We start from the raw sequence: 140759 nt of genomic DNA on the forward strand, positions 1-140759 counted from the left end.
GGGCCACATTTTACAAGCCCCAACTCCCACCCGAAATCACCGTCTTTGTGAGTGAGGCCCACTCACCTGCCAAAAAATCCCTTGGGCCTGAATGTGTTGAAATAATTTGGTGTCCCGTGCTGTGCAATATATTAAACAAATCACAGTACAAGAAACAGATGTTTAGTCCAGTGGGTGCAGGAGTCCAGACACAAAGTATTGGGTTACTGTCTATTTCAGATAACAGGACAAAGCAGAAAAGCTGGGATTAAGCATTCTACATGTGTCCCATGTAGAAACTTAAAAATGTAGCCCAGGTCCTGTAACTGGCCTTACTGGAACAAACTCTGCAGTTGTGGTGCGGCAGTCCCAGGCTGCAATCAGCATTCAGGCACAAACCTGGGTGCTGGCATATGCCCTGCATGTTACACCGAATTCTGAGGCTGTGTGGGTGCTTTAGTTTGGTGCCTGGCCACATTTTTTAATTTCCATGCCTAAGGGGCAGTGATCTGTAGCCTATATCCATGAGAGGTTTGGGACAATCTGAGACCCCATCTATGATATTTCAGGTCTTTGGATACTGCTGTCCTGAGATCTAACTGCAGAACTGAGCCCTGGGCTTTTCAAATCAGCTCTTTTCCTTGGAAAAAAAAAAAGCTTGTTATGCTTGATTAGTTGTTTTTATCTGTGAAACCAAAATTGTAGATTAGGAGTCAGAAAAACTGGGCTGATTTTTTTTTTTCATATGAAACATGAAATGTGAGGAGCTCCAGAGAAGTTTGGGGGCTGGGGTGTCCCTGTCAGGTTGGCTGCTTGGCTCTTAGCAACTCAGTATGGGGAATGTTTACGCAAAACTCTGTGCAGGAGAAAGCATGAGCCTGAAAAAAGCAAATGAAGCAATGAAAAGGGTCCCTGTAGAAAGACGGTGTATATCCAGGGATGCTCCTTACCTGCAACTTTTCTGCCATGCACTAATTCTATTATCATCAGCAGGAAATTACTGCCCATGTGGGTCCTGTTTGGGGTCATTTCTAAAAGACCTGTGGGTCCAGGCGGTGCTCTGTACCTCAGGGGTCCCTGAGGGATCGCAGCCGCTGGCCCCGCAGGGTGGCAGGTACTGGAAAGCAGCATGAGACCAGACCTCCAGCCGCTCCTGCCACCTGCAACCACTGTCCTTCAGATGGCAGCAACTGTGGAAAATGAAAAGCACCATTTTTACATTTGAAAATCTGTCTAACCAAACAGACCTTCGCTCAGACAGAGCTCTGCCTCCTCCCGCGTCTCGCCAAGCACCGTATCACTGCCAGTGCTGCCTGGCTGCAGGAACTGAGCTTCACTCATTAAGGAGGAAAGATCTGCTGCTTCTTTCCTGTTCCTGTTTGCATCCCTCACCGCGCTTGAAACATGCTGTATCCTGAGTTATTCTTAAACAAGCCTTCCCATTGTTCGAGTTGCGGGTTATGAATTCTGTCCCTTTGAAGAAATATGGCCTGTGCTATGGAAAAGTGAGGATGATGTGAAGTCTGCACGAGATACTCGTGGCTGTGACATACAGGAAAAGGATGAGTGCTTTGCACTGTCCTCATGAATGAAGCCACAGGAAGGAGGTGTGACAGGGCAGAGGGTGATCTGCTGGGAAATTTCCAGGGTTCCTGATGCTGCACTGGCTCAATTTACATCCTCACCCTGCATTTCCATTGACTGAAAATGTTCCTCCTAAGGGGCTTCTCTGGAACTGAAAGCCTCGTCTCTGCTAAGAGGGTTTTTTTAACACTTAACACCAGTGATTCAGACCTAATTTGTGATGTTTGGGTCGTGACAACCTGTGCTGAGCAGGCCTGGATGACACGAGGACAATCATCGGCCCCATGCACATGTCTCCACACACTGGCACTGCTCCTTTATTCTCATCGGTAATGCCAGCTGAGTATTTGCAAGAGTGGGAGAAAACACTTGTGCTGACAGAGACCAAAAGTGCCTCTCCGATGGCTGCGGTCTCCTCCCCAAGATGCCATTACCAGCCATGCAGGGTGTATTTTGCTGGAGCAGAGAAAAATCAAAATGCCGCAGCCAAAGCCCTGGTGCGGGCAGGTGGTGAGCATCACCAGGCGCAGCCCGCAGTCTGGGGTGTTTGGGGTTTGCTGCTGGGGCTCTGTGCCCCGCATTGTCCCTGCAGTCACTCGGCTTTTTGTTCACTCGGCTCCCCACTCAGCACCGGCATCACCCACGCTGGCTGCCACCGGCTGCACTGCCCATCCCGCGCCTCGGCACCTCGCTCCTGGAGGCTGCTATCACGTGCAAAAAGGAAGAAGGCGGCAAAACAAGCACAGCCACGATTCGCATAATATTGCTGCAGCCCTGCCAGGAAACAGACTGTAAAAGTTGCTGTATTTAAAGCTGGGAGATGAGTTTTATTGTTAGTAGTTGTTATAGCAACCCGAGGTGCCAGAGAGTAATACATGCTCGGAGCATTGCAACAGACTCTGACAAGTTCAAGGCTGTTGCCTTACTGCTAAATCTTGTTGCCAAGGCAATGCAACATAAGGCAAGAGCCTAGAGAAATGAATACTGCTGGCAGCTCGTGCCAGCAGGCTCGGTCTGATTAAAAGGGAACTTTTGAAAGTAATCTTAACTTAAACAGCACAGCAGCAGCAGAAGGGAAAGGGGAGCATGGAGGTGGAGGAGAGGATCCAGAGGACGAGCAGTGGTTTAATGTCGAGCAACAGGTAAAGGAAAGCGTTTGATTAAAAAGCAATGGGGCTGAACAGGAGGTCTTAGCCTGTAATGCAAGAAATGCGCCACATTTTTGGAGGGAGTAAAAAAATATCACAAAATTCTCATTTTTCACATTTGTTTAACTTGGGCAGTGCTGCTGTGACTTGAATGGGAACTTTGGCTTTTTCCCAATGGTGTTGACAGCAAAAATCGTTTTCTCAGTAAATTTGTTCAGTTACGCGGGTATTGTTGCTGCTGTAGTAAAAACCTTGAAGTAGCTCAGTTAGCTTTCAATTTTACGTTCATTTCCAGCCTTTTTAAACATGCTTCATGGCAAAATGTTAGCTGGAAAAAAGATGAGGCTGCAAGTTGATTATTCTCCCCTGACTATGATTCACTGTTAATGTTGACAGTATGCTCTGAGTTGAAGGAAGAATACTACCCCAAGGACCACAGAGTCAAACCAGATGATCAATGCCAAGGAAGTCAGGTAATTAAGTTAATTTCAGCTACCAATACAATATTTTGACATGTGCTATGGGATACTAGGGTACTAAAATGCAAGTACTATTGTAGTGCCTCAAATAGATACATAACAATCTCAGATTAACTTGTTGGCTTGTCTATTGATTTGTGAGTAAAAGCATAATATTTCTTAAACAATTACCATAGCAGTATTCTGATCCACTCCTACTTATGTCCCATGCATTTTACATTTTCATGGACTATCGATAGCTAAAAATGACCTCATGTTTTCCTGTTCAAGGACTGTTTCATCATGTGCATCTTGCAGTACAGCAGCAGTGTACAGTAGTATACCTGAGACCACAAAATGCCCCATGGTGGAGTTTGTTCTCCTGGCACCTGCTGTGGACTGTGGAAAAGTCAGGTCTGCGAGTACTTGTGCTATTCAAAAATGGGAAACTAAGACATGGGAAGTGATTTGCCAATTGTACCGGAAATTTTTTGTGTGCAATCATGGGCAGAGCCATCTCTATTGACCTTCATAAAAGTAAGGCTTTTAATTAACTGTGAAATATTTTTGTACTAATTTGAAGTCCTTAAGCCATGGGCCAGGAAGCAGGCAGGTGACTGGTCATATGCTTGTAACCATAATTTCTTTTTCAGCAGCTAAATTATATTCAAAGAAGCTAGCAATGTGTTACTTGCAACCTTACTACTGTTACTGGCAGTTTTCCAGTCGCCATAGCTAGCTATGAGATATTATATGATCAGAAAGAAGAGAAAACCTGGTTCAGGCAATTGTGAAGGGAACATCACATTGCCCCAGAGGATGCTTTTATTTGAAGCCTGTCCGTTAGATTAAGAAACATGAGAATCCTAGAACTGGGCATTAGCATTTTTTTGAATAAGAAAGCAAAAGGAAACTCTGTTTTTAGTCTCAGTTGAATTTCTCTGCTGGTGATTCCACACATGGTGTTACTTCTTAATATATCCAGGAGAAGGTTTCAAAGCCCTCCAGAATATCCTTCCTTTTTCTGAAGAGATGCACACACAGAAGTCTGGCTAGTAAAAAGGCAAAACCATATGGGCAGGTCACGCAGCCACATCAACTCTTACTTGATCTGCAGGATCCCAGAGCATTTCCAAGACCTGGCTCTGCTATCTGCAGGTCCCATCTGCCCTTGACGCCTGTGACAGTAGGACCCTTCTTGGAAGGTTTCTAGACCATCTTTAGCACCCCGAGCGTGTTGTGTGATGTCTCCTCCAGGACAGATGGGATGCATAGGGGAAGCTCAGACCCCCCAAGAAAAAACTATGGCTGAATTGCCCTGCAGCTAAGTGCACCTTGGCACAGGCTCCAAAACATGGAAGCACAACCCCCTCTGCTTTCTTCTGCCTCCTACCCGTCTCCCCTGCTGTGCACCTCTTTAGTTGCTCGAGAGCCACCCCCAGAAAGCAGGGAAGCAACGTGGAGCTGGGACAGTGGGTCATCAAGATTGCTACTGATAGCAGAGTAGACAGAGCTATTTGCAGAATGATTAATACTATTAGCACATGCTGAAGCTTAAGGCTGAACATAAGCTTTAGAGGAATGGATTTTGATGTAAAAAGTGAATAAATGAGACAACTGTCAGAACAATGAGTGGTGAACCAAGTAAAGATCCCTAGCGTAGGAGATGCAAAGCACTGCCTGCTGGCCTGTTTTCACTGAAGCTGCTGGTAAAATTCCCATTGCCCTTCAGGCTGGAGAAATAGCCCAGCAATAGTGTGTGTCACAGAGGTAACCCAACTAGCAGGCACCAAGGCTTCTCCCACAACTAATTAGCCACACAGCATTTTAGCAGGGGCACAGTGATGGTAACACCCCGGGATCCAAGGCACTGCTCCCCGCCCCCCCCCAGCCCAAACCATGCACCACTGCTCGGGGAGCCTGTTCACGGGATCTTTGTACTGCCCTTTACTGCACATACCTTGAGTGCTTGCAAGAGTACCAGTCTGAGGGCTCGTCCTGTTGCTGAATAAAAAGCATGTTTTAAAAGGCCTGTCTGACTTATACTATCTTCTCATAATCCCCACTCCGGAGGTCTTAAATGCCATAATTGAAAACCTGCTGTTCATCTTCTGAAAGTCAGGTTTAACCTACTGTAGGCAGCTCCCAGAAGGACACTATTTTGCATAATCGGTTACATTGCAGGGAGTATGTTTAGCATTTTTCTGTTTTTCTTCTCCTGACATTTTTCTCACAGGAGAGCAGGCAAACAAAACCTAGTCATAGCTGTGCAATATTCTCTTCCCCAATTCCTTTTTTTAACCCCAATCATGAAGGTTACTTGTTTTCCTAAGAATATCACACTGTACGGGCAGTTTTTCATTTCCTTTTTGAAAATCTGTTCCTCTCAAAATTTATTCCTCTACCTGAGACATCTTGAAAATAGGTGTCTTGAATGGATTCACCAAAATCTGGTGGGTTTTGTTACTTTAGATCTCTGTCTGCAAAGAAGTCATATGCTCGGGGTGTTTCTCTGGAGTAGCTAATTCAGCTTGGACGGAGCTACATGATCCCCTTTTCCAGTCTTGCCTTATGGCCTCTGAGGAATGTTGCATTGGCTGCGAGGGAATTACTAGGTCTTGGCAAGACATGTTAATATCCTCGCAAAGACTTGTTAGGGACCAAGACTTCAACTTCCAACTATTTCCTCTGATAAAGCAGAGTATTCACAGCAGTTCATTAGTCTTGAATCACCAGTTTGACTTTGTTAGAGAGAAATGAAAGTTCCCCACAAACCAGAAGGAGTCTGCAAGTAAAGCTGGCTGGTGTTGCCTGCCTGCTAGCAGGCTTTGAAACAGAAACACAAAGTGTCAGATCCAATTAGAGAAGTCAGTGGCTCAGGACACTTCAGTCAAGGGTTAGGAAAATGAATACCCAGGTGGAAGAGAGGTTATGAATTATGGCAACACCTGCTACACTGGGATTTGAAAGACCATCCGTCAGGACATCTGAAAACTTGGGAGTCTCATATGTGGGGATGCAAATTTGATGTTTTCTCCTGAAGACCTGCCCATGTTCATACACAAAGTTTGTAGCAGCTACAGAACTACCGTCCCATTTTTACAACTGTTGTTTTGGGTGGTTTTTTTTAACACTCAGTGTTATCTTTCCATTAGCGTCCGAAATTACACTGATAACCCTTGAAAGCACCAAAGCAGAAGTATCATATCTGCAGCTGGATCTCTCTGCTAGGAAGCTAGTTACACAGCATGGAAAGTATTTTTGCTATCTCATTTTGAATCATTGATAACAACATCATAAGTGAAGGGACTGTATTGTTCATCCATGAGATGGGGAGGAACCACTCCCACAGTCCCAGCACGTCGCCATCCCAAGCACCAGCTCGCAAGGCAGAGAAGCAAGGTCTGAGTTACACATTTTTTAAACCAGGAGCAGCTTTCTCAAAATGTGGGGGGCACAGCACCGGTGCAAGTGACAGAGGGTGGATCACAAAACAGGTCCCTCCATGCCAGCTTCCGAAAGCACTCATATCACTGAGCTGAGCTTCAGAGCATAGCACAGAGGACACTGTAATGGAACCTGAGAGCTGGCCCCCAGCAGCAGCAGCCAGCCCCGGTCCCGGTGGCTGGAGCGCTTGATCTGAGTAAGGGTATCAGTCAGATGCTCAGAAACTCCCAGCTGACTCATGGCCCCGTTTCTTGGCTGCATGCTGGCCTCTTTACACCTCTGGTGTTGGAAAAGGAAGTGAAAGAGCCAGTTCTCATGTGTACGTTCAACAGCTTTGAAAAGCCCCCCGATTGTAGAAAAACGGAGCAGAGCTGCGAGGTCTGGAGCTGGTTTCCTACCCAAAAGCCAGGCAGGATGCTGGATCTGTAGCTGCAGTTTGGTTTGACAGAGGGCCAACTCCAACACGGCAATTCTCATCTGCTTTAATGTCAGCTGAACATTTGTGTGCCATTTTCCCATCCAGCACCATTCAAGCCTATACAAAAGACTGAAGTCCCCCCAGCTTTGTGTGGAGAGGTGGCACAAATTGCAGTATATTTTTGACACTGGGATCCAAATGAGGACCCCAGTTCAGCAGCTACTCAAGGATGTGTCCCATTCCAGCCTCCCTTGGGCTGTACATATCCTTAGTTAGGCACATGTTGAAATAACCGACTACAGCCATGCTTAAGCGTTGAGAAAAAGTATCCAGCAGAAGGACAGAGAATCAGCTCGATCAACCATACACAATGAGATGTGTTCAAGCCAGCTAATGGGTAATCCTGTGTGTACGTACCACAAATACACAATATAACTCACTCTCCTTCTTGGCAGAAGAGTGTTATTGCCTCTTGGGAAGCAAGCAGTCCTGATCAAAGGCTATCCTTGTAGAATAAATAAACAAACCAAACTAATGTGTGTGTATGTGTATATATATAGTTCACATGGATTTATGTGACATTGTATATGCTAATGTCAGTCCATCTGAGGGGGTAGAAACTGATGGGGAAGTTGTAACTACATGGAAAGAACAGGAATTTTCCGGTGAACCTCAGTGTGGCAGAGAGACTGTTCTCGGAGGTCGTAAAAGGCTTCTGCAGCCTGCTAATTATACACTAGACAAATCTTATTACAAACAAGTAATAAGTATAGGCACGTTTGTTGGTTTTGCTAATGACATTAATGTCTTTTTTGATGATTTGCAGAGCTACAGAGGGCCAGACACTCAATTTGTACTGATCTATCTCCCACTCTGGTGAAGCCTAGGGAACTCTGTTGATGTTTGATAGCTTTTTGCCATCTATCTTTAGACAACCCAAGGTCTGTTTTCTGCACTGTAGTTTGAGCTGCTTCTTCTACCATATAATACTGACACACATTCAGAACTCTACTTAGTGGATCTGTGTATTATTTTCTAGTACATAAGTGGTGGTACGTGGAATTACACATTACTGTTGTTAAAGGGAATTTGTGCTTTTACTCCTCCACCGTTTCCTTATCTCCTTTAGCAAAACAGCTGTGACACTGAAGTCTGCTGTGTAGATTCATTTATCTTTCCCCTGCGGCATCCCAGAGAGTTCAGATACCCTGGTTAAAACCACTGACTTTGCAATTTAGGGTAAGTCATCCTCAGGGACAGAGACAGACTTGGAGCTGGTTAAAACACATTCTGAAGAATTACCAGGATTTGCTGGGCAAAGACAAGTAAAGTTTTTTATCTCACACACTATGCACTTACCTCTGTGACCGATTTGGTTTGAGTTTCCACTGTCTGTTTGCACAGACCTGGCCATCGGTCCCACTGCCCTTCTCTGCTTCCTGTCTGAGAACAAACCGAGACAGTCAGCAGAAGCAACCTCACGTCCTCTAGTATGAAAATCACTGAACACAGTTTGTCCCGCCAGGGAAATCAGTGCTTTAAGTATGTGAGTAATCCACTGACTTCATAGGAGTATCTCTGGATGGATTTTTTAAGCATGCTCTCAACGGCTGCAGCGACAGAAAGACATTGCGCTAAGCACACGCTTGCACGCTGCAGGCGAGTGCCAGGGAGCTCCGCGTAGGTGCTGCTGGCCCGTGCTGCTCTTTGGGGAGCCCTGCCACACTGGGACAGCGAGCTCCTGCCCCCGGCTTTCGATCCATCCGTTCCTAGCATTACGCATCCCTGGGAATACACTCAGAAAATAGAGATGAGGTCATTCCCAAGAGTCTGCTAAGGTATTTGGGGCCCTTGACACTGAGAGGAGCTAAAATCTTATCCTCTGTGAACGGTTTTTAAAGGGAAAGTGGAACTCTTTTTATAGTACATTAGCCATTTGTTAATCTTGCATTGGTAAATGATTAACTACGTTACAATTTGTTTATCTTTATTGTTAGACATTGTGCTAACATATGTTCTTCAACTTTATTTGCTTCAGAAAAGGCTTTGGGAGTAACAGTTACCTATGCACAATCCAAAATCAAATAATGAATTAATATTGTTTATGCATATTAACAAATTTGAGGCTGATTTCATCTCTGTGCTGTCCTTCCAAGTGATCCATCAAACATGAAAAGCAACAGTTGGCCCAAAAGGCCGTGAATTTGACTTGATGCTCTAACTTCAAAACTTTTGTCCAGGAAATTACACCACATGCTCCTCTGTGGGTCCAGAGTTAGAACAACAAGCACAGCGTGCAAAGATACATCACCACTGAGGGTGGGGGGTGACTCTAGCTTTGTCCTGTGTCCAATTTGTCTTGCGATAAAGAAGAAGAAAGTGCAAGCTTACCCTGGAGTCCAGGAAAGGTACAGAAAGCCTTCTTCAGAGCTACTGAATCAACAATCACATCCCCCAGCCCATGACCTTGTGATCCTGTACTTCCATGCTCCTCTCTCCCAGACAGTTGTACTGGGCTTCCCACCAGGTGTGGGTCTGGCGACAGCATACCCCATCAGAGATGGCAATTTATTTTCAAGTCACAGTTTATGTGCTGACAAAGAACTCTCAACTTGTTGTTCAACCAACATAAACCTGCTCGAGTGTAGATGGTGCTGAGCTGACAAATGTGGGTTTCTTGATGCAAAAGGATGTGCTGTGCTCCAAATGCATCATCAGAATCACAGATTAGAGATGTCTTTTTAAAAATGTGCTCTGAACATGAGTTTTTGCTTCCAAAAATAACTTGTATTTTGCTCATATTAGAAGAGCAGGATGTTCTTTCCTGTCCTGAAGGGATAAGGAGGAAATGACAACTCTGGAGTTTTTTATATGATATGAGCTACTATTCTTCTGGCCTAGTGCTGTGAATCTTGATTTTTTTTTTCCCTAGCCTTAGCATTTTATTCCCCATGGACCTCATTTTGCTTCCATTCATGCTGATGTTATCCCAGTGAAGCTCTCTGATTTCAAAGGAATTCCTCCATATTTACAATCTCTTCCATCCTGAGGCAGTAGGCATCAGAAGGGAGGCAACCCACTGAAGACGGCAAATGCTGAATGTCTCAAATCCCTTTTCAAATGAGATAAAGTCAGTTGAGAGACACGAGTGGGGGCAGAAAGCATCCTTTCCTGTCCTCTGCGTTTGAAGGAAAGAGACGGCAGTTCGGAGGAAATGTGAACGTAATGGACTGTACATTTGTGTCCCATTGTACTGAGGTCTGACAGGAAACACTTGGGGTTTGATTCAGGAAAAAGTAAATAGTATCCCTTTATAATACTCTCATAACTCCGGTTATCCTGCAGTATTTGACTACATCCCTCTCTTCATATATTCTCACAGCTCTCTCCAGAAGACCAGAAGGAAATCTGGCCACTGGGGAGCGGGGGAGGCATGGGAAGAAATTGTGCAGCAATTTCCAGCCGACGGCCCTCCTAAGTGACAGCAAAAGTCCAGCAGCTCTCTCCCTTTTAAACCAAAGGGACTCCAGAGCAGCTGCCATTATTGACTGTCACCATGGCAGTTCCTTACGGGAGGAGAGCTGCAAATACCAAACTTTGGGTAATTTCTGAGCAGCCTCCGTCAAGCCCTTGAGAGGGCTTTCTCGCCATCAGCTCTCACCGTAATGGGTAGATGTCTGCGGCGAGGCCTCCCACCATATGTGTGGGGCTGCAGACTCCTCAGCAGGTACTGGGGAATCCCTTGGCCAGTGGTTCACCCTGCAGCAGCATTAAAAAGGCTCCAGCTCTCAACATTGAGAAACTGTTCCTCGTACAGCCAGCTGAACCTGAAGGGATCTGTAGGACCAGTGCTGGTCCCTGGAAATGCCTTTCATCGCTCCCAAGGGAGCCTGCCTCCCGGAGTGACCAGGGTCAGGGAGCTGTTACGGTCCTTTGTCTGTGGGGAACATGCAGTGCCACCAGTGTTTGGCCTTTTGCTGTACAGCTCTTGAAGCTGCAAAGATTGCAAAAGAAACCAAAACCCCCCACATATAACCCAGAAGAGACGGATTGAGGACATAATGCCCTTGATTGAAAAAGGAGGCACCCAGGAAACCTTGTGGTATATATATATATATTTTTAACTAGAGCTAAAGTAATTTGGCATGCATGTCCCCTGAGCTGCTTCCTAAACCACAGCTGCATGAGGAATTATCTAGCTCTTAGCTAAAGTAACTCCTTAAAAAAACCCTCCAACATGTAGGTCATTAAAGTGCTAATAAAAAAATGTTGATGAATCTCTGAGCAGTGCTCTGATTATCTCTCTGTGGGGAATGAAGAACTCATTAACATGAGCTCCATGCCACTCCCTCCTCCTTTCTCAGAGTTTGGCATAAAGCAAGGAAACAAATGTTTGTGGTTTGGCCAAGTTTCTAATGAGTAGCTCAGCTAGGTCCACTGATTAGACACATGGTTTTACGGAGGGTGGAAAGGCTGCAGTAAAGTGGCAAAGTATTTCTGCCAGATCGGGTCCCCAGCAAGGAAACGCTTTACCTGTTGTGTAGATTTTTTGTGATGTATTTAGCAGGAAACATAGAGAGAGAGGGTTTCGTTGACATGGCAGATGGAGAGCAATGCTGTGAGGTCCAGAGAGAGTAACAGAGCCCGGTATATGTCTGAGGACCCACTCTCCAAAAATGCAGTGCTGTAGTAGCTTGCTATAGGTTTGGTTTCACTCGTTAAGTGGGTTTTTTTAATACTAAACTACAGTCTGACCCCAAAAGAACAGTCCTGGCTATTATCTGTCCTCCCTGCTCTAGATGTTACCTCTCCTACTCCACAGAAGGATGTCTATGCAGTGGCCCCCAGGCACCGCAGGAGCTCGCAGGCAGGCAGCACAGGCAGAGATCTCCATTTGCTGCACCATCTGCAGGAGCTGCAGCACAGAGACCTGCCTAACTAGAACTGGCTGAGGCCAGTGACTCTACAGCAGCACCTGGCAGTTGTTTGGAAGGAGGGAACAAAACCTCCAGAACTAATGGGAGAAGTCTCTTCCATGCAGGTAAGTTTCTTCTTGATCCTGCTTGTAATCCATGTATGGCCTGAATCATGAGGACTTGTCATCTCCATAATGTTTCCAGGACTAAAGTAAAACTCATCCCCATGCCCAGGAGAAGAAAACTCACCCTACAATAAACACGAAAGACATCTTTACATGCCTGAAAGCATACTGCTGATATAGCAACTGCTGCTTCTGAAATTCAAATCTCAAGGAGCATGATCAATGTCACGCAGCACCTTAGCACTCAAATCAAGCTCCTGAGACATCAAGTCTGTCCCCCACTGTTGCAGACAATGCATCTTATAATGACTTTAATAAACTTCATCTCCAAAAGCAGTGAGATTTTTCCATTCCCAATGCTGCCCCTGGAAAAGGTGGAATTTGATTACTCTAATGGTTAACAACCCTCCTCTAGTTTCCAGACGAAATCTGTGTGTGGCCAGTTCATACCAAATTGCTCTTGTGCCAGCACTGTCTCTAGCTAAGCAGTTGTCTGGGCCAGAGCACAGAAGTTGAGGCAAGTCCCGATCCACTGATTTCATTGAGCCTCACTTTCAAAACCACACCTCAAGTTTGTCATTTCTTGGCCTTTTCAGGTTGAAAGTTTATTAAAACATGATACAGCTGTAATTTGTTCTAAAAGGAAATAAAAAAGAGGAGATGAACATGCAAGGAACAGCCCTACTAATTCCACAAGTGTTATACTGAATAAATACGCAAATTGGAGAAAGCCAATTGCTTCAACCTTCACAGCACACTCTGCATATAGGTATATATTCTTCCTATGCCCAAGGTAAGTTTTAATTTCCTACAGTCACCAGATAGTTAGAGGTCTTGTATTAAATAACAGATGCTCTACGACATCATCCCATTATTAGTGGCTGGTACCTACAGGTTCCCATAGCACTTGTCAAGTCAGGTGGAGCCATCTCAGCGCTGGGTATATATTTGCAAAGTTCAAACATGTTCTGCATCCTCTCCCTCTCCAAATCAAATACCCCGTGGCCGGATAGTTTGGTGCCTCAAGCACTTTTTTCTCCGAGGATCTCTCTAGCTCCCAAGGGGCCTTGCTTGCCTTTCCGTGATGGACTTGTACCTCCTCCACTGATGTGGTGGCAGCAGCCAGCAGGACTGGAGCTTCTTCGGTGACTCCATCAGAAGAGGGTCTCAGGCAGGCAGTGTCTTCACCCTGCCCTCGCTCCAGCCCTGCTCATTTCTCTGTGATTACAGTCCCCAAGAGGCTCTTTAAGAGCGAGCAGCACACAGAATTAAAAGGTTTTGTCCCCGAACCTACATGAAGTTAGTTGTGCAATTCTACACCTGTAAGCAAAATTGCTGATTTCAAAGGGAACTTTTAAGCCTTTCAAGCATATTTTAGACAACTCCTGAGTTTTATAAATAATTAAGAATATAATTAAAATATAGACTTTTTTGCATATAAAGGACAGCTGTCACCCAGTGCTGCTGTAACTTCAAACGGCTGGCCAGAACCGCTCAGATGTAAGCAAACCAGCCCCGAAACCAAGAAACCAGTAACTTTGGGTGGGGAACCAAGGCAGAGATGATTTCAGCCGCAAAGCAGAACAATTACAGAAAGCCAAAAAAAAAAAAAAAAAAAAAAAAGGACGGACAGCTTTTGCCAAAATGAGATTTGCATTTCGTGCAGCTTTTTTTCAGCCAGGGCTGCTTTCTCCCCGCGGATGGCGCGAGAGCCTTCTCCTCAGCAGCTCTGCTGAGCTCTGCTGCCTTCCGGCCCCAACGGCTGTTTAAATCTCTCAAAATTTCACTTCAGAACAGGTCTCTTTTTTCCCGCTGGGGTTTTGTTGGTTTTTTTTTTAATTCATTGTTTCCACATACACCTCATTTTATTCCCCACCACCACCCCAGCTGCGCACCGGGCGCTGCAGCTTCCATCTCCTCACGTCAGGCCCCGCTCGCCATGGCCCTCCGGAGATAAACGCTCCCCGGAGGATGCCTCGCCGGGGACCAGCGGCCTTGCCCGCCCCGCACTGCAGGTACGGCCGCGGCCGCGGCGCGGAGAGTCGGGCCGGGGACAACAATGGAGGGCGGCCGGGGAGGAAAACATCGGCGGTGCCGCCGCCCCTCGGCCAAGTTTGAAGCCGGGGGAGGGTAAGGCAGCCGCCACCCCCCCCCCCCCTCACCCTCCCCCGGCTTCAAACTTGGCCGAGGGGCGGCGGGGGAAGGGAGGCGGGCGACTCCCCCCGCTCGCTGCCAGATAGTGAGCCGCAGCGGGCGGGCGGGCGCGGGGGGAGGAGCCCAGGTGTCCCTTCCTGCCACATAGTGCGCCGCCCCTTCCCCGCCCGCCCGCTCGCCGCGGTGGTGCTGGGGCTCCCGCCGCCGGCGAGGAGGGATGGACTGAAGCACAAAGGCGCGGGCCCGCTGAGGTAACGCTCCCGCGGTGTGTGTGTGTGTGTGGGGGATCCTCTCCTTTCCCGCCGAAGGCGGGCGGTTAACGGCCGTTGCGGGGCCGTAGCCGAGCCGCTGTTGGGGAAGGGGGAAGGGGCGGCTGGAGGCCTGGCGCGTTCCCCTCGCCCCGTTCCCTCAGCCGCCTCACGGCTGTGAGGCTAGCGCGGGGCCGCGGCTGCCGGCGGGCTGAGGCGAGGGTGGGAGGGACCCACGCGGGACTGCGGTCGCCGTGGGGCGAAGGGGGAACTTCTCCGTGGGTGTACGCCAGCCCTCCGGCCGGGGGAGATGCTGCAGTGCTGTCTTTCTGCCTCAGCGCTGAGCTGAAAGGGAGAGGGCTTTAAATAATGCGCCTCTGCTCGGAAACTCTGCTAATCAAATAAAACCTCGAAAGTCATTATAATAATTGCGCACTGTCCCTGGTCCACCGCAAGGCTCCGGACTCCCTACGAGTCTCGGGAAACTTCTTGAAATGTATATTCTTTAGGCTTTTTATATGTTTAATCGCGCCCGGCTCCACCTTTGCCGTCGATAATGGTGCGGGGAGGCCGGGAGTGGGATTTCCAAGTGCAGGCACACGCATTCTGGTCACGGCAATGCGTACTTACCGGCGTGACGAGCATCTGCCCTGCGCCGCTCGCCTCTGGGGCATCCACTGTGGTCACGCAGCGCGGCGTTTTGTTAACGGTTTGGCATTATTTTCATTGTGTGTTTACGTTAGCCAGGACAGAATTCGAGATTGCTGCCTTGAACTTCAGGCTCCAGAAATGAGGATTACGATGGACCTTTGGGGAGTTTGTTCCTCAGTTTTGGTCTCGCCCCCAGACAATTTTCATCTCGCATTAAAAAGCTTATTTAGGAACTCGGAGCGGATTTATCAATCGGTGTTCATCCCGGACTAAAGGGCGGGCAGGCAGGCAGGGTCTGCATGGCTGAACGATGTGATTTCGGCAGGGAAGCCTTGGACTGGCTCTGTAAGGAGGGTAGAGCAATCGCCGCAGCTGGTCATGGGGGTGGGTCGTTTCTGTTTCTGTCTTCTCAGCATCGCTATGTTACAGGCGAGTTGAGGCTGAACCTGCTGGTTTTCATCCCCAGGTCCTGGACTCGTGTCTGGAGGGTAGTGATGTGATACCAAGCAGAGGAAAAATGTGTAGGATTATGCTTCATCTGCGTGGTGCTACTATGTGGAGGAGTTAAGTTTTAAAACAAATAGATGAAATCAATGGCAATGAATATCTGGGCAGAAAATAATTGGCCAAGGGTTACAAAAGCATGAATGTGTGAAATTGCTGAATTACTAATTGTGTGGGAGAAGTTGTTGCTTAAATCAGCTTTCGTACCAGAGGAACAAAGCTGATAGATGTGACCTTAGCCTTTAAAAAAGGGCTTTGGCATGCCTGGGGCAGCTTCAGGCTGTCTCACCTGCCTCCTGCTTGGGTTGCTGGCTACGGGAATAAAGCATAGGTGTGGCAGACGTATGGCTCTGTGTGATCTGCTGGCAAGGGACGGTGGTGGCTTTTTGGGGGAGCAGCGCCAGCCAGGGGCAGTTCTACGAGTGGCTGCTTTGGCAGCAGATCACACTCTCACCTCCCTGCCAGGGTTTGCCGGCATGTCTCTTGTACCAGGGAGTTCTCTGCTCTCCACATCCCATCATGTAAGTGGCCTGGCTGGAAGCGGTGTGCAGACTCCTCGTTCAAGCCTCCTTGGTGGTGTCCAGTACTTACAGGGAAAGAAAGTGTGAACTCTGGGAACGCTGTGGGCTCTTTGGCCGTTATCGCACGAGCTCCTCAATGCTGCTTTGAGTAAGGAGTGCATGTGCTCCTCCTCAATGAAACAAAATGATAATTGTGTGATTAATAGCGTGTACCAGTTTTAAGTTTAGAAGTTTTCATGTTAACACTTCTAGTGATATGTTGTTTTTCAGAAGGCATTATTACTCATGTTTAGTTTTTGCTGGAAGAACATGAAGCCCTGAGCAGGGAGGAAGAAGGGGTGGGCTGTTTAGGGGTTGAGTGTTTGATGATCGAGGTTAGTACGCAATGATGATGATGATTAAGCATGTCCTTAATTCTTGTCCAATAGATGGAGTGCTGCTATGCTTTAGGATATCTGGGGATTTAATGGTCTCTTGGTTAAATCAGTCATTATGTTTGACTCTTCCCTGAGGATTGAGGCAGCTGACATTTTTATTTAAGGAAATGATGATTATAGGGTGGTGCAGTTCAGCTGTCGTGTACACCGTGATCATCTAACCCAAAGAGATGGGTTAGGTCCAGGTGGTGCCTCTTACACCAGGGACTTTGCATTGCTTATGGAGAGGGTGGACTTGAGCGATCTGGGTGAATGGACATGTTTCACTGTCAGTCAGTGAGGTGTCCTGCAGCTCTTCTGTCAACCCTTTGGTGGTTATGAAGGAAGCGCTGGTTGTTCGACAGGGCTGGATGAACCCAGCTGTGTTCAGTGTAACTGTGCTGGAACTGTTCCTGTTGCATGTGATGTTAGAGGTGACATTGCATGTGGGGCTGCCTGCTTTTGTTCAGCTCAGCTTGTTGCAGGCCGGATGACCTGGCATAAGACACTATTTGCCGTGAAAATCATCAGAAATTAACATGTAAGAGATGAAAAATGAAAAATATTTTCAGATAGGCCAATGTTAGTTTGTTTCCTTTTGTAAGTGGAATGTTTTACAGGTCAGAAACTGAAATGAAAGAAGGCAGAAGGCTGCTAGTTTTTTCTTTGTTAAAATCATTGTTGCTAGTTAAAACTGTAACTTGCCACATTGTGGATGGTGTTGGAATGGTAATGCTTTAAAAAAAAGTTTTAATTTAGGAGAATAACTTGTGTGACTTTGAGCTGGTGCATAAAATTGACTTCGGTAGCTTTTTTTTTTTTTAAACTAGATAAACATTTTTGTTTCTTTAAAAAAAGTCCTGTAACTTCAGCAGCCATAGCAACCCCTGGCTATTATTTCTCTTGCAAATCAATTTTGTATTTTTGTAGTGCTGCTGTTTCAAAAACCAAGTTGGTCATTGTTTTGGTATTGACTTAGAAGAATGCAATCTATATTATTTAATAACATTGCTTCCCGTTACGTCACAGGCTTTTCTTCAAGCTATGTTTTGAAATGCTGGTTGCTGTATGAGAGATGGTGGTAGATGGTGGTGTGGCTTCTGGCAGGGTTCTTGGGGGGGTAGTTGTCTTCTGTGTAGTTGTTTTTGGCAGATGAAGATGAATAAAAGCTACTTCACCCTTAGGGAACAAACAGTAACTTACTCATTGTGTGTTAACGTTAGATCTGTTTGCCACAGAGTCTACTCTGCTTCCTATATTAACTTTGAGTCACTTGGCAGATGGGGAAACACTTTTGTTTCTTTTCTGTATTCAAGATAACACAAGTCATTGTATGTCATCGCAAATGAGATTTCGAGGTATTTCTTTTAAAGATATCCTAGCAAGTACATGGCTGTTTTGTGGATAATTTGTGGTCTGGGTTATTAGTTAAGACAAACCAATTTTAATAAATTCATTTAGACAAAGCATCTTTAGTTATGGCATGCTCTTAATGTAGGCTGTGGGGAGTGTGTCACTTCAAAATAATCAGTAAACTGGAAAATGTTTACTAAAAAGTTGAGATTTTCTTTGGATTCATTCAAAAGTTAGAGAGTGAAAGAAGGTTTGAGAGCTTCAAACCTCAGTGTGAGGGTGATGGCTTCTGGTTGTTTCTTTCCCCCACAGATCTTCACAGTTTGGTAAATGCGATGTAGGTACCTATTTAGTTAGGACTCTGGGAGCATATTAAATGTAGTATGTGTCTTATGGTAGTGATGTCAATTCTGCTTGACAAGGATGCAGTCAGCTGTTACAAAGTGCTAATTAGGGAAATATTATAATAGCCTCATTCATTGTTCTGGTCTCTTAAACTGTTCTGGTCTCGGCTTAGGAAGAAATTTTTCTTGCCTTGTATTGTTTAATGTGTTAAAATCCTAGTGACATCAAAGCAGCAGGTAGTTTTCATGCGAGTTATCAGGTTGAGGTGAAGATCAGTAAATTGCAAACTGGTGTGAGAGCTCCAGCTTGCTTTGTAGATTTTCACGTTATGTTTTCGTGACCCACAGCAGCTAACAGCTGGTAAATCCCTTTTCCCTTGTGCAGTCAGAACCTCCTGAAGTTACTTCTCCAGCTGAAGTACATGGCAATCTTGAATATCATAGAGTTGATGGCAGCTTACTGCTGCTCTTGTTCAGGACAGTGCAGCGACAATGAGTACCTAGCACAGTGTTGGCGTTAATGTTAGCTGGCACTTCAGCCAAGAGCTGAACTGTCTGCTGTGTTGGTCAAAGAAAGAGGATTCTGTTGAATTGCTTTGAAAAATCGGTGCTTGTTGTCTTCATCTATACCTGTAACAATTGGTCTCAAGATTATTTTTTTTTTAATTGTTGCATGTATTTAATTATTACATGATGTGGGGTTTTGGTAGAAAATAAGCATTCCTATGCATATCATCCATAGCTATTATACTAAATATGACATAGTTCAGAGGCCAGTTGGACCTGCATCTGGTGTTTGTGCATGCACAGTAAATGTCAGTTCTGGAAGCAGGCTGCTTATCACCCAGCCAAGTGTTGCTGTGCATGTTCTTCTGATGGTAAATAGAGTGCAAAATAGAAAAGCTTACTTATTGGATAAAGCTTGCTTTACTTGTTCTAATACAGTAAAAACAAGAAAGGAAAAATATAATTCAAAATTTTTTAATTCCTCCCCCCCACCTCCAAATGTAGACTGGCTTTTGTTGAAGAAATGCTTTATTTGGTAGCTGTAGAAGTCTTGACAGAATGCTGTGGAAGCAGTTTGGTACTGAAGTTGTCTGTGTGATTCAAATAAATAATTTCTAGATTAGTGAAAATCATAAGTTGCCTGTGTTCAGAGAGACTGCTGATATTAACATAAGTTGTTTCATATAATTCAGAATCCCAATACTTCCCTAGCAACACATGTGATATTTTAGTCTTTATGGATTTATATACAAAAACCTCTGTATTTATAAAGAGCATCATTAAGGCCACAAAGTCAAGTATTTGAAAGCTGGGTAGTGCTTTCCAAAGAAAATATCCTTGATTTAAAAATTAAACTATAGCATTGGAGAGTATACTTATGAGCCCTCATGTCAGGAAGAGTAGAATGTTTTGGCTCAGATGCTTCAGATCTAGCAGACGCTTAGCAGAGGCAACCTTCAGCCTATCTTATGACAAATTAGGTGAAATTGAAAGTAGGATTTTGGGACGGGAACAGCAGACAATACTAGGCAGTGCATCCAGCTCTGTCTAGAACTGAATACAATGACACAAAAGTAGTGACCTCACAAGTACCTTTGTGTTTTCCTGACTCAGATACACACCATTTTTAGGAGTGCTAATGAATTGCATAACAATTTCTCCGGGCTCCTGGTCAATGCTAAAACAGGATTAAAACACAATTTAAGCCAGCTCTCTTTTAATACACCAATTATTACTACACACCAGACAACCTACCATATTTGCTCTGTATCCTAAACCACAAAAACTAACCCCCAAAATTTCATTCTTAGAATGTACAAACTTTATTTGGAGATTGCGTGATACAGTAGCCTGTGGAGGGTAAGGTCAAGTATTCTCTTATTATTGTTTTCAGCTGTATTATCTGCAATTTCCATGATGGTGCTAAAACTTAGGGTGCAAGAAGCTGTGTATAAAATTAATACCTGGCACTCCCATGTTAACTGAATGCAATATTAGCCCTTGTAGTATTACTGCCATAATAAATAAATAAGTAGTCAAATATCTATTTCTGTTATTATGATTAAATTGTGATAGTGCCTACAACAAGCCCATCATCCTGTTTCAGATCTTGATTGTGTATGAAGTGTTGTACTAAATACCCAGTTAAGGAGTAATTGTCTTTGCAATATTCACAGGTAATCTGTGCAATTTCTGGCTTTCAATGGCCGCTGGCTTTAAATGCCTTCTTGTCTAAATGTACATGCAAAGGCAAAACTCTGGTGACTCAATTTTATTTTTTTTTTTTTGGCCCAGCTGTCAGCGTAGAAGGCAGAGAGCAAAGATGTCCATGGTCTTTAATTCATTTACTAAACAGAAGCTGTCTCTTAGGGCAAACTGTGTATTTTCAGGCCAAAGGTTGTGTAATTTTCTTATTCCTAAAATTATTTAGGTTGTGAAAGAAGCCATGGGTATGTGTGGATTTTTTTTCCAATCCCATCAATGGACATAATACTGAATACAGATCAGATCTCTTACTGACGTGGTGATTGTTATAGGTTGACTATCCAGAGCTATTTGTCTTTGATACACAGCTGACTTGGCATTCAAAGGACACGTGCATGTTCTGTGTTAAATGGCTTAAGGACTGGAGTGACACAGTTGGAGAGCTTGGCAGATACCTCTGCATGTGCATGATTTGGAACGAAAAACTCTATCCTCTAAGACAAAGTGTCCAAAGTAGATCGCTCAGTCAATTTTCATAAATATTTTTATTGCAAAGATTTAATTCTGAGCAGCTGAGGAAGAAAAATGAAGTTGTGATACATGCTTTAATAATGGCTAGTACAGTGTTCTGTAAAGCAAAGTATGCCTGTAATCAGAAAAGCTGTCTTTATATGTTTGGCTTGTTCCTTATCAATCTGACCAAAAAAATAAGAAATGCGCAGAAGAACTTGCAAATATGTTGAAATTTGTGGCGTTTTAAAATAAATTACCTCCCCCAAACGAGAAACCAAACCTAGTGGTCTGGCAGTTGGGTTCCCCCATCCTTTTTTCACTCTGTTTTGAACTTTAAGTAGTTTTGCAGCATGCAAACAGATTGAATACATCTGTGTGGTGCTAGCATGAGTGAGTCTGTACTCAAAAACAGGTTAGTTAAAAAAAAAATAATCTTGCAGTGAATCCAGGTAGCTTCCTAGTTAAAACGTATCAAATAACTTAAAGCTTGTGAACTCAGGACAACTAGGTTTAACTATATAAAATGGTTAAGCTGTAAGACATCAGTTTTGTTTTTTTTTTTTTTTAAAGGTGCCTGGATAATTTGCCCTTAGGTGGTAGAGGGGCAGTGTACGTTCCCTTTTTACATCAGATGTTTTCCTGTGGGCCAAGCACTTGGGGGAAAAAAACTAAAATACTGCTTCCTCTTCAAATAGTTGTTGCATACATGTTATGTTCTTTGTGTATGTTCACTCAAGCTTAGATGTTTTTAAACAGCAGTGTCCCTAATTTTACATGTCCTAAAACAACTCCTGGTTAAGGGCTAGATTTGAAAGACTACTTCTTCTCAAGCACTGCGCCATTAAAGACAGAAATTTTTGCTGTCTGGTCAGCAGAAAATGTTCTTTTTCTAGCCATTCCTCTGTCTCTTCAGTGATGGACCCAAAGTGGCCAATGGAGACCATTGAGGGTAGTGGAATGTCTTCTATACCACAAAAGTGTCCTCAAGCAGGGGTGGTCAACATCTCAGTCCTACACTTTGTGAAATCTTTGCTTAGATGTGAAGATTGCCACATCTTTCCTCAGTTGGCAAACACAAATGACATAACTTGGAGTGAAAGGGAGGCAGAGCTCTTAGTGGAGACGTAGGAGGTAGGAATGCTCTGCTCCATAGGCACGGTGAGCAGGAGCCCAAGCTCACCCAGTAGTTCTGGTGCCAGCAGTTTCACCTGCCTGGTCTTTTCCTATAGCTGGAAAAATATGCATAGCCCATATGTATCTGCAGAACAATGTGTGTATGGGCAACCCTTTTCAAGAACCTCAGTTGCTATATGGCACTTGTCTCTAAGCTTGGGTCTGTGAACTGTTTCACAGGAGCCCGTAAGACAGAACAAAGTATAGTAGTCTTAATGTCCCAATACTTGTGTTAGGAGATCCTGGCTCTCCACTGGAAAATTTCTCTGTTTTCTTGTTGAAAGCTGTTGAAATACTCTCCTTTGGGGGTGGGGTGGGGATAGTAAAAATTTTAAAAAATTGTATGTATTGCTTCCTTTCCTATTAATATCGGATGGTATGTTGCATAAGACTCTACTGTATGTGCAATGTTGACTAAAAAGAATTAGTTAATGGTGGGAGAAAGAATAACAATGTCATATTTATAACCTGGAGTTAGCCTTTAACAAGAAAAAATAGCTTGAGGTATACCATGCTACTATCAAACACGCTGCGTATGTATAGTAACAGGTATTGTGTGCAGTAAATTTATCTTTGTAGTAGAAACCTGATGATGTTGCTATTCCCAGGGGGTAAGTTGAATTACATTATTACTGAGGCTGAGCTAACAGAGCTTTGCTTATAGTATACATACAGACAAGACGGTTCTTCACAGAGAGGTGACCTTTGCTGTATTTTGGTTTCAGATTTCACAAGGACCTATTTCAAAGTTTTTTAGCTTCAGTCCACACCCTGCTGGTAGTTAGCTATAAAACTCTCTTTGAAGAAAGTTAAAAGAAAAAAAAAAATCTGCCCTTTATTACTTTAATAAAGTTAGATAAAGGTCATTTGTTTACTCCTTTTGTAATATACACTGCTGCCACTGTCGCTTGTCAATATAACTGATAGTTCAAAGATGAAATTAAAGCTACAGAATTACCGGTTACAATGTGCAAATGCATAGTGTAAATAATTCTTTTTTATGACTCTTCTGTTTATTAGTTAACTTGAAGAATGTGTACTAGCATATATTTATGCTGGGGAAACTATGCCATGTCAACCATGATAATGTAGTATACTCCCTCCAAGGTTATTCCACCCTCTCTAAACTTTTTTGGGGTTACTCTCTCTCTCCAAAAACAATTTAAAGAAACAAATCAGAGCCCTGTAATCCTATTTAAGAACCCAGTCAAATAAGAAATCTGTATGTCATTGTTCCAATATATATAAAATCACCTCTTTAATATAGTCATTCCTCTCTAGGACTCTGATTTCCGTCTGATGAAAATATTTGGGTTGTACTTTACAACCCAGCTAAAGGGGATATCCTGCTCTTCCCTCCTGGCTATGTGGTCCTGCCTCATGCCCTCTTGTGTAAGCCCTGCTGCTTGCTGAACTTATGCAATTCACTGTGAATTGCAGCAGAATACCTCCTCTCCCCCCCCCCCCCCGTCTGCATTAGCTCTCTTTAATAAGCTGAATTAGCTGAAGAGAGGGTTGAGTTGGGTGCAAGGTATCGAAGGCAGCGGTGAGAACCTGTGGGGAAAGGGGGGAACAGGGAGAAGGGAGACTGTCAGTGCTGAGCTTCAGGTTGGCTCCGGCTCCTAATCCTTAAGTGGTGACAGCTCTGCAGGGTCCCACCTGCAGTACTGGGAGGCAATGTGAAAATTAAGTGGAAGGTGTTTGTGAGTTGAGCCTTCTGCAAGGGGACTTGCTTGTAGGAAAGAAAGAATGAAAAAGCTGTTTCTCTAGGCTTTGAGATATGATGTGGCAGCCACCAGGTTATGCAGCTCCCCTTACCCTCCCAGTACGCTCAAAATCTGAGGGGAAACAAGTCATGTTTAAAGGGAGACTCTGGGATAAATGCAACATTTTGGAGAAACTATGTAGACTTTGAAATTATTTTAATTAAAATAATCTCAACATGCTGGCCTTAGCTGCTCTTTGGTTCCCATATTCCACACCCATATCCCAACTCCATGAGGCTGCCAGTAAGTGGCAGTCCTGGGTGGCATGGAGGTGTTGGAAGCTTGGGGTTGCTTTCTGTAACAGCCTTCCCTTGTCTCCAGAGCCTGCACTGTATGTGCACAGCACAAGGTGCACATCTAAGTTTTCTATTTTAAAATAAAAAGGTTTTCACTATCGAACAGTGTGTACTGCTTTTATTCTTTTGGTTCTATTTCTTAGTCATGCATAAGACATGGAGGCTAAATATTGCCATAGGAAGACTTCATTGTGTCAGGTATACCACAGTGTCTATATGTTCAGGAACGTATAGAACAAATTATTTCTTTCATGAGAGGAAACGATGTGGTTCTGCTTGGTTCTGGTAATGAACTTATGCATACATTTACAAGACAACTTTATATATAAAGAAGTAAGAATTACACTGAAGAAAATGTATACAAAGAAATTGGTTAGCATAGCTCAGCCTGCCTCCCAAAATGTTGTGTAACGATAACTTGCAGTCTCTTACATGCCTTGAAAATGGTATTGCTTCTCTTCCTTCCCTCCAGGTTCTCATCAATTGAATGATGTGTAAGAAAACCTAGTATTGCTACCAACAAATTTGGCAGAAGTATTGTTTTAGAAGTGTAATGCTGAGTTTCCAACAGCAGAAAGCTGTTTGCTGTTTGAGTTGACTGAAATTGTTCCAGTTAGTGTCTGTGCAGGTGGTGAATGATACAAATTCACAGTGTGAACAGCTGTCCTGCAGATAGCACTTTATGGTCTTCAGTGCTGGGTCTTCCTAGCTTTTTTCTGGACCTCTCTCTTTTCCCTTTTTTCTCTTTTACTAGCTGCAATGAAGTACCATCTTCAAAAGTTTATTTTCTCTATTCGATGTCATACGTAGGCTTCAGTGTAGATACTTAAGGAGTCTTATCAAAGTAATACTGGCTCAGTCAGTAAAGATGCTTTAGTTAAATAGACTGTGGCTGTGTTTAAAAATAACAGCTCTGGCTGTGTCAGCGCATTGGACAACCTGATACTGACTTCAACAGAAAGAGCTTCTGAAAATTACTTTGCCTGTTGCACGTATCGCCTCCAGTGTGAACTTGTTTTCTGTTGGTAGCATTTCAGTGTTAGGTGAACCAAAACAGAGGCCCTGATTTTTAAATGTGATTAGCCAAATGGCTTCAGAGAGAGCTTGTTATACTGGGCATCTTTTAAATGCACAAACAGGAGTAGCAGCACTTCTGCTTTTGTTCTGATCATCAAAGCAGTGGTGTCTGGGGCTGGGTGCAAACACTGTCCTCATCTAAGCTCACTAGTTTTGGGTTCTCAGCCATTTGATTTCTGTAGGAAAAAGGTGGTGTGTGTACTCTACCAGCCTGGGCTCTGTCTGTGACTGCCACACCTGCACATGTGTAGGCTGTTGCTTTCTTGTAATAGTAAAGTGTGTGTAGGAGCTCATTAGTAATTGCTGTGCAATTGTCTTGTCTCACCCCAGCCCTGGTTTGGGTCTGATTTCTGCTGCCTTTCTGAAGACTCATTTCAAGAATTAGTATTCTTAAAAAGTCTTGGTTAATAAGATATAGGCCATATAAAAAAAAAAGTAAAACTTTTTGAAAATACTATGTGTATCTGATGTTTATTCAGTTTCTTATGGTTCTTGTTCTGTGTGGGTTTCTGTCCTTTTTTTGTTTCTTGGCAAGGAAGACAGTATTACATTCTTGTACCAAGAGGAAGGGTATTAAGCTTACTCATAAAAAGAAGATTTATTATCAAATGTAGTTTTTCATTTTGTCCATTGGAATTATTTTTTTTTTTTAAACTCTAACCATACCCAGATTACTGGCTTCATTCATACAGTTGTTGTATCAAGTTTGGATGCTCTCTTTGTTAAATTATGGTTCCTGAGGGTTTTCTGTTACAGAGGTTTCTTCAGTCAGGGGAAATGAGGGTATAATAAAGAGGATCCAAGGACCGGACATAATGATTCTATATAACTGAAACAAACAATGCCAGATTTGGCTGATGGTGGATTTTCCATCAAACTTTTTTACTGGCATTTGTTCATTTTCCTTTAAGCAGAGTTTAAAACTGAGGCAGCGTGAGTGCCCAAAGTAACTGAAAGACCAATAGCAGACAATTTGGGCAATACTTTTAATCACTGTATCCTATCTTCATGCATTTATCCTGAATTCTGGCTTACTCAGGAAGTCTCCTTGATTCAAATGCCACTAGAGCAGTAAATTCAATGGGAGACATCCAGATTCACTGAAAGAACTATAACTGAAGCCAGTATAATAGACCTGGCTGTGTCTGAGGTTCCTGAAACCTTGTTCCAAGTGTTCAGCTCGTGCTTGGTGGGAAGCAGTGCTGGTTTCTGGCACAGTGAGTACCTGACCTTCGTTGCTGTTGCCTCTGACTTGCTAGGACTGTCTGCTAGCTGTTAATGGTATCTTTTGCCTTCTACTACCGTTATAAAATATTATTAATTGTAATATGCTAAAATAGCGATAGAACCATCAAAACGTACTTCAGGATGCAAGCAAATTTGCTGAGAGGTTCTATAAATAAATGACAGTGCCTCCCAGCCAGAAACACAGTGTGAAGCAAGAAGGCAGAGTATGCCAGTGGTTTTCTCTTTCTGATGTTGAGCACTGCCAGAAGAGGAATGATGCTGAATCTGTTTCTCACACCCTCTGTGATGCCAGAACATTGGTCTTTCAGGGTAGAGAGTGTGCAGCCCTGCATTTTTTTTGCAGATACTTCTCAAGGAGAGAGAAGGAGGAAAACCCATAGTATTAGCTTTGACAGTTGCAAACTAATAGATACCACAGTAAAGCTGCTGAAGTTAAAACTGTAGCCATCATTTTAATGTCCTTTTAATTATTTTAGAATGTTTTGGGGCTATTTTTCCCCCCTTGTTATTCTCAATAACTTCTGTGTCTTCACGCATTGGTGAAATTGGGTGCAACAATTGAATCATACCCAATACACAAAACCGTTTCCTCTCCCCATCTGTTTTTGCACATGCTCTTCAACATACCTTATCCACTTCTTTATTCATAGGCATCTGGGAGAAACTTTCCTAATGCTCTTTCTCTTATTCAGGTTCAGCTGCATAACTTAACTCCTGTTCTATTCTTGTGTGTTTCCTACCCATGACAGAAGCCACTCTTTAGTAGAAATGAAAGCCCTTACAGTGGCTAATCATGTAGCACTTCGGAAGATGAAAACTAGATTCCTCATGGAGCAAAAAGCTGTACATGATGTGAGATTAGCAGTTGCAGTGCATTAGCACTGTGCATTATGGTCAAATTTAATGAACACAGCGTTTTTAGTCTTTTATTTGTACCATAATATGCTTGTGGTACAATAGGATTCTGCTTGATGAAAAAAGAAAGCTGACAGAAGGGGTAAAATTACATATTGCCCCAAGGATAAACTTTTGGAAATATTTCTGTGGATTACAGCAATGGGTATTACGTAAGAAAGAAAAAAAGTTTGCCCTGAAGTGTCTAAATTATTAAAGCATTTGTAAAAGTAGGATTTGTCTGTCTAGAAATTTATTGCAATGTCCACTTCTGACCAGAGGCAAGACGAGTATGGATGCGTTGTAAAATCATATTCATCTACAGGAGCCTGTGGATTTTGAGGGTTTCAAGGTTGTGTAACTTGGTGTGAAAAACATAAAAGGTTACAGCTGACATCTTCAAACTATTGATCTATCTTGCAGTTGTGTGAAATTAAGCTTCCTGAGAGGTCTGAGTGACAGTATTTAGTGTAAGAGAATCTGATCTTCTAGTTGTTTGTTCTTTGCAGAAAACTGAACTAGCACAGACTTGACTGAAAGTGTGCAATTGTGCAGCTTTCTAATTAATTTGAGTGCTCTCTTTAGCGTATTTGATAGATTGGGGTGGGGTATAAAAGCAGAAAAGTAGAACTGTCTTGGTTGTGAGATGCAGTGATTTCCTTCTAGCATCTCGTGGGGGGGAGTTTGCACTGGTCTTGGATCCACAGCTACTGAGACTTTCTCTTTAGCCACAGCATCTTTCTTTGGCTCGGCCCATAAGGGAGCGGAAAAGCGGGAGGTATTCACACCACTCAGCTCGGCCAGCTGAGTCTTTCCCCTTAATCACATTCCTGCTTTGAATTGCTTTTTGGAGAACTCTCTGTGGATGCCGGAAGCCTTAAAACAAGGCAAACTCAACTTAGGCTTGGCTGGCTAATTAAGGTGCCCCAATAGAGTAGTGAATAGCACACTTGGGTTATTACGCCTGCATACAAATTCTTTGGATGGTGGGGCCTGGATACGCGAGTCCTCTCGTCTCTGTGCAGGTAACACCCAGATAACAATTCTCTGTTTAGTTCTCAGCTCATTGTTCAGATTGCTGTCATATTTAAATATTCCATCAGCATATTGGCTTAACCTCTGGAAAGACTTGGGCTGTGAGGTTTTGGTGTTTTTTGGGTTTTTTTTAAACTTTAAATACAAGCTGTGTAAATGCTACAGTATGCTATCTTTCTCCTTTTAAGATATTTTATCCCATACTGATGCAACAGCTGCTGGTGTTCACCCTTTTTGGGGACAGTGAAACCCTTTGTGCAAAATAGTTGGCACCTAGTAAATGAGTGAAGGTTTTGCCATTGATTTATTAACATGTCCAGAAACCACCTATATGTTTTGGGTTCTCAAGCAGTTCAATTTTTTTTTTTGTCTGTCATCTTAAAAAAAAATAAACAAATGCACATATCCTCATTTGTTTCTCCTAACCCCCCATCCATAGGTAGGCTTCAGAGTCACTAAAATAAAAATATTCTCAAATAGGAGTTTCTTTTATGTTTGATGAAAAAGTTTTGCTAGCAAGGCTTCTGTTACAAATAGTAGGTAAGTGCACCTACCCAGCAGGGCTGCTCTTTTTGAGTGAGGCTGTAGCAGTTGAAGTTCGGAAGCAATTTTTAGGCACCAGATAGATAGTCTGCATGTGGGTGGAGCTGCTCACCTGCATCACCCACCCTAACTGAAGTAGCTGGAAATGCTTGGGTGAGAGCATAGCTGAGCCTTGGCGCTCAGACGCTGCAATAGCCTCTCTTGCTGAAATAACCTTTTCCTTGCAGCAGAAACAAGTGCTTTACCTCTGGGCTCAGATTGCCTTGTTTATCCATCCTCGCCAAAGTTTCCTCTCTGAACAAGCTGTTAGGTCTAACCGCACTTTGAATCAATCTGATTCCACCACTAAAGACAGTGTTTATACAACTACATATATTTTTTAATCTTGTTGAAAATTATGCTAATTCAGATGTAACGGATGTTTAAAGTTCTTGTTAAAGGTCGCTTGGGACATTCTAAATAGTTGTGAAAAAACCCCAGTTGTCCAATCTTTCTGCCTCCAGGAGCAAATACAGTTACATACTTGTTGATTAGAAATTGGCTGGTTGTGATAGGATTTTAAAATTGAAGCTCTGTTCACATCATCTGACACTGTATTTCTTAGGTGAAAATAGAACTTTTTCCCTGCTTTGATTTTCATTCTTCAACTTTTTCATCATTTCATATGACCTTTTTAGTGCCTTGCTTGGAAAAGATAGTCTAGATCAATCAAATACCTGAGCTTTACCAATAAATGTAGGTGCTCATAAGTGGCAGTGTCCTCTGACAGAGTTATTTAGTTTTATTTTTCAAAAGCCCAATCAAAAGATAATTTGTAGGAGGGGGTGGTTTTCTTTTCAACTGTTGATTTTTAAGTGATATCACTGGTAGTTAACTAATCTAGCTTCAAGTACTTTAGTTCCTTTGAGAAATACATTGCCAAGGCAATAACCTCAGTAACCATGATCCATTTGGGTTTTTACTAGTTTAATTTTATGAGCATGAATGTAGAGTGAGAGTAAAATGATTCTATCTAGAGAGAATTTTTCTTAAACAGTAAATTCTCTATTTATATGAATATGAACTTGTCTGATCTAGTTCAGGAGCGCACTTGTTAAGAGGACTGTTCTTAAATACTTCAATACCTGGATATCAAATATGGTAAAAAGCTTCTGGGTTTAGAGGTAGAATGATGCAGTCAGTCTTTCTGTGCTTTTTCTATCCTGTTGCAGAGTTTTATTCAAACTTTCTTGAGGTAAATTGATAGGATTTTATAAATCGGCAAGCATGAAAATTCTTATTCAGACTTTACTAATTTTGAATTTAAAGCTTACTTATTTCTATGCAATTTGTTGATTGCTCAGGGTTTTATCAGAATTAAACTAACTTTTATGTTCTAAGCAATGCTAGAGCACACCAATTAAATCTTTATCATATATTTGAGTTACCTTACTGAGAGCTCTAGAAATTGGTAAGAGATTTTAAAGACAATAGTGATCAAAAACTCGGGTATATATCACTTGATTTTTTTTTTTTTCTTTCTCAAAACACTAAAAATAATTGATTAAAGTGTCTTAAATTTCTCCAATCCTGTGGGCAGAGTTGTAATAACTATTTTTGTACTTTGAAAATCAAATTACAAATCAGGTGCAGTCCTAGGTAAGCATTGATTGTAGTAAAGAAGCTTACTCTAGACTTGGTTCTAACCTGCAACGTTGCCTTCTGAGAGCTGGTGTAGCAGTGAGCTGCTACAAAGCAGTGTGTGTTCAGTAACATCTTCAGTTTTTCCTTGATAAGGGTATACTTGAATTATTTTTGTGGTAGGTGTGTGAAAGGAGAGGGTGTGTAACTTTTTTAGTTCTAGGAAACATTTTTTTGTGAGTTAAGAGACTTAGAGAAAATATAGAAGACAAGTGAAATGATTATACATAGAGAGAATTTTTCCTTAAACATTGGGTTCAAGATGTAGGCCACATCTGTAATCATGTTTTTAGAAATAAGTCCATATTAAATCGATTCTCTGCCAACAGCATCTGGTTGCACTTTATGTACGTGTTTTCCTTCATAAAGAAAGCAAACCGTATGACATAACCCAGTCAGATAAAAATGATTGTTTATAATAATTTGTTTATTTATATAGCACCACAAGATGAAATACGTCTTCATCTGAAAAACCTTACAGCAGATTACAAAGGTGAGCAGATGACATCTGCATTTCCAGATGGCCAGTCTGGGGTACTGTGTAGTGTGGTTAATAAGCCCTGCTTAAAGGGATATAAAATTAGTGACCAAATTGCTAATCGAATGGGGGCTAACAGTTCCAAGTGCCTTCATGGGTAGTGTCCCACATCCTGTAGTGGCCCTGCGATGCTGGTAGCCCTCCTAAAGCGTTGCATGAGGTTGGAAAGAGCAATACTGTGCAGTGACAAACCTTCACAAACATGGCACATTTTAGGACTGGTAGCAAACCCCTGGCACTGCTCACTGCTATGAGTAAACTTTGGGAGCTTTTAATAAAACAGACTGCATAGCAGTTGTTTGCATGAATTGTTCGGACTATTTTCAGCAGGTTGGTCTTAATTATGCTCATAGAAGTGGCTTCTTTGCTTACAAAACAAGCTGTCTGTGGGGCTTGTGAAGAGGTCCAGCTTGGATTCACCCTTTGGATTCAACTTGGGAAACAGCCAAAAGGTAAGAATTGGGAATACCTTGTGAACATCAGAGGCATGATTTCCTGTAATAAAGTGTATTGGGCTGTGATGCCCTCGGAGCAAGGGGGGCTACGCAGTGGGGTTTCGGCTGTTGTAATCCTAAACAACAGATCTCTTTAGCACATGCCTACCAAGGTATTTAAGGGTGTCAGTCGTGTCTTTCCCACATGAAAGCTGGGCCACCTGCAGCTGTGGAAAAAGCTGTAGATGAAGCAGTGTTTAATCAAGCATGCGTGGTACTGTACTCCTGATTTTGAGACATTTGAAAGGAGCAATTTCCATATAGGCCAGCAGATAGTTAATTTGGAAATAGCTTCTTGTGCCAAAAACTTGATGGGAGCTTTTATGCCCTGCAAGACCTTGTATGTCAGTGAGGGACATACTGGGGAGGGAGGCAAGTGTCATCTACTGTAGGGTTTATTTCTTCTCTTAACAGGCTCTGATTAAATATGCACAAGGAAAGGATGTTTTGACAATTTGTACTTAGATAAAATATCCTTGTGTGGTTAACAGTCTCATCTGAGATCCTGGGTGTCTTTCATTTGGGATTTTTTAATTGATTATATATACATTAAAGTTGCTTAGAATATGGAGTGTTCAACAAGTAATACTTTCTCTGACTCATTCCATTTCAATTGATTAGCTTATCTGTTAACAGCATAATTTTTTTTTTTATTCAGTCATGAGAATGGCAGTGGTTAGGGTAGATTTTTGTTGCAATACCAGAACAAAACAAGAATTTAAATACTGTGGCTATTAGACCTTTTAAAATTAGGCATCCTAATTAACAGAGCTAAACATGACTTAATTACTTAATGTAATTAACAGAATACCTATTACCTTTTTAGTTGCTAGGCTAAAAGGTTTTTAGCCGAGTACAAGATTTTTGCTGTGCTTGATGACCCTTTAAAGGCCTTTGGGACTCTATCCAGCTGGCAGCTTGGCATTGCTGAACAGATGTGGCTGGTCTCTGGAGAGCTGATCTGTACAGTTAGCTTTATTAATTCCTGACATTCATATTGATCTGTGGTTCCAAACAAAAGTAAAGAGTTTCATGTGTAAGTGGCATAATGTGTACGTTCCTGTTGGTCTTTTCCTGATGCGTTCAGTATATATTTTGGTAGGTCTAATATTAGTCTTAGCAGCTCTTGTTGTTTGTACATGTGCATGTTTTACTGTTTCTTGGCTTCGTGTTCTGTTCCTGGTGATTCATAGAGCATCAAAATGCACAGAAATCATGTTCTCAGCACTTTGGAAGACCTCTCCAGATAATTCTGAACACTGCTTGTTCACGGGAAGCAAGTGGGCGTGCTGGAGGAGCATTCAAGTTCCCTGAAAGTGCTCATGAATACTGAGGAACTGCTTTGCAGCTCCCTTCTGAGAAGAGAGTTCTTCACTTCTTCCAAGTACTATTTAATAATTAAAATCTTGAGGTTGGGAGGAAGTATACTTTCCTGTAATAAGGCCAGATGGTGTTGAAAAAGCAATTGAAAATTTGTGCTGATGGACTGGAGTTTGATTTCTCCTGGAATCTAATTTATATCTGCAAAAGGTGAGCTGTAGTAAATTGGGATTAGTATGACAATAAACTCGAATCATGAGTGACAGATTTTTCTCTTAGTCTGGGGAGAGTTATAGTCAGATGTTCTGTGTATGGGAAATCTTTGTGGGCCACCAGTTAATGTAGTATTATCAAAGTACTAAATTGAAGATTTTTATTTTTTTTATGCTTACCAAATTTAAGAGGAAACTTGAAATGGTTTAGGAGTTTATGAATAAGAACAGTATGACCAGACGTTGGCATGTTGGAGATGCTGATCACAGGCAGTTGCAGACAATGTTCAGATTATCTGGTTATCAGTGGAGGATGGCAGCAGGCTATGAATTTCCCTCTTCAGCCACTCTCTAGCACAAATAAACATGGGAATGACTGCCACAAAGGTGCTGCACCAATGCACATTACTGACCGCAGCCCAAGAAACATACAGCACTAGCCAATTTGTGATATAATTTGGGGAAAACATTTATTTAAATGCTTACCGAAAACAGATGTTTGGGAGGTTTTTGTGGGTATGTTAAAGTACTTTAAAAAAAACTTAAAAAATCCTGAACCATAATTATAATAGCTAATAGGTTATACCTTTCCAATCCTTGGTCTCTGAGGCTGTGCTTTGATAATTTCTCCAAGGGAAGCTCTTGCTGGTCAGAAAGTAGATTCAGGTTGAGACCACCCAATAGTCACTGGATAGCAGTCATGCCAATATGTGTGTTTTCATTTAGTATAAACATTTTGAACTTAATGACTTCCTGTTTCAAAGGCTGAGAATAATCTTGCTTAAAAAGGAAGGGGGGAAATATTAAAACAGGAAACTTGAGTACATGACTGCACTTTGCTAGTAAGCCTATAGGTTGATGCAAACTCAGGAGAAAGTTCATGAGATGTTATGATATTACAACTTGCAATTCCTAAGGTGTTTGTCAGGGAGTTATGGTTGTTTTCATACAAAGACACAAACTTGTGCATTTTGCTGAACAGAAATGGAACCAGCAACAAGAGTTTGTTGAATGGAAGTGAGGAAGGGCCGGATGGCTGGGAAGACAGTGAGGGGAGAATACAGATGGTGTGTGAAGTAGTGTATTGACTTAATAAAATGCTACAGTGGATAGGATTTCTGTTTAACTAGGTAACAAGTCTCTGTTTACATTTCTAAACCCAATCTGAATAGGCAAATATTACTATAAAAGAGTAAAAAGAAAAGCTTAGATAAAACCTCAAGATTAGACTTGACTCATTAAAACATTCAACAGTTGGACTCAAGTTGAAGATGTCAATTCTATCCTAGTTTTGCTTTCTTTTCTAACTGAATTTGATGTACAAGTTCTTTATGTGGCAGTGTTGTAGAAGCAGCATATAAAAGTGACTATTTATTTTGTTTCTTGAGTTTAGCAGTGGAAGAAAATGAGTTGCAAAGATTGTGTAAACTGACTGAGGTGCACATACCCAGGACATCTTACACTGCTGTAGTACTGTTTTGTTTTAGACCTGGACTTGGATTAATTCTGCTGGCCGTCGACATATACCTCGTGCAGTCTTGCATCACCACTTTATGTAGCGCTCTGTTTGATCAGCGCATGTTTTCTTCCCTTTTTTAAAGTAATTTTTGTTGGGATCTAAGTGTGTACAATAAATGCCTGTAGCCAAAGTTGAAGATCTTGTTAGAAGGGCAGCTACTGAGAGGTGAGGAGGGGGGATGGCATGGTTTGATTTAACTTTGCAAGAGTTGGGAGGGGGGAATTGAAACCAAATGAGGTCTAATCTTTACTTTCTTGAGGGAGGAACATATAAAACTAAATAGCATCCTTTTTGCATAGCAATAATTTACATTTGTACTGTTCTAACTCTACACTTGAGTATCATTTCAGCTTATGGTTTTGAAGGAGGAAAAACAATCCATCCCAAAAGGGCTTTGTTAGAAGTGTGCTGGAGGAGCCTGTGGAAGTCAGTCAGTTTGACTAAGTTGCAAATAATGTTCCATCTCGACTGAGGAAAAAAAGAAAACCCCTTGATTTCTGAAGGGGAAAGAAAGGTTAACTGGTCATGTTCTTATATCCTGATAACTTCTATTTTCAAGAAAGCTTGACCTGTGTATTGTGAAATTAAGTCTCTTCCAGAGTCGAAATGTAAGAATTTGCTTTTGCTTTTGGCGAAATAAGTTAAACTAATTGAGCAATCTTCTGAAGTTTTGCATGGTCCAGGCATTCATCAAAATAGGGATTTGTCTTCTGAATGTAAGTAAATTTGGGTATTGTTCTTGTTTACATCTTCTGTAAACTGACTGTAACACTTAGGTATAGTGTTAATGGTCCTGGCTTTGTTTTTTTCCTTTTCCCCTTTGGAAAACTGGAATCCCTATGGTGAATGACAAACAAGGATTGCGTCAGTAAACTTTGTTATAGTAGCTGTTGCAGCAATATCTGACAGGATCTGTCTTTTTACTCAATGTGGTGATTCAACCAGGCAAAACTGTGCAGCAGCAGTATTTTCATTGGACTGACCCCTAAATCTGTTCATTATCTATCATTTAAGAAGTTGAGCATTTATTTTCCTGTATTGTTATTTTTATAGAATTTCTTCATATCTTAGTATAATCTCAACATGAAATTTAGTATCTTGTGTTTTACCTGTAAGCAGCAAAAAGTCTTAGAAAGCAAAGCCTGGGGAGAGGAAGCAAACACTGCTGTGCCATACACCAGACAGACATTTTTGTTGCATTTATTCCTGAAATAGCTACTGTCATCATGTAGCCACTGAAATTATTTGTTCTTTTCCAACTGATAGCCTAAATTTCTTGAGTGGTGGAACTGTCTCCTTTAAAGCCTAATCTCCCCTTAATAGTACTGTCTTGAAATTGTGTTTTAACACATGCTGAAATTTGGCTTTATAGAATGGGCAGTGGTATAAAGAATTTCTCTAGTACCAGGCATGAAGAGGATGGCAGTGGTTCCTGCTGCCTCCCTGGCATGTCTAACCTGGTGTGCTGGTTTTGTCTGGGAAAGATTTAATTTTCTTCACAGTAGCTACTATGTTTTGGATTTGTACTGGAAACAATGTTGATAATGCAGGGATGCTTTAGCTGTTGGTGCCAGTGCTTACAGTGTCAAGGCCTTTTCAGCTTCTTACCCCACCCCACCAGCAAGTAGGCTGGGGGGGGCACAAAAAGTTGGAAGGGGACACAGCTGGGACAGCTGACCCCAGCTGACCAAAGGGATATCCCAAAACGTATGATGTCATGCTCAGCATATAATGCTGGGGGAAGAAGGCGGGGGTGGGGGTGGGGGGAACGGACGGATGTTCAGAGAGATGGTGTTTGTCTTCCCAAGTAACTGTTATGTGTGCTGGAGCCCTGCTTTCCTAGAAATGGCTGAACACCTGCCTGCCAATGGGAAGCAGCGAATGAATTCCGTGTTTTGTTTTGCTTGTGCATGCAGCTTTCGCTTTACCTGTCTTTATCTCAATGCACAAGCTTTCTCACTTTTACTGTTCTGATTCTCTCCCTCATCCCACCCGGGGGGGAGTTAGCAAGCGGCTGTGTGGTGCTTAGTTGCTGGCTGGGGTTAAATCACGACACCTGGGCATTCTTATCTGCTTCTATCTGTTCAGTTTTAGCTCTTCTCTCAATTTCTGCATGGTTTTTGCTGTGTAAGAAAGACATAGTCTGAAATGAAGAAAACCCTACCTGCTAAACATGTCTGGAGTGCCTGTTAGGGACTCATTTCCACAGTAGGCATTAGGAGGTTAGCTACTTGCTGTGGGTATGCCTTTCTTCCTCACTCTGAAGCGATAAGTGCCCCTCAGCACAGGAATTTTTGAGTACAGCCTTCATGGACATTTTGAATATAAAAAAATCACACTTTACTGCATTATTGTCATTCAAGGAAACAAAGTATTGTTGCTTCTACTGTTTTTAGCAAGGCAATAACTGGCAGCATTCTTCTGTTTGGGGAAATACGATTATTCATCTCTATTGGAATATCTTATAGAGTAAGTTTTGTAAGGAAAGACTTTGAAACTCAACATGAAAAAAATGCTAAAAATATATATATCCCATTGAATACAGAATGGTATCTTAAAGAAGCGTGTTCTTGTCTTGCCAAAGATGAGATCAAAGTTATTTGACATTTCCACATTGTGTTTACAGATAAAACCATTATTCTGATTTGCATTCAGCGTGATGCATGTGACAGGCCATTATCTGGATTATTCAATGTGTATAATTAGGCATTTACTCTCTTTTCCTTTCAGAGTATCTGTGCAAGGGTTTAAAAATTTGAAGTAATAATGATCTGTGCACTTTCATACAGCATTTCCATAATTAATTTGGGAGGTTGGTCAGAAGGACTTATTTTAAGCTTTTGTGCTTGAAAATAGGTTCCATTAATTTATAGAGATGGGTATTGACGTGCAGTCTGCAGTGGAATAGCATAGCGAAGTAATATCCTGGCCTGTGGTAATGTATCCGGGATTTCAGGCCTGGGCTGTTATCTCTGGGCTGCTGGCCTTCAGGCAAACACTTTTGGTAGTAGGCTCTTAATACTGGTGTTTTGAGTTGCATTGGCGAAACAGCTGTGCAAAAAGAATTGTCCCTGCCCAAACCAATGCAGCACATATGCAAACTGTGGAGCATTCTCTCTGGAGCTGAAATTAGCTCACTCGAACACCTGTATTGAAACTGCTTTAGAAAGATTTTTATTTTCAATTCACGGTTCAGTTTTTCTTGAATGTAAAGGAGACCTGGATTTATTTGGAAATGTGCGCTTAAGATAACTTTTTTTCTTTAAAACCCTTTGTATAACCAGAGAGAAACTATTGCTGTATTGTGAGAGTGATGGATAACAGGACTTGTTATGCCTCTTGCAGATACATACACACATTCCAACTTCCATTGCTAAGCAGTGGGTTATGTGGCCGATTGGTAGAAGGAATGTTTCATTTCAAAGTTTTGGAAGTGCACCACGTACTTAGGAAGTTTTAAATTCTCCAAAGAATTCTAATTATTTTGGCTTGGAGGAACCAATCTTGTGGAGTTCCCTGGTATAGCTGCCCTTTGGGTCTGCCTGCATCCTGACTGTGATCCCTGCACGTGGGGTCCAGCACTGGCTGGGGAGAGCATCTGAAGCAGCCCCATGTCTTCAGCTCCACTGGTGGAGGGGCTCAGGGGGACCCCCTCCAAAGTCCAGTACTCATTGCAGCAGAGGAACCCGCTTGGGGTTCATGGTGTGGAAAATCCTCACAATCAGCACCTTTTACCTGGCCCTCTTTGAGTTCTTGGAAAGAAAGAAATGTTTGTTGCCTCACTGGTTGAAAATTTGTTTTCCCTCTGAAAGAGGAACCATGAGATGTGGGCAGTTGGGTTTTTAAAAAGTCATAGGCGAACTGTGGCACACATGAACGAGCAGACTATAGTAAGTGCCAACTGTATTGCAGGTTATTTTTAGTGTCTCTTCCTGCACTGTTGAAAGGAGTAGGCTGGTACTGGTGGTGAGGAGTGCATCCTGCTTATGCCTCTGTGCTCTCCCTCCTCAAATGGATGGGTGTTCCTCGCCAGTGAGGCTGCTAGTTAAATTGCTAGTTTAGGATGCTCAAGATTCATTTTCTTAATCGGTTTGGAGGGATTTTGCTACATGCATCTTCTGCAGATGATGCCATTTGCTACAGAAGCAGCACAAACCCAGAAATTTTGTTCCCTCGCATTCTGCCCTGTTTCCTTAGAAACTGATTTCTTACCATAACTGTGGACTGAGAATCAAGTCGCTTCATGTTCTCTCTGTTAGAAACATGTAAAATCAAATTGATGCACACTAAGTGCAAATATATTGGTCCTCACTTCTCTGCAGTGAATCTTCTCTTCTCTGCAGTGAATCTTCTCTTCTCTGCAGTGCATCTTCTCTTGCTGATCATTTGCCAACTCAGATGCTCTAGAGAAGAGAGCCCATTAGGCTGTGATTGCTATTCCTTTGATTAAGCTGTGAGGAGTCGTCCTTGCTGGAAGTAAAACTTATTTTTAGTAGCTTGCATGAAATGTTCAGCTTGTGTGTCAAGAAAAGGAAGTTCAGTTGCCTAATTGATTACTGTCCATGTCTTCACTTCTAAGAGAAAAAAAAAAATTACAAATTCTGGGGAAAATTTGAACAGCTTGAAATCACATAAAGGGGCGAAAAAAAGTCGTTGTTAGTGGAGGTATTGCTCAACTGGTAACAGATCTCCTAGTGTTTTGTTTCTGATAAATAATCTGGCAGTGCTTCCCTAAGGCAGAGATGTGTTGCATCTTCACTGTGCTTCAGCTAATTTTAATAATGTGTTTATTTATACTGATGGTCCTTTGTGGGTTTTGGAGATGAGGAGGCAAAAAAAAGGGAAGGAATAACATTGAACCAGTCTAGAAACTGGCAACTGCAGAATGTTTGGTTTTGTTAATGTTGCATTAAGTCCTCATTTCGTGGATGTGGAAGAGGTAAATGTTAGCAAGGGAAGCGTTTCTGCCCCAGCTTTGTGCCCTTAATTATTCTGGTCCAAGCATTTGTGTGGCCACAGAGCTTTATGCAAAATCTATTTTGCCTTATTTCATATGTGGTGGTATTTGGGTGAGCTATTTCAGTAGTTATTTTTTCACATAGACATGTTCCATGAATTAAAAATGTAATTGTTATCTCTGTACTGTATTTTTTACTCTAATGAATTTACGGTGGTTGTGGTGTGAAGCCTCCTGCACATTTGTGATTGAACTTCTACTCCTTGGTATTGCAGAAGAGCCATTGAAGAAACAAGAAGATACTTGACGTGATCTTTAAAAATCATTATGTTTCTGGAGGGTCGCTTCTTTGAATTAAGTTCAGAGGTTCAACCTGAAAATAAACAACAGCAGGTAGTTCTCTTTAAGCAATTATCCCTCTGGAAAGGTATTTTTCTTCTAGTACTTGTTTTCTAATTTATGGTACAGTGTAGTTCTACGTTGGTGTTTTTCCCTTATCACAGGTACTAAATTAGCTCATTAAACTGAATTAAGTTTTGAAATTAATCAGATGTTTGAGTCAAGCATCACAAAGCATTGGGAATCTTCAATTCCTAATTAAAAAGTTAGCTGCATGTCATGCATTGCACATTGCTTTCATTAATTTTCTCTGTAACAAAGGGGCCAGTCTGGCTTTCATTGAAACTTGATGCAGATTTCTGGTGCATGTCAAGTGGAGTAGAATAAAGCTGCAAAATAGCTTTTAATGATAAGCTATAGTTGACTACCTTTGATCAAAAGAGATGGTTTGCCTTGAAAAATAGGGTTATAAAACGCACTAAAAGGGAAGCCTTATACAACAGCTCAGATGAAACCCACCTATTTTTATCGGGTTTTAAGAACATGTGTTTGAAAGTAAAAAGCCAGTTTGAGGTAGTTGCTTGTCTTCTGCAGTTTGCACTTTTTCTGCAAGTTGTCTTTGGCACATTTGTATCTGCAGTGTTGGGAGGGGAGTTGCAGCATGGATATTTTGATGAAAGGTGGAGGAATGGAGATGCAGCAGTCCTGCACTAGCAGTGAGCTACTGGGGGAGGGAGGGACACCATCAAAATGAGTACAACTTCAAAAATAAATGTTTGTCTATGTTCCTTTTGAATTTGTCTCTGATCTTAGTTTGGCAATAGTTCATTTTATTTGCAAAATTGTCACTTTTTGCTTTCTAAATAAACACTTTGGTGCAATCGCTACTGTCCTAATCCATCATATGTGAACTTTTGTGCTGTTTCTAAGGGCTTTTATGAAGAGAAGGTGGAAACTGAGGGGAAAAATAGTAACTTCACTTTTTAAAAAGAAAAAAGGCAGCACTAGAAAATGGTAAATGAAGAAGTTGTCTGACATCAGCAGAGGTCACAAGGAAGACTGTGTGAGATCCCCAGAGGGCACAATAATTTTTTTGAGAAAATAAGAACTTAAAAAATAACTGTACGGACAAGACGGGAAGATAGTAAGGGGATTTTCTTTGTTCATGAACAAATTTAACTTTCTTCTCAGTAAAGTAAATACAGTCCAGATGGCTGGAAAGTACAAGATGCTCCCAGGGGTTAGGGTGGAGGTTGGATGAATTAAGCTTTGTAGAAGTCAAAAGTGAACAAGTGAGATACAGAGTTTAAAAAAAAAAAATAATAAAAATTGTAGTTGGTTTCTATTCTTTCTCAAGTTTGTGGTCTGGATTGAGCATTTCATGAAAGTGATTAAATTAAAGAATATAAAGAGGCAATGTATCTGTTTATAATATCAGAATAGAGTAGGAAGAATACTGATAAAAATCTGTTTTTCTTTCACCAATGGAGTTTGTCAGTTTGTAAACAAATTATAATCTTAACTTTTAAATATGGCTTGTTTTAATAAATAAGGGGTTTGGTACTTTGTAGCTGAGGAAAAATACTTAAAGATATGTATGTGCACTGGTCATTATTAGTTTTGCAGCAATAGTGGCATCATGACTCCAGCTACGGCTTTATCCATAAGTTAATACTGAAAGAAAATAATACCATACATTTGAAGTTTATGTTGTGAAATGTCTTCTGATCATCTGTCATCAGGCACAGAGATTACTTCTGGGAGGTGGTGCTGTGCCTTGATGCGACTGGGCTGGTTGCCTCAATCGCTTTTGGGAGTGTTGGGAAAATTCTGGCCATCCCCTTGAACTTCAGCTACAGGGCTTCATTTTTATTTCCATTCTTCTATTCTTGTTTTTTTTGGGCACGGTGTGAGGCAAGTTCTGTCTCAAAGAGATGCAGAATGCCAGTAACCTTGCTGGAAATGCCCAGAAGTAATATTACTGAAGTAGAATGAAAATAATGCTTCAGCTTCATAGCTGAAAGAGAAAACTGTGTGCTGGTGCAGGTGTAGAGATGCTGTAGATTTGATGGCTTAGAAATAAAACCAACATAGTATTAAAGGAAAAGGTGAGATTAGAAAGGAATTGGTGGCTGCTCAGGTGGTCGAAGCATCAAGTTAGCTAGGATCTCTTCTTAGTAAAAACATCCTGAGTGGACATTTTTAGGAGTGAAGTGGCAAAGACAGTTTGCAAAAAAAAAAACATGCTGTGAAATGAAATGTCATGTGAGAATGTGCTAGATCTTATTGTTATTTTATATGAAAAAGCACGGAAAGATGCCCTATGAAACTTGCCTTGCTTTTTATCTTTAGGCACACCACTATCGCTATACCAGTACTATAACTTCAAATGTTTAACTATGTTTTTTTTACGTGCAAGTAAATGGTGTATCAAATGATACATTACGTGAATGGTGTATCAAATGCACATACCTGAGTGAGTTGGGAAGTTGGTCTTCTTTCCTTGTGTGAGAGGTGGAACCCAAGGGAGCAAAGGTCTTGCTCCCTGAAGTGCCCATTCCTTTCTTGAAGCTTTGATGCTGTAGTGGGGTGTCTTGGGCAGAGTAGGAGGTAGATAGTCTGCATACAGCACCAAAAAGTTGCTTCCAATTGCAAATTTGAGGTGAGTAAAATGTAAAAATGTTCTCTTGTGGATGTCAGATTGAGAATAAAAAGGGCTAGATAGGTGCAGGGCTGTTTCCTAGTGGTAAGCTATTGTATTTATGATTTACAGGAGGCTAGCCAAAGCAATGCTTATGGGCAGTTCTCATACCAAGAGCACACATGGCAATGGAAGAGGAGGAGCGGGCTGAAGATGAAGTGTTGTAAGTGCGGGGGATGGTGCTGAAAACTGACTGCAGAAGTAGGAGCGGCATGAAAGGAGGGACCTGCAATGGGTGGAGGGTGGGATTTCTTAAAACCATTAGCAGTCTTGGCATTTTTGAATGAATATGTATTGCTGAGGATGGGATCCTGTAAACCACTAGGTAGGAGTGGTTGGAGTGGATGGTTTCAGGTGAGAAACTGAGAGCAACTTTTAAAATGTGGAGCGAGTATGACATATTCATAGGTTAAATCTGATGACAGTAATGAGATTGTAGCAAAAGCTAATGAGTTGGAGTACACACTGAAAGACTGGTAGAAAATGAGAAAAGAGATTTTGTCTCAGGGACAAGAAGAAAGCAGGAAACCTGTGCTAACAAAAGGTGAGAAAGGAGTCACACCAGGCTGTCACATTTCATTTTCTTTTTAAAAAGAAGGAATGTAAGATATATGTGGGTTGTTCTCTTCCAGTAGAGATTTAAAATCTGAAGAGTCCGAATACCAGAACATACATAGAGTGCAGCAAAAAAAGTAGAGGTGAAAAAAGATTAGGATGCAAGTTCAGGGGCATTAAATAGCAGCTGGAAAATGCTAGGTGTCTTTTTTGTTCACAGTTACCCAGACCTTGGGCATAGCTTGAAAATGACTTTGCTTAGATGTATTGTGTGTAGCTTTAACGTATGCTTTTTCATTTTTCATAATGAAGGCTAAAGGAACACTGTCCACCTCCCCTTGACAGGCTTTTGGAAGCCACAGTTGGCACTTGTATTTTGTCTGGCTTGAAGTACTTGTCACTGAAAGAGATGCAATGTATTAACAAATATGAATGAATACAGCTTGACTAATGCCAGTCTCAGGAGGGACTCAATCTCATTTTAAGGGGGCGAGGGGAGCAGAAGTACATAATGCTGAAATTTGTTTTCCTGAGGCCAGTTAGGATGCCTGTTGAAGAACTGTACCCAGCATCCAGATCCTTAAGACCGTTCAGATGGTGTCTGAAACTGCCATTTCCCAGTGCTCGGACTGTATTTACGTGAAAATTCAATAATGCAGTAATTAAAATACCCCATCTGAAACTATTTTTACAGTCTTGCTGAGACACAGTAATTAGAGTAATACCAGACAGCAGCTATATTCTTCACAACACTGAATTGCTGAGCATTGAGCCTTTAGTAGTGGGATTTATCAGATGACAAAGGTAAAATAGAATAGCAAGTATTACTATAAACTATAAACCACGAGGTAAGTGAATTAGTATCTTCATTTTCATATGTATTTCATTCAGCCAGAAGTCATAATTAAAGCTTTTCAGATATTCTTCAATAGCTTTGACTTGTTAACATTTTTCTAAAATCAGTCTCTGCTTCCTTATCAGCACCAAAGCTTCCACTGATTGTAGTGCCAATTCAACTTGAGTAGAAGTGTTACATAGACTCTGCCCAATAGTTTCTTGCCATTCTGAACATGCATCTTGGTGTAGCGACTGTAGGAAAAAATAAAAATGAACTGTGCATCTTAATGAAAACCAGCAAATCATTTCTTGCGTAGCTTGGTGTTACTATGTTCTAATTGTGGAAATATGCGGTGCGTTCTAACTACTACCCTGCCTTAAAGTCTGCAGAGTTTGGGTAGTTCTCTATAGCATCACCAGTAAGATTAAATTGAAAAGCTTTTGGTGCATGTTTTTCTCTAGGATGCTGACAGTAATCAAAATAAAAAATAGTTTTTGAGTAGTCTTCTAAATGCACAGATTTTGGCATATCAGCTGATGTGGTTTTTTGGTTATCTAGTTAAGATAGTAACTGGAAAAATAATTTTCTGGTGTACTATTTGTAATTAAACCAAGCTGCTTCTTTGTATAATTTATGTTTAGATCTTTAGCATGATCTAAAAAGGAGGGGGAGGGTTCATATGTTTGTAACTTTAGTTCTAAAGCTGAATTCTGCAACACCAAGAATGTGCTGTGATGCAAGGTCAGCACTTTGAGAGTTCAGTGTGCATCTCTGAAAGAAAAAAATCAAGATATTGCAATAGTTCAAATAAAGCCTAGTTTAAGATTTTTAGCTTCCTGTTCAGTAACCCCTGATAAATGGTTTTGTATGTGAAAATATTATGGGAGACTTGCAATGGCTACTTTATCACTTATTGTCTCAGAAGATGAAGTACAGTACAGACATGTTTCATTTATGACAGTGACCTTTTCCTCCAGGGTGCCATTGCGATGAGTTTGTTGTCAAAGCCATCTGGCCCTGTTCGCCCGCACATGGGATACCAGAGCCATATCCCATTCTCCTTTTTGAAGAGCATGGAAGATTTTTCCATGTTCCCTCCTAAAAGGGGAATTCCAAAATTTGAAATCTTCCAATTGTAAGAGTGGTTTCCTTGACTACCAGGGTAATAATAATCCCTCTGCTATAGATTGTAAACACTCTTCCACACAAGCAAAGTTCTTTAACGTCTCTATCTGAAGTTAAGACACTTGTCTGTCTTTTCTACCATCCAAAATTCTTGACTTGTTTGGCACACTAACTCCATAAAGCTTTGTCTTTCATGGGTTTTGTTTGTTTTGTTTTTTCCTTCTGAAAACAATTTGGTCTCTTTGTAGCACATTTCAGTTCTGTTCTGTTTTTATGACTTGTTCCCCTTGCTTTCCTTCAGCTGCAATGGAGAGAATTAAGTACAGTTGTAGCCCTGATTAAAATCTTGGCTTAATTGAGTTGCAAATTTGCAATGACAGATACTTGTCAGGGTGCCGATTAGTACCTTTTAGCATTCCTGATGCCTTCCTGAATTCTGATGATACTCTGTTTTTACTATTGCTTATGTTCCTTCTCTTCTCTGCAGCAGGAAGCTCAGCACAGGGTGTAAATTGCTTTCTCCATGATAGTTACTTGTTAATTAGCTGTCAAGAAAATTAAGTCCTTTGTAATGCCTGTCTTGCCTTTCCCTTGGGGTATCTCTGATACTTGGTCTCCTCATGCAGGGTCTGAAGGCTGGTAGGCTGAGAGTGCGAAGAGTGCCATTGCCCATACCGATACACCAACATTTCCAGCTTCCTTTGAGGGGATTCATAGTGTCAGTTTGCATTGCTCAAACAATAATCCCAAACAGAGAAGTTGGTGAGGAAATCTATTCATTAGACTAACATGGGGGATATTGAGTAAGGTACAAGGGAGACACTACCAGTAGTACTGCTTTTTCTTCCACTTGGCAAGTTGAGTAACAGCCAATGTTTTCGTGCCAGTGCTCCTCACTAGCATCACCTGCCTTACTGTCAGGGAATCCTGCAGGACTGAGCCTTGTTACTGATATACTGAGTTATGATTGGGGCTAGGGGTCTGTTTCTGGTTGATAGGGATGCTAACAGTATTTTGGGAAAATCCAACAAATAAGTAGATATTGCAACAGAAAAAAAAAATTATTAGACAAAGATGCTTGATAATTAAATGGAAGTTCTCTCTCTAACCCTTGGGAAATATTTTCTTGTAAATCTTCTCAGGTGCTGAGTTTTAGTGAAGATACCTTGTGGCCCTGGTACACTTCTGTATCCTATTATAGCATCTATTTTGTATGCTGAGCGCTGAGAGCAGAAAAGATGGAAACATTGTTAGATTGTCAGTTGTTTCCAATGAAGAAGTCTGTTTGGTGGAACTGTTTGCATTCCTGTGGTCAGTGGTATAAGGAAATACCATGTTATGAAAAATTCCCAATTGTTTCCCTAAGGGCTCTTAGAGTTGCACAATCTTTTGATGGTTTTGTTTGTTAAAAAAAGAAATTAGTTGCCAACTGTTCAGTTTGGAATTCAAAATTCTCTTAAATATTTATTAGGGCTTTGCTTTTTATACTCAAAGTTTGGATTCAAACCAGAAGTGTATTTTCCTAATATACTCTTATCAGCCGTTATAATAGGGGTAGTTGAAGAAGACTCTATTTTCATTCCAGGAGGTGTTTCTTTGGGATATCCCATCAGTTCCTTGACTATCCATCATTGAGATTACTCATAGTTTCTGGATGCAGCTCTAAAATGTTGCTTTCCTGAGCAGGGGAGAGCTAGCTCTCAAATAGCACTTTAATTCTCAAGAAGAGAAATGGTACCTCTGACATACAAATCCTTTCGTCCTACAGGCTGAAGCCCCCATTTAACATTTAATTTGTACTTGCATTTTCAATATCCTGTTAGGATTTGTGTAATATGTCTGATTTCTGACATATGCATTAATTCAGATGTATTCCAAATTTTTTTGAAGCTGCTCATATTCAATATTTGTCTTACTGCTGTCATATCTTGAGTTAAAATCCATCTCTCTTCCTAATTTATTCATTCAGTAATGTCTTTCAGTTATTATTTTCCCTGATCTGAGAGCTGGCTTTGAGTTGGTTCTTTACTGTGTGACTGTTACTCCTTTTCAGATTTTCTTTTTCCCATTCTTGATACAATCTACATCCTTTGTTACTAGATGTATAATTTTATTTTGGCCACAGAGGCATGTAATTAATGAATAAGAGTTGAGAATATGGCCTAAACAATGCTAAGCACAGGGAAGACAACTGCTGGCCAGTGCCTGTGTCAAAGAGTTTCTTGCCTGTATTCAAGGGCTGCGTCGAGTGGGATGAAAAGACCCCGATGGGTTAAGCAGAGTGAATTAGGTCATGGCACCAATGGCATAGTAGTTTCACAATTATTGGGGTTTTGTTGGTTTTGTTTTGGTGTTTTTTTGCTGGTTTTCTTTTTTTTTTTTTTTTTTTTAATAACGAGAATTTTGATTTGGGGAGAGAGGAAGAGCTTGTGAAATTGCATTGAGTTATACTAGGGAGAAAGGACATGAAGAAGAAGAAGAAAGGGATTGTAGCAAAGAGCTTGTGACAAAGGGCAGAAAAAAATCTGCTCAAAAGCCTATGACGTTTGGAGTGTCACAGTTCCTGGCTTCAGCTGTTTCCCCCACTGCCTCCTTTTGCTGAGAGCTGTGGAGTCTTCAACTTCTCCAGTGCCCAGAGGTGGTGAGACAGCTGAGCAGGCTGGCCATCGCTTACTTGGGGCTATGCTGGTCCCCATGGGAGTGAGCAGTGCTGTGCAACTCCAAGGGAGCTAAAGTAGTGTTAAACACCATCATAAACGGGCATCTCTATGTTCTGCCAACCAATGCTATTGGACCCAGAGCTGACAAAATTGGAGAGAATGTGAAGTTTTTGTGTCTGTGAGTGGTCTACTCATGCCCTCTAGAAACAGTAGCTGCTAGCCTGCAAGACGGGATCTCTTCTTGTGTGTGACGGCTATGCTTAAAATAGCCTATCAGGAACTTGCATAGAAATAGCATTCCCTTATCTCTAGCAGTGTGAAGTAGATGAAAAATAAACTGTACTTATGCCAAGAATAAACAGTCATGTTAAAGTGTTTAAATTCCTGATGCTGTGGAGGGCTCCTGCTCTAACACAACATTTTGGTGCCAATATACTTCCTTGTCTTTCCCCAGTCACTGCCACTGCTTTGTATGCTCTGCCAGGGAGCAGTTGGCAGGACAGCAAAATAAGCAAATCTGCCCAAGCCCCATGCAGAGCACCTGGCTAGAGCTGATTCTGTCCCCTAAATCTGTTCTCCTGTCAGGTCTAAAAGTAGATGAAATAGTTTTGTGGCTGTTTACCTGTATTAATACTGAGTATAAGTACATTGTTTATTCCTAAGTATGAACTTGCTGAAAATAATGCTGTATTTGTGGCAACATATATTTCTCAAGTGAGCAAGGAACCGACTTTCTGTAACGAAGTAATTCACGTAAAATAGACAATTTGAGCACACATGCAATAACATCTTATTTAAACCATGGTTCTCTTCGAAGTTTTGTTTTTTTGCTTCATGGTATCATGTGACAATAATGTCTTACAGTGTTTTTGTATAATTCTACTTGCCTTTTTTTTGTGGACGCTGTTTTTTTGGAAGTCAATTCTTTACTGCTGAAATTCATAGAGAACACCGAATAATCCAGCCTTTAGTGATGATGGGGAATCGGATAGCCAGCCTGCTGAAATGCTGAAACTGGTGAAGTATATGTAGTACAATATACTGAGAAGACCTAAACAGTAATGCTTGAGGATGCTGTATTGAAGTCATGAAAGAGTAAAAAGGAAAAGCTGGTGATGGTTGAAAGAGGCTGTTACAACCTGATGCTTAAAAATGGGTTAACAGGTTGGTGAGAAGTACTGCCTGTGCCTGTTGGTGGGCTGAGCTCAGTGTTTTCACAATGCATAAAATGTCCAATTTGCCATGTATAGATCTTAAAAAAGAAAATGTAGCATATGTTTTGTATGCATGTATGAAGTCAAGGAGTCTGGCCCTCTTCCCCCAGGAAATAACTGCTTTTCCTTGTAGGAGTGGTTGAGGGGAAAGGGAAGATGATGGAAATAGGTTTGTCAGGTTTGATTGAAGATAACTTGTGCTCAAAGACTGAGAAGACAAAAGGTGATAGAAGTAAACAATTGCTATTTTATTTATTCATTTTACTTTTATGTTAGAAGATGAAGGCAAGAGGAAAACCCATAGCTGCTCAGTGGTGGGAAAGGGTCAGAGCAAGGCAGTTGTTTCCTTATGAACTTTGCACACCAGCAGTTGTCAACCTTCAAAGAGAGGTATTGTGTTCATTTCTCTGGCTCCCCACCCGACCGGAGCCTGCCCACTCGGCAGCATAGCGGCTGCTCTGGAGTTCAACTTCTGTTGGGCTAGAAGAGGATTGTGGATTGTGGCTGTTATGCTCTATTTTAAAAATGCATTAGGTAGGCTGGATTTTACTTTGGTTTGTAACTTGGTGTGCACGAGGCAAAATGGTGAAATTCCCAACGAGGCGCTCTTAAATGAGACTTCCCTTTGAGATTTTTGTAAATGAAAAATGCATTCTAGGATAACAAATTAAAACAATTCAATGAAATATTCTGAAAAAAGTTCAAGAAACTAAATGATGTGTTAATGCTTTCTTAAGTTTTAAATGTACACTGTATTCCAGTAATATTGCAAAGCCTACTAGGAGTCAGTAATCTTTGTTTTATTTTACAGGTCAGCTACATTACTAGAGCAAGGAGAGCTGTGGAAAAAATCAAGGTACCTAAAACATTTTGCTGTCTGAATTCTTGGCTGTGTTCTTGCTCATCATTTAGTGAAATGATTTTAAGGGAGAGGAGGTGAACTGAATCGGCAAACTGACACTTTAAAGTGGTGTTTTTAAAAAGCGCAGAGAAACCCCACAATAACCAATCTTATTAATGTTGTGTAAAATACTTTTGTGGGATGAAATTGTACCTTAGCTTTGGTATGTGTGCAAGAGTTTGAACAGTACTGCATAATATTTGCTCTAAATATGTAATGGAATGTCTTATGTGTAAGGGTATTGAGGTGTCCTGCAAGTTCCAGCCACAGTGAGGTGGATATTCCCTGTTTGTACAACTAGGTACACTGACCAGCTGATGATAAGTATCATCGAAGATGAGTTAATGTGGTGCTTGTAGCTTTGACATTTGTAACAGTAATTAGCACACTTCAGCACTTTATTTAACCGTTACATGTACAGTGTGTAAGGATGCAAAAGGAGGAGTATGAAGACAGCAAAACCTGAGCAGTAGCCTGTATTTCACAAATGAGGAACTGGGGGTTTTTTTCATATCTTTTTCAGACACTTCTGACTATTACGTCTTACAAGTCTTACTGTGGTATAGCTAGCGTATATTGTATTGTAGTCTTTGTTTTTATAGAAGGCAGCAAACATTCTTGCAGTGCAGCCTTTCAGGGATTTCAATGACTAATCTGTCATCTGAAGTTTTTTTTTTTTCTACTGGTGTTTTCTATAGCTCCCCAGTTCTTCATTAAAATAAGACAGTGTTACAACTTACATTTTCATGCCTGTTATGTAACTAAAAAGACTATATTAAAATAATCCTGTTGCTAACACCTGGCTGGGATTCTTTTGGGGTAACTTTTTTGTGTGTTGGAGAAAGTTTTTCTCCTTTATTTGCTGTGAAATATTGCCTGTGAAATGCTACACGTACCTTGTAAATGCCATGCTATGAGGCAGAAGCAAGGAAGGAGTCAAAACATTATCTGTTTATCAAAATGTAAAGAAAATGGCTTTTATTAATAAAGCTTAGTGCATACTTCTGTGCACTTCAAATTGAATAGTGCTAAGCTGCCTTCTTCCACTAAGAGTGCATGAAACTGTTACTTGTGAGTGATGTAGTGAACTCTGGAGTTTTCTGCCCTGTTGAGTTAATGCTAAGTTTGCATATTTTTAGCTGTGTAGGTTGCTCATGCAACACATGCAAAGCAGTTTGCTACAGATAAGAGTACAGTTTATATAGAACTAATCTCTCAAATTTCTACTTTTAATACAGACTGGTTATATCAAGCATTTATCTTTGTGATTGAGGAAGTATAATGGATGTTTTCTTTTTGTTTGGGAACAAGAGTGTGGGAATTTAAAAGAAAGGGCAGAGCAATTTACAGAGCTGGTAAAAATGAAATGTGTTTATTTCTTGACCTGCTGGTGGATAATTACGCTTACATTGCAGGTGATGCAGAACTTCTCAGGTTAGTTGTACAGAATTGAAAATACAGGAGAGAAATCTTGTCCCAGAGCGAAACAGTGATATTGGCAGTGACGTGGTCATTGATAATGCCTTTCATTTCAAGAAACAGAGTAATTTCTTGGTCCTTTGACTTTTGCTTTAAGATCATTCACGCAATCACTTCCACCTTTATATTGAGGTCTTCGGTGATGTTAAAAATACATTCGGTGTTAAAAATACAAGTTGTTTTCCTGGGATCTTGGGAGATGCACTGCTGTATATGGAGCCCCAGCATGGCTGTGTTCCCTTTGGTGCTGGACTAGCCTCTCCTGCAGGCTCCTGCTAAGACGAGAAGCTGGCAAAAAGCATAAAAAGGAATTCATGTGTGGCTGGAAAAAAGATATAAGGGAGTCCAGACTCTTTATCTGGCGTCTCTAATGCTGAAGGAGAGGTTTCTATCTCTTTGCCCAATTGAGACAAGAGATTTTACTCCAGACATTTTTTTGCCCCTCACTGTGCAAAACCTGTCAGATCCTTTTCCTGACACTTTCTCCACCGTCAGTCGCTCAGAAAGACTTCAAAAGAGATTTTTCCCTATTGCAGAAGGAACCAGACATGGCCTTTCTTACTCACCCTGCATTTGAAGCATTGATAAGTAACATGTGGCTGGCTCCAAACTGCAGACTTTCGCAGCCATTTAAGAAAACACTGTTAATAGTTAAGTTTTAAAAGAAACTATAGGATTGTTCTTCCTTCATTGTAATTGCTCTTTTTTGTAATATATCCCAAGAGTTTTGATTCTCTTGTCTCTGAAGTAGTCAGAATTCACTACTGTCCTTCCGATTAATGCATATTGAAAAGAAATGTCAAATTTTAAAAAATTTTCCATATGGGAAGGGTTTCTTTATTCATAATCTGTCACGCTGTTTAAGCTGTAGCTTTTTTTTCTTTAATGCCTTTGGATCATCACTGTTTGGAACATTTTTTTCAGGAGTGCCCTAGCAGAAAGAAAAATATTATTTTTTAAAACTTGAGACTGAGTAAGAGGAGCCTGGAATCTAAATCCACTGTCTTGTGTAATTGTTTAAACCTGCTATGCAGTTTGGCGAAGGTATGAACTGAGAGGTCTTTTCCATAAAATGTAGCTGGGGCTTCATCTTCAAACACAGGGTACGCCTGAGGACAGCCTCTGGTCCTTTTAATAAGAGTAGAGCTCACTTGAAAGGCAAGGCTGCAGATGAAGAAGAATGTAACCTGGGGGTTTATGAGCTTATTCAATAACTCCAATCTGGTGCATTGCATTATAACGATGGGATAACATGGTAAAACGACTGCCTTTTTATTTCCTGCTCTGTCTAAGGAACAGTCTAAAAGCAAATGGTACAAAAATACAGTAAGATGAAAGATTAGTCTAAATCTGTGTTAAAATTTATCACCTGAATTGATTTTTCTTAAAAAAATAACCCAAGCTCTCCCTGAATACAGAGAGGCTGGATGCATTACCCCCAACCATTTAACCTGGTTAAATAAAATTGTATTGGCTCTTAGCTGTTTGGCAAGCTGCATTCCCTTCAGCTTCTGTTGTCCCACATGGTTCATGTGAGGAGGGCTCTGACCTTGAACTGTTAAAACATTCAAGGGACCTGTTGGGGCCGTTTTCTGAAACGATCTCACAAAACTCTAAGATTCAGCAAGTTTGTAAAGTTGATTTTCTTTTTTTTAAAATGCTTTTTTAATGCCTTTCTCTGATATGAAGTACACTTCTACACCCCAGTTACTCATTTTGCTAGAAATTAGACTTTTAAAATCCCCTTATACATAGTACTGAAGAAGAGATTAAGGTAGGGCAGAGTAGGACAGTTACCAAAGTATTTTTGCACATTACCAATGTAGAGTTGACCAAAATTTGTCTCTACCCTACTTAGTGTTAGTCCTTAGTGTCCCATTCCCTGTCACGTGCACACACACAGGGAACGGGCGCATACCTGTTTTGCAGGATGACTGTAGCAGCACTGGTAAAGGTCATGTTTCTAACCAGGCTGCTTGGTGCTTTTGAGCCCTGGGCTCCCTAAGCCTAGAGAGAGGCTAGATGGTTTTTGTGAGACTATTTTAAGCATGCTCTCGAGTGTTTTTTGTTTGTGCTTTTTTTTTTCTTCCCAATGTATCTTTCAACACATCTGTCTCCATTTTCCTACCAGCCCTTACCCTTCCAGTCCAGCAAGGAGGAATTGGGATTAACATTGGCTTGAAATCTGTTTAGGCACACCTCTTAGTACGCTTGAACAAGGTAAACTGTTTAATAAGTGTTTACTCCTGCATATATAACATTTCATGCAAATGTGGAAAATCATATTCTCTCTTCTATCAGTTACCAGCCCTGACAGAACCATACTTTAGCATCCTAGAGGCCTGGGATCCTCCTGTTAAATGTGACTTTACTGTCCCCTCTGAGCCTCATCGTCAGGGTGAACTTTCTTATCTTGGTCAGATTTTTAATTGGGGCCATTTAAGTCACCCAGGTGGGGCTCTTCAAATGTTGGTGACTCTAGATAATCCTGTCTGCATGAATGATGAAGCAGAATATGTGATCCAAGTGTATTTCTGACTTAAATGCTTGTTTCCAGTAAATACTTATAAAAAGAAGTTGGTCTTGCAGTCTGATAACAAAAACAAAATTAAACACACAGTTGGGCTCATGCACACTTCATAAGAACATGTAATCTGATACCTTGTTCTCTACAGTGAAGCAGTTTGAAGCTTTTTTGTTCCTAGCGTGAGAAGTTTCAGTGCAGAAAAGTTTGAGTCTTTGACTTAATCTTCTCACTAAATATTTGTAGTTGCAGACTGTAATATTTGTTCATACTGTACCTGCACTCTGCGTTTTTCTCATTCAGATTAGAAAAAGATAAGTACATTCATCATGAAGACAATTGTATTTTTCTGGAGACCTTCATTTGTTGAACTCTTTCTTTCTTGTTGAGGTTGAAGAAACTTTCTGGAACTCGGTTCCTGTTGCCTGGTCTTAGCCTTGTCCTGTACTGGACGTGACGACAGTGCTGTATCTCCTCCACCTCTCTACTTTCCCTGCTGGTGGTAGTGCTCACACTGAACTGAGTCGTTCACTGTGACCACTTGCATCAAAGCACTGGAGCTCTGCCCAGACACTCATAAACAAATGAAATACAATGTGGGATATATATTGTGCAAGCTAAAGTAATCAGAGAATATAAAAAAAAGACAAAAGGAGATCCTGTTCAATGTTTCTACAGTTGTTGCCTTTCTCCTGAAAAAGCACTTGCTTTGTGTGTAGCTCCTGTTGCTTTATTACACATGTGAAACGGTTGTGTGGTTGTTGATTGTGGCTTTAATTATTTTAAAAACACCATGATTTTCAACATTGATTGCCATTACAGAATAGAACCTGTTCCTCTGTATTCTCAGCACCAAGCTGATGATTGTCTTGTCTCGAAAGAGCCAAAACCAAAGTTTCTCTGGCATGATCAGACTAAGCTTTTGCACTTGTACTGCTTCTCTCACTGTGATGGAAAGCTGGAGGAGGAGAGCTTAGTAGTTGAGGATGAGGAAGCTTTTGAAGTAGAACAGCAAAACATCACCTTAGGATACTTTCAGAATTACTGCTACTTCTGTGATCCATAGTAGCAAGGAAGGCTTATCCAAATTCATGCAGCCTTTCAAAATGTGAATAGGGTGCTTGAAGCAAAGATCCTGCTTCCTCAGGCATGCTGCTAATCCTTGGGTTTGTGCAGAATTTCTGTAGATATTACTTCTGTTGTGAATTTATGAAAAAGACATTCAGGCTTTCCCAGCCAGCCTATCTTTTGAAGGCATTATTTTAATTATGTTAAAATCCTGAATTGTTGGTGCTGCTCACCCCTCCCCCCCCCCCCCCCCCCCCATGAGTGCCTGGAACATGCTGAAGAATGTTGGATTGCTCTTCACTCTTTCCCTTTCCTTTTCCAATGCCCCTATCGTGGAAACAGTTTGCTGGCAGCAGATAAGTTTCTGTATCTCATTCCCTGTCAAATTCCTCAGTCCATGTGATAAAGCAGTTTCATGTGAGGCAGGAGGAGGAAGAGGACAGCATTCGTGTAAAGTCTCTGATTGCAGCAGGGGTCAGAGGAGCTTGGTGGGCATGTCCAGAAGGAATTGTAGGGAGTGGGTGCTGCTGAGCGTGGGAGCTGCGACTTGTCCTTTTTCAATTGACACAAGAAGCAGGCTGTTAAAAGGTCATAGTACAAAATGTGTTACCAAATCCTGTTAATTATGAATTAATGAAAAACAGCTCTGCAAAGAAAAAGTTGATATAATTATTCAGAGCTTGTGACATGGTGATCAGATTTCAGCTCTTTCTGCATGATGCTGGAATTAAAGCTGAAAATGCTGATTAAAACTGCAGACTGGCATATTTTAAATCAGTAAGCTCACAACTACAAGAGAACAGATCTAGCTTAAAATTAAATGCCATTTCCAAAAGGCAAAATCATTCTATTTTGCTAGCATTATAACTATTAACAAAATGGATTTAAATGTGTCAGCCTATCTCTAACACATTGTACTTAATTTTTTAAATTGCTCCTTAGCTTAGGAGTAAGTCTGTCCCTGATAGCTTAAAAGTGATGAATCTCTGTGAGCATAGAGAAAATGTAGCTGGACATGTATCAGCTCATCACTGTGACTTTACAGTGGAGATTGTTGGGTTTTCATCCAGCCTAGTCTGGTTTGGCTTTATTCATGAGCTGAATGGAGTGAATGAGGAATAAGTGTTTAAAAATTGAACTTTTTCCAAAGTAGTTATAGGCCTTAAAACTCTCTCCCACTCAATACTGATTTAATAATTTCAACAACAGCCTGCGTTTTTAGGATTTCTTTTTTCCCCTTCACTCTTTGAACTGTACTCAGTAATGATGACCTCCTTAGCAAATGTTGATATTTAGAAAGTCAGTTTAATAAACATAGAGCTTTTTGTTTCCCCTCTGCTGAAGCTGGATTTACTACTTAATAGTTTAGTTGTAGTAAGATGAGGGGTTTTTCTGTCTGCTAATGACCAGTGACTCTTCATAGAAAAGGATCTGTTACATGTGGAACTAGTTTTAAGATTTGGCTTAGTTGTGTACCTTGGCACGTCAGGTTAAAACAATTTCAGTTGAGTTATTTGCAGCTGTCGCTGTCTTGGTTCTGTTCCTTCTAAAGGGCTTATGCTGTTAACTGAGACTTTCCAACACTACAGTCTCCGCTGGTTATCAGTGTGGAGTGCTAGGAAACAAACGTGATTTGTGTTGTGTCATCTTTAGGCTGAGGAGAGTCTTGGTTGAAGGGGATGGAAGTAAAAAGATATCTAACGTAGCGAGTGCAAGTCTAATTTCTTTATGCTCTGCATTCAGGAACTCTTTTCAGTGGTCAACAGTTGCTGCTATTGCCTAGTGTCTATACCTTAACATAGAGATATGTAGGGTTTCATGCCAAATGGTTCAGTTTGAAGCTTGTCTATACAAGTAATTGGAGTTAACCTATAATTAGTTGTCTTAAATTTAACTTCAGTTTATCCATGTTTCTGGATTAACAGTAGTGCAACTACACAAATCAGTGAGTGATGATCACTGAATTAAATGTGTTTATTCTCAGCTTGCAAGGATGGCAATAGACCATTTATCCTTGACATGGGCTGAACTTAAGATCAGGTTAGTTCTTCTAATAAGCTAAAGCAGTCAAACCCCGAAATATTACAATTCTGCATTCTGTTTGCAGTCTTTGAATATGTGTTCCTTTAAAGAAAAAGAAAAAAAAAACAAACCAAAAAAACCCACCCAAACAACCAACCAACAAAAAACTATGAAACACATGGTATTATGAAACATATTGTAATTCCAAGAGTTCCAATCCTAGTTATAATACATTGAATGAATCGCCTTGACGTTTGGAGCAGTAACCTGCTACCACAGAGGTATGGAAGGAGGTAATTTCATGAGTGTTTTCAAAGGAGGAAGCCTGTTAATACCAGTCTCAAGTTTGTAGAAAGCAGTGACTTCAGAAAGCATCAGTGTCGCTTTCAGTACTTTGGCATATGGGGTCTGGGATAGCAAAGCTGGTTCTTACGTGGCTCCCAGTAAGTATGTTTGTATGGTTGAACTGAAAGTTCACTGGTAACATCTGAGCTGGGGAACTGAACACTGTGGTTCCCATGCCACCCTTCTGCCTTTGCCAGTCATAAAAGTGAGAATGCTTGTTATAAGGAAGTTGAAGTTTGCAGGTAGTAAAGCTGCTCTTTAAAGACTGTGAATTAGAAGTTTGATAAAATAATACCATCTATCAAAGACTTCCAGCTTTTTTTGTTGTTGTTGCTGCTATGTTTTATTTTTAAGAAGTAAGGAGAGTTATATAGCAGAGTTAAGGAATCTCTTGGAAACGAGACATCTTTCAAAGTTGAATTTTTTTCCAAAGAAAATAAAAAGGAGGAAGAAAACCCCCAACCTCCTTGCAAATTAAATTTTAAAGTATAATAAGTTTGGCCAAAAGATACTCTGAGAAACAATTTGCTAAAGACATGAGGCTACAATAAATCATTTAAATTGAATCATTTCAAGTACATCAGAAATGGACATCCTGCCAGACAGACTGGAGAGCTAATAGATGAATGAAGTGTAAAAGAAGTGCTCAGCGAAGATAAAACACAGAATGAAAGCTAAATCATTTGTATCCACATTGACTTTCCTGAGAGATTTTAATGCAGGAACTTCACTTTGTAGGGGCTATTTTGAGAATTGGACTCAAATTGAAATGTTGGTAGAAAAAATTTTTAGAACTTAAAAAAAGAAAAAAGTAGCAAATTGCCAGGAGTAGATAACATTTGTCCAAGAGATCTGAAGGTAACTGCACAGGACAAGGCTGATCTGGCAACTGTAATCTGTTACTTAAAATTGTAGCAGGATCAGAGGCAGGAAAATAGGCAAACACAATTTCAATATATTAAAAGCATTCCAGAAATAGTCAGCGTACCACAGACCAGCAGGTCTGTACAGGCAAGCTGGTATGTTTCATTAGGAACAAAGACCACAGAATTGGTAAACATCCGGGCATATATAATTTATCTCATGATTTGAGAAAAGTGCACATGTACATTTCAGATAGGTGGTCTTTAGGCTCGTGGTGGGACATGCAGTTAATTGGGTCTGTTCTTTTTCCTCTCCTTCAACTTGCAGACTTGAAATTGCCAGTGGTGTCAAATGCAAAAAAAAAAAAAAAAAAATTTGTTCTGTAATCATATAACTTTGTAAAAGATATACTTATATAATAACAAGAAACAGTATAATATACCACAATGTAACTTTTTGTTAAGTTAGATGGATGTCAATAAATAATTGGACCATAAGAAATAGTGGACTGAAATTGACTTAGTGTGTAAAGTGCACTAAATGACCTGTATATAGTCAAAATCTATGACTGCTGACATGTGCTAATTTAGATGTGAATGTTTGTTCAGTTTTGGTCAAGTTCTGGCCACAAGATGTAGGTGAAGCATAGTTTGTGGTGAATATGGCATCATCAGTAAGTAGACTACTATGAAATTGGCCAAATCTGAATTTTCTCCTGCCTTCATATGTGACTCGTGACTGGCACATATCAGACTGGATGTGTGTGATTTTTTTTTTTTTTTTAAACATTGCTGATAACACACACTTCTTGATAAGAGGATACAAAATGAGTAAGGTATAGTGTCATCCTGGCATCAGATATAAGGGTTCAGGAACAAAGATTCTCTGGACTAATAGTGGCTTCATGCAAGTTATTCCATGGGTAGAGCCTCTTTAAGGTGCCTAACTTTGCATGCAGACTGAATATATTTAAAGTTTATTCAGCGTAAAAAGTTTGCACTGGAATTAATCAGTTTTTTCCTAGTAGTTCATCATAAGTATATGAATTCATGAGCTGAAAGAGGAAATGGGCATTTTATGAACTTCACTTTCTCTGCAAAAGAGTAAAATACCTGATTAAAATAAAGAGCTATTTGATACACTTGTTTCAATGACATCGCCCTTGAAAGGAGTAAGCAGTTACACAAAGCAATAAGGCTGTGTGCTGTGAGATTTTTTTCAGCTACTTATCCTAAGTGGGAAGAACTTGTATCTCGCCAATTGTGTATAAAGTTGCTGATGACCTCTGGATGTTTGAAAAGCTAAGTAACACTGGGAAAAAAACCCTTAATAGTGATTCATATAAAAATCGTAATACCTTGGTGAAGTGGCTTTACAGTGAAACAGACACACTAGACCAGCCAAAAGGCCTTCTCCTACATCTGTCAGCTGTATACCAATTTGGTACCAAGGAATCATAAAATGAGGAAAGGTTACCAGAGAGGTCAGGTTACTTCTACGGAAGCATTGTCTTTGACCAAATCTGTCCTTCAGGCTTTGGGGAGATACACTGTAGATAAATTTATTCTATTCTCTTTAAAGCATAAACCACCAAGTTTGCATGGTTACTTTGTGCATGTTGTGTCATATGGAAGAAAGCATATGTTTGTAGGTGGGTACTGATAAGCTTGCATGATTTAGGAAAGTATTCAAAAATCCTTTCATCTTCACTGTAACTTACAATGTTGCATGTTTGCCATGAATCATGCCACTTCAACCCCAGATCATCTAGCTGTCATATAAGGAGGTGAGCTTAAATTAGCTTTTACCAAATACGCTTCAGTGCAATACGTTCAATATGTTTCACTGCAATAAACTGTATTGCAGTGAGTATAGCAAGGCATTTGTAGCAGGCTTATGGATGCGAGGGTTTTGTTGCTTTAAGTCAACTTTCAACATAGACTGTTAAAGTATTTCTAGTATAAAGGAGTACTTTGCTTATTTTCATGTCATGCTAACATTGAAATGTAAAGACTTTAGTACCATGTTGATGTCCAGAAGTGTGAGTTGTGTAATGCATTTGCTAACTTTTTCGTTCATTTTTCTTTCTTGATAGCATTAATAAAATACAGAAGACAGTCTTCAAGATGTACACTAGCTTTAAGCATTTACTGGGAGTGGCAGGGAAAGCATTATTGTTGCTTTAAAAATCTTTTATGGAACTTGTTAAACATCATTTTCTCAAACTTGTATGTCCATGCAGACTACTATAAAGCAAACATTTTCCTAATCAAGTAAGCCTGTATTTTGATCACAAACCCAATAAAATTTAAATGAACTACATTTCCCCCGTTCCTCCTCCCCTCACTTTTCCTCCCACTCTATTCCCTGCATGTTGACCTTTTTTTTTAATTTGTATTTTTTAAGGAATCAGACATGTATTTTCACTTAACATTTGTTATGTTAGCAGCTCCTGGTCTTGGTATTCTGAAAGCTTGTTTGTGCCTGGTGACATTTTCTCACAGCATATTTTAGTCTACAGTCACACTACTGTTGCCAGATCTTGGTATTTGCTCGGTACCACTAGGTACTCATTTTATACTGTGTTGTATTGCAATGCAGAAAATTAGTATGTAATATGGCTTGTTGACTAGAGCAATGTAAAAGACCCCTTTGCCTCTGAAGTTAGCGAGATGCGTAGAACGCACCTGTCGTGCTATTTGAATTGCAAGAACTTAATGAGTAGGCTCTTGTTTTTAAATCTACCATTTGCTGGTTTTTTTCCCCTTGGTATTCAAAATAACTAAGTGATCTCTTATGTGTTTCCTCGGTCTTGCACGTAGCTTGCTAGCGTTTTAGAGCAGTATGTGTCTTGCATAACTTGAGATGTCTGCAATATGGATGTCTACTTGTGAATTATTTGCCTCTGTTGTAATCACTGTAAGTACACAGTGCAGCCAATGAAGTCTAGTAAACGACTCGCTTCATCCTAGAGAGAGACTTTAATTAGACAATAAATTAAAATGTTATGTAAATATCTAAAGTTAGGCAAAAAGAATTGTGGTCTAGGACCTAATGAATTCATGAACACAAACGTTGAACATGAAGATGTTAACTTTCAGTAGTTCGAAGATGTTAACTTTCAGTAGTTCGAAGATGTTAACTTTCAGTAGCTCATACATAGTATGAATGATAAACGAAAACTATTACTTCAGGACTTAGGAATTTTCCTTTCACACTGGGAACTTTGAGACATTGAGCAACTTTGTTCCTGATTCAAATTCCAGAGAGAGAAAAATCATCCCAAGTGACTCACAAATTATTTAACGATAAAGCATGAACTTCTCTTGCAAGTTCAGATGGGTACTGTTTATCCTTAACCATTATGTAATGTAAGTATTTCTAGGCACTATGAAGCACCTTCCATATTTCAGTAATTATTCCAACATAAGTGGTATGTATTGCCTATTCATTTATGTGGGCACTTTCTCGGCATGAGCAAATGCAACTTCCTCATGTTACGGCTGAATGTGAAAACTAGGGATTTTCTAAATCCCTTTTGCATTCTTTTTGTGTGAAATTCTTTGCTGTGTAACAAATCTGAGAGCTATGCACCACTTAAAACTTCACTACTACTCTCGTGTAATTCTATTTTGGGATGTAAACAGTACGCAGGCTTGGAGTCCTCTCTGCATCTGAATTTTAGCCTTAGTCGCTTAAATTTATTTCCAGCTTGAAGCATCATGCCTAAATTTAAATGGTAAATCCTTAAGAGCAGAAGAATTGTGGTATTTACTTCTGGGACACATCTTCCATGCTTTTAAGCAATGCATAGATGCTGGATAGGTTTGCTGCACAAGAAAGAATTTTGCTCTGGAAAAGAAAAAGTAAAAAGAGAAGACACTAGTCAATGAACAGTTGTGTTTCATTAGCCAGTTGGCATACATACACCTGCAAGATCCACTTGAACATTTTCTATTTGTAGTGCTCAGCTGAGTTTTACTGATGCAGCAAAACTTAGTCTGTTGTCACTTTTCAACGTCGTATTAATATTTTCACAGCCTTCTATCAAACTATTGCTGAAAACAGCCTGAGAAACAATTTTGAAATCAATAACTACTGTTTTAATACCTAGTCTAATAAGTATTGGTGTGGTGAGAGTAATTTTTAAGCTACATAATTTCTTAAAGCAGCTACAGCACTGTCACCATCCCCTAGTTTGCTGAAATACCTTAGATTTTGAGGTAGGTTTAATAAAGCCTTTAATCCTTCTGGGATTTTTAGATTAAAATATTCTCTGTGTTTTGCTGTTTAAGTACAGTTTTGCCCAATATTTGGAAAAGTAATAAGTAAAATATATTATTATTTATATTGCAGCACTTAATGTGAAAAGAACTAACAGTCTTGGAGAGCTGGCCTGTGTGCCTCGGAGGTCTTGGCATTTGCTCAGTGCAACTGTTGCTGTGTGCCCTTGCTTCCACCTCCTTCCACCCGTGCCTTCTTCCGCAACATAAAACTGGATTAATCACATACAGAAACTTTCTGTGTATGTTTCTAATACATGAGAAAGTCAGGTTTTGCTGTGGCTGACAGTAAGCAATGTAAGAAATCATCCCCCGATGGATTTACCTGATGTTGGGCAGCTAAAAGTGAAATTACAGGAAGAATGATGAGTTTGGTTCTTGCTTTCAAGCAGTAGTGCAACTCTCCCTGCAACAATATAGTGAGATTACTTGCTGTCTAAAGGTGCTATACTTCTGATTTAAAAAAAGAAAGTGCTGCTTCTGTTTACCCATAACTAAGTCATTGGTTCCAAGGGAGTAAAAAGTATTTTAAGCCATTCATACAAGTTCATACTTTCCAGTCAGCCATAGGATTTGGATTTACTTTCCTTGGGAAACTGTAAATTACTGGAAGTGCTCTGCTTTTTGTATTTTCCCAGTGATAACACTGCATACTTGCGTAAGTGTTCAGACCCCCCTGAAGCAGGGGTCTGAACTCTAGAAATCCATATTTTGAAAAGTAATGTTTAAATATTTCATCGGTCTTTTTTGCTAAAAGAATATTGTACTCATATTTGTTTCATTACTGTATGGACACAATATCACAGTCTTATTTCTGCAGAGTGTTTTTCTTTTCACTCACTGGGACACAAGTTTTACCAGATGCAATTTAGTCAGCAAAATATGCAAGATGGTACTTCAGCGTGCCTTTCTGTAAAGGGAATAGCCCTTCAGTAGTTATTTCTTACCTTAGGTACTGGTCTTGAAAATTGTCAGGTGCAAATATTTTCTTGTTAGTGTTGTTCTTCTGAATACGTGTGCAGTATGAGTTTTTGCCCCAGGCTAAGTGGTCCAGCAAATCAAAAGGTGACATGCTGTTACTAAAGATCGAAGGAGGTTTTTTTAACTGGTGGTGTTGGAGCTGAAGAAAAAAAGCCAGTAATATATATTAGAAGAGTCTTGCTCTGTGTGGCTTTACCCAGCAATAAGGAATCCATATGGATAATTTGGAATTTTTAAATGGGGGCTGGCTTGGGTTAAGGGAGGAAAAAATACATGTTGTGTTTGGGTTTTTTAAATATGTTAGAGGAAAAAGGTGAACTGTGCATGTAGCCTGGTGAGTTTATTCCAGAGTGGGGTGAAATTTCCAGACACTCGGCAGGGTGGGGTTTGTAGATGTTACTGGTAGCATCCTCCTTTTATATAGTCTGTACCTTTCCTGAAATCCCAGGGGTGGCATGAGGGGATTTTATTCGTAGGAAAGACTCTAAAGGGCTGAATTCTGCCTTAAGTTATGGGGCTTCAGGGCTGCAAGCATTGGTAAGATTATCTACCAATAAGTAGTAATTACTTACTAGTAAGTCTTTCTTACTCTAGTATAGATGGAGCCAAGTCTCCAGCAACTTCATTGTAAAAGCACTGATCCCAAGTAAAAGTAACAGCTTTTGTGAAGTGCCCCCAAATCTACCTGTTTGGCATCAGCCAAGGTAAAAACAGCTTGGCAGAGCTCATGTACACACGCGGGTTTCTGAGGCTGTCCCACCTTGTCTCTGCCAGTAAGTGACAGTTGTGTCCATTCTGTGTGCTGAGCCTGACTTTGCCAGCAGCTCCCCATTCCCATTCCCCGCCCCCCCCCCCCCCCCACACCCCCAGATGACTTTATCCTCATAACACAGACACACAGCGCTCTGGTCTGGATTTCATTTCTTCTTCTTCAGCTCTGCGCGATCTTGTGTGCATTCCTAATGCGTTACCAGCAGCCTGCGTCTCTGAAAGCACCGTATCAGTTTTCAGTGGCAAAAGCTCGGAGAGGAAACAGGCCGGTTCCTCCATGCACAAACAGCTGGGCAGTTGTGGATGGAATTAATTGCTGATATACACTGGCTGTGTTTTTCTTCTCTTGTCATTTCCTTTGCAGCTGTGAAAGGCAAGTTTTTTAGGCTTTGAAAACAGCACAGACCTTCTTAGCAGTAGTGATGCAAAAGTACTGAAATATGTATGCTTATTAGGATTTGCATACAAAATAAAACCTCTCCAAAGCTGTTAACATCCAGCACTGTTGACATTGTTATTCAAATTCCAACAGCACCTTCCAAAAGTAACTTATGACTTTGGATTTCCAGCTTGAAAAAATCTGTTAGGGCAGATTTGGCTTTCTGAAAGCAACAGTCAGTATTTTCTGAAAATAGGAGTCTGAAGTTGAGCATTGAAAGTAATCTGTTCTGAAAATGATTGTCTTCCATCTGTAGTCTTGGAGCTATTATATTAAATGGACTGATGCTGCTTTAGCCAAATGTGAAACAGTCAAGTTGCTGAAAGTCATATTCCAGGCCAGCAGTTATGGGAAATTTATCACGGGGTTGGAAAATACACATGTTATCAACAGGGCTGCATATCTGCTTTGAGGCTTCACCCAGCCCATAACAATGCAAAAACAAACCGCCCATCACAAATCAAAAAATGCTGTCAAAAGTAAATTCTGAGCACTAATGGCGTCAGAAGCTGCAGTGTGCTGGGTTTAGTTGTAAAAATCGGTGGAAATATATGTAGTATCTATTGTTGAAGATAATATTTTGTTAGCTTCCACCCTGTAAGTCCCACAGATATTTTTCCCCTTGTTTATTAAACTCTTCTAAATGCACTTTTGTTTTATGGAATTGTTACACCTCCCCTACTAGCAGGCTTATGCTGCCATGCAATTTACTCAGGGGAATATCTATAAGCTCTTTTGCCAAAATAACTACAACTACCTTAGGGATTTTACTGATACACAGTAATTGCATATTGCATACTTATAAATTGTCTGATATGTTGAATGGATTGTTTATTTAAACAAATGCTAGTGAAAGCTTTTGTTGTTTTAAGACCTGGTCCTAATAACTAAATAAATGAAGTTGTACAAATATGCTGAAAATGTCCCCACCAGCTTGTGTTGTGCAATTACTTCTACCACAAGATGAGTATTTCAAAGGTCCCACTGAAACCAGGGCTGTTATTTGTGGTAAGAAATACTGTGCAGAGTGAGGAAGGGTTGACAGAACAAGATCTTAAAAAAAAGACCCCAACACAACTCTGGAAAGGAGCCAGGTTTTCAGTGATGGCACCTGCATCAGCCAAACTCTTGCAGAGACTGCTGCAGAGATCTATGTGACTGTACTTGCAGCAAATACAAAGGAGTGCATCCTAGTTTAGCCTTTCATGCAAGGGATTTCCGCTGCAAACTTGCATCTGGCATGGCTAGTAGCGCGCAAGGAGACAGACACCAAACCAAGCCTGGCTCACATGGCACGCAGGAAGTTCAGCTGTAGTAACTCAACTGTAAATCTGAGCCAGAGAGTCAAGTATGCTTGAGCCGTAGCTCTTACTTCAAAGAATAAAAGCTGCCTCTTTCAGAGGCTCCTAGTTTTTATAGCTATACAGAAGTTAACTATCACATAAGTCGTATGTTACACATATGTATGTATGTGTGTATATATATGTGTTCATACTTTATTTTAACTATACATGTATCATAAGCACCCTGTCCTGTATATGTCATGCTAAGTACTTTTTTGGCAGGTAACGGAAGTTATGGAAACAATTAAAATTCCTATGCAACATTGGATTACTTATTTGTTTGGAAGAGTGGGTGATGTTTGGAGTAGGAAAAAAAGGCGAATCTGTACTTTAAAACAAGAGTGTAAAAGCTTTCTGGAGTGTTTTTATCAGAAGGTAGGTCTTTTTGTCAATCTGTGTTTTGACAGAAAGGAATACAGTTCTGGGTTTTGTACTCTGGTGTATCTTATTAGTAAATATTTAAGAAATGATAGAGCTGCAGTTGTTTTTATGGCCCATAATGAGCTGTGTCCATTTCAAGGCACTAAACAATGTATGAGAACAGTGCTCGGTAGCGCAAGAAGTTGTTAAAGTTCAGAAACTTTAAAGCTTTCTGCTCTGACTTCTTGTTAGTTCCTAATTCACTTTAATCTAGTGCCTGTCTGACCGAGAGATTAAAAGTAGCAAAAAACCCCAACCGGTTTTTAAGAACTGATATAGTAGCTGGGCAATTTAATTTCATCCAACAGTGAATATCTTGATCCAGAGAGTCTGCAGCTGCATTTTCCTATGGGTTATGTGACAGGTTGGTGGCATGATTTGCTTTGCAAACCTGTAAATGAGTTTGTGTTTCTTGTAGCTGTGGCTTCTTTCTCCACCCTTTTCTCATGAATAAACTTGAAAAATATTTAGGGCAAGATTTCTCTGGGCTCGCCACATCTGATGGTATCTTTTTCAGCTATGGTCTTTGTATATATGTACTTCTAAAACAATTGGGAGGTGTGGTGCAATGTGCTTCCTTGGAGGGAGGAACACTGTTAGTAAAGATTACTAATTCTGTGAGAAGAGTCAACTGCACAAAATGCTAATACTGTAGCTGGGAGGAGTCTGTGGCTTTGGTTCTTAACTCCTTTGGGTTTTGCCAGTGACTTGGAGCAGAGAAGTGTTTGGTCAGTTATGGTGAAACATTGAAAACATTTTAATCTTCCTGACAACTACATATCTTAACATACTAAAAAGTTCAGCGTCTTAATCAACCACCTGACTTACTACGTGAAGTAATTACATGTAATTAATAAATATTTCAAATTGTTTTGCGTGTGACTTAGAAGCTATAGTTGACTAATCAAATACACAATTTGACAGTACTAAAGCTCGAGACATCGTTGCATGAACTTTGTGTAAGAGTGGGTTCATTCAATAAAAAAATAAAAGCAGCATTTAAAGAGCCTTTTATTCCTGTCATAAAGATGCTTTGTGCTATTGCCGTTGTGTATTTGACAGAACGGTTGGGGATGGATGCTGCGGAAAGTTGTCTTGTATTTTGATTGTCTTCTATCTGAGACTTGCGTGATTTTTATCTTCAGTGTCGTGACATGACTGGTGAGTTAAAATTTCTGTGTTTGAATGGGGTTTTCCAGTGTAGTTAGTATCTCTGTAATCCATAAATCACTTACTCCATTTGCCTTAGTTGTTCTGCATATTACTTTTTGGTGGTTTTTTTTTTTTTTTTTTTAGGAAATGTGATCTGATTTTGCTTCTGCTTAAGTCAAGAACACGAGCCTCAGTAGGACTGGGCTCTGGGGTTTGAGTATATGCTGGCAGTTAAAGTGAGCGCAGCCGCATCGGGCACAGGGCTGATTCTGCTGTGGTGCAGTGCCATGATTTGTTGTACTGGCCTTTGAGGTTTCAATTTTAACTCTATGAAATAAAATAAATCAAATATGTTTGGTTTGGTTTTGTGGTTGGTTTGTTTTGTTTTGGGTTTTTGCACAGCTGAGCACAAATAGGTAATCTTGATTTAATTTGGAAGATAGATTTTTTTTTTTAACATGTGGCTCTAAAACGCAGCACAGCACCAGTCATACAGTTGAAGCAATTGTTGCACTGTAGTTCCCTATCTTAGTTTATTGTATCAAAGTAGTTCAACTTCTGTGAGTATGTGTGCTAATGGATTTTTATCATGTGTGTGAGTAGTAGCAGACTAGACACTCTCCTGTATTAGTCATTGCAGTGGGAGATAATAGAGAAGTCTGTTCTCATTTAAAGCTATAGCAGAATGCATGAAGCAGCCTTCGTTACTGTATACTATAATAGCACTGAATGTCTTGGGTTACATCAGATAGATTCTTATGATAAACACATGACCAGCTATTTTTAAATTGCCTATGAAATTCAATTTTCTAGTGTCAACCGCCCCCCCCCCCCCAAACCAAACAACAACCAACCAACCAAAACCCCCCAAAAGGTAAAGCACCCAAGTATTTTAAAATACATAAAACTTGAACTGAGGAGAAAAGATGAAGGAAAAGCTTCTAACTTTTACTTAATCATGCTTTCAACATCTGGAATTAAGGTTTTTCATAAACACAGTTTTGAGATACACAGTATTAATCCCAAAGTTTTGTGAGGGTACACGGAGCTTAGCCTAAAAGTCAGATACTGAGTTCTGGCATTAGTTTTTTTGCATTGTTTCCACATTCTGGCCCTCCACTCTGTTTCTTCGCCTCACTGAGCACTGAAAGGGACATAAATTGACATAACTAGATTTTTCTGACTGGTGCAAGGGAAGAAGCCTGAAAGATAAACTTTAACCTATCATCCTGTCAACAAATTTGCATTGTTACAAGAGTAAGAATTTATATACTTGTGGAGTTAAGAATAGTATGCGGGGACAATGCATTAAGATAAAGAAAGTGCATATCTGAAGTTGTATTTTTTTCAGCCTAAAAATAGGAGCTAAGCATCCTACTATCTGATTCGCTTTTCCATAATTTTGGCATAAGAAAAGTTCTGAGTATTTTTGCTGGCCTAAAGTGAGGAAATCCTAACTACGACAAAAGCTGAATGAATTAATGGGAAAATTATGAAATAATTTGGCCTGTCACTGTAGTTCTGGGATAGCTAACTTCTCTTAGCAGTCTATACTGTGTCTTCAGCATGCCACAGTTCAGTTACGCAACCTTGGGAAATTTCTCTCCCACTGAATGTACTCTTCCTTCATTAAGGCTAATGGGAGTCATGTGTTCGTGTCAGTGGGAAAGCAGACCCTTACAAATCTTTCTGGTAGATTTGGTGGAAACAGAGCTCATGTTCATTATTGCTGTGTTCTGGGCAGTTGGATGTCTCATTAGCAGGACGTTAATGATGTTCAGTGTACTACTTTATTGGGCAAGAGGATGTGGTGAAAATATAAAACAAGCGACTTCTTGATCGTAACATTTCCTTATCGCTGGATTAATTTCTGTCTGTTGTGTCCTTTCTCCCATCCTAATACTTCAACATTATTACCTGTAACCTGGTGGATGTGAAGCTGTGACGCTGGGGGTGCTCCAGCCCCACGGTCAGGCCGCTCTGCCCTGAGCCCACGCCGTGCCTCCCTTCTCCATAGTAACTTACTGCAGCTCAGTAGCAACCATTGTATTTTTGAGTCCTTCAACAGTTTAATACAGGGAGCAGATCATAAATGCTGATCAGGTAGGAGAAAATTTTAGCCATGTGACTGTCAGCGTAGTATATAGTGATAGCCACGTGCAGAGGGAGTAAACGTGGTTTTGCACAGAACCGTGGGGAAGGGCCTGCAGGCAGTGATGGGCAAGAGCCACACCACTGTTCTGCTGAGCAGATGTTCCTGCAAACTGCCCACTAACAAAAACAAACCCGCCATCTCCCCACCGAGTCGTGGCGTGGGCTGGCCCCCCGTGAAGCCAAGCCCTTGGCCAACGTCTTGCAACGCACAGTGGGAATTCGCTTCCCCTCAGGAAACCCCGGCTTTCTTGTTTTATCTCACAGCGACAACTGCAAGGAAACAATAGGCTATTAGAGCATTAGAACAACACGGGCTGCAACTGACCGCCTCATTACTTCTGTTGTGCAGGAGAGGCTAAGAGGAGAGGTTGGCTGCCCTCAGAGCTAACTTGTGGGCCGGTGTGTGGGCCTGGGCTGGTCATGAGTGTGGTCATGAGGGAGCATGGAAGGCTTCCCCTTGGGGCTGCGGCCCTGTGAAAGGGAAAGAAATAAACATAGAAACAGTGTTGGTAAAGTAAAAGCATTTGGTTGGTTTTTCCTTCCTGGTACAAAATCTGTCTTCCTTAATTCTTCAGCTTTTAAGACAAAACTATTACATCATTGATTTTTGTCACTGTGACTGTGAGAGTGGCTGGAAATGGCTGAATCACAGGTGAAGTGTCCAGTTGCAAGCAAAAAGGTGCCTGCGTCCCCAGTTCTACATGGAATGGGACAGACAGGCTTTCACCTCCCATGCAGAGTCCGCAGACCTGATTTTATCTTGAATGCAGCCTTTGGAGCTGTGGTCCTTCCTGAGACTGTGCACATCTGTAAGCAATTAGATAATTTATACCACTGATATCTCAGAAGTTAGAGTCAAACTTGCTGTACTAGGAATTTGTTGTTTCAGAGGAATAAGGAAATAGGGGAATGCTTTAATCTACAAGCAAGATATGTTCCAGCTATGTGTGCCATTAGTCTTAAAGGTGCACTTTTATTAGAAGCACTTGTATTTCAATGCCGGTAAAATATGTAGAACTGCAGAGTGGACATGCATTTTGAGGAATGTCAGGTGGCACACAACATTAAGATGTTTGTCAGTAGCTCCTCCTTTGTAAAACAGAAACAAGTTTCTTAGGCCCTCAGCTTTCACTTGCACACATGCCCCTTAACAACAAAAAAAGAAATGAGCCCTCCTGATGACATTTCAGACTGTCTTGGATAGAGTTTTCTTGCCTCCATGGCTGGGGGAGGAACCATCCAGTATGTGAGTTGTTTGTAGATCAGTTGATCTTTCCATGATGGGAAACAACAAGGTGATGAAACTAGTTTTCTATTCTGGACTGGTGTACCTGTCGCATGCTGAGAATTTTATGTGTATTTTTCTCAAAATGTATGTGGTTTTCTCAAAATATGTAATAATGAAGAATTGCGGCATTCCCTTTCTGGGTAGTTGTCTACTCATTATGTAAATGTATTCCCCAGTGTCCTGACTGGAAGCCTGCTGGAAGCTTCCGAGTCAGTGCCCTCACTCTGCAGCTCCTGGCTTGCATCAGAGGGTCCAGTACCAGAGACTTTGCCATCAGTTTGATGGGGGCCAAAATGGCTTCTCCATGTGGGAAGAAATACTTAAAAGTTAGGATGTGCACCTCTCTTTTTTTTTTTTTTTTTTTTTTTTTAACAGTCAAGGAAAAACAAGCGATGGCGGCAGCTGTGCCATGTGAGCGAGTGTGTCATGAGCCTGCTGGGCAAGGCATAGTGAAGGGCATTATTCTGCTGGGAGGTTGGCACTGGCCATGGCCCTCCAGAGTTGCCACAAAGGATTTTCTGTTCAACATCTAACGCAACAAGAACATTCATATGTTTGCAGAGGGTTTCCATGGAAACCGTGTAAACTGTGATGCTAGCAGACAGAGGCAAAGGTTATACTATTGTAGAGGTCCTTTTGTATTCTCTTTAAATGTTTCAGAGCAGCTACATTTCTTAATTGATACTCTGAGCCTATCTAACAGTTTGTTCAGATTTTTGTTTTGGTTTGGGCTTTTTTTTTTTTTTTGACTGAGCATTTGTCATGGTTGTGCTGAGAAGGTCAGATGAGCTGCAAGAATAACAATGAAAATGTGGTGGGGTGTTGTTTTTTTTTGTTTGGTTGGTTTTTTTTTACATAGAATCACTTGAATGTCATGGTTCGAATTGATTTATCTCTTTATTAGTGATAATGATGCAATTGGAAATGGAAGAACAGGGCATGAAGGAAAAAATTTCAAGCTATTCTACCCCTACTAGTACAGGTCCCAATTCTCGAGTACTTTTATCGCTCGGGTAGAACTAACTCTTTCAGGTCATCATTCACTGGCACTTGGGGGAATTTTGAATGCTTGTCTCCTCTCAGAAGTATGAACCTACCTATCCTATTTATAGATGCCTGTTTTAAGATGGGCTAGCCTTTAGTACTCTTTGACAGTTGGTGCTGTCTTTAAATTTATACTACAGATTTAGATTTCCAAACATATATAGTGCTTTGTTTGTTCATGCTTCAGGTAGTACTACCACCATGGGCACAGACCCTAGTTATTATTAAAAGAAAGAGAAGTTATCAGCTCTTCTGTATGATTATCTGAGTACCCATTTGACTGTCCACATTTGCAAAGTTGCACTTGTTCATAGGTTCAGCTTAATTATCATGGGAGGTTTTTATAAATGACTGAACTCAGTTCTGTGTTGTGTCTGGGCTCATGCTGCATGTTAGTGAGAGATGCAGGTACTTGCTTGTTGTTCACCTGCTGCTCTATGAAAATGAAATCTTACCTGATCACACTGTGCACATATTCACTCCCGCCATTTAACTTTTGAACCTCATGGTTACTTTAAGCCAAACTTGGTACAAAGATAAAAAATAATTATTTTGCACATTACAGAAGTTGATATCTTCTTAGAAGATAAGGATGTAGGATTTTGATGCTGAGGTGGAACAGATGTAAAAGTTGCTCATTCCATCTGATCATAGGGCAATAACTAAAAAAAGAAAAAGTCCAGTATAAGCATACATAATTAATTGAACTTGTGATCAAGTTTGCAGAACCAAGAGACAATTTAAATTCTCAATTTTAAAGTGTTTTATACTTTGCTGCAAAAAGTACAAAAACCTCTTTGGTGTATAAGATGTTCCCATCTAACATAGAAAAGTAACCTAGAGACATTAATTGCATTTCCAAACAATGTAGTTTTGAAAGCATTCACAGTTGTGCTGTCACAATACATGAAGCAGCACTTAGTAATTACTTTTTGTGTATATCCCATACAAGGATGAAACAGCTGACTTGGAGTACTTACGTTGTGGGCAATAGTTTTTAATACAGATTGAATAGGTGAAATGCACTGTTAGCTCAGGATAGCTGTTGACTTACTTTTGGGCAGCTAGGCATGCTGCTACGCCATGCCAGGAGGGGCCAGGAAGGGATGGATTTGTTTGTTTACTTATTTATCTTTCTCTCTTTCTCATGTTTTGTTATTTAGATATCAGATGTATAATTATTAAAAGCTTTGTATCCAGTGCTTCATTAATGTGACAGTTAAAAATAACTTTAAAAAAATAATCAGTTGGAATAGCTCCATCCATTTTAGTCTTCTAGAAACCACTAGTCTTCTGGTCCAATATAACCCGATTACAAACACCTTGAATATAACATGAAAATAAGCACAGGATAGACATAATGAAAACCTATCTTCAAGTTTCATATAGCATAATGGTATAATTGTAGTCTGTGAGGGACAGGGGTTGTGCACCAGGTAGGAGTGTTTTTCATTATGAATTCCAGCTTTCCAAATTTGAAGCCAGAAGTCTCAGGAAAAAGTCTGTTCATATAGCACAAACCTTTGCATGCTTTTCATCACTTCTTCCTGACTGCTTTGCGGTACAAACTCTGATCAGTTTTGATAACTTATCACAGAGAGAGAACGTAGTACTGATGAAGCAGGCAGAAATCAAAATCCCATAGCAATTTGCCAGAGGATTAAAAAGAACAAAACAAAAAAACCCAGCAACCCGCAAATGGCATCTTAGATGCTTGTTCCAATACTGGAAGTGTCACACAATAATTAAGATTTAAAAAGTAGAAATCTAGTTATCTCCCTGCCCAAAATAATGCAATAAATTAGCAAGTAAGAACAATGCATCTTAAAGGGGGGGGGGGAATATCTAAATACTGCCCAACTCTAAAAGCAGCATCCACTTCTACTCCTCCAGAAACCTTTGAGATCAGACTCCTGAGACCAGCAGATTCCTTTTTTCCTTTTCAGATTAGGAAATGAGTTCCAAAAAAGATGCAGTTCATCCACGTCCCCACTGGGGCTAATGCAGTGCTCTGGCTGCCCTGGGTCAGTGTCGTCGTCCTCCACAGCATTCCAGCACGTCTGTGGAAGCTGTCATGAATGAGTCTTTGGCGGGCATCTAATCACCTATTATTCAGCACTTAATCAAGTTTTGTGGTATTTTTTGGCATGTTCTTACATTAATACAGAGATCTTTAATTCCTTGAACAGTGTTAGGTTTTTACAGATATTTAAAAAAACCGAACACCCAACACATAAGCAAACAAGGTAACTGAAAGACACCCCAAAAAATGTGACTTACTTTCACTCCTCAACCAGATGTAATCTGTATAGCCTGAGATATTTTTTTGTATCATCAGTAATTTTCTTATGTTATAAACTGAAATACTGTGTTTACCTAGGATTATTTCCATGAGTTATTCAAATATTCAAAAATAAGCATTACTAAAGCTCAGAACACAATGTTATTTTTACAGCAATTGTTAATTGTTTTTTAAACTGTTTGCTTTTGATTCATAATGATATAATTGAGAGAAAAATTTGCCCCCACATCTCTCTGTGCTCAGACTCTGAATGCCAGCACAAGTAACATGTCTGATATTTGCATTCAGTATAAAGTATAAGCAGGTTTAATTGCAAACAGGCAAATACTGTTTTCAGGCCAGGTTTACAAATGAGCTTTGGAAATTCAAGTAAAATAACTTTTATGTTATTTTATGAATTTTTGTCATAATACATGATGTTGAAATAGTTTTATCTAAGACACAGATCCATCTAATATATTTGTTGGCTTCAGAATATTCTTGAAATTACAAACAAAAAAACAGTAGAAGTCAAAACTGGAAGAATTGTTTGGGGAAGGACTTGAGGGAGAGTCTTTCATGCTGCATGTGTGACTGATCAAATTGTGCCTTCAAAATTATAACCAAGGTCTTTGCATTTGGTCTTCTGAGTCGCTGGTGCTGCGACTCATGCAAGTGCCTAGTTTGTTTCTCCTCTAAGAGCAACCATGAAGAAGCTTTTCTTCACTTGCATGACTGCTTTAATAGAAAGTAAGTGTCTTCTGAAGTGGTCTGTGGTGGATGGTGTTTGTTCGTGCCACCTTGGCTGCTAGGAAATTCAGTCCCTGGTACTTTGGTCTGGCTCCTCTTTGGACATGAAAATATTCATGCTTCATGCAACTGCTTAGGACAAAAGAGAGGACAGTTTAAGTCTCGAGGAGAAGTGTTCAATGTCAGGCTGGGTTTGCATTCTAGAAACAACCACTGCAGATGTTCGCAAGTCCCCAGGATTTTGTGTAGCGTGCCAGGATGCATCTATGCTCTGTGATGCTGGAGTAGTTTTTGTGGAGTGTCTTTTATTTTATCCAGACTTTCAGTGCTTATGAGTGATGATGGAGAAAGAGAATTATGGGATAAAAGTAGATTATTGCTTGCTTGCACTGGAAAATAATAGTAACCTAATTATGAAATATTTATATAGCCTGCTTTTGACTTTTTAAAAGCTACTCTTTCTACTGTGCTTAATGCTGACTCATTATACCCCTCACTGTGTGTCCTACCAAAGCTTTTGTTAGTAAATCTTCAGCACTTGTTCAGGGTCGCGCTGGCTACTGCTCTGGGCATATCTGCTTCTCTGTTCAGTGCTGTGGTTAAGTCCTTTGACTTCAGACTGGCTTGCTTGAAATTCAGTAATTTTCCATTCCTGAAGGTGTAGAAGACCTTTGGCTCTCTAAATTCAATTTGCTTTTCTAGTACCATGAGCAAAAAGTGGCAGAGACAAGAAGCGGGTCAAATGCAGGCCAAGTCAATTGAGATTAGCGTACATATTTATATAGGTTAAACTTTGACTGCAAATGAAACTTTTTGTATTCGCTAGTTAGGTAGTTGGTTGGTTTTTTTAAATTATTTTGAAGCAAGCTGAAGACAGTATTAGCAGTGTGGGTAAACACAGAAAAAGTGTTGCTGCACCACCATAGATTCTAGGGATTCCTGGGAAGGATAATTAAAGCAACATGCTTTGGAGACAGCTAATTAAGTAGCTGCCTTTTGAACTTTCAAGAAGGGCCTGGCTGCCCCCTCAACATCCATGTGGCCCTTCTCTGCTCCATACTTTCCCTTGCCCCCCTCCCCCGGGTATTTTTAACCCTGATCTCTTTGTGTATCCAGTTTAGACCCTAGATTAATGGAAAGATGTGCTGGCACACCTAGGGGATGGCATTTTGAGAGGCAGGGAGCTGAAACCCTTCAGTTGGGAGGGGCAGGATTGCCTTAAGCCAGCCAGGAAAACATGAACTGTAGCATAAGATGTGCCTAACTTAAGTCCTCTAAAGATGATAATTTAGTATGTATTAAGCATGAAACCATAACCTCAGTCAAATTCTGCATATTTGTTAACTTTTTTCACATTATGTTTTAACATACATCAACACTTACGTTTGCAAATGGACAAGGAGGGGAAAATTGTCCCATATGTTAAGGCAAAACTAGTTCTGGTAATGGAGAAAAAAAGCAAGATTCTTTGGAGACTTAATGAGGTGAGAAAAGACAGTGTCAGCATAGTTTGGGAATAGCGATTTACAGGTTTTTGTCCCCTATGCCATCCCATGGCTGATAGCAGCTGTTAAAGCCCTACCAACAGAGCCTTCCCTCTATGCCTCAATTTGTAGCTTGCTTTTTTTGAGTATTTACTACAGTAAATGTGTAGCTTTTTTCTCGAGACGCCTGGGGTTTTTTCCATGCTTCTCATGGCCAATCAGTGGCAATGTGCTTGCTGTACAGTCAGGCCTGGGCTTGGCTGGCATAATTTGTCTCACACTTCCATTGATGCCTAAAATTACTATTTTTAAACTACAATTAAAAACCTTAAGACAACAATAATGTTCCCACTATGCCTGTTCTTCATATGTGAAATCAGTTTATACAATTGTGTTGTTTTAGATAAAACTTTCTTAGTTTTTTACTGTGGCTATCATAAATCAGCTTTTTTTGAAATGCTGTAGCTTTCTGTTTAACGTGAGAATGTATGTACAGGTCAGTAAAATGTTAAAATTCCTTTTTTGAGAAGCTACCCAATTTATTTTGACATGGTCAAGCTGATATTGGTGTATTAATGTGACTTGTGTTATTGTTCCTTATTTAAAGTTTATAGTAGAGTGATTCAGAGATCCCACGATGAACTGTGGGTAATCGTGCAGGGTGTGGTACATAATACAAAGAAAGATACAATTTGTCTTGAGAACTTTATGATTGAAGGCCTGGCGCAATTTCACCTTTTCTTCAACTCTCCGGTTACGAATGTCCCCACTGAGGTTAGCTGTTGGCCGGGTTTCCCGTTCCTCGCTTATGAGTTACGGAGAGTGTTGAGCTGCAATTGTGTATGGTCACTGTGCGGTGGTGGTCTTAAATGGGGTGTAGACTGAGCTGTCAGTGGTGGTAAAGGTTAGGATTTCATGTGAAGAGGAGGAACTCCAGGGGTTTGGGGTATAAAAAAGTTTGGCTGTGTGCTGCCATGCACGAGATCGGTTGTTCGTGTAAACATTTGTAAAATCCAGCAGTTGCCTCGTGTCGATCATCAGGGTTACCCACCATCACAGTCTCTGACCCTCCAGCAAAACCCAGGAGGCAGCTGCTTTGGCCATGACATTTCTCAGGATAATCAAACTGCCGTAAATCAAGAAGGCTTTTGATGTGCCATGGGATCAGTAAGACTTTTCCCTGCTATCCAATGTCACATGTTGTACCAGTGACCGAGGAGGGCTCTTGCAGATGGCCAGGAGTAGTCCTCATTACTCTAAATGGTGCTTTCCAGGTTGGTGTAAATGGGATTTTTAAAAAAATTATTTACATAACAAACTTGGTTCTTCTACTCCATAACTCTGTGTAGATCTGCGTAAAGAGTGAAATTGTTTCCCCTTGCATCTGTGCAGCTCAGAGGCAGCCCAAGAAAAAAGTCACCAGAGGAAGTTGGAGGCTTCGCATTGCAAAAGAGGGAGAGGAAGAGCGTTGCAAAATGCGAAAGGTTTTGGCTGCAATCAGCTTTTCCAGTTACATGGGTTTTTTTCTCACAGATAAGGTCTTAGTTTATACTGTGGAGGAACCTAGGTTTCATCTTTTTCAAAGGATTTAGGGAGATTTTTCAGCCATTGCTTGTCTATGTGTGGGGGTTATGTGTTTGCGTACTTTCACAGCTTAATACGGATAAGTACTAACAGAACGTAATCTTTTAATTTAGCTCTCTGTTGTCTACTGACTCATGAAATATTTTTAGATAACTTAGCCACAAGTGATTATGTAGCTAAGCAGAGATAAGTCTTAAAAAAAAAGGAGGGGGGGTGCTTTTTATTGTCTTAAAAGTTGAAATATTTTGGAAAACACTACCCTACTTTTTCATTACCAAGGTCCCAGATATCTCTGAAACCACACAAATTCAAAATACTGTACTTCCCCCCACCTCTCCCGTAATCTACTCTGTCCCTTTGTAGCATGACTATGAACAGGTTCATGAGAACCAAAAGTTGGAGCTGCTTTGGTGCTGCAGCATTTGCATTTCATCAGAATCCTTAAAAGCAAAAAGTAGTTATTCCTATTGAAAATTGATATTTATGTCTTACGTCTTCATTTCTGGTTTTATAATAAAACTGAAATACGCATTTGGGGTTAAATCTCCCTGACATTATTTTGAGGGGTTCCCTGACTTACGTAAGGTCAAACACAAATAATACAATTTTTGTTCTGCAGGTATAGTTTACTTGCATCCCTTATTGATACTAACTCTGCAGGGTATCAGTTAGTGTCGGGAATGGATGAATACAGGACATTAATTCCCAGTAAGTGTTGAGACCACTGATGGATTCTTTGAAATATGTAGATATTTGCTAACAATATTTATTACATTTGTTCCAGGCATCCAAATGGGTTTGACATGGGTGGGTAAATGCTGTCATCTGTAAAAGGGGGGTAACAAAATAGGGTCAGCAGGAACTGAAATGCACTGCCAGTCTGGGAGAGTCAGGGCTGTGGTGACCCATGAGCCAACTCTCTGAAATGGGCTGTGCTGCTGGGAGACGTGCAGGAGTGTCTGGACCCCCCTGTGGTCCCATGGCCTGCTGGCACGCTGGAGTTACGCAGGCATTCATGTGCTTTCATCAGCTAGAGCTACTGTTTAGAGATGACTGTAATAGGTATGTTCTTAATATGCTTCTCAAAGTGATTGAATTTGGATGCATAGTTTGTTCTCTATGTCTAAGCTTCAAGGTAGCATTGGGAAAGAGCTAGTGCTTTTATTTTCATTTGGATTTGCCAAAAGAAACCACTTCCAGAGGAGACTTGAAGTCTTGCAAGTTGAGCACTCCTGCTGCCTGTGAGCTGGCTGAGTGTGGTCATGAGCAAATGCTGCACCAAAGCAGTGGCACTGCTGCCATCGCTGTGCTGGCTGGCTCCTCTGCCACAGGTCTGCTGCATTCAGATCCTTATTCTTTGTAGAAGTCCTAAACACTGTAAGGGAATACAGCTTCAGAAAGCTTGCAGCTTGAAAATCTGCAGTAATTCATGCTGCTGTGGTCCTTACCAAATCCTCTGGAGCAGTGGAAGTGGGAGGAGGTTTTCTGCGAGCGGCAGGTGAAATTTTTCCCTGGAGGAAAGTGGAAACGAGCAGAAAAATGTTAAGGGGGGGGAAGTAACTTAATTTCTGTTGGTTTTCAGTGCTTTGTATAAGAGCAGCATTTTGCATGTACCATAGGGAGAGGTTTCCTTTTCCCTGGCAGCTTCTGTACGTCTCCTTAGCTTTCTGCTACAGTGAGGACACTCTTCCAAGACAGCAGTCTTGCCTTTGTGTAGAAGCAGGTTAATTAAGCTCTGTGTTCAGATATTTTTTGAGTGATCTCATATGTTGTGCATGAGATTTTAATTTAATGCTGCTATAGGAAAACAGCTTAAACCAAGAGAAACTTACATTCTCATCATGGAACTAATTTTTATTGTGCTTTTTTGTGAACTTCAGTATAACATAGAAGATGAAAGAAAAATGGAGGAAAAGTGGCTGTGAGGTAGGACTGACACGCTTTTCAAGTCTAGTGAGTACAGAAACTATTTACAGTTTAACAAATAATTTAATTTATTAGCTCTTCTGGTGTTTTTACTCAATTTAAGGAGGTGCTTTTTTTAAATTGCCTTAGAAATAGTCCCTGTCCACAGACTCCACACCATTTCGTAGGACCAGTCACCCTGTGTACCCAAGCAGAAGTGACAACTATCAGCACTCCAAAGTGCAGCTTAATGTTGTTTCAAAGTATGTGCATACACTTACATATGTAAATAAAATTTATGTATGAGCTAAATATAACTTGGCTTTAAAACTGTTCCTGGTAAATCGCAGTGAAACAGGCAGTTACTAAAAATAACAAATAAATAAAAGGGGGGAATATAACTACCGAAGAGAGAACTTTCTTTTAAAGGAACAAGTTTAGGGAAAGGGAAAAAACAAACCATTGTGATATCTGTTGGTGACTGACCTCTTCTCTTAAAGCAAGGTTTTAGAGACAGAATCTATTGTGTCTCTTTCTAAAGTTACAAATTAATTGTTTTTATTTGCTCGTATCATATTGTTACTGTTAACTGCTGTGGCAAACTGTGTCCAGCAGTAGAAGAGGATCTATAGTGAATAATCAACATGTCACATGAATCGCCCTTTACCACTCTGACATTTCAGTGCTTTCTCATGTTTCTCATAGTGCAGCTGCCCCCTTCCTGGTGTGATGCAGGAATACCTATATGCATCATTTCACCAACAAACTCTGAATTCCTCTTCTGTTAGTTCTCTGTAAACAGTTTGCTTGTGTGACAGGGTTTGTTCTGACTTTAATGTTTTGTGTGAAGAACAGTATAATCTCAAAATGTTCTTACTGTCTGCACAACTTTAACAAAGTAAAACAATGCTAGTAAAACAAGAAAACATCATTTTATGGAGTGAAGCAAGGAAGACCCTATGCTGCTGATGGCTCAATACAATACAGCGATGGAAAGAGCTCAGTTACGTACAGGCTTTCCTCAGCACAGGAGGTTTGATACTGGGCAAGACGGACCTTGGATCTGAACTCCAGAGATTGTCGTTTTGAGACTGGTTTTGTCTTTTACCATACTGTCACCCAGAAAAAGGTAACTGGATAACTCGTTCATCAAGGATTCTCTCCATCATTAAAAACTGTCACACAGCAGTGAAGGAATAACAAAATGTGAATGATTAAATTAGTTTGGTTCTACAGGGTTAAACATACAAGTTCATTTATGACACTTAACACATGCAAATAGCATTTATGGCCATGTGTGGAGCGTATTGGATACATCAAACCATCATTCTAGGCTTGGGTTTTGTGGGGTTTTTTCCCCCATTGCTTGTGCTGCAAAATGTTGGCAGTCTGGCCTGCAAATGTGGGGGTGCAGACTGCACCTGCTACAGGATGGGTGCATTATAAGGAGCCTTCCTTAACAGAGATAAAATGTCACATCTTCAATTAAAGGTAAAGGTATAGCCCTCATATTCTGGGTGGCTGTCAGCAACCCACTATGTTATCTCACTTTTTTGATAGTAAAGAGTAGCTGTCTCAGGTCCAGTTTATACTGAGTAGAGTGTGAGTTGCACAGCTTGAATATTTATGTTGACTTTAATATTGCACTATATAATTGGGCAAAAATAATGCTTTAGATTTAACACAGAAACACAAAAACAAGGTTCAAATACACTCAAGTTCTTATTTCTTAGGAAAAATGTATACTGCTGCGACATAGTCTCTTTAATGTGGCATCTGAAAGGAGTTGATGATTATTTTATTAGCTTACTCTGTTTAAAAACAGAAGGATTTAAATAAATACACAGCACTGGATTAGAATATTTGATTTGTAACTAGTTTGGGCTGACAAATTGTTTATGGCTGCATTGCTACTGGAAGAAGCAGTATTAGACACCCCCGTATCATCATTGTCTTTGTTTCAGAGCAAACATTTGTGTAGCTGTGCAGTTAACTGGCTGGGGGAACTGATGCAGCTGAAAATAAATCAATTTTTTTTAAAAAAAAAAACAAAGTTAAAAAAACAACAACAACCAAACACCAAAAACCACCAAACAAAACAAAACAAAAAACCCCAAAACCTTAAACCCAACCAAAGAGTAGTTTCTCCTACCCATTCCACCATCTGACCTTATAAACATTTGCTGATATGAATCTGAAGAGGTGATACAGTGAGAAGGATTGAATGGCTGGGAGGGTTGGGAGAAGGTATGACTAATTTATTTTTTAATGCAAATACTACCTTGTGTCAATTTAAGGGTGTAGTTTGATAGTTTGACTTGAGTGCTAGCGTACAGAATCACTGTATATTAGTAAAATCAGTTAATATAATTTTGAACAAATGCTACATATCTAGTGTAGCAGAAGTATTTTTGGTTCCACAAACTGCATTTACAAAATACTAATGTCTGAACATACAACTTAGTCATCTTACCAGTGTGTAAGGTGAGACTGATAAATGAAATCCAAACCTGCTGCAACATTAAAAGAAAAAGAAAATCTGTCCATGCATTGTCAGATGTTCATGGTATTTGATGTCCTGATCAGGAGAATGAATAAATAAATAAATAAAAATTAATTTTGAGGTGTCTATCCAAATAATTTTTTTGCCCTAGAACAGATGCAATTACTCAATTATATGTCATTGCTAAAATTTATAGGAGGGAGGATGAACAGTTGACTTACTAATGCCAGAAGATCACAATGACCCTCATCTCGGTCTATATTCTCCTATGTATTTTCCTGTACCTCTTAACCATTCCCTCATATTCCTTAGGCGTGCTTCTTTCTGCCAGCTTACTTATGTAGCTGACAGTGTTGGCTAAAGCCAAGTCTTTGATTCAGACTGGAACTTGCCTGTTTCATAGGGAGGCTGGAACTGAGATCAAGAGACACCCAGTTTGCTTCCAACAAGTCTCCTGGCAGACAAGATAGTGGAGGGGGGAAGAAAGAGCAGACTGTTCCTTAAAAACAAGCAGGCAAGAAATAGCAAGAACAGAGTAACTCAATGTGCTCCTTAAAAAAGAAATGCTCAGATGCTGTATAGTCTAGCTTGAGTGCTCAGACCTGAAATCAGCCATACCAGTTAATGATACGGTGTGCAAACTGCTGGTTTGCAGTGCTGGAAACTCTCAAACAGATGGATTATACTGCATAGAGAAAATGAGGATGTCTGAAACCAGCCATAGAAAAATCAGCATAAAAGGTAGGTTAATGATTCGTTGCTAGGTGATTTAATGATTTGATTGCTTTTCTGTTGGTCTGTCTTATGGTGGTATTTATTTTTACATATATTCTGTACATTATAAAATATATAAATATATCAAGTCAGTGCTTTCTGGGGTGTTCTTTGGCAAGATGAATTTTCCTTGCATCTGGTCTCTTGCTTTTTTCTTTTTTTCTTCAGTACTCCTTGTTTCTCTGACCTCGTTATTATTTTTGAGCTGCTTTTCTGATTTGACATTGAAAACAGTTATTCCAATAAAAGCGGCACAGCATGTTACTTGGACTTTACAAAGTGTCAGGTGGGGATGCTCAGGACTTAATGTTGCAGCCTAAAATCAACAGTTCCAAGTTCCTGGAATAAATTGGAAGCTTTTGTTAAATAAAACTTACTTCTAAGCAGAGAAATGTATAGCCTCCTGACAGAGGTGGAACATTCTACTTTCTCTCTGTAGCCCAGTTACGTGTATAAAATACAGAACAGAACATGGAGGCCAACCTCATGAGCTATATAAGGCATCAAAGCACAGGAGGACATGACCTGTTTTCTTTTGTAGCAGTATCAGAGTTCAGTTCAGCATGAACCAGGAGGGCATAACTAGACAGGAGGAAGCAAGAGTTAGATTAACAAGTTACCCTGTAGTAAGAGCTTTTAAGCCTCTTTGTTTCACAGGTCCCTAAAAGTATTTTCAGCAGAGATGGGGATTCTGTATAACAGAAACTTACACATGCTGACTTGCTCTTCTTAGTTTCTTTTGCTCCCCATTGGAGCAGCTGAACCATAGGTGGGAAAACTGCTCTTCTGTATACTTTCAATCTCTTTTGACATGACAGCATATGCATGTTAGGCCAAAATGTGGGCTAAACTGTGTCTCAGCTGAGTAAGAGTGATGGCTCTCACTAGATCAAAATCAGATCCCAGTTTAGGTTTGATTTCTCTGTGTATCTTTGTCCTTTCTGACCAGTCTAGATACAGTGTCTTGTTGCTATAGGGGCATATGGTCTCTCATTTCCACCTGTGCCTCAGTTTCTGGAACCACTTACACTTAGGCTGTATAGCATGCATAAGAAACATCAGCTAGTACTGCTCAGGAAGATGGTAGCTCATTTTCTGTAATTTATGAACATCACTGGAAGGGGTGGAAGCCAAAAGTAGCCTTGCAGGAAAGCTGATTTTTTTTTTTTTTCTCTCTATTCAGAAGAATATTCCCCAAAAATATGGAGGGGGAGAGAATCCTCTATCACAATTAATAGATTTTGAGATCTGGATTTTCTGTAAATACTTACTTCTATGTCATTGCCAGTCCTGTGCTGAGAAGGAGGTACAGATTTTTAGATCCCCAAAAGCTGAGCACATTTTTAACAAATATCCTCTTTAAAAAAAATAAAAATCAATGCAAGATGCAAATAAATAATAAGAGAATGGCTGATTTGATTGAAAATTTTCCAGTCAAATAGTAGGGGTTATATGAGAATCAGCCTGGGCACAACATAGTAGGCATTGAACTGGACCTAATAATAACAACTGGACCCAATACCCATATTATGTTCAGTAATGGAGGAGTTTTTATAGTCCAAGGACTTTAATGTTGTAATCTTAATGGCTAGAGGTAACAAACCAGTCTGAAAGGAAAGGGGAAAAAATTAAGTCCCAAAGCAATTAGAAAAATTTCTTTTGTGGATTTTAGGTATTGCCAGCCACATTTGTGTCTTTTTACAGATGAATGGGCTTTTCTGTCACTGTAAGAATGAATTGTAAAGTAACAGACTTGAACTAATTATGCTCTGTAAACCTACAATAATAACTATAAAAGTTTTTTGAAGTTCAGACATGCGTGTAGTTGGTGCAGCCAGCCAAGTGGATCAGCAGTTAAGCAACAGTTTGCCATTTGGAGTTAACGGGATTCAGGAGCATTTTAGGAAAAACAGTTGGATAAGGCAACTCCTGGGAAGACGTAACTGAAGATCAGGAGTCACCGATTCAAGCAAGGTTCTTGCCATCTGCATTTCTAGATTGCTTTCAGTTACCAGCAGGTGCTGGAAGGGTCTGTTCTGACTTAGATGGTGGTATTTACCCCAACACAGATGGAGAACAGTGTAGAAGAAGACGACCTTAATCTTAATATGGTAACATTTATAAGGGTATCTATTCTAACTTGAACAGAGGGAGGCTGAGCTGTGGTCATATCCTCAAATGCTGTCCCAAGAGGTTTATCCTTCTGCTTCAGTGCTCCCACCTAGAAAAGGCAATAGTTCATTCTTTAGAAAAACTTTAGCCCCTTTTATACTTCTACTAGATTTTTCCCAAACCCTCACTTCCTTGAAGCAAGCCCCTTATCTTCTCCCCAGCTTTCCCCAATTGATCACATGTAGAGAGGGCTTACTGGTGGTCAGTCAGCAAATGCTGAACGAACTTGTACTGCACCCAAGCAGAAAATGCAAAACTCACCAGTACGCTTCCACAGCCTCTGAAATGAAGTCATCAGAGTCCATGGAGCTTGTCTCCAGGATGCAAATTATACATCCCAGTACATGGTACATTCATTCAGCATGCCAGGTACCTCCTGGAACCTCTGTGTGTGCAGCTGGATAATGTTGCATCCCAGATTGTGTTTTCTCCCTCAAAAAAAGGGGGGGGGAGGGGCATAAGAACAAAAACAATTACAACCTGTAGTGATTGTTTTTGTAGAAGGGTGTTAGTTGTATTTCATCTCAATGCCAAATTTTATTGTGATCTGTAATACATGAGAAAATCATAGACATGGTTTTCTTACACCCTCCTGCTAATGCTGTCCCTGTTCTGTAGCTGATATCTGTCTTGTTTTCTGTCTGGGGTTTCATATTTGGTACAGGGCTGCAGTGCCCCAGGATTTCATCCTTGCGCTCTCCCTTGCAGCGTGCCAGCAAAGCAGTTTGGGTGTCAGTGTGGGAAACTGGCTGAAAACCAATTTGCATCCTCCTGCCAGCCTGGTTCATGGCAAGGCTGAGCAGCTGAGGGTGCAGCGTAAGGACCAAAAGGGCTTGTTGCATGCAGAAGGAGGGTTTGGGCTGCTGAAACTGGTTTTAACAGGGCTTCTAGTTGTTTCGTCTGGAAGATACGCGAGGTTGTATTTGGAGGAGCTCAGATGCTCCATGTCAGTTTGCTATTCGCAGAATACCCCAAACAGTAGTTGTACTGACCCAAACGAGGAATGGGTGAACTGTGCCATGGAGCAAGGACACTTTAAACCACTGATACTGTAATGTCAAACCACACTGTTGAATACTGCTCGACAGCTCTCATTCCTTCATGTTTGGCTTTTTTTCCTCTGAAGATGTGAATTATTTATGTACTAAATACATTTGCATGCAAATATTTTTATATTAAATATATTATTGAATGCAGATATTTGCATGTTAAAATGTATTTTCATAATACACTATCTCTTCCTACAAATCTTGCTTCTCTTTGTTCCTCAAACCTGAGAAAAACGTCCTTCTTCAGTACCCATTTGAGGAACGGTGTTCCTAAGTGTGCTTCTGAGCCTGATTCTTTGTATGAAAATTCAGGTGTCTGCTTTTTTGCTTTTGATCCAGTTCTGTTTGTGTTTACAAATGCTTATCAGGGGTTTTTTAATGATGTTTTAAGCATAGCTTTCTACCAAGACATGAAAGGGGTGTTTTGTTGTTGGTTTTTTCCTACTTCGGTGAGAATCTTTGCATACAATTGCACACAAGAGGAGAAAATCTAAAACCCAGCTATTTGCCATGGATGCAGCCGCAGTCCTGTGCAACCCAACATACAACATATATTTTGTGCAATTCCCTCGGTGTCTCGGGTGTCTCGAGTGTCTCCTGAAAGTGCAGGCACCAGCTGGTACTCTGCAGAGATGCCCTAGTAGCCTTTCAGTGGCCCAGTGTCTTGTCTTTAAGCTGGGGTTACGAGATGCTTTGGAAATGCTGTATGTGAGGAATGTCTTCATTCGAGTTGGGAGATGAGCTCTGAGCAGATTTAAAACAGAGGCCCCATCTTCTGGGTGTGTTTCCTTGAACATGTCAGGAAGGAGAGCTATATAAAAACCTTGAGGCGGTGATGAGTGCAATATAAAATGATACAGGAAAGTTAGTTGTAAAATATTATGGTCATTTCAAATGTCATAATTTTTAATTGTATGCTGTTGATTTTTTTTTTTTTATTTGAACTTGAATAAAGATGGTTAAGTGGTATCAGAGACCTCATTAATGGTTTTTAAACACTTTTCTAGAATTTTTCCTTGGTTTTCTAATAATGATAATTATTCACTTGTTCTCCTTTCATTTTAGATGTTGTTCTGCAGAGATGAAGAAGAACATTATTTGTGTCCAGACTTGAAGTTAGTTTCAATGCCCTCCTTTGGATGGTTAATCATTCTTCCCTATTTTTATTTGTTTCAGGTGAAGCCTACCATCCGCAGGGTTGAAGCATGAGTACTGATGCCAGTCAGGTGGTGATCACTACTCCTCCCCCGGCCACGATGCCTCACAAAGAGCGGTACTTTGATCGCATCAATGAGAATGACCCAGAGTATATTCGGGAGAGAAATATGTCTCCTGACCTGAGACAGGACTTCAACATGATGGAGCAAAGGAAGAGGGTCACTCAGATACTGCAGAGCCCTGTGAGTGGGATTAAGGGGGGGGGGGGGGGGGGGGCGGAGAACAAGAGAATGTTATTTTCTGAGATTCACGATTAACTTTTTGAGACTTAGAAATCTACGTCACAGCTAGCTAGAATATCTCTGGACCATCCTCTAAGAAGAGTCACCAAATAGATTATCCAGCATTTTGTTTGCATAGTGTTTTGTCTGTGAACAAGCAGCCTTTGTTGTGTTGTTTTTTTCTCCTGATGCTTTTATATTCTTCATTGCTTCATTGCAGTATTACAAAACGATCTGGCTGGCTGCAGGGCACTTAATTAAAACTTAGGGGCAGGGAAGAGAGTGATGGAGTCACTGGTCAAATAGGAACAAATTAGGGCATTACGTGGTGTTCTGCTTTCTGTGTTTGAATATTAACCTATCATTTGCATCAGGAATGCTTTAATTAACATTTATAATTGGGTTAAGTTTGTTTAAAAGCTAGACTATGTGTTCTTCTCATGTCCCTGGGGGTGATCATACCTATACTTGGCCATATTAGCACTCATCTACTGGTTGTGTAAGTTCAGTACTTGTGTAGGCTACATATAAAACTATTAAATCTGTTGAACCACTTTAATATTAGTTTTAATTTATATTTTAATACATGTATGCTTTGGGTTTAACCTGATGAATGCATTGGAAAGTAATACTGTTGCCTTGAGTATTTTGAAGCCATAGGGAGTGACTAAGGGCTGCTCTGGTGAGTCTTTTGGGGGTATTGGGTTGTAACATGAGTAATTGAGGATAACAGGACTGGGAAGGGGTTAAGAAGCTTTAAAGATTCTTCTCTCTTCAGTTCCTCTGTAAGTTGGGGTGCTTCTTCTGTAATTTTTTTTTTTAAGCTTTTCCATATGTAATGAGATTGCAAACAGCTGTTAGTAATCACCCTATTATAGTCATCCATGAATAACAGGATTGTTTGCTGAAGTGTTGTGGAGTGTCTCTTGGATCTGCATGTTGCTCTGAGTATAATGTGAACCTGTTGACTAAGGAATTTATTACTTTCAAGTCCATTTGTGCAAGCTTAGTTTTGTAGCCAAGCTCTTTTTATAAAGAAAATACTCTAAGGAGGTATTGCATAATGCTTTAATCATGATAATTTTATGTTAAACATGCAATTGTAAAATGTGATCTCAGTCTGCTCCTTCCTGTTAAAATATTCACATTATGAGTAGCCAGGACTCACAGGAAGGACTAGATCTTTAGCCTAACAGATAAAAATAAGTTAGATCTTGTTTAGGTTAGTATGTGTGTTATTTTTTGGTCCTTTCAGTGGCAGTAATGAATCTGATGAGCATAACTGTTTCCTTAACATTTTGGGGGACCTTTTGCCAAGTCTGCCAAACGCAATAAATATACCATTGCCACAGCCTCTGTCGTCTTTTTAATAGATGCAGCATCAGCATGCAGATTTTAGGAAGGGGGATGAAGAGGAGCAACCCCTGAGTCTAGGTGACTGTTTTAACAGAAGGTTAGGGGACAAAGAGCTGCTGGGCTGCTTTTAGTGTCCTGCCGCAAGAGAAGCTGAGCCCAGCACTTTTTGGAAACTGACTGTTTGGAACTGCCAGTAAGTTGCAAGTTTTTGTTGTGCAAGGGAACGGTTGTCCAAATAAGCCAGGGGCCTGCTGCCTGCTTGGCTTTTGGCATCTGCCAGGGAGAAGCAGGAACAGGGGAGCTCAGTGTGTGATCAGGCAAAAAGAGGAGATGTCTGAGCTACTAGTTCCCCTCAAGTATCTTCTTTTATTGTTTCTTTTCTTGATACAGAAAATTTAGAGGAACCCTGCTATGATTTCTCATGTGAGGAAATAAAAGCATTTTTAATACAGTATCTGTGACTGAATGTCCATCAAACTTTATGACTGATTTGGGGATAGAAACGGCATTATTTCTTCCAGATTCCAGGTGCGATGTGCCATAGTGTTCCTGAGAGTCAGGACTGAAAACAATTACCTTGTCTCCTCCTGAATACAATATTTGTCACAAAAGAGCCAGAAAGCATTTTTCCTGTTACTAGTCTGCATAACACAGATTCAGGATTGAACTAACAAGTATTGTGTGCAATGTTTTTGTTCTATAGCTGCAGAATTACATTGCATTAGAAGTTTGCGCAGAACTTTGTTGCTTCTCTGGTTTATTCCAGTCAACAAGGAAGAAATGGTTTGAAGGTGTTTGGAAGAAGAGGAAGAGAGGTTATCAGACACGTTTTAAAGAAGAGCTTGCTTGCTGGTCTTCACCCAGTCTTAGATATATGTATTCAGATCAGAGAAATAGTCATTGACTCATCTTCTGGGAAGTATTAGTAAATATGAGGTGTAAGTAGCAAGGATAATACCTTTCTTACACAAGCATGTACGGACTTGCGATGAGCTTGTTTGAACATGCACTTTCTCTGAGCCAAGGATTATGGTGTAAAACGAAAGGGTTAATCACTGTCATATACTAGGAAGCTTAGGTACTGATTTAATCTGTTTTATTAACAAGCTTTTTTTCTTTCTTTCAAGTAGGAAAATCTAAATCCTTTAGCAAGAAAATAAATTAGAGAATATATTTCAGGAACCATGGTATATTTTGTGCAGTGCATGTTATCGTAAGGGCTACAGCCCTGACCAGACATCTTCAGACATCAAACTGCTGCATCTCTCTGATGTGCTGTTTAATGCACATATTGATGTGCAATCTGACTACTCCTCTCTGATGTGCAATTTCCTTTTCCTAAATTAAATAATTTAAAAGCTACTGGAAAGCTATTCCCATTACCTCCCATGTTTGCTAATGTCTTAGAGTCTGTTCATAATAAGTCTTAAACAAATTATAGGAGTTTTATGACTGCTGCCCATGAAGAATGTCCTGACGTTATCAGTGAATTCTCAGACATGTTTGCTTAATGCTGCATGTAACCTGTGAGCATCTGACAGCCTGGAGAATCTGATAGGACTGGTGCCTTTGTTGTTCTGTGTTTGTTAGAAAGGTGGAAACAAAGTAAGATCAGCTGGGTCTGAGCAGCCTGATAGTATCCAGAGGTACTGCTGGCCAATCTTTAAGATAAAGCCATTTAAGTTTATTTCAGTAATGTCTGTGCATTTGAAAAGGTTCACATACTGTGTCGTTATTTTTAAAGGAAAGGTACTACATCTATGCAGTGGATTAATTTTATTGCTTTACATGGTGTCTGAGATACTTGACCTAAAGTACATCCAAAATTTGGAAAGATGGGGTTGTGGGGGGTTTTTTTGGTTGGTTTTTTTTTTTTTAGATTTTCTAGCTTAACTCTGAAATTAGAAACGGTTTTGTCTCTTTATATGCTAAACAATAATATATTGCTTGTTACGCAGAGTAACTATCTCTTTCAAAGAGTGAACGCTTGTTGGCTGTATCATCAAAACCCTTATTTCAGTTATGGTGTACAAGTCCTTATGGCATTTCTCTGGTGCCTTCACCATGGCAACCAGAAGCTTCAAAAACACTTTAGAAAAAAAAAAAGGCAATGGTTGTGCAGTTATGGTGTGTGAAGACTGAACAGTCAGTTCAGCATTGAGGAGCTGCATGAACATATAGAAAGGAGAAACTCCTTGCAGCCCTTCTGGAGTGGCCAGGGAAGGTGTTGGATGTTTCTGCAGGCAGGCAGCAATGCCACACTAGTTCCACTGAAGTGAGATCATGTGAAACAATTATCTAACCATCAGGAAAGCTAACTACAGGCCTTAGCTAACAGGACTGTGTGTGTAACCTGACAGGAAATTATGATCACTGCTTAAACTGCATCGAGGAGTACCTTACATCCACTTTGTATCACTGTATTTGAAGAAAAGCTACAGTTCAGAGTGGAAATGGGAGAGGATGCATTCTTATAAATAAAATGTACTGTTATATGAGATATATTTCATTATTTTTACTGATGTAAGAAAAAGTTGGAGTAGTCAAATTTGTGTATAAAGTGATGAGTTGAACAGCTGAAATATGTAAACATAAAAATGCCCAGTTATTGGAATTTAAATGCCCGGTTTATGTTTTGAATTTACCAGTGAAAGTTTCATGTGGCTTGTCAAGACCCATTAAATGTGCACTTGCTGTTTTTACATATGAAACACAGTTATTTGGAGCTTGTTTGGTTTTAAGTTGAGCAATTTGCTGGCAGGATCTCACCATGCATTGCTTTAATTTCATGTTGGATGTAGAGAACGCTTACCAATCCATCATGGCTCTGCAGGGTGTTTGGGGCGATTCTGGCTCGGTGCTGCCATTACATGAGAGCATTGGTTCAGGTCTAGCCAACCAGATTGCAAAATCAGGCATTTTTTATGCTGAGGTTAAAAATGTACTTCTCTCCTGTGCCTGTCTTCCTTCCTGCCTTGTATATGCACACACACCCCTGCCTCCCACGCCAGCTGGTATTGCCCAGGAAAGTGGGGAGATAACAGTCCAGCTTAGCAACTCATCTATTCAGAGGTCTGCCTGAGTATGCAGGCAGATTTTTCTCCTCAAAAACAAGCAAACCCACCCACACTTCCATCTTTTTTCTGACTATATTATCTATGTTATTTTCAAACCATCAGGATCGAGATGAAGGATGGTTTGATTTATGTTTTTCCCCAGCTTTTGCAGTTGTCTAGCTTACCTTATTTTGTATTGAGTGACCGTGCAGTATTTTTGCAACACCACTCCCTTTTAGGGCAATTTATTTTCTTAAAATATCAAAGTCCTTTCAGTTCCTCACAGATTTCAGCTTCCACTGCTCTTTCCTCACAAGTTCAAAAGCCTTTCAGATCCTTCAGGAGAGTCACCCTTTGGCCCTGAAGGGTTCACAATCTTCTACATATCCTGGGGACCTCCTTGCTGGGCAGGCCTCTCACATTGCAGCTCTCTCCTCTGGTTTTGGTCTTCTCTGACATCTTCCTGACTTCCTGCTGGGGAATAGCTCATTTAATTGCATGCTTTCGTCATACGACCAGTGCAGCATTTCTTTCACCAGGGGCGATAAGCTCAGCTTGTCACATCGTTTAAGACATGCCACAAAATGTCCCTTAAAGATCCCCTCTGAACTGTGACAATACCCTGCTGAGCCCAGGGCAGACTGGGGGGCCAGGCAAGTTCAGCATTTTAAGTGAGGGGGAATTTGTGCTCAATGTAATGCTGTCTTAAATCAAGGCCATCCACGCAATCCTATTGCCTAACTTCCATTTCTATAGCTGCGACAGTGCACAGTCAATTCATGCCCATGTCCTGCACCACAAGTGCAATTGTGAGTTTTTCCCTGCTTCCTTATGCTAAAAATTAGTTACCTTTCACTCCTCTCTTATTTCCATATTGCTGCTTTCCATTCAGTTTGAACTATGGTTTTCATTAGATATAAATGCCAACAGTTTCCCAAATTGATTCCACCCCCTACCACCACCCCAACTCCCCCTATTTCTGATCTTCCTGCTAGTTGTTGCTGCTTGGGTTTGGGTTTTTGTTGTCTTGGGGTGTGTCTGCAGATCCTGTTGTACTTTTGCCGCCATATTCTTTAGATTATTCATATCATTAAACAATCAGATCCATCTTCCTTTGTCTGACAACTTTCCTATGGTCCTATAAACTTGAAGTTATTAACTGTAAATAACACTCTGATCTGAATTAATTCCCTAGGTAAGTGATAAGGAGATATAAAATAACATGCATTGTAACAAAAGCCACCATTTTTCTTTCATTCACTAATCATGTAAATTCTGTCCAATAAAGGCATCAAACTGGTCTGGTGAAAGCAGGAAGAGGGGTTTCCATTGCAGTAGAAGTAATGAAAAACAATTAAAAGTACTACTTAGCGGTATTCATTTGTAAGTCCTTTGTTGTTGTTGTTGGCTGTTAAATAATCCTTTGGTTTAGTACACGTTCTTAACAGTCCCTGGAAAATCCTGGAAAGTTGTGACTGATGACTTTCCTCCCTGGCTGCAGGAACACGTGCATCCAGAATGCCCTGCAAGAGCTTGGCCCGTCATCTGTACTGGTGCATCACCACCATGTGTGCTCCTGCCCTCCCTACTCCTGCGCTTACTGAAAAAACACTTAATTATGCTCAGAAATGCATAAGACCCCTGACAAGCTGAAATTTGATTTTTTTTCTAGCGTTTTAAGTTTCAGCAGTTATATTCCATCTAGCAAGATGCATAGTGTGGCTTTACTCCATGAGAAAACACGAGGGAGACACCCAGAACCCCCATTCATGGCAGCAGGTGTGTGAGTGTGGAGATTGCTGGCGCTGGGACTTTGGAAGCTGGGTGTGCTGAAGATGGGCTTTGCAAAGAAGTTTAGCACTTCAGGTTTTGCTTTAACTGTAGAGTATCTCTAGGCTGCTTATCGCAAGAGAAAACACGCCGCTTCAGCTCAGGAAGGGAAGCTAGTGTGTACCAGGTTAGAGGAGCCAGAAAAACCGGCGCAGTCTGAGCTCTGTATGGGGACTGACTTGCTGCTGATTGAGTCGCTGAATCCAGCCCAGATACTGCAAGTGAATAGATTATTCTAACTTTACCTAATTCCCCATATTTATTACTGAGCCTATTTCTTTCCATCTTGACAAAAAAGTTTCCCCACTCCCCTGTTTGGTTTTTTTTTTTTTTTTTTTTTTTTTGTTTTTTTTTTTTTTTTTTTTTCCACGGGGTTAACAAACACTTTTTGTGACTCTTATCTTCTCCCCGCCAGCCTTAACTCACTGGCGGTTTTTTTGTGGCCAGCTCCACCCTTTTCCACTTAGGGCATGGGTTGTTTGTATCTAAACTTCAGTCTTGAAACAGCCTGTTACAAAGTCGTATGGGCTGTTTTGGTGAAGGTCTTCCTCTTTGCGGACAGCTGCGTTTACAGCACAGGACTTAAAATTAAGGTCTCTTCGCTCTCAAGAACAAAATACCAGTTAAGTTTTGAAACTTTTCTTCAGTGGTGGTGCTTTGGCTTAGAGACGCTGCGTGGGTGCATTTATATGTAGATAGGTTGAATTAGACCTTTTTTAAAAAATGGATTTAAGACATACAAACACTGATCAAAAATGGGCAAAAGTGAAAATGGGTGAAGGGGCTTGTTGTATTATTTTGCAGCTTTTAGGCTAACAGCAGTGCTGCTATTAAATGTGGGGACCTCACATATCTTTTCTAGCCACTTTCCTGGAAACTGACATATCAAACTGTTTGGACGTTACTGTAATTAAGTGTGGAGTATTTTCAGTGTGGAGTGTAGTTAAGTAAGCGATGATGTGGAGTATTTGTAGATGACCTGTATACCATTGTTTTCTCTATTTACAAGGAAATTTTTTTTCTTATGATTTTATTTCTACTTCTTTTGGGTGGATAAGGACCATGTGGAGAAATCAATGGTCAACAAACCGGAAACAGCATAGAAAGATAGTGAAAACACTTATGAGCCTGCTTACTTCTTAATACCCTCAGAGAGCTGCCTACCAAGATGAAGAGATTAATACTAAAATTTTCTAGCAACATTATTATTCTGTGCTATATATAGATGTGTATACATGTAAAATAGGTTATTCTAGCAAGTTGGTTATTCTAGTTTTTCTGCTTATGTTGACTGAAAGATACCAGTTGTCAACTGCTACATGCAAATGTTGCTTTTATTCTTTAAAGCCCCACTTTACGCTGTCAGCTCACACTTGGACAGTCCTGAAAAAAAATGAAAGTAAACAAGTCAGAACTGAGTCTTGTAACTCCACTCTTGAGTTTCAGCCCTTGCAGGTCTAAGTTGAAAGATTTTTGCATCTAAACTGCTTGAGTTTATGATGTGTATTTGGAAGATGATTGCAAATATTTCTGGAGAAGTAATTTTATGATACTAGAAAGGCCTTGACCTAATCATGCAACTAATGACTCTATTAAGAAAAGCTGTATCTGTTCTGCAGGCTGCAGTACCATGTAAGGCTGTCTAAGCTGGTGTAAAAGAGCTGACTGGAGTTTTAGAAACAGTTAGGAAGTTTAGAAACAATGGAGTTCTAGAAAGGGTTTTAGGAACAGGCTGAGCTGCCCTGTATATTTTTACTGGTGAGTTGTGGGGAAATTCATGTCAGTGCAAGGTAGTGGAATGGCATTCAGAAGGTGGGTGAGATAGCAGAGCAGCCAGGCATCACCAGCTCAGGGCAGTCAGGTCAGCAGCTGGCAGGCTTGGCTGTGCCGGGGATGCTTTGGTTCATGGTGTAAATGCAAAACTATGTTTTCCTCTGGTGTAACTTAGTGTAGTTCAGCTCACTGCAGTTTTGAAGAGAACAACCTCAACTGGCAGTTGTGGAAGGGGAGTTTGCAGCCTGCGAGGTCAGGCTATTCGCTTAGGTGCCTCTCTGCTGCCAGGTGAGTAAAAAGCTCTGCTCCTAGTTGCGCATCTTATCTGAAATGTTGCTTTACCTCATTTCCAGTAGCTGTCATGGGCCCGGTTTTCGTACCACAGGCTGTTTTGTATGAAAACTTTCAGCAGGATGCTTGAGGTGCTGTTCCAGCAAAACCAAGGAGGGATACTGCTGAGCTGGGCAGTTGGGCTCACTGAAGGCAGAAGGATGCTTTTGCAAACAGGAAACTATTCTCAGCTACAGCCGGGTGGGTTATCCAGGCGGTGGCCTTGCCGTAGCACTGGTGCAGCCACAGGCAGGTTGGCCGAGTCCCGAAGTGGTGCAGCTGTGTTGACAGGGCGACCGTGTTGACGGGCAGTATGGGCAGCCATGAGGTTCTGTGCTTCTCACTTTGGGACTCAGTACTCCACTGTAAAAAGTCAGTGCTCTTATTGTATCATCTTATATCTAGAGTTCTAGTGTTTTAAAACAAACCAAAAAACCCCCACATGTACCCAAAGAGCTATCTAAATCCCAGAGCTGAAACTTTCTTTTTATTGAGCAATGCTGAGCATACAGCTGAATAATTTTTCATTCTTCTGACAGTACAGTTTTTCCTTTGTCAGCATTTTCTTGTTGAATACTACTTATGAAGTTATTAGTGACCTTTCTGCTTGAAAAATATCTGCTTTGTGTCAGAGTGTTTGTCGTCTTTTTGAAAACATCTCTCTCGGGCATGACTTTTACTTGGTCACTTGTGGGCAGTTGCAGTGTAATGCCATATATATATAGTCTCATGAATTAAAGCAAAACCAAACTGCTTGGTCTCCAGGCTGCAGTTAGGTTTTCAGAAGCAGATTCCTGCTGCTGAATGGGTCAGATCCCAAAATTGGAGCCCTGCATGGTAGTGGTTTTACAGAAATCAGTGCTGTACAGTGAAAGCTCCAATAAATATCATTCATTTAATTGCTAATATTTAAGGTAAATTGTTGTCCAGGAGAATTTTATGCCCTTCATACGAGCCCATCAGGAATTATCAGAAACAGAGGAAGGTTGTGTTAGCGCATGTGGGATGGTTATCTGAGGACATAGAGATCTGAGTTTTAAAGGTCTCTAGCAGTGAACGAAAGGTACTGAAATATTCATAAATATGCACGGAGCAATGTGTGTGAGTCTCGTGTGTGACACTGAAGGCTGCAGTCTGCTAGAAAACATTGTTGCGCACTGGCGTATAGATAAATTGCATACTTTATTTCATGCACTTCATCCATATCCTCATCTCTGTTTTACAGCCTATCCCAAACCTCCATATCTGATACTTGCCCTGGCTCTTACCTATCTTCTGTTATTTCTAAAATTATTTTTAAGAAAAGCTGCTTGTTCAGTTTAACAAAATTGTTGATACAACACTAAATCCTTATTTGTAGTAACCTCAGCAAGTGTATAATACACTACTGTTAGCATCAGAGAGCAAAACTAAGAAGAATGAAAATAGCATGATCAGAAAGCAGAAGAATTAAAAATATAATAAGAAATAAACCAAAAAAATCTTTCTTTCAAAAATTGCCTGAAATACATTACTTTTTTTCTACTATAGAAGTAACATTACTCATACAGGTTTTAAAAAAAAAAAATAATCTGAATATGACTAACAAGAGCTTACTGCAAACGTTTTTGCAGATCCTTTTTATAGTCCTTGTTGAATTGAAGTGAGTGATTTAATGTAATACAGATAACTGTTTTTCTCCATCTCCTCCCAAGCAAATACTTCCATGAATTTTGTGAATTCTGTCTTCCACGTGGCCCCTGGGAGACTACAGATGCGCAGTTTCCTTATATACAAGTTATAAACAAGAGTGAAAGAGCTTTTTCAGCCTTGCAGAGTGAAATGGCAGAACTTTCTTTCAGGGGGCCTCATTCAGGAATATTTGAGAAGTAACCGAATATCTTGGGATGACAGAATTTGAAAATAAGTGTTAGTATAGCTTGTTGATGAAATATATGGCCAGTCATCTCTGCAATCTTAATAGATCACAGTAATAGAAGGAGAAAGTGCCATAAAAGCATAGCCTCATGGTGAACCATTAGCAGAAAAGCGAGCTGGCGCTGGGATGGCTGGTGCTTGAAAGTCTGTTTTATGTGGCTTGGGTCTTTTTATTTGGGGTAGGCAAAACCTTCTGTAATGTGAGGGATGTGCAAAGGGCCAAGGAAGTATTTCTGTTGTTATTTTACATTTTTTGCACTTTCAAGCATGTTGGTAGAACATAAAGGTTGCTCCTTTTTCTATGCATTGTGAGCTGTTGGACCACCAAAATGCTTTCTTCTAGTTATGTGAAAAATCTTTGTGTCTTCTACAGGGGATTGTATAAGTCACACACATCTGAATTTCATTCAAAACCACTTTGGTTGTAGTGAGAGATGCTCAGATTCAGGTACTAACCAACCTCAGGGATTTAAACCAGGCTGTCATAGGTGATGCTGAATCATCTGTTTCCTGTTTTTTTCAGATTGTGATTTTCTGTGTATCCCCCTTGTTACCCTGAGGTATGGCCACACATTAAACACTCAGTGCTGCACTTTATTTTTCACTGAGAGTTGTGCTTTGAGTATGTAAGATGCTACTTACCACCCAGTGCTCTGCAAATGGGGCTCTGGGCCTCTCAGAATGAATGTCCCATATTGGTGGAAGCAACTGACCTCGACCTCCTTGCTACCATTCTGTGGAAATGATGACAGGGCCCTGCTGCACCTTAAAGGCATGTTTCGGGGATTAGTGAGTTAATGCTTGTGAAGCACTTGGATTTACAGCAATTATCTGCCCAGAGAAAATCTTGTCAGATAGTTAATAATGGTCATCTCAACAGAGTATGAGTAGCATGCAAAAAAGGCACAGGGCCATTTTCTGAGTGGTGATGAGAGGAGAAAATACTGAATTTATTTTCTAGTGAGAACTAGCCACTGTGTGCCAAATGAGGCATGGGGACAGGATGGCTGTGGTATGCTTAAAGATTATTTTCTGTGTGCAAGAGGAGCAAAGAAACATCCTCTGCATGTCTGACTTCCAGCAGTCTGGGCTTGCCGCCACAATCGGGTTCCAGGCTGGGGACGGTGCTCATTATTTTGTTAGTAAGGGTGGCAGCCACGTTGCCATTGGAACACATGGAGTCATGATGATGATAGCCATCCTCAGAGCCGAATCAGATTGAAGTGAGTAGGTTTCACAGTCATCTGCTGATAGATGGAGGATAAAAGTCAGGATGTTTGCTCTAACCACTTGCTGTTTCCCACAAATCCTTGTTTGCCTTTCTGGCAATTACCTCCCATGATTACCTCCCATTAGTTTCCCTTACAGGCTCCCAGTGCTGATGCACCTCCCATACCTCCACTTCTTTTCTCCCAGTCCCAGTTAGGTTCCTTTCCTCACTCGATTCCCTGCTTCTTCTTTCCTTTTCCCCATCTGCTTCCTTCCCCTGCTGCATAGATCTTACCTACAGCAGCCACTAATGAGAAGAATCTGACTTTGCCTTCAAAGTGTATCTTCAGGCTAGCAAGAGGTTGTCCAGCTGTTTGAGGGATGCTGTGTGCGTAGTCTGGTCTACATGGAGAGATCCGTGTAACAGATTACTGCATAGTCAGTTCATGTGAATTTTTAGAGGCTTTACTTGTGGAAATCTGGCAAGTCTCAGGCACACATGATCCTGACAAAATTACTGCAAGGAAGAGCACAGGTGTCTGAAAACTTAGAAATTAAAGTGTAGTTATGGATGCTCAGCTGTCCAACTGAGAGGCTGTATCGAGTAGAGTCTTGAGGATGTTTTTGGCGGGGGGTGGGTCTGGTAGCACTCTCTTTTTTTAGAGTCAAAACCTGTTGATGAACAGACTATGTCATGAGATTGGTGGATTTTACCCAAGAAAGTGGGTGTTTTGGAGGACTGAATTAAAATTCAGTGAAGAAATCACATTTGTCATACAGAACTATTTTCTTTTTAAATTGAGAGCAAGTACTCTGCTAAGAAAGGCAAACTGAAAGGAGCAATTACATGCAGGGAATAGCCTGGAGTTATAATAGGAGTCAGCTGCGTGGTAGAGACACCAAATGTCTTTCTGGAATGAACCAGCAAGAGCATTTGCAATACACCTCAGCTCATGTTGTGTGCAGCTTTGCATACTGCTGGTTCAGACAAAAGCTGGAAGATGCTGCCAAGAACTAATGAGAGGTTTAGAAAATACAGCCTACAAGGAAAGTTTAAAGGAATAGAATTTACTTAATCTAGAAATGTCAGAACTGAAGTAGTCCTAGGACAGGCATTTGTTGTGGATAGTGGTTAACCTGCCTATCATCTAGAAGGAACACACATCATCCACAGTGTATAGTGTATTAAATTTGATACTGTGAAAACCTTTTTCATGATATATTCTGCAAAAGTTTATCTCTTGGGGTTGCGGACATTTTATACAGGAGGAGAGGGAAGGGTTTTTCCCTTTGGGAGAAGGAAAGAAATAGAGACAAGGTGACATCCTGGCGTTCCTTCTAGTTTTTGCATGGCTGTGATACTACTTGAGTATGGATGAGCTCCAGTTTTCCAGTTGTTTATAACTTTATCAAATGTGGATGGATTTTCAGAGGGGTTACAGAATTAAAAAATATCCAGCACTAAAAGCAAGACATCCTGATCGAATTTCAAGTACCTCTTCCAAAATATGGAGGACTCTTTAATTATTGATAAAAATGGGGTTTGTTATCATTTACAAAAATGCATTTTATCTTCTCTTGTTATGGGATACAGCTAACCCTCTGTGACCAAACACCTTCCTCCCTCCCCCAGATTGCCAATACTTAGCATACAAAGTTTAGGCCAGATGGTTAAAGTTTGGCAAAGTTATAAGCAGCTAAAAACAAGGTCTAAGGGGAAGTTTCATGTAACATTAATAACAGGCAAAGCTACCAGCCCCACCTATAATAATCTTATTTCTATCAAAGCCAGGTTTCCTTGATGATTCTCAAATGTTTCTGCAGGCTTTTAGAGAAGATCTGGAATGCCTTATTCAAGAACAGATGAAGAAGGGCAATAACCCCACTGGACTGCTTGCGTTACAGCAGATTGCTGAATACATTACAGCAAGCTCTTTTGCAGGTTTTTCCTCATCTTCACTCAGTAAGTAAATTATACGCATAATTGCACTTTTTCTCTTCTGTTTTTTTATCATCATCATGGCTTAGCAATGGTGGGATCTCCTCTTTCTTTGAATGAAGTTCTGTCAGAGCTTGCTTAAGCTGTGAATTACTACAGATGGTGGCCTTAACTTTCCTTTTTAGGCTTCTTTCAAATTCTTTGATTTGTATGATGATATTCAAAATGTTTGGAGTCCTCATGCTCAGTTATTCTAGAATTTGCTAATAGAAGTTTAAATGACATAGGGAGCAAAATGCTGTGCCCCATTACTATCAGCAGTTTAACATGAGCATAAACTGAGGTGTGAATTATGTAACCATTTAGATTGTTTATTTTTCTACTCTTGCATATAAGTTGCTATTAAAAAAAATAATAATGAGGGGGGAGAATAGCCTAGCAAACTGAATCATTACACAAACAGCTCCCACAGTTTAAAACAGCTTGTAGTATGCACTGTAGTTACAAAGATATCACTAGGATCTTCCAGTTAACACCCAAGTTCTTCTTTCCAAATCATGAAGCACTGAAACGTTAAAGTCCATTTAAGTTCTGTGGGTGGACATCATACGGGAGCTTACAAGACTGAAGTACAGCGGCAGCTGTCAGCATTCAGCATCTTTTGAGAATTGGTCCCAAAACGGCACTTCAGAGTTCATTTAACGAAACAAGTGGAAGGGTACAACAGAGAGCCCAAATAATCTCATCTCCACATCTCTGGTTGGTTAGTGAGACTGTGGGTCCGACTGTTGTCTGTGCTGCGTTTGCCCAGGGACTCAGGGTGACTAATCTCAAAGTGCTTACTCTTTTTGTTGAAAACCAAAATGACACTTACCTCTTCTGGTTGTAATGTTCCCTGTAAGCAAAGGCTGTAGCTCTCAAAAGGGATAACATGCATTTGTGAAGAGAAGAAGGGTAGGTTTGTGTAGACATAAGTCAAAGAGATAATTGATCTTTGTGATTTCTCTGTTAAGAGGTGATCTCTTCTGTCTAAGGGTTTGAGAACCCTGGCAGTAATCCTCATTTCTTCATTAGAACTAAATTAAAATGCTAAGGTTGAGAGATCTCTTCAGATTAGTTATACTAGTGTCAGAAGTCCAGCAGGAATGTTTCTTCTGTAATTTTCAAACATGTAAAGATACTTCATTAGTGGCAAATATCTTAAAGCACAGTTCCAATCTTACATAGGATCTTGAATAAGGAGAGAGCTCAAAACCCTAATGGTACTTCAGAGGAAACCTTTTTCAAGCACAAGGGAGGTGAATTAAAGAGATGAAGACTTAAATCCAGGGTATGGTTCCTACTGTCTTAAAGTAACAGATGTTTCAGTAAAGGCCTTAGAAATCCCAGCAGTGCAGTTCCAGTCTAATAATTGCTGATACTGCTATGCTAACAATTTAAATACACTGCTTCTGGAAGATCATGGCATCGGTAGAAGTTATTTCATTGTCCAACTGGCCGTCATCTTTTTTTTTATGTTATTTTTCAGGCCATGGAATGATTGCACCCATCAATGATCTACCTGGGATAGATACTTCCACGTTTGTTAAAGGAGAAAAACTTACGCGTTGCAAGTTAGCGAGTTTATATAGATTGGCTGACTTGTTTGGGTGGGCACATTTACCAAATGCCTATATCACAGTAAGTATTTTATAGAATAAAATTTTTTACTTGGAATCTTACCTAGTCATTCAAATAAATTTTCCCCCTAAATATATAAATTCAAAAATAGGTCAGTAATCCATTTTCTTCCTCCTTTGCAGGTAAGAGTAAGCAAAGAACATGACCATATTCTAATCATTCCAAGAGGTCTGTCCTTTTCTGAAGCTTCAGCTTCTAATTTGGTATGTGATTCAACTGCTGTAATAACCAGCAAGGCTCAGCCTGTTTTCTAAGAGACTTTTGTGGCTGCTTAAATGGACTTCTAAACTATAATCATGCTGTTATTTGTTTTTTAATCTTTACCCACCAGTTGAAAAGTCGATTAACTATTTAGATACTAGGATCCTTTGTCCTCAGCTTTTCTTTTTGGGTTTAGCTTTGCTTTCTGTTGCTTTGTCTTCAGCTTAAATGTGGAGCAGCAAAGTTCTGTTTTCCTGTGTGATGAAGCTCATCAAATAGCCTCAGTGTAACAGCAACCTTTTATAACCTGACAATATGGTAATACATGTGAAATTGCTCTGTAGGAGTAGTGTTAGTAGCATCAGCTCTTATTTTTGTAAGTGGGGAAATAAAGATGAGTAATCTTCCCCAGGCCCAACAAAGGAGCTGGGTGAAGTTACAGATTGGCTTTTAGGCAATGGTAGCTACTAAATCATGTATCTTTTGGTGCAGAACCTGCCATATGTTCTTCATGTCAGTATGTATCTGTAAAGAAACTACCTCCAGTTGAAAAGGGTAGCAGATTGAGATCGATAGCATTACACCAGCAAACACAGAACCAAAATACAAACATGAGAACAAGATCTGATATGACCCTGCTGTTGTTTTTTGTTGATCCTGGAATAACTGTTTTAATGTTCCCATGAAATTGAAAATTCCCTATGCATTTAATTTTCTTATTGGAAATTTCTCAGAGGCTGAATTTTCTTCATATTTAAAATGCAGGAAATGTTAGTGAGATGTAGGAAATGCTAACGAGACTCATTTTGAAAGTCAGAAACAAGGAAAGGTCAGATAGACCAAAGAGCAATATATGTTGTGTCAGGGTCTTATCTTTACTTCTTCCATGGTTGGACTTCCAACAACTATCAAGGCTTTGGACGCTAGGATAGTTTATTGACACACAGATTCATGGCTGCTCTCCTACTTTTTTTCATGCTCTGAGCCCTAAGTATGTGGGAGGAAATTCGGTACCAAGTAAGAAAGGGAGGGTAGCTTATAGGTAATGGCAGTTGTTGCAAATTTTTTGAATATCGTTCCTTTGTTTGACTTTTCCAGGTTAAAGTAAACATCCTAGGGGATGTAGTTGACCAGGGAAGTACGACTCTAAGTATTGACGATGCAGGATTCAGTCCACATGTGGCCATCTACTCCACGCGCCCTGATGTCAGATGTGTAATACACATACATACCCCTGCAACAGCAGCTGTAAGTCTGCCTTCTAGCACAAAGAGTAAAAGAAACTTGGAGAACATTTCTGAATCTGAATCACTGCTTGTGGCAGTTTTATTTTTGTTTTTAACATAGGCTCTACAGTGGTAAAGAAAGGTGTAAGGTTATCAAATAAGCAGAGAAAGAGGGCTGGGCCACCACAGTGAAATGCATAGGAATAAACTGATGCTCAGATACAACTGTACTCAGGTTGAGGAGGCTGTAACATATCTAGTTTACACAGGCTTCATTTATAATGGCTTAGACCATATAACGTGCTGCATACATCGTCATGTGCATTATGCAACTCTCATTTTTAAGTGGCTTAATTATAGTTATGGTCAGTTTGGATTTATCTCACTATTAAAAAGACATAGTTAACACAAGTTTAAAAATCTATATAACAATGATAAAAATGTAAGGAGACTTGAAAGAATTGGTTTGAGATAAATAGATATATTTATTTTATTTTATATATAAATGCATATATGTGCATTCCTTGACTACAGACAAAAAAAGGAATGGATAACTTCTTTTATACTGGCTTTTTGAAGTTGTAAATGTGGGAAAGAAGGAAAAACTATTAAGTAGGCTTATGCGGAAAGGTAAAAATGGATAAAACTCACTAAAATTAACTTAGTTGGGATAATTTGTCTTTTCCTATAATGCATCTGTTCCTAGGTTGGGTAGCAGGAGCTCTGTCGCCCTATTGCAAATTAGACTTGGGGGGAGAGGTGTTATTTCTAAGCTTTCGCTGTGGTGAGTTTTCTCTCTTCTAGCAAAGATACAAAGTACCTCCTGCTAAGGCTTTGTGGTTGAGATGTGGGGTTTGAGTTTAATTTTTTCCTAATTATCAGTATTTCATTTTCTTGAAACAGGTTTCATCTATGAAGTGTGGCATCCTTCCCATATCACAAGAGGCCCTGATTCTGGGAGATGTTGCTTATTACAACTACCAGGGATCTCTTGATGAACAGGAAGAGAGAATTCAGCTTCAGAAAGTTCTTGGGCCCAGTTGCAAGGTATTCAACCTCATTCACGTTCTTCATAAACAATTTTCATGTACTGCGCCAGTTTCTACCATTTAACATCAGTGTCTTCATTTACTAGGTATTAGTCTTGAGAAACCATGGTGTGGTAGCACTAGGAGAGACACTGGAAGAAGCATTCCACTATATTTTCAATGTGCAACTGGCCTGTGAAACACAGGTGAGAGTGACTTTATCTGTATTTAATTTCAAACACTTACGCTGCTGAGTTACAGATTACATCCCAGATGGGAAGATCTCTAATATTACAAAATACTTGGAGTTGTGGAATCCAGTAATCATATGCCAGGTCAAAGCTGGAGAAATTGGAATAATCAGGAAAACATAGAAGGAACAGCACAAATACTGCATCACTCTTCCTAGAATGAGTATCACTGTTGTTACACTCTGTAGGGTACAGGTTTTGTTCCATGCTGTGGAGAGTGAGCTTCATGCAGAGAATCTATCAGATAATAGATTCGGTGGTACTTGCTGCATGTGGAAGTGTGACTTAAGATCTCTCGACATCCAGCTCGTTTATCAAAGCTGAATGTTGTGACAAGAAGCTTCTCCCTTTGATCACAAAGATTTGTAAAACCAAATAAACAAAAGGTAGAGGGGGCAATGGTAGAGGGTAGCATATTTAAAAATAACTTGAGTCCCAAAATCAGTTGTTTCTGTTTTGTCTAACTTTACCTAGTTAGGTACCTAGATATTATCTTTAACCTGTGGAGAGAGACCACTAAAAGTGTCCTCACGTTCCATAACTCTTAAGCCCATCACCAGAAACTTCCTCACTTTGCTCTTGTTCTCCAGTGATCCTTTCCTCCCTTGTCCTGCCATTCTTTTTTAGTTCAATCACTGATTCATTTTGAAATGAATATAAAAATAAAAAATTTTTAGTCTTGTGATGCAGAAAGACCTTAAGGTACTCTGAAACCTAGTGTTTGAGTCTACTCCTTTTAAAGTGCAATTATTAGCATATATTATCATCCTTTCCATACAAATCACTTGCTATATATTTTAATACATTTTTGCACGGTAGAAAACTAGCCTGAGAAATAACTGCAGCATGTGTGTAAGTATGTTTCTCCTATGAATTCAGAAAAGCAGAGAATTCAAAAGCTTTTCCACAAATGAAATACACTCATTGATGTCTCTAGGTTCATGCATTAGCTGGAGCAGGTGGGATAGACAATCTCCTACTACTGGATCTGCAGAAGTTTAAGCCTTCCACGCACGCTGTGGCAGCAACTGGAGGAGGTGGAGTTAATATGGCTTCACAACAAAAATGGAAAGTTGGGGAGCAAGAATTTGAAGCGCTTATGCGCATGCTGGACAACCTGGTGAGAACACGTTGATGGCGTTGTCCATGTAGTCTCTGTAAGCTTCTGAGAGTGTAGGATTAGCTTCTGTAAAGCAAATGATTTTTTTCTGGTTTCTTTGTGAGTTTGGAAATGAAGACAGAGTAACTTTTATTGTATATGAAACCTCTTCTGCTTTGGTTTAGCTTTTATGTCAGTGTATCTGACAGTAGTATTCTGTCTTGATAAGAATTTATGTTTTGACCTTGATTTTGTCCAACCCATCTCACAAACATATTTGCTCTTCATAGAAGCTTATTAGTAAAAATGTATTTTGATCACCACCTAGTAAATAGACATAGTATATTCCCTCTATATTTTGTTATGAACTCTAATATTAGGAAATAAGGTGACAATTTGTTGTTTGTTTGAAATGTCCATTTTGCTGCACTATGAATTCTGGAACAGCCTTCAATACAAATAGACTGAGCAATGGGGGAGTGTCATGGGATGTGCCATTGGGCGTACAGATAAATGTCTTTATGAACGCTGCCAACCTGAGCAGGGGGTCATTTTGTGGTCACGCGTTCACAAAGGTGGGAGGACTGTGAAAGTGTGAGTGAGGTCCTGTCCAATTGCTGCTGTACTATATTTTAAATGGGTCTCTTGAATGTTAATAGTGTGAATGAATGATGGATGACACCACTAGCCAGTTCTCTGAAGAGCTCAGTGGACCTGTTTAATGCACATAGGGCAGCACAAAGCTTCCATGACTTCATTGGATAGCTTTTTCTGATTTTTATTTATTTATTTATTTAAAACAATTTTTTTTTTTTTTTTTCTTTCCTCCTTTGTAGGGATACAGAACTGGCTATGCCTATAGGCAACCATTAGTCAGGGAAAAACCCAGGCATAAGAGTGATGTTGAGATCCCAGCGACTGTGACTGCCTTTTCCTTTGAAGACGATACAGTCCCGCTTTCCCCCCTGAAATTCCTGGCACAGAGGCAACAGAGGGAAAAGACAAGATGGCTGAACTCTCCAAACACATACTTGAAAGTTAATGTGCCTGAGGAGTCCTGGAATGGGGAAACCAGTCCCAGGACTAAGATCACGGTAGGTAGATATTTTAGGCAGTCACTTAGTTTTTGCACTACTTGAAAGTAAATTACGCACAGTTTATATGAGGAAATCTTTAATAGGATTAACAAATAAGTTTATCAAGCAAATAAAAACAGGCTTTGGGGGAGACTAAATGACATTAGTACTAAGGCCCCCCTCTGTTTGGGGTGATGGGGGGGGGGGGGTGTAACTGGAAGAGTAACAGTTTATGATAAAATTTAACAATGATTTCCCTTTTGTTACTAGCTCTTCTGATTCCTGAAGTAGAGAACAGTTTTTCTACCATATCTCTTTGTGCTATTAATTATCCACCAAACACAGTAAGGTTTTTAAATCGCCCATGGGTTGTTTTCTTCTGTACACGAGGGAGACACAAGCTCTAATTAATCACTAACTTCCCCTTTCCTGTTCGTGAGTCTCCTGAAAACAGACTTCGAACAGTCTGTTCATGCTGCTACTTTTAATGATCAAGATTTTTCCTCCTCCTTCGGCTCACCACGATGCTTCCACTGTGTTTCCAGCCTGGAGAGAGGTGGCTCTCGTGGGACTATGAAGCATGTTATTTGATACCCCCTGTTGCATAGTACAATTGTAAAAGCGTCAGCTCCTCCTGCTGGCAGGCTAGCGAGTTTCTAAACTTATGTTTGGAAGAAACAGCCTCAGCAACTGATTTAAAGCCCTACTTAAAAAGGAAAAATACTGCAGACAAAACGTGGGGTTAGCAGAGGTGGAACTTGATTGCATGAGCAAGGACTCTGGAGCTGGTGAATCTATATGCCAGTTACTGGAAGTGTGATCCTTTCTAAATACGACTTCATTAGTAAGCAGTTTGTACTGCATTTTTCAGGAATGTATTTCAGTGTTTACAAAAAGTAATCTTGATGATACGTGTTTAAGGCAACTTAAAGACTTTTGGGCAAACGTACAAACTTGTAAGGAGTTGGGATTATTTTGTGAGTGTCATGTGGAATTGAAATAAAGTCAGAAAGTCCTTTCTTTATATCTCTTCTGTAACAGTAAGACAACACTGAGAATTGTTCCTGCCCATCATGCTGAGGCTTTTAGCTTTTTTTTTTTCTTTAAGTGGATGAAAGCTGATGACTCCTCCAAGACTAGTGGAGGAACACCAATCAAAATTGAAGATCCAAACCAATTTGTTCCTCTAAACACAAACCCAAGTGAAGTGTTGGAAAAGAGAAATAAGGTAAAACAAGTGCAACAAAGAAAACCGTAACATTTCCAGATAAAATTGTATGTTCAAGTGATGGTTCAACACAGCAGTGGAATAACGTTTTGAAGTGTTCTGATTTTACTAAGAAGTTTCTTACACTGTATGTGATTTTTGACACTAAAAAGCATGTGTTTAAATATATGATATACATGAAGTCTGTAGATTCATGTGCAATATATATAAATCTTGAATGCATGTTTGATGAAGGATGAGTATTAACTCTGGAAATGATAGATTGGAAATGGTAGTCCCTGCTATTTAGCATTATAATTAGTGAATAATTAGGTGTCAACATGAACTAAATTGCTGTGCGTTATCTACAGCATGGTTCAATCTCAGCCGGTAATCTCACTCTGTTCGGTATTAATCCTCCTAGCACTTACTAAACCAGAGTTTCTATGGTCCGGTCTACTTCCTAATGGCAGTGAAGAAAATGAGAGGTTATTGTTGGACCTCTCTGTAAACACAAATATATCACTGCTTTTCCCTTCCAGCACATAAGATGCTGACTGTCAGACTGACCAAATACTCCACCCTAGACATAACTATATTAACAGATATTCAGGATACTTTCCATTTGATTACTTTTTTTTCTTTCTTTCTTGGAAAGCACCGTATCAGTATCCACGGGGACTGAGCTGGAGTCAGAAGGAGCAACTCCCTTCCTTAGAACAGGAAAGGCACTCTCTAATCATCTAGAGATTAATAATACGAGTCCCAGACAATGATTTTTAAATTCATGCATGTCACTATCTCTTTAGATAGTTTGCTCATATTTTTCTGCTGTAGAATTTTTTTTTATCTGATCCGTCAATCTCTTAAGCACTGACAATGTGAAGCTAGGGCTGTTGGCTTGGGCAAAATAATGAAGTATTCACAGAAGGAAAAACATTACCAACCTTTGTGATCAGAGATCTCTCTAATAGCTTAACATGGGTCGCTTGTTTAGGGGGGATGGAGAGAACAGGTTGAGAGACATACTATTCCTTAGAGCTTATTTCTTAATACTGGCCTGCATGAAGTGCAGGACCTGGGTCTAGCGTAGATATTTGAGAGTACTTGGAGGTCTAAATAACATATGCAGTACACTCGGAGGTGGAAGGAGAGATGTTAATTTTTACATGCAGCAGCATACAGCTTGATCCTCCAGGCATTCACTGCTGCCTGTGTTACTGGCTTTGCAAAGCTGATGGGCAAAGGATTTGTTAAAGAGAAATACCTGTTTCTAACGCAGTTTCTTTTCTCCGTGTAGATAAGGGAGCAAAACCGTTATGACCTAAAGACAGCAGGACCACAGTCTCAGCTGCTCGCTGGGATTGTTGTGGATAAAAAGCCAAGTCCAGTGAGTAGGACATAATTAATTGATATACATTTATTTGGATTATTTGGCTGCCTGTCTTTCAAAACATCACTGTGGACCATTTTCTTTCTAAATGCTTTGTTAGAAGTGATTATTTTAATGCCAGGTTTTGGATGTGTGATACATAACATTCATGCTTCATTTCAGAGGTTTAAAATGTTAGTTTCAAATGGAGAGATGCATGGTAGGTTTGCCTGCCATTAATATTAATGAAGTAGGATGCCTGTCTAAGACCATTTAAGCTAATGAGTGATGAACTTTGCAATGCATGGTGCCAAAAATAATCCTTTCATCAGTCTGTGGAACCGCTGCTAAAGGAAATGATTGAGGCCCAGAAATAACTGAGTTTAAAAGGTAGGATGGGACCATGTAGAAGGCAGCTTTCATTAGAAACAAGCTTCTTATTGAGAGGGAGGGTTTTCAGTTTCTTACCTGTCCACACCATCTTGTCGAGTAGAATATACTTCCAAACAGTACAGATAATCCAAGTAATGTACCTAACAAACTGTGCTGAATTGTAATAGGAATTCTATAGTTTCCCACAAGCTATGGGTTAGTGCATCTGTTTCCTCGTTTTGATTTCCAACATTCTTTTGAGATAACACGGAAATCTGCTTATTTATTTCAGGCAAAAAGAATATTTTCTGAATGAGTTTTCTTGCAATATGAAAATAATTTTTTTTTGTCATTGTAAGTTTCATCTCAGAAAAGCTCTTCCAGTTGGATTCCTAAATTGGAGCATGAACACAGTTACTTTCCTACAAAAAAATAATTCTAAAACTTGAGGCATTTGTAGAAAATAAGGGAAACCTTATTTTTTAATCCCTGTTGTTAAAGAACTCTCACATCTCTGAAGAGTATATTAGTCCCTGAAGTGTAAGCTGTTGAGGCAGGTCTCTACTCCTGAAGCTGTCCCCCTTGATACAAAAAAACCTCAAATAATCAGTGTGCTGCTGCAAAAGGATGGTGATTTACAGCTCAGTGGTCAGTGTTCATTACTATGTGAAAGCATATTAAATAGGGTAGTTTTAGTCTGGATGCATATGTGTTTTTCTTCTGTATTCCCTGCCAGCCTGGTGTCACCAAACTTTGGGCAAAAAAGAGACATTAACCATGTATATCTTTCTTACTTCTTTTTTTTAACTGTTAAATTTTGTGGTTTTCTCTTTTCCAGCCAATGCAATTTGAAGATGATGAGCACGCACCACCAGCACCACCCAACCCGTTCAGCCATCTCACAGAAAAGGAACTGGAAGAGTACAAGAAAACAATTGAGCGCAAGCAGCAAGGGTTGGAAGGTCAGTAGTGTGTACATGTTGGGGTTTACATTTTAATAATGAGTTCGTTCTTAGTTTGAAAATACCTACTGTAAAAAATGTATAAATATTAATTATTAGCACATACTGTTGGCAACTACTTGAGAACTAATCATTCCTTGAGGCAGTAGAATTTTTGTTAAATGTTTTGTGGGGTTTTTTTTTTACTTCGGTTACTGTTAAAATTAAAGCAATGAAAGGTTTGCACAGAAATGGGGTTGACAAAAACACACTTTAACATAATGGCTTTTTTTGTCAGAATCATAGAATAACTTGGGTTGGAAGAGCCCATGAAGGTCATCTTAGTCCAACCTCCTCCTCAAAGTTGATACCAAAGTTAGATCAAGTTGCTCAGGTCTGTGCCCAGCTGAGCAAAAGTTTACTGAGATGTTTGGTCTTGGCTTCTTTAATTTTCCTTCTGTTCTCCCAGTGTGCAAGACTTACCTACTTTCGCTTTTTACATCTTCTTCCAATACTACTGTTACACAGGGAATTGCTAATTCAGGGTTGATTTGATTTTTTAATTTTTATTTTTTTAACAGTAATGCTATGCATTCTTCTTCACTAATATGATGTAATAAAACAATTTTGCTATATATCACATTCAGGTCATAGCATAATAGCTTACTGTAACGGCAAGCTGTGTGACTTAAAGCTAGATAGAACCATGGGGCATGCTACTTGGAATGCAACCCTGCCACCCTTTTAAGTGCTTTCTATTAAAGAACTAATATAGAATGATTGTTAGTAGATAAAACATGTAAATCCATAATTCTGTAGAGTTTAAACTGTGTATTGTAACTTCTTGATGTTGTGAGCATGAGCAACACAATGCTAGCAGAGTTGAAAATCTTGTAGCACTAGCACTGACGTTCTTGCTCGATTTTTACCTTTGCATGGCTACTAATTCAAATCTTGTCCTGCAGATGCTGTACAGGAATTACTCTCAGATGACGGTTCATCTGTGTCACAAATTCAGTCACAAACTCAATCCCCGCAAAATATCCCAGAAAAATTAGAAGGTATTCCATGCAATTTCTGTACAATGCCAATGGCTCTGATAACCCGAGTCATTCATTCTTGTGCTGCATTCTTACATTTGCATGAAGTCAACTGAGCCAAAAAGAGCCCTCTTTTTACTAAGTCTGGGTGGGACTCTGTCCAGAAAACTGTTTTTCCCAATTTTTACTAATACATAATTCTCACAAACGGAAAACAATGCAGGGCAAACATAGGTATTAATAAGGTGGAGGAAATAGATATTATATTTTTATTTTAGTGAAAGTGTTAAGATTAGGGTTTTTGCCTAAGACTTTTCCAGCAAACTCTAAGAAGGCATTTTGAAAGGCTACTTCTCCAAAGACTTCTGTATGGAGTGGCTGCATTTTCATAGATTAGTGTCTTGCAGTAAAGCATAATTCTGAGTATGCTTGGGACTGTTTATGTATATGCTGTGTAGACTGTATTTGTATATCCTGTATACAGCTTGAGCTGTGTATATACCTGGCAGAGATATTGTTAGCTTTCTCAGCCCGTTTTCCTTTAATGTCATTTTCACAGTATTATCTGCTTACAACAAGTAGGAGTATAGATAAAGGGGGAAAAACCCCACATCTAAGCACTTCAGGTTTCATTCTTTGGATCACAGTCCAGCCTCACAGACTTTGCTTCAGTACTCATTTTTTGCATGATAGTGTACATAAATAATTGCAAAATTGTCTGTTCTTTCAGAAAATCACGAAGATCTCTATACCCAGAATGCTAACCTGATATCTGTAGAGTTGCCAGTTGTGGTGGTGAATGGCAAGGAAGATGCACATGACGTGGAAGAAGATCTCACCAAGAGGGTCAGTCAGTTAACCACTAGTACTGTGGAGAGCGTAGAGATTACGATTAAAAGCTCTGAAAAGATAGAAGAGACCCTGTCCCCTGAAGGGTCACCTTCCAAATCCCCATCAAAGAAGAAGAAGAAATTCCGCACCCCATCTTTCCTGAAAAAGAGTAAAAAGAAGGAGAAAGTAGAAGCGTAAGTGCAGTTCTGCTGTGAGGAGACATTGCACATTTTAAATGTTTAAGTTGACCATTAACAGCATAGTGTTAGGGGTGTGCAGTAACTGGACTTTTAACCTAAACAAAAAGGAACTGGAAGAGGTTTTGCTTTAAAAAAAAACCAACCAAAAAAAAAACCCACAAAAAACCCAACCCTTTTGTGTTAATTGAAAATTAATTCATCTCTCACTTAACTGTGTCCAAAATTGCTATGAGGGTTGGAAACATTCATTAGTTTCATGTAGAACTACACTGGTAGGTGCTCAATTACCATCATAGCAAGATGAAATACCATCATAGTATGCAGCAGCAAGTTCTGCTTGGAGTACTTTGCAGACCTTAAAATTTTCAGTACAGTTCAAGTCTTTATTAAAGTTACTGTTGAGTGATCATATGACTTTTTAAAACTGCTGTCTCATTTGGTAACCAGATCATACATTTTTGTATTGTGATTTTGACCATATATTTTATGTTTCTGTACCCCTGTTTGAGTGGGTGCATATTAACAGCACACCTTTAAATCTTTTTTAAGATTAGATCATATAGAAATATTATACACTGGCACATAATATTAGGGGGAAAACTGTGTAAGAGAAAGTTTATTTGGAATTATACAAAATGTCTAAAGAATTCCATTCTTCAATAACTTTTTTGCCAAATACTTCATTTTAGTGAAATATAATTTTTGAAGACTTCTTTTTTATTCTATCAGTTGGGGGGGGAAACCCTTATTTTTCAAGAAAGGGGATTTTATACACTTAACATTGATAATTTAGTTTAACTGTCAAAACAAAAAGAAGATTTTATATGTTCAAATGTTTGTATACCATTCAGTATAAAGGTATTATAAGCATGTGAACCAAGCATTTAATAGTAGAGTGTATTTAAGAATGCTTGGTTTAGAGTATACTTAAATATAATTCAGGAATCCAGGGACTTAGAAATCAAAAGATAAAAGCATATAAAATTGGACTGGATTCATGTTTAAAAATTACTTGTGGGGTTTTTTTTCTCTCTCATGGTATTGCTAATGAATGAAGAAAAATAATCTCTTAACATAACCAAATGAAGGAAACAAAACTGTTAAAAGGGAAAGTGAAATAGTAAGAAAATAGGAGGAGACAAAGAAAGTAAAAGTTTGGTGATTATTTTTTTTAAATATATGATATGGATTGTGGGATATTTTTATTAAATCAGCAAAGTGACATTTCCATATTAGGCATTTTAAATAATTTGTATGGATTCATACAGAGTGCAACACTTTGGGTTTTTTCTTCACTTTCATTTGAATTGTAAAAGGGTCTCATGAATCTGTGTTGTCCTTTGGATGAACCCAGAGCAAATCAGAGCCTAGTGTCATGGGTAAGGGTGGTACTGCCACTTACTCATTTTTACTGATATTGTCATTTTAGTACTTTTACTGTATTGTAAATACCAACTAAACATAGAAATTAACATAGGGTTTTCTTCGCTGTGTCAAATCGTCTGTAAATCAGTCATCGCAATAGGAAGTACATCTTAAAGATCCATGTGATTCCCAAAATGCCGGTTGAAATATTATTCAATATATAATTGTTAAATATGGCTGGAGAGTGGTTTGGCATGCAAAAATGTTGATTATAGCATGTTTGGGGGCTGGTTAGCTTTGACCGTGTAAGTGTGATAATGCAGTGTTGGAATGGATCCTGGAAACAATTTTCTAGCTATCACTAAATACTGGAATCAGTGTTTTTAATCATAGTGGAAACTTTCAGTTGCTTACTTTGTTTTTTATGTTCTACATTATTTGTGTTGTATTACAACATATGTAGAAACAGTAACCTGTGAACTACGCTTTTCATAACTTTTTTAAAAATATATCTAAATGAATGCAATGTGCATAAATATTTTTTAAAATGCAACCGTGAACTATTTGCACCTTTTGCTAATGCCTCTATTTACTTGCTTTGGCATAAAGAATGAGCCAGCCAACTCTTGTGTCCTGTGGAAAATATATAAATGTTATCTGAAATTGCTCATAGATGTAATGCTAATTAATGTTAAATCACAAATAAACAGTATTTTAAATAGATGGATTTTGTACAGCAGCCTTTTGTTTATACAGTGCTCTTACATCTCTTGTAGAAAAGATGCTTTGATTATGCACATTGCTTCTCAAGAATTTATTCTGAAGATGGCTTCTTGCTTGTGCTTGTTCTGAAAGCTATGCAAGAAAATAGTCTGTTCTTATTAGAGAACAGTTGTTTTCTCTGTCACAGATCCTGGAGATGAAAGAGGACAGGCCCGTGGTAAAATACACGGTGTTGTCAGGCAGTTGTTTTGAACCAGTTGAGTTTGTGCTGCGGGCTTTCCTCTCCCGGGGCACGCTTCCCCGTTGTCTTGTTCTGTGTATTCTGCTCTGCAGCATGGGTTTACATATGATGGCTTGAGACATAGGACTCAAGTGGTTTAAGTGCTCTGTAAGTACACAGCAGGGAAGTAGCTTGTGGAAATTACTATTTTTTTCATTTTATTAATGAAAACAAAGGGTTTCGTAGGGAAGGCTTTTAATGCAAATTTATTTGAAGACATCTGTGTCATGCCCTGCCAGCATATGGTATACCTCAGAGTCTCTGAGGCTGCAGAAGTTGCAGTGTTTTTATCACTATATCAACTCTGTGAAATGTCTTTAAGGACTTTGACAAATGGTTTTTTTCATTGTCCTTCCACAAATCAGCCTTTTGTTTCTGTTTACAGGAAAGCCAAAATCCAGCCCTCTGAGTCTGGTGGCAGTTTCATGAACTCAGTCCCCGTGTGGGAGGGTAGTTTTGGTTCAGCATTTTAAATAAATCTTAACCAAGATTCAAGTAATTTTCTAACTATCGTTTATCTCCAGGAGCATTGACGGTCTGCTTAGTGCTGCACTAACGTGACACTATATCAACACAGAGGAGCTTACACTGCAAGGCTGAGTGCATCTATAGTTTTCTTCTTTGAACTCTCTTTATTCTGAAGAGTGTACAAACCACAGCAGACCCTTCATTTTCACTTAGATCTTACTCTTTCACAGTGTTACAAGAAGGATCTGAGATTCTGCAAGCCAAAGTGTGGAAACAGGTAGATGCTTATAACAGGCATAACATACATGAAGGCTTAAATCCTGGGAAGTAGGAGCCCTTGGAAAGACGAGCTTCAAAACAGATCATAGACATGATAGGAAATAATTATTACCATGAGGATGCTTAACCCAAGAGCGAGCAATACAGAGAAGCAGCGGTGTATGCTATGAGGAATTACATGCAAGCTACCACCCAAGAGCCTTATAAAGGAAAACAAAGGATTTGTAAAGTTGTACGTCTTTCTGCCTCACTTTTGTCTATGTGTAGCCTTACTAAAATCTGTATTGTGATCTCGGTGATCACCTGCCGACTTTTAACAGACTCTCACCAGTTCTGGAGATGAGTGTTGCATAGCAAACCAGATTTCACTTGATTTGCAAAAATGGCAGAACAAGGTATACTTTAGATCAGGCTTTAGATGCTGCAAGGAGACAGAGTAACGCCATGGTGAAGGCTGTAATAGGCCATTTTGACTGATATTTTCCTGCCTTGCCAGTTAAGTTATTGTACACTGTTGAACATGTAGTATAAACTGCTGTTTTCTCTGGTGCTCAGTAGTTGAGGATTTTCTGTTTTCTGGAAGTCCAGTTTGCAAAACTGTTGAGTTTTCACTGTTTCAGCCTGTGGAAACTTCTCAAACACAATGTACTGTTAAGTAGCTAAGGACAGGGAGAAAGGGCCACTGTGTCCCAAACTGGGCATGCGGGTCCAGTGGAAACTCCCAACATGAGCACTGATGTTCTTCCTCTCCCATCCTGCAAACTGGCAGGGGAATGCATCCCCTTGCCCACGGGTTTGTTGCATGGATTGATGTTTGCTCTTTCAGAGGCTGTTGGTGATCCTGTATGTTAAATGAGGTGGAGGACTCATTGAAAAGCACTAATTAGAAACTGCCTGGCGTTGTGTGTGCAGGCAGCCGGAGCGCAGTCAGCCTGGCTGTGGGCATTGCCATGTGCATGGCATGGCTCAAGTGGCGTAAGCAGCCCAGCGGGGAAGGCCAGGAGGGTGTTCAGGGGAGATGGGCACTTCTGACATTTTAGCTGTCACAGAGCCTGTATAAACTCCTGGTTTTAGTGAGTTGCAGATTGGCCAAACTTGTACAGACTCTTCGAGGAGCAGTAGAAAGCCCATCCCTAGTATAAAGGTTGCTCAGTCCGTTGCCACAGTTTCTAATCTCAGTTGCAAAGCCAGCAGCAATTTAGGTTTCTAACAGAAAAGATTGCTGGAATGTAATGTGGAGAAACTTGTATTTTTCCACATCCTGGTTCTTCGGATGTGTTTGATAACATTAGCTTTACATTTAATGTGGGCCGGCAGTACGTGTGAACGCACCCAAGCAGGTTTCACTTGGACCAGCACACAACATGGAAAGTTTCAGTCAAGTTTGATCAACTTGTAAGCAAACAAAACAAAGCTTGATGATGAGAACTGGAGGGCAAACAAGAGCTCACGCTCTGCAACCGTGGTTGAGTCCCAAAGTCAAATGCAGCCTTTGAAAGGTGAAAATTCAAGTGGCCTTTAGATGGCATCAGACTTTCACATTTACTGCCTTTGCTCCCTGCAGTCAGAAAGCCATTAACAAAGAGCTTTCAAAGAAAGTATTTTGGTGGAGATTTTGTGGGCTTTATTCCAGTTCCAGCTCAGCAAGATGAAAGCAGACATCTGGCTGTCAGAGTCATTTTCTTTATTGATTCATTTCAAAATCCAGCAATGGAGCAGGCTTTGTCCGGAAGGCAAGACTCCTCCGGCTCCCCTCAGTCCTCTTATGCTTTTGCAACTAGTTAGGGGGCTTTTTAGTTGGGTTTTTTTTTTTTTTTTTGGGGGGGGGGTACACCTGTAAACTCACTCCACTGAGCAGAAGAATATCCTTATGTTCAATATTTTCTCTCTAGCAAGCTTACCCACAGGCCAGAGGGCGCTCAGCATTTCTGGATGGTTGGGGCAGAAGTGACAGGAGTCCCTGATGGAAGGTGTGCAGGGGGGACAGGGCTGAGAAGCAGCAGAGCTTCAGATTTCTTGGGGTCAGGGCAGAACCTTGCTGATTTCCCCCTCGGGTGAGCTGCGGGTATGTGAATGGAGAACCAGAAGTCATGGCAGCTGTGTCTCTAGGAAGGTCTACAGTGAAGGAAGATATTTAAGAGTATTAGAAAAACCTGCTGCTTTGGAAGTTCAACCATGCCAGTTTGGAAGATTGTACTAAATTTTCATAAGTCTTTAAAAGGGAATAGTGTGCTTTGCCGCTGCTGGCCTGTTTGTGTCTCCTTGCTCTTCAGCAGATATATTCTACCAAAGGCACGCTTTGGCACCTTGGTCTCGGTCTTGGTCTCTGAACTGCACGTTGCTGGAGGCTGAGGGCAAGGTCTTGTGAAGCATCGCTGCATACTCACCCTCTTCTTATGCTTTTCTGCAAGTGTCTTTGCCTTTGTGGGAAATGGGATATTGGGTGAGCTGGACCTTCGTTCTGATTTGTTACAGTTGTTTTTCTGTATTAGTCAAACTTGGGAAGGGGCAGACTTACCTGTTTGTGCTGTTAACTGTTGTGCATGGAAAATCGGGGGGGGGGGGGGAAAGGTCAAAGGGACAGATGCCCTGAGTTGCCTCCAAGAGCAAAAAAAGGCACGTTTGACTTCTAAAAAAAGTGGAAGGCCTTGTCAGTGTGTTACTTGGGGTCTGTCTGTAAATGAAGCACATAAAGGAAGAGTGATGGCTGGAAGCATCTGGAGCATGTGTTTAGCAGAACTTCCCGGTCTGTCTTGCCTGACTTTTCTAGTTTCTCCTTCCTATCCGTGGTCAACATTTGTACTGGATCAAACTCTGGCAGAGAAAACCGTAGGCTCAAGCTCACGTGAGACAGATGCAGGTGTTTTCCCCTCTAGGATCTTATGCTTAGGTGTGCCATTAGTGCATCCATATCACACGGGTCCTCAGCCTTTAAATCAAGCTGTGCCGTGCCACAGACCTAGTGCCGTGGGCTGAACAGGGAAAACCCACGGTGTTATCCTGGCAGAGTCCCAGGCTGCATTCCGCACGGGGTCTGACCACACAAGAGGGTAAGTGCACGGGGTCGCTGCCGCAGCCTGCGAAGACGCGTGGCCCAGACGTGCTGCACGCTCTGGCGCAGGCGCCGTGGGGGGAAAGGTGCCGTTTGCCCCCGTGTGTGGCTGTCCTCCCCCCTCTCCTGCCGAAGCTCTGGCCAGCACAGGGGAGCATTGCTCCAGGAATCCAGCCTGGCTGAGTGGAGGTGGTGCCCCTCTTGGCATCCCACCTTTTTGGCCACCCCGGAGGGCGGCCGAGCCCCACGTGTGCCCAAAGGGGCCTTGGCAGCCGCCGCAAAGCTCTGTCCGAAGGCAACGCCGCACCCCGCCATTCACGTCGCTTTGCTGCCAGCAGCTCCCGGCTATTGTTTTATTTTAAGGTTAGTTATATTAAGCGAAGTGAGAGGGAATAAAGTTTGGCAGCCAGCAAACGCAGGGCTGAGTTTCGCTGCCCACCCTGCTGCCCACCCCTGCAGCTGTGCCGGGCTGCCCGGGCTCCAGGAGACACGTGTCAGCTCAGATGGCATCCCCACGGTTCAGAGCAATGGAAATGGGCCAAATCCTGCTGCCCTGGCCAGCGGACTACCCGCCTGGCTGCAGGGCCCTCCCAATGCCAATGCTGTGGGGCTGCTCTCTGCTGTTTGATTTTTTTTTTTTTTTTTAATTTTTTTTTCCCCTCCTGTCTTCTCCGACTGAAGAAATTAAGTGAAAAATGCCTTGTCCTTTATAGCTGTGTGAGAACAGCTGCGTATCAACAATGCAAAAGGGGGGAAAAAAATCAATTAGGGGCTGAATTGGCTGCTGGCATGTGCACAAAAGCTTCCCACCACAGTTGCACAGGGCCGGCAGCGCGGTGATTCCCCCGCAAGTGTCTCTTCAGGCTGACTCCACTTCATTTTTTCATCATTAAGATGCTGCTGGAGTTTCTGTGAGGGGTTTTGTGATTCAAATGCCGGCATAGCAGTCAACGGCTGGCGCTCAGGGCTGGATCCTGAACATCCTCGGCCAGCCCGCCGGAGCCGGGGTGTTTGCACCGCAGAGCCGAGAGCTGGGCTGAGCTCGGGCTTCACCGGGCAGTGAAGCTCGCTCTTCGGTTTCATGTTTTAGGAGCTCCAACCTACCCTTGCATTTTAATTTCTCCATGGAAATGGCCATGATCTGCACTGAGCGATCTTTTGCCAAACTCCTCGGGGAGCTTTTGTTTTGGAGGGTTTTGGAACTGAGGAAAGCGGACGTGTCGGCTTCAGCTGCCTGCGTGGGGGATGAGCGCCTTGCCTGGAAATATTTGCTGTAACTGGTGCATGGCTGCCATCGCCACGTGGGGAAGGTGACGTCCCCTCCTGGCGTTGTGTCCCACGTGGGGAAGGTGACGTCCCCTCCTGGCTTTGTGTCCTTGTCTTCCTGCTTTTGGAGGGAGTGTTTTGTGTCAATCCCAGGCGGGATGCGGAGAGCGACTGACCCGAGAGGTTCATCCCAGCTGTGCCAGAGCTGCCTGGCCCCTCGCCTGCCCTAGCCAGAGGAATGAGGGGATGCTGAATGCCCCTTCCAGGGCTCCCCATCTCTCCAGGGGAGACATCCAGTATCCACCGATGCCGAAGGATCCTGCACCTTTCTGTCTTGCTTACTTCAGAGACATAATTTCCAGGCACCTTTCCTTTTTTCATTTGCAGCAGTAGCTCGATACAACGGCGTGTCTCTGGACGCTGCTGTAGCTTTTGCAGATTTTTAATTTGCAAATGTTATTTGCAAAACCAAAACTTGTGCTCTGGGTTATCTGGACGGTGAGTAGTTAACCTCTATAAGGAATAACTGAAATGCTCTGGGGCGGCAGCATTGTCCTGTGCGCGGCTCTGAGCAGGACCCTTCTGCTCCCCAGCAGACGCTGCCGGCTGGTGCTGGTTTTGACCTTCAGCACATCAGCTGCTGGCTGCTCTCTGACCTCCTCGCCAGGCACGGCGCTCGTCCCTCTCCTCCCAAAGGTACGGGAAGTTCAGACATCCCCTAAAATGAGGTGCTTGAATTAACAGCCTGATTTTTCTCAAAGGGCTGAGCACATTTGCCAATGCCAGGGAGAGCTGCAGAAAAGCAAGTTGCTCGTTGAGCCCTCAGCTTGGTGCATCGAGAGCCAAATAACCCCTGAGCTGCAAGGGGAAAAGCAGCCCCCAAGACCCAGCAGCATGGTGACCGTCTGTCGTGCCTGAGGACCTCACGGGGATCGAGTTTCCCGGTGAACATCCCGGCAGTCGAGCCCTTTCCTTCTCCTCCGTGCCCCTGCAGGGATGGGAAAGGGGAGGTTGCTGCAGATGGCTGATTTTCTGTATCCAAGGTGTTGAGAGCAGCTAATTGACCCTGCATGAACGTGCCTTTGAGTTAAGGGTCTCCGAGCGTTAATGGCAGCATGGGGACCTGCCCCAGCGTGTCTCACAAGCTGGCGCTTGGTGCAGCGGCACTAAGGCGTGGGGACGCTTGGAGTCCCCGCACCGACGGCCATGCGGTGCGATAAAGCAGCTGGTGGGACATCGCCTCCTTCCTTCTCCCTCTGTTGTAACAGCTGAATAACAGAGGTTCTGCAGGCTTTCAAAACTTCGTTAAACTTGTATAACATCAGTCCCAAGCTGTGCCTGCCTGTGAAGGCAGCTTGCTTTTAAAATACTTTTTATAAAGAAATCTCTCCAACCCGAGGCGGTAGGATGGTCTTGCCTTGCCTCTGCGCCATTGCCTGCGTGTCGGAGGCCGTCACCGTGCCCCTCCGTGGGCTGAGGTGCCGTCTGCCTGCAGGCTCCTTGGGCAAGAAACCCAAAGTCCAAACATCAAACTTCAAACTTGATTACAAAGAAATTCTAGCCAGTGCCTTGAGGAAACTGAAAAATAAATGCATTGGATATGTGCAGTTGCACACGCATCAGCCGCACGAGCAATCGCGTGGTATCTCCCTGTCAGCAAGACCAGGCGCAAGGACTAATTCTTGCCTTGCCCACGCTATAGCCTGGAGCCCAGATGGGTCATGAAATGGAGGACGTTTACTTTGCTGCTTCTTGTGTGCCACCTGCGAGGTGTTTGAGATGGAGAAGGGAAGACAGTAGGGGCAGGTAAGCCCTTCGCAGCACAGCTTGCCTAGCTGAAGGTGTCTCTGGGGTCTGCAGTACACGCGACCCGTGCGGAGGGATGTGTGAGCCGAGCAGAAGCCCAGCAGAGCAGGGAGGATAAATGCAGCTCAGACTCCGCTTTATCACCTGGAGTGATAAGGTGCGGATGTGTACCCAGGCAGGTGCTGCGTGGGGGCCTCGGAGATGCTCCAGGGGACCAAAGCCTCGTCGTTTCCCAAGTTACGTCTTCACTGGGAGCCAAAAATGACCTACAGGAGATGGCGCGAACACACCGCAGCAGCTGCGGTTTATACACAGCGCTTTGCCCTTGGATGTTGGACGCTTCCAGCCCCAAGTCCTCTTTAAGTGGATGGACAAAACAGAGAAGTTGGCTGTCAGATCCACTCAGCAGAAGGGGAACATGGGGCAGTAACTCTCTTCCCCAAACGTCAACTACCAATTTCTTATTCCAGTGACTTCAAACATCCCTCTCTAGCGGGCAGGAGCAAAGTGTTTTCAGTACTTACTCTTGCCATGTGGCTAGACAACTCTCTCAAACACCAATACCTATAATTACATATATTATGTATATTTGTATATACATATTACACATGCTAATTATATCTACAGAGGCATTAAATCATTTACCTTGCCCGGTTTCAGTTTTATTTTAAAGTCAGTAAGAGTCAACATTCAACCAGCATTAGGAATATGCTGTATAAATAATTAGAGTTTATTTAGATTTATTCAATGGTGTTTACATCTAATAAGTAACCACATCAATTTAAGCATTGGACTCCTGGCTGGCACGTCACCTACGTGTGATCATTCGCCTTCAGCTGGAGCAGCTGGTCCTTCCTGGATTGATGCAATGGGGCCAACTTCACAAATAACCTGGAAGAGGGACATCGGGCAGACTTTGCTCTGCCGTGGTCTGGGTAATGGGAGAATATTCGGGTATTGGAGTGATTTTCTTATAACCAGAGGTTTTGGGCTGACTTACTCCATTTGGCTTGATTTCTGCCTCTCCAGTGGCTTTATGGTACTAGCAATGCTGCAAACACCTTCTCAGGGTGAGGATGAAGGGACCGCGTCAGCGTTCCCTGGACCGTCCTGCCAGCACCCTCGTGCCTGCCGGTCTGGCGAGGATGCCTGCGGCACCAGCCGCTCGCTGGGGGCTGCTGAGCCTTTTACGAACACTTCAAGAAATAAGTGTTCTCTCCCTTCCTTTAAGATGAGCTTTGCGTGAACAAGGGGTGGCAAGGGGAAATATTCTTGATGATTTTCTTATATTGGGCATTTTAGGCTTGAAAGCAGCGCACACATGTGAAAGCCTTTGCTTTTCCTTTCAGCCTCTTCCCCCAGTTTAACCCACCTGGGCGCTGGTGTGAACACCACGACGCGCACACCGTGGCACGCTGCACAAGGCAGTAAGAGGCATCCAATTTGCCTGGAGAGAGAGAGCAGTGCGTTTTACACAAGGGATCAGCACCTTTATCTGTGTGACAATAATCTCGTCTGAGCCTTTGACCTGCAGAGGGTTCATGCGAGCGGGTCAAAGGCTCCCCTGGAGCGGGTCGGGCTCCCAGACAGCACCTCCAGCCCCCCCCCGAACCCCACAGCGGCACGGCACGGCTCGCTGAGGCTCGTCATGCACCACCAGTTCCTTTTCAGGGTAGATTTTGGCAAGCCACGCACATTGCATTAACCCCCTGCGAGATCAGGATTTGGCCTTTAATCCCAGTGCACCCCGGGTGCTGCCCTCCCCAGAGCAGAGGAGCACTGCTGCCCCCAAAATACAGTCCCTGCTCTTGTTTAGATCTAAACAAGGCTGTCAATACTGCTGATTTACTAGACACTCAGAAAAAAACCATTTACTTTGAGAAATCAATATTACAAGAAAGAACCAGAGTGGCATCTGGGTGAGTGGAAACACGGTGCCGCGCTCCCTCGGTGTCCGTATGAATGCCGTCTGCACCGCACGCAAAGCAGCACCTGCCTCGACAGAGCCTTAGACACCACGCAGAGGGTGTTAAAGAAATGCATGATACGTATGCGATGCAAAAGAACGCCAAGCCTGCGGAGGACACAGGCTTCCGCAGTTTTGTCTCCGTGAGTCAATAAATTCGATGGCTCTTTGCAGCGGCAAGATCGCGAAACGCACAAACTCGTCATCTTGAGCATCTTTAGCGTTTTGCCTTTCATTCCTAATGGAATGAGGGGATGCTGTGAGAGGCGGCTCCGAGCCCTCTTCCCACTCGGCTGGGCGGGGAACTGATGCTCCTTGCCGGGAGCCTCTCCGTGCCCAAGTTGGTGCTTGAAGAAGCTGCAAATTATCCCTGCGTGGTGATCCCAGCTCTGGCAGTTTTTGAGAGAGGAAAAGTGGTTCTTACCATAATTAACTAACTTTGAACAGACGTCTGAGTTCTGCAATAGAGCTGCCAGGGATGCTTGAGCCTCCTACACCGTACGATTGCCATCTGGGCATCGCGCTGACCGGCCAGCGTGTGCGGTGCAGCCCTGGGCACCCCGGGCTGCTGTGGGACAGCTGGAGAAGCGTTAGAGCGGGAGCTGCGGTGCCCAGCTCCCATCACCGTCGTCTCTTGGCTGCTACAGACTCTGAAGCCAAAGCTTAGCCGCTGCGGCAGGAGTGCCGGGCACGCTGCCCTCCTTTCTGAGCTGCTCTGGGGCACGGGCAGGCAGAGGCAGCCAGAACTAACCCATTTTTAGCCAGGTTTTAAAAGGGCAAGTTCCTCAGATTAATGTCAGCAACAAACTTTTCCTCACCAAACGAACCACAAAGGAAGCTCTGCCTGCCCTAGTGCCCAAGTTTCTGTAGCCCACAAATGGCTTAATATCTGGAAAAATCAGATTAAAAGGGGCGTATTCCTGTAAGGAGAAAGAAGGTCTGGCACACAGGGAGCATTCTCTGATGTCAGCCGGTACCCAGCGTATGGATTAAGTAGCTTTTGCTGCGTGAAGCCAGCCGGGCTCTTCGAGGAACATGAATGCATGCGTACGTGCCATTTTTGGCAGCTGCCTCTAATTTGATAGATGTGATTACAAATTGATTTTAGGATTAGACATTGTAACTCCCCCGGTCCTACAGGAATGACAGCACCTCTTAGTTTCCGTGTTAACCAAAGTGCTGCCAGGGCTGTAGCCAGGGGCTGGGACAGCCACTCCTGCGCTCCAGCCCCAGCAGCCGGGAAGGATTACTCCTCCCTGCCGGCCGGCTGCCGCGTCGGAGAGCCGGGGTACGGCGATGCCCGGTGCTGTGCTTGCCGGGCAGCAGGGATAACGTCAAGTTCCTGACGGCTCCTTTCCTCCCATTGCTCTTCCATCGGCACGGTGTCTCTTTTCTGTCTCTGTTAGTTACCTTGACGGTCTCATTAATTCTGCGTGCTGCTCAAATTCATCCGGCTGCAGTTGTCAGAGAGAGCATTTAACATGGATAGGAAAAATGGGAGTGTGTGTTTATGGGGGTGGGTGTCTACATGTGTATGCAGATACCTGTAGATATGCACTGAAGCTTCTAAAGTTCTCAGCAAAAACAGCTTTGTCTTTTCCGTTTTCATTTCATCTTTTCCAGGACTGCTGTCTTCCTCAGCCAACCCTGCTGGGGAAAATAATGTTTGTGCAAATGTTATTTTTTTCAAAAAAGAACATTTTTAAAGTAAGAATAGCCTGTAGAAGAATTTCCATTACATAGATTTAATTTTTATGTGTATAAAATTGCCTTGGGCAGCAGGGAGCTGCAGTCACAAACTTTCTTTGCTGGGGCCTCATTCTGCAGGGCTCTTACCCATGCACTCAGCTTTCCCCACATGGCCTTAAACACCTGGCTAACTGATTTTCTGGGTTCCAGCCGTGCCCCTCTTGTCCCAAGGCAGCGGAGCAGTTGAACCCTTGGCCGGGTCCAGACCCGTGCCTGCCAGCCCCCGTCCCTGGGCCGGGGCAGAGGGCTCAGCTTCGGCGGCTGCTTTGGCTCCTGTCCGAGGGCTGAGTGGCAGCGAGGGGGACAGGGAGGGACAACCCCAGCTTAAATAGTTGGGGAGGGTGCTTTTCCAAAATGTTTGGACTGAAGAAGATATTGATGTTCCTTCTGGCTAGGGAAGAAAGGGTAAGACAGGACTGAGATGATCATCAAGTTCCTTCACTGGGGCTTGAAGGGTCCTCTTTAATTTACCATCCACCCCAGCTTAAACTTTGCACAGCAGAGCATGCCGCGAACCAGGGGTGGCTGGCTGCGTCTCCTGGCCTTGTTTTAAAATATCTCGGAGGACGGGCAGAGAGGTGAAGGGCCCCTCGGCCGGGACCATAGCGAATGGGAGCTGCTCCGGCGGCACTGCCGAACCTCTGCCCGCTCCGGCCTCCGCTCCCGCGCTTGGGAAACAGCACTGGGTCACAACCTGCCATGGCTCACCTGTACGCTCCCTCTATGCAAGAGAAAAATCGTTAGAAAAGAGGACGTGCGGTACGGTCCGACAGCTCCCGGACACCCGATGAGCAGGAGCGAGGTTTGCTGTTGCATCGCCGGCTCTGAAACATGCTCAGGGCTGCTGCTGCGCGGGAATGGGAACCTACCCCCAAACCTGCCCGCCAGTGGGTGCTCCAAGGGAGGAAGCATGCACTGTGGGTGCTGTGCAGCTCTTTACCATTGCCAACGTAGAGCTTTTGGTGCGGAGGAGCTTTGGAGGAAGCCGGCAAGCGTCCCGTGCCTGCCTGCCAGGCGTACGGCTCTGGACAGCCAGCGGAGCCGCATCCTGGAGACCCCCTGGATCCCACAGGCTCAGCGCTCGGCCGGGGCTCCCCAGCAAGCCCGTCCCGCCGTGCCGGCGGGCGACAGACCGACCTGGACTCCATTTCTGGGTGGGATAAAAAAAACGCCCACCCCATTGTTCGTGGCTGTCCTCTAGAAGGTTAAAAATAAACCCCGTTTCCCTGCTGGCTTTGTGCTTTTCCATTTTGACGCACACTTGATTTCCTCCTGTTCCAGAGACCTTCAAACAAACAGCCCCTTTTTTTTGTTGTTGTTTATTTGCTTCCTCCCAACTTGTGTCCAAAGAGGCGTCGGTGGTGGCCCCTGCGCCCGGGCGCACCCCAGGTACCAGGTGCCAGGATGCCGGGCGCCGGGACAGGTTTATCCGACAGTTTTCCATAAATTACCCCACGTTGTAGGTGTGGGTGTTAATGTGCAACTTGGTGACGAAGCAGCCAGTTTCATCGCCCGCCTGTGGTGTGTTAGTGACAGGAGGAGGATGCTGAGCGGCCCGGGGATGGGATGCGGGAGCCTGGTGCCATCCCAAACAAGTCTCCCCTCTGCAGGGTAGGGCAGAGCACTTGGGTTCCTGCAGACCCACGCACGGAGAGGGTGACCCACGGGAGTCACTGCTGCGCAGGCGGGATCGCACACCCACCGTCCTAAAAATACTTGGGGTGTCCAAAAACAGGTGATTCCCCGGTTAATTTTAATGGTGATACTTCGTTTCCAAGCATTTTAAAGCTCCCTGCATGCTGGAAATTTGCAGTCCTTTAAAAGCAATTCTGACTAACAGTGTAGTTTGCGTAAATATTTAAGGAACACTAAAATCCACCCGTGATCTGTGCAATTGCCCTTCTCTCTGTATCAATATTGGGGATTGCCCATTTCTATCTTTCTTCATAATACATGGCTGTATTAGACATGGTCATAAACACAGGTCTGTGTCCTGGGCCGGTACAAGGAAGGGCGTGTTTTGCTTTTTCAGCGCTCGCATTGCAAGGGCAGGCTAATTTTTAACTCCCTCCTTCTCATTTATCTATAGCATCTAGGTGAAATCTCTCTCCCCTGGCCGAAGCCTGGGGTGCGAGGGGAGCCGGGGAGGGCAGCGATGCTCAGAGCATCACGGTGCTGCAGAGCCAGGGTGAGCAGTTGTGGCTGTGGGATGACACTTTCCCTTTTTTGTTCCTTTTTTACATGCTTCTGCTGAAGCCAAGGTCCTAAGAAAAACCAAGGGCCCATACTGGTGTTATGGCAGCCCTTCTGCCTCCTGAGTTAAAGACTTGTTGGGTTTTTAATCTCCAGCTGGGTGATTCCCAAGCAAGACCGAAGTTGCCATCTCCCATAGACGTGTTCACACCACTAAGGTTAAAAAATAGCAAAAAGAGAAATCTTAAAATATCTTTACACCTGAAATGGAGGAAGAAGAAAAGGAAGTCCAAGAAAAGGGATGTGCTGAGCTGTGACAACACGTGGCCAGCCCCTGAGCTGGCACACGGCAGCCCAGCCCTGGTGACCTTGGGGGCACTTACAGCTTCACCCCAGCTCGCCGCAGCACAAGCGAGAGTCTCCTGTTATTTGACATTTTCCTTCCTCCTCCTGAAGACCGAGATGTCCGTCGCTTCGCATCCCACCCATGTCTGGAGCCATCAGTTCCAAAGGGGAGCAGAATCAGACGGCGAAGTTTCCCCGCTCTGCTGCCTTTGTGTGCAAACCGGGTTTATCTGTATTGTTTGACCAGTGCCGGCAAATTACACCCTGCCTAATGCGTCGTTAGGGAGAGGCAATTAAATACCAACCCAACAAGTATTGCAGCCAACATGACTGGGGAGAAACAGCTGCAATCTGCATGGCAGCTGGGAGAGACGGGTGGAAAATATTAACCTTTTTATTTATGTCTGTCCTCTAACCTCCGCCGTGTCTGGCTGCCCGGCTGGGTGAAACCCACGCAGGGCAGGGTTTGGCAGGCAGCGGGCAGGGATAATGCCTGGATCCGGCGAGTTTTCACCGGTTTGACTTCAGCCCAAATGGCCGGCGATGCCCATCCTGCGTGGTGCTGGGTTGGCTCACCAGCAGCCACGGGACGCTTTGCTTTCGCCCTGCAGTCTCCGTCTCTGCCTTTCTCCGGCCGCTTTCCAGCCATTCCAGCCCTGCGGGCTGTTCCCGCTGGCAGTGGTGCCGGGTGGCCACGTCCTGTATGCCCCCGTATGACTTAGTGCTTCAGCTCCGTTGCCCATCACATCAACCCTGCTTTTCTATGGCATCTCGTGCCAGTGCCGTCCCACCCCGCCAGCCTCCCGCACCGTCCCCAGGCGGGATTTGCTGTCCCCATCCTGCTTCACCCGCCATGAGCCGCAGCACGTTCACGTCTCCGTCCCACAACCTCCAACACTGAATCACTCAACTCTTTTGAAGACAACGAATCCTGTTGCTAATCCTGGGCACCCCAATAAATCATTCTTTCTCCATTTCCCAGAGGCCGTGAGCACTCTGAGGGATGGGTCCATCTCTCTGCGGGCTGGAGTGCTTTCTCAGTGTTATATAAATAAGCAAGGGTAGGTTTGAACCAGGATCTCTGGAATCGGCTTCCCGCAGGTGCTGAAAGCATTTCTGGGTAGATTTAGAGGAGAACCTTTGCAAACAGCATCTTTAAGCATCGTCAAAGTGATGTTCATGTTGAAGCAGTCCAGCAGCTGGAGCAGGCGATGAGAAAATTGGCATCAGAGTCTCATCGCAGCCAAGGATTTAAACTGGCTGATGAGGACCAAGTCATCTGCCACTGAGCTCAGCAGTCTGAAATATAGAGCAGATAATTTGTATTCCTCCCTGTCACCGGCTTTCTGAGAGTCAACACCCGCAGGTTTGTAGAGTGTCTTGCGAGCTCTTAACGAAGGGTGGCTCGAGAGGGGAAATACCCAACACGGGGCAGCAAGTCAGTAACACGGAGCAAACACGTTTCTGCTGAAGATGTTGCCCGTCATCAGCTGCTGATTTAAGCAAGGCGTGTGCTGCCTGGCCAGCCCTGCCAGGGACTCACAGTCACTCTCTCCTGCCCTGCACATTGGTTTGGGGGCATTTTATTTGGTTTTACTCTGCAAGCAGTTTGGCTCTTTGGGGGATCATATGGCATCTGGGGTCTTGGAAGAAACAACAGTCAGAGGCCCAGAGAGGAAGGGGAAAGGGTTAAAAGTGCAATGAACGGCTCACGCTGATTTTGTCCTTTACAACCAGAGATTTTTCTAGGCCAGGCAGTGGAACAGATCAAATCTCTTCTTCAGACACATATCTGACAGTGCCATGTGAGATGTTGTTAGTGGAACCGGAGCAGGTGAGGATTAGTGAATGAGCTGCAAAGTGGGTGACGCGGTGGCCAAGGGGAGCAGAGGGGCCGGGGGTGTCACCCCCCCACTCAGCGGAGCCTGGACCCGCACGAAAGGGGAGTTGGGACCGGCAGCAGCGGGTCTTGCTGCGACACGGTTGGCATAAGACGCAAGGATCTCAGTCGACTGGAAAGAAATCGGAAGCCATCCATGCAGCGTGGCTGTGGGCAGCAAACCTGGAGCCAAGATGCCGTGACTTGCCTGTGGCACTGGTGCAACCATCAGCCACGGCTGGGGCGAAGGCAAAGGATGCCGGGCAGGATCAGCCTGGGAGGATGCACAATCCTTCTCCTTAGTTACAGTGAGAGGGGGCAGAGGAAGACAAGGAGGAAACCGTAGGGAAATACTGGGGAGAGAGAATAGCTTTTAAACCGCAGATAACGTTGGCACATGAACAAATGGGTATTAACTGGTGGGGGCTGCTGGGAGGCTGGGAAATTTGTGAAGGGGATTATATGACGCGGCTGCTCAGAATAGTTGGACAAAAATGACCCAGCAGATCCCCTCTGGTTTCGCCCTCCCCTTACGACACCAGGTGCTCTGAGTAGCAGCGGGGCCGGTCTATTTGTATTCGAATATTAGGAGGTCAAGCAAGTAAAGATGAGGGTGGCGAGGCACTGGAACATGTTGGCCAGCGAGGTTGTGGCTGCCCCATCCCTGGCAGTGTTCAAGGCCAGGCTGGATGGGGCTTTGAGCAACCTGGTCTAGTGGAAGGTGTCCCTGCCCATGGCAGGGGGGTTGGAACTAGGTGGTCTTTAAGGTCCCTTCCAACCCAAACCGTTCTGAGATTCTATGAGCAAAACTGCATCCAAATGCTCCTGTGCTTTTTCTGTTCTTGGGATGTGCCAGGAAACCCTCCTGCATCAGCTCCTGGGGTCAACACCTGCCTGCCAGTGGCATGCAGAGGCACAGCGAGCCGTGCCACAGGCCACGGAGGTGTTGGAGGGAGATGCTGGTGAGAAATGAAGGAAATCATTAGGCAACCTTAATTACACTGCGAGACTCACGAGTTGTCTCGATGCGTGGCTCCCACGCTAACCCAGCAGAGCCAGTGGCTGGTGGCACCAGCTGCTCCCAAGGTTCCTCCCAAAGCGGAGCTCCTCCCAGGACGTGCTGTCACCTCCGAGCTGCGTTCTCCCTTCCCCAGCTGGTCTCCGACGTTGTTGGCATCGCAGCCAGGGGCTGCTTTCCTCTGCCTACCGCGGCACGGCAGTAGGGCCAAGAGCAGCACCCTTGTGTTCCCCTGGACCCCAAAGCCACCCCAGCAGCCTGTGCCCATCAGGCTCCTGCAGCCTTTCCCTGGGCACTGACCCCTTCTCCTGGCTGCAGGCCAGCAGTAACACCAGGACTGGGCATGACCCCTTTAGCACATTTTTTTTTCTAAAATTTAATTAATTTTTAAAATTAAACCTTTATCCATCCTTTTATTCAGAATAACTGGGGATTGCCTGTGAAGGGCAGTGGGTAATTTTTCGCTATTACTTTGTTGCTACCGTTACTGGAGTCAAGTATCGGCTTTGCCCTGATGGGTTTCCCCACCTTAACGCCAGCCCCAGCTATTGCAAACCCCAATTTAGCCATGAAATCCAAGGGAACTAACTTGTCTGTGCATATGCCGGGATCTCCTCTTTGTACAGACTGTGCAATGAGTCCAAGCTCTGAAAGCTTTGGCAAAGCAGAAATAAGGTATTGCTGAAGGGATGGCCCGGGGGAGGGCAAAACCAAGCCCCTGTCCCTCCAAACCCCTGCGTGTTGTTTCCATGTGCTCCGTCATCTTGTGGGAGAACAGCTGGAAACCTCCCAGGACGTTCCTCCTAGTAAAGCCACTGCCTTTCTCTTCCCCTAGGCTTTATTTTCTGCAGCCAGCTTGCTGAGACATGAGACCCAGGGGGATGAAAGGGAAGAAGGAGGCACCTGAGCAGCTAAAATTTGTGCATGGTCCCAGGGATGCATGGTTTCATAGCTGTCAGGGCCTCAGGAAGCCCATCCTGAGCTAATGCATCAAAACACAGGGGGATTGGGAGGTTATTTGCTATGAAATCAGTTAAAAGGCCAGCTGGGGGGAGGTACTCAAGGTATTCAAAAGCAAGAAGAGGCTCCAACTACCATCCATTGGGAGGTGTGGGTCCCTGTTTCCATGCTCTTCCCCAGGTCTTGTCCTAACAGCCCCACAGCCCCGGCCCAGAAAGCACAAATCTCAGCGATGTGTTGGATGTCACGGACATCGAGTTTAACATAAAAAAAACCCCAAAAAACCAGTGCCTGCAAAATTGCACACTGCAAATATTACAAGTTCTTCCCGCCTGGAGCAATGTCAAATGACCTTCTCTTTATCCCCCAGCCTAGACTCGAGGATCAATCAGCCTATTCCTAGGAGTGGTGTAAAGTTTTCAGTTCAGCAGCCAGAGAACTAGATCCTCCACTTGGCCCATTTCACCAGGGACACGGTCTCGGGCCTTTTGCCACTTCCATCCGCCCGCCCACCCCGGCAGATCCCATCCACCCCTTATGGAGCCACCCAGACCTGCCGGGAATATTCAGCAGTGAATCCACCCACCAAGAGATGTGCTTTTTTTCTGCTGGCGCAACACAATTTTAGACCATATGTGTGCTTTCCCTTAAGGGTGGGCAAGAAAAAATTCTTTATTATTTTTATATTACTACTGCGTAGCAACTACTGTGAAAGGCCAGACATGAACAGCAAAGAACCAGTAAGAGCAAAGAAGAGCTTGTGCCAGCTCACAGCCTCCGAGACGGAAAACTTACAATTGCAAAGATGGAGAGCAGGGAGGGCAATTAGGAGGCGGGGGGGAGGAATAAAAAAATGCTTATTGTAAAAGGAGAGATCATAGCTCAGGTTTGCTTAATGAACGTCAGAGGAGATTGGGAGTCACCACACAGGTAGCTTGCGAGGAGGGATTTCAAAGGAAATGGAGGAGAAGCTTTATTGGTCCTAGAAGGATGAAGCTGTAAATAATAGCAGCATAAATGGATCTGAGATGAACAGTATGGCTGGGCAAGACAGGGGCAGGCGAGAGGGAACATCAACACCATTTCTGGCTTAGTGATTTCTAGCACACAAAGAAAAGAGAGCATCAAGTGACAGATCGCAAAGGCGCTGCACCCTCCCTGCTGCCTGCTGTGCCCGCCGCAGCGCCGGGCAGCATGAGCCTCCCCCGGCGAAACCACGGCGCTTCCCCGAGCCCCAGCAAAGAGCCATCAGGACCGCTCACGAGCCCGAGGAGCAACCCCACGCGGAAGGGCTGCTGGGGCAGGCACCTGAAACACTGGCAAGTGCCATCCTCCTGGGGCACCACCAAGTCATTCTGATCTCTTGTTTACATCTAGGGAGCTACTGGTGAAGTGAAAGGGCAGTGTAACGATGGCTTCGTAACAGAGGGCTGGATGCATCCCCCCACGCCGAGGTCCGGCCAAGGGAGAATCAGGCTCTGGCAGCATCTCTAAGGAGACCCGCAACCCTTGGCTGCAAACATCTACCTGCCTCACAGAAGGACGCGTGGCCCTGCTGCAAATCCCGGCCCTGTGTCACACCTGGGGACCGGGGACAACAGGCGGCAATAGTGGCTGGCAGCCAAGGGCCTGGCGGGACAGCCTGTAGCCGGTGCTGGGGAGAGTTTGGTTTATTAATTACTGACTAGTGAAGGATGCTCAGGAGCAGAGATACTCGCAGGCCATTAAAACGTTGCCCACAAAACTTCCCGGCTGACTCCTTGCAAAATCCGTGGGTTGAACTGGAAACTTTCATCTAAAAGTTTGAAACAAATCGGATTAATATCATAGGGGAAATGAAAATAGGAACGCTCCTCCTCTTCTGCTCTTCCTCTTCAAAATGAGGATAGGTGTTTGATGGCCCATGAGGTTTCTCCGTGCTTTGAAAAAGTGAAAAAAAATATTCTGATTGGAACATGAAGAAATACATCTTCTTTAAACCTCTCCTCAAGTTTTTTTTTTTTTCTTGCCATGAGCCTTTTCCCTTTTTTCTTTGAAGAAGGGAAATGTTTGATCAGTAACGCTGGATTCTTCCCCATAAATAACTCACCAACAGAATGAGTGTCATCAGGAAAGGGAGAGCTCCGGGAAGTGTCCGAGAGCTGGCTGGGTCCCCAACATCTGGAGAAACGCTGGTGCTTTGATGGACTGCTGCACCCACACCCGGGGGCTCGGGAGCTGTTTTATGGACGTGCTCTGGGCACACAGGGGACAGAGGCTGGCGGGGAAGCCCAGTGCTGGTAACCGCTTCTTCCCTGACCTCCTAAAGCCCAAACCTGTTGGCAGCCAGACCCTGAGGCTGGTTTTGGCTACCCTACAGAGACCACGCTTTGAACCTCTGATGATGGAGAAAACTTGCAGCGATGGCCTTAGCAGGATCATGAATCGTCACCAACAAAGATGGGAAACCAAAAAGATGAAATACAAGATTTCACTGACCTCTGTGCATCTCTCTGTGCTGGCAGATTTCTGTACCCCTATGAAATCACACCTGGGTGAGGAGCCGGGCACCACCTGCGCTCGCCGTCGGGCTGGGACCACTTGGCTGACCACAAATAGTGCTGCTTGTAACACATCTCCTGGGATGGAGCTCATCTGCAAACAAACCCCTACGGCCCGACGCACCGCTGAATGCCAAGTCCAGGGGCTGATTTTTTTGCAAACCAGGTTGCAAATGAAAAAATGAGTGCCTGGATATTTGGAAGTGAAAAGGCTGGTATCAGAGTGGGAAAAGAAATGCTGAAAACCAAAATGCTCTTCCTCCTAGCCACGCTTCGTAGCAGGGATGGAGGCTTCCTGCTTCCCTGCTGCAACCCACAGCGTGTCCTCGTGGAGGTGGTGGTGTGGGAAGATCCCGACCCACAGGCAGAAGTTGCTGGAGTACTGCTGGGCATCCCCCGAAGGGGCCGCGAGGGCTAACGGTGCCCACTAGCGCTGCTGGAATAACCATCCTGGTAGCAGCAGCGGTAGCAGCAGCAGTAGCAGCTTCTTGGCTGGGGCCTGAGCTTATCAACTTCCCGGGTCCAACAGTGAAGTCGAGCCTTTAGGATACACCCAGGATCCATCAGAGATCTGCTCTCCTTCCAGGGTACAACTGCTCCAGACGAGCTCTAGTCCATCACCGCAACAACAACTGTGTCCATACCAAAAAAAAAAAAAAAAAAGACATGATAGTCCTCCAAACAATTTTTTAATATATTGGTATCATTCTTGTGCAGTGAGATATGCCTTGCCCTTGGCAGATGGGCAGTGCAATTATCGCTTGGAAAACAGGTTCGTCCTTCCAAAAGGGCAGCAGCAGACTTTTAAAGGCAGGTGAAATTTTATAAAAGGATTACAATGGGATTAGCCGGAAAGGAGAGAGAGCAGGTGCCTCTAGGAGCCTTTGCAGACCGAAACCCAGGGTTGTCCTGGCTCCTACCCTTCCAAACCCTTTCCAAACCCTGCCAGGTCTGTCCAGGGGTTGATTTAACCTGGTGCTGCCACTGGAACAAACTGAACAGGTAACACCTGTGAGGTGGGGAAATCGCAGCTGTGAGTGCGTGATACCACCAGAACAATATCAAAATACACCCACCGAAGGGGACTCACCATTCCTGCTCAGAGCGGTGGCTGTGTTTTTCACCGTTCGGCCCAACGAGGGCACGACACACACGCACGAGATGCCCACTGCAGAACGGAGTGGGATGCTCACGCTTTAACCCGATAGTTTCTCATGGCAACTCACACCGCTGGGCAGCTTTGCACATAAACCCACACTTTGCTGTGTTACGGAGCACCGCAAAATAAAAGCACTCCAAAACAAAAGCGCTCCGGCAATCTTACCTCTTACCTGGCCCAATGCCCAAATGACGGGCTGGCTCTTTTTCCCACTTCCACAAGTGTGAATTTGGCAGCAGCAGCACAGGCACCCGACCTCCGCACCCCTGGGCCACGCTCCCCTCGCCGTGCCATGCCGTACTGAGGGCGGCCTGCGGCCACAGGCTGCTGGTAAAAGGTCCAGGCATCTCCCACGTGGTGAGCGATGCTTTGGCAACATGTCCGGGCAGCGGCAGCCGTGCCAACGGCGTGGGCCGTGGGGCTGTGCCAGTGGCTCGCCCTGGGTCACCCCGTCGCCCATTCCCGTGGGCCCACGGGGCTGTACTCGGTCCCTCCACTTTTGTCCGAGAAGCGGCTCCACCATCGCCTTGCAGAGAAAAAATTGACAATAAGACTTCAGGGTGAGCTCAACGGTTAAACAAAGTAAAGGAGAAGGCAAATAAAGAGAGCACGCCCTTAACTGGCTGTATTTAGAAGGCTGCCGTGGATGAGGGTGCTGGACCACGGCTGCTGGATGTGCAGAGCTGGCGATACTGCAGAACCTCCTCCCTTATCGCTCCTTCTGCGTTGCCCCTCTGATCTGTCCGTGTGCTTTCCCCTGCCCGCCCCTTTTTCTGCAATGTACTCCCCAGCCCATATCCCCTGGAAACGCCATTTCTCCGGAGCCAGTTCCATTGGAAATCCTGCCCTTGGACCTTTCCCTTGGAAATGCTGGGATCTCCCTACGCCATTCCCTAACAAACGCCATAACCCTCTGCTGTCCCAGGAGCAGACAGGACAGGCAAGTGTTCTTGCACCTCCTGGCATCACTGACGGGCAAGATCCTGAGCCGTGCTTTGCCCTGGGCTGTCTCCGAGTACAAACCTCATGGGGACAAGGACCGTCCCCATGGGAAGTGTCCAGGCGCAGCCTCCAACACTTCTCCACCACGGACCCAGCTGGGCACGGGCTGCCGGGATTCAGGTGGGAGCTGTGATTTGGGGGCCACCACAGCAAAGCACGAGGACAGCCAGGCCAATTCAGTGTCCTGCCACTGGCGGACAAGGATGGATGCCCAGAGAAAAAATGTTAGGAGAAACAGAGCATCAAAGAGTCCGGGGCATGGTCCCCCTCAGACAGGAGCTCTGGGGCTGGTAGCTGGGGCTTAATGCTGGGCCAGACCCACCACGGTTCTTGGGGGCGTCGGGGACTTCCCGCAGCCTGGCCAGCCACGGCAGAGCTGCTCGAACCCTTCCAGGGCAAGCTGTTTGAGGAGACGTATAATTCAGATCACTTCACTCTGTGGAAGTAACTTTAAAGAAAAAAATTCTCAGACTTAAGCTAGAAGGGAAGGGAATCAAAATTATGATTATTCTGGCTTCAAACCCTGGGGATGTCACACTGGGAAAAGGACTACCTGCTACTGACGGCTGAATCAGCACCGATTCATACAAAGCATTCAAAAAATCCCAGAAGGTTTGCACAGGTGCATGAGGAGGATCAAGAAATGCAGTAGGTAACAGGATGCTGCCATTAGGCGCGGGATCTACAGTATGAACTCCAGATGGCCGTACGCATCCTCATCTTCTTCTGGGAGAGGGGCAGAGATTTTTGACTCATGATTTTTAAGCAATCTGATGCTGGCTGCCTCTGCTGCCTTTGATCTGTTTTCAGTAACGACTTCTCATACTTTAAGCTAAGGTCACAGAAAGCCTTTTCCCCGTTGGTGAGCAGGCAGAAAGATGTCCTCAGCACTACGCCAAGCTGGGCAGCCGCTTGTGCCCAGGTTTCCAGTGGATGCAGCCAGGGCTGGTTAGAGCAGAGTCACATTCCCGGCTCAGTCTCTGGGCAACTAGAGAGCCAGAGACTCTCTGCCTGATGTTTTAATGGGAGTGTCTGCCGGTGCACGCTTGTAAAGTGGGAATCGGGTCTTATCTCAGCTAGTTAGTGGAGTTAGTAAAAGCCAAGTACATTTTGAGTCCTTTGCTTGCCTGGATGTACTTTATGGCTCAGCCGGGCTCCCACCTCCACCCCTGCTCTGGTCAACCCGTACTCTTCCAGCTGAAATCCTGCTCTTGCAGATGGCCAGACGCCCGCCGTGCTGCTCCGCTGCCGGCACAGCGGGCTCTCACCTCTGCCTTCCCCACTCTTCTCCAGGCCACGTCTAAATCCAGCTCATCCATCATGCCCCCCCCCCCCCCCCCCCCCCGCTTCCTAATTTTCCCAGCACTTCCCACCTCCAGGCACTGCCGGTCCATCCCGTGCCATCCATCAGCCCGTTTTGGGTGGTAGTAGCGTCACTCTGCCAAACGCGGTGACGGGACAAGTCGCGGCATCTTTGACGCGGCAGCAGCCTGGGAAGAACGAGTCGGCCACGTGCTGCTGCCAGCGCGGAGGTACCATGCGGCCACGGGCAAGGCTGGGCTGAGCCGCCTGGAGAGCCAGCCCAACTCCGGCACGTGCCCTGCGAAGGGACGCGTGACCGACAAAATCCTGCAGCCACGCTTCCCAAAAATAGCCTGCCGGCCCCCAGCAATTGGGAGCCGGAGGAACTTCATTGCACGCGCCGCCGTCTGGGGCATCGTCCCCTCTCGGATGATTCAGGTGCCTGTGACTCTGTGGGCTCCGGGTACCAATTAACACTAACAGGTCATCTTTTAAACTCCACCGCGACCTCTCTTCTCTCCTTACCTCCAGCCAGCGCTGGCCCCCGCGAGGCCGGCGGAGCCCCCCGGCAGCCGGGCGTTCGCAGGTCCCCGAGCCCCAGCACATCTCTGGGGCGATGCTTCGCCCTGGTCGCTCCCGCAGGGCTCCGAGGCCGATCCGGACCGACCCGACCGGCCGGGCAGGAGCGGGGTTCCACACTGCCGGTGTAGCCCCACGGCTCGGGAGTTGCCGCCGCGGGTGGAAGCGGAGCCAGGAGGGGGTCGGAGGGCACCTGCTGCCGGCCCGGTGCCAGCGGGGTCCCCTCCTGCTGTCCCCTCCAAACTCGCAGGCCCGAGGCCGCTGACGGTTTGTGGAAGTGCGAAGACTCGCCTTCCTCCTCCTCCTCCTCCTCCTCCTCCTCCTCAGTCCGGGTCAGGTCCTGCGCTCTCTCCCCGGGGCGCAGGTGCTCGTTCTTCACCTGCCTGGATGCAAAACAAGGGGAAAATAAGGATATGCCCCAGCCACGGCGTGCCCGGCCCTGACCCCGGGTCGGGGGGAGGCTGGTGCGTCCCCTGCCTGCTCTCCAGCTGTGATTCGCTTCCGAAAAAATTAATTTATTAACTGCTTTTGGAGCCTGAACCCAGAGAGGGCTTTCTAGGGGGATCGCTCAAAAAAGGAGCAGTAATTTGATATTAAACCGCCGGTGCTTCGTGCCGGGGGTCCGCCGGAGCCGGGGGCTGCCCCCCCCCGCCCCCCAGGGCTGGGCGTAGCAGAGACCCCCCAGCCCGCCTGTCACCCGG

General features: G+C 42.3%; 1 protein-coding gene across 11 annotated transcripts; it reads left to right on the top strand.

Moving 5' to 3' along the window:
• The first annotated feature begins 2645 nt into the window (after positions 1 to 2645).
• On the top strand, positions 2646 to 116215 carry ADD3 (adducin 3). 11 transcript variants are annotated; one of them, XM_049810385.1, is made up of 17 exons: positions 2646 to 2705; positions 3108 to 3184; positions 49986 to 50030; positions 87931 to 88154; positions 101489 to 101627; positions 103132 to 103283; positions 103406 to 103486; positions 104583 to 104732; positions 105614 to 105757; positions 105846 to 105944; positions 106927 to 107109; positions 107925 to 108182; positions 109273 to 109392; positions 110672 to 110761; positions 111954 to 112077; positions 113022 to 113117; positions 113827 to 116215. In XM_049810385.1, exons 4-17 carry the CDS (start codon positions 87960 to 87962, stop codon positions 114123 to 114125), a joined length of 2130 nt encoding a protein of 709 aa, XP_049666342.1. In that variant the 5' UTR covers positions 2646 to 2705; positions 3108 to 3184; positions 49986 to 50030; positions 87931 to 87959; the 3' UTR covers positions 114126 to 116215. The 11 variants fall into 11 exon arrangements, with proteins under 11 accessions (XP_049666342.1, XP_049666343.1, XP_049666341.1 ...); XM_049810384.1 differs by lacking the exons at positions 2646 to 2705; positions 3108 to 3184 and adding exons at positions 14327 to 14480; positions 42855 to 42945; XM_049810386.1 differs by lacking the exons at positions 2646 to 2705; positions 3108 to 3184 and adding an exon at positions 14068 to 14090.
• The last annotated feature ends 24544 nt before the right edge of the window (positions 116216 to 140759 follow it).

This window comes from Accipiter gentilis, chromosome 9, assembly GCF_929443795.1.
Source record: "Accipiter gentilis chromosome 9, bAccGen1.1, whole genome shotgun sequence".
In the NCBI taxonomy this organism is placed as follows: domain Eukaryota; kingdom Metazoa; phylum Chordata; class Aves; order Accipitriformes; family Accipitridae; genus Astur; species Astur gentilis.

What these genes read in the sequence shown, in the direction of transcription:
- ADD3 (XM_049810385.1), top strand. Translation starts at nt 87,960, where the DNA reads ATGAGTACTGATGCCAGTCAGGTGGTGATCACTACTCCTCCCCCGGCC. An exon ending in AAGCTTCAGCTTCTAATTTG is followed by an intron (nt 103,487 to 104,582) that starts GTATGTGATTCA and finishes TGACTTTTCCAG; the next exon opens with GTTAAAGTAAACATCCTAGG. An exon ending in GTCCCAGGACTAAGATCACG is followed by an intron (nt 108,183 to 109,272) that starts GTAGGTAGATAT and finishes TTTTTCTTTAAG; the next exon opens with TGGATGAAAGCTGATGACTC.